Consider the following 140728-nt stretch of genomic DNA (forward strand, 5'->3'; position numbering starts at 1 on the left):
TGTACCAATTTCAACAGTAGCAGTCCCCAAGCATTACTATAGAACTTCTAGATATCATCGTAGCAGCCCTGCAACATCGTAGTGCACCACCATGTGCAGATCGTAGCACCGCGCGATCACTTATTATTCCACCAACTGGTAGTGGACCGTCGGATCGAATCGATCCCTCGCTGCTCATTCAACTCTCATGAACCCCTATAAATACCCTCTCATTTTTGTATTTTTGAGAGATAGAAAAGAGAGAGAAAGAAAAGAGAGAAATAAAAGAAGAAAGAAGAAGGTTTAATTCTTCGAGGGTTTTGGGTGTTTGTAAATACTTTTGCTTTTCTATCACTATCTTTATATTTATAACATATATTTTTTTAACACGTTATCAGCACGTAATTTGCTCATACGATTTTTAATTTTCTTTGACTCATCTAATATATATGTTATATATGTGGAATCCATTTCTAACACTGAATGCAGGAAGGATCGACAGGTAATATAATACTAGCAAACCATACATTTTATTCAGTCAACAATACATAAGATTTTTCTTAGAAGCATACATAAAAAAACATACAAGATTAAAGCCACTAAGGCTAATATTGCCAGATTTTTTAAAAATAAACAAGAAAAACAATAATATTATTATTACAATGAGGTTTTCCATCAAATCCAAATTAGCAAGCATCATCTTCTCATGGGCGACCCTCCGATCCCGTGATCGCCGACAAAAATCAGGTAAAAACCCGCCAGCCCCTTTTTTTCTCCGTCGCCTTCTCTCTACTCCGCGGTTTCTCCGTTGGCAACTCGCTCGACTTTTTCCCCGCCGGCCTCCTCCGCACTGCTTTTTCGGATTTCTCCTCCCTACGCCTTTCTTCGTCGGCCCCCTACTTTCTTCTCTCCCTTATCTTTTACTTCTTCTTCCATTTTAACTTATAATCACTTTCAAACAAATTTTAATTCCCAATGCTGCAATAATTGCAGCGTATGAACAGTACCGTATATATGAATAGTGCTGTATATATGAATAGTGTTATACATGAACAGTACCGTATATATGAACAGTATAGATGCTTTTATATTTTTATTCTATGCCTCTATTCTAATTACATGCTATATTATTATTTTGAAGAAAAAAATGGCAAATATTGCAAAAAGAGAATTCGAGGCCCTTCAAATCTCGGGAGCAATTATATATCATGGAGCCTTGATATCAAGCTTCATCTGAAAGCAAGAAACCTGAGTAAAACTATTGAGGCTAATAACAATGAGCCTAGTGATAATAAGGCGAAGGCCTTAATATTTATAAGGCATCATATCGATGATGGCCTCGAAGAATGAATACTCGACCATCGAGGATCCACGGGAATCGTGGTTATCCCCGAAAGAGAGATTTCGAACATCTCGAGAATGGTCTACTTGCCCAAAAGCACGCAATGATCTGGGTCAAGCCTCGTGTTTCAAGATTTTTAAAAGCGTGCAAGAATATAATTCCGAGTCGTTTAAAATTGTTTTCAAGATTTCGCTCTCATGGAGAAACAAAGTGATGGAAGGAATGATGCTCGAGAAAACATTTACAACATTTCACGCATTTAAATGTTATATTACAACAACAATATAGAGAAAAAGAATTTTTACAAAATTCTCGAATTAATTTCTTGTCTCCTCGTGGCGGAGCAAAAACAATGAATCGTTGATGCAGAATCATCAATCTCGACCATCCGGATCAAAGACCACCGCCTGTAAAATTAATTTTTGGGCAAAGAAGATGGGCGTGGTCGCGTGCTAGTTTTTAAAAACCGTGGTGGATCGAGGAAATTATGGTGGTCGAGGACTACGCGGGTGGTGGTGGGGGCCGAAATAATATCGGACCACGCGATAATAGAATTGATGTACATCAACGAAGCAACAAAAGCCACAAGACGGGGTTAGAGACAAAGAAAGATACATGCTATCGCTGTGGCCTCGAAGGTCATCTGGGTCCGACTTTGCAGGACCCCAAAAACATTTTGTCCATCTTTACCAAGAATCACTTAAAAACAAGAAAGGTAAAGATATTGAGACAAATTTTTACTCGACAACCCCATAGTTGATCCAATTGAGGGATAATTCCATAAATAATTTAAATATAACTCGAAAAATACATATTTAGATATGTCGATTTCTATAGACTAGTTTGTAATATGTCTTTATGTTTTATTAAATTATGTTTTTTCTTTGTTTTGTTAGAATATGGGCCGATGATGAATGCATTATTGATCATGGGACAACGATACTATTTTTGACAAGAAAAAAATATATTTTATATCCTTATCAATGAGAAAGGCATATATAGCCACAATAGCGTGGTCATCGGGACTCGGGTTGAAGGTTCTGGAGAAGCGACGATTGATGTTGCTAAATGGAACATCCTTGCAGATGAAAAATGCTCTCTATTCCCCTAAGTCTAGGAGGAACCTTTTAAGCTTTTAGAAAGATATACGCCCTCAATGGATATCATTTAGAGACTAGTTGATAAGGAAGGAAAAGAATATCTTTATATTACACAAGTCATTTCATGCCAAAAACGTGTACTTGAAAGCTTTCCGTGATATCCTCGGGATTATATTTTTACACGTACTAAAGCTGATGGAATCACATACGGTATTAACCCGGAAGGTTAATGACCCACATATATTTAAAATATAGCATGAAAGACTTGGACATCCGGATGCTATTATGTCGCTACGGGATTATTACTAGTTCTCATGGACACCCACTCAAGGATTATAAAAATCCTAACACATAATGAATACGCATGTTCGAAAGATGTTCAATGGGAAAGCTAATAACCGCATCTTCTATAACAAAGGTGATCGGTGAATCTCCTAAATTTTTTTAGAAAGAATACAAGGAGACATTTCAGGGACCAATACATCCGCTCATGTGGACCATTTAGGTATTTTTATGGTTTTAATCGACGCATCGACTAGATGGTCCCATGTTTCACTACCGCTCTACAAGGAATGTAGCATTTGCAAGGTTATTGGCACAAATTATCGAGCTTAAAGCACAATTTCCAGATTATCCCATAAAGACAATTGCTCTTGATAATGTCGGTGAATTTTTCATCAAAATCATTTTATGATTATCAGTATGGCGATTGGAATACATGTTGAGCATCTAGTAGCTCATGTGCAGTACCCAAAATGGGTCATGGCAGTCATTAATTAAAAAGACTCCAGATTATCGCTCGTCCAATGTTATTAAGGGACTAAACCGCCTACAAGTGCGTGGGGTCATGCTATTTTGCAGTCGTCAGCCTTTTAATACTGGATCCCGACCCACTCGCATGTAATTCATATTCACCACACCAACTTGTTATGGGTAAAAGAGCCCCGATATTTCATATATAAGAATATTTGGTTGGCAAAGATATGTGCCAATACCACCACCAAATCAGTACAAAAATGGGTCCACAACGCACTTGGTATATATGTTGGTTATGATTCCCCTTCAATTATACGATATTTAGAACCATTAATCAGGGGATGTATTTCATCGCAAGATTTGCAGATTGTCATTTTGATGAACTGCCTTCCCCGCATTAGGGGAGAAATGATTACTCAAAATGAGCCAAAAAGAAATTGATCGAATGCATCACGATTACATACATATGATCCTCGTACTCAATGAATGTGAACTTGAAGTTCAAAGGATCATTAAATTGCAAAAATATTGCAAAATGAAATACTCGATGCATTCACCGATACTAAAAATGGTAACCAAATCATATATACCAACTGCTAATGCTCCTCGCAAGAATTGAGATTCCTAAGAATCCATTGAAAAGAAAAATCAAGTAGAAAAATAAACCACGACAAAAACGTGGAAGACCAATTGGTGCCAAAGATTCAAACTCCTAGAAAAAGGAAGCGTAAAAATAAAGATAAGGATCTCCCATGTAAAAGGGAGAGGAAATTATAAAACCCTCGTAACAAGTTAACGAAGAATCAATCGGGGGATGATATTTCGAAAAATGTTGAAAAATTCAATTTGCTATGTATATGATGGTCAAAGATCGAATCGGCATGAGACAGAAATAAATGATATATTCATCTACAATGTGACTGCAGATATAGAAATAAATACAGATAATGATCCGGAGCCACGATCCATCGAAGAATGTCGACAAAGAAATGATTGGCAAAATGGAAAGAAGCTATCCAGTCGAGCTAAATTCCTATCAAAAACGTGAGGTGTTTGGGTCGATAGTGCCAACACCGTAAGGGATAAAAACCAATCGGGTTATAAATGGGTGTTTGTGAGAAAAAGAAATGAAAAATAATCAAATTATGAGATACAAAGCAAGACCTGGTTGCTCAAGGTTTTTTTCTCAAACGCCTCGGTATTGATTATGAAGAGACATACTCTCCTGAATGGATGGAATTACTTTTTAGATTTTTTTAATTGCCATGGCGAAAAGTAATAAATTAGATATGCAGCTGATGGATGTTGTCACAAAGATATCTCGTATGGATTACTTGAAAATGACATATATATGAAAAATCCCTCGAAGGATATAGAAAAACAAACATTACAAATAATCATCATTTATACTCTATTAAATTACGGAGATCTCTTTATGGGTTAAAAACAATCTGGACGGATGTGGTATAACTCGTCTCAAATGAATATCTTATAAAAAGAAGGATACCAAAAATAATAGTATATGTCCATGTGTGTTTATTAAAAAAGTTATACTAACGGGCTTTTGTTGTGATAGCGATGATATGTGGATGATTTAAATCTTGTAGGCACTCCTTTTTGAAATCAGCAATCGCAAAGATCATATTTGAAAAAGAATTTGAAATGAAAGATTTGGGAAAGACCAAATTGCCTCAGGGTATACAAATCGAGCACTTATCCTCGTGAATATTTGTGCATCAATCAACCCATACGTAGAAAAGGCGTCAAGAGATTTAATATGGAGAAGGCTTATCCACTCGAGTACGCCCTAATGGTCGTCCGAACTCTTGATGTTCGTAAAGATCCATTTCGCCCACCCGGGAAGAAGGAGAGATCATTCTTGGTCCGTAAAACTCCATATTTAAGTGCAATCGGTGCATTAATGTACCTGCAAATAATACCGCACTCGGATATAGCTTTTGCAAGAAATCTTCTAGCAAGATACGCTTCTACACCGACACAAAGACACTCGGAAAGGAGTAAAAAGATGTACTCACGTTATTTACGAGGAACCACGGATCTAGGTTTATTCTATCGACAAGAATCTTCATCCAACCTCGCTGTGTTTTTGTCGACATGTCGGGTATCCGTCTCGATCCTCACAAAGGGCGATCTCGGATCGGATACATGTTTTCTTACAATGGTACAGACTATCTCATGGCTGCTCCACAAAACAAACTCTTACACTACTTCATCAAATCATGTCGAAATTCTAGCTCTCCATGAAGCAAGTCGTGAACGCCAATGGTTACGATCTATGATTGGGCATATACAGATCATCCCGCAAATTAACATCAAGAATAACAAATGCTACAAGTAATTTATGAAGACAACAGATGCTTGTATTTCTCAAATACAAGGAGGTTATATTAAAGGTGATGAACGAAACATATATCACCAAAAATTTTTTTCTACACTCATGATCTCCGTAGAAAGAAGGCGTTATAGAGTTCAAAAGATTCAATCCAAAGTGAGAATCAAGTCGATCTATTCACAAAAATCACTTCCTAAGTGCATTCACCAAAGACTTATATACAAAATCGGGATGAGAAGACTTAAGGATGTAAGTACTTTGGATATAAATTAAAAAGTTATTTATTTGAGGGGAGACTCGTACTTTTTTCCCTTCGCCAGGTTTTTGTCCCAATGGGTTTTTTTCCGAGGCAAGGTTTTTTTAATGAGGCAAGAATCCCTCAATCGTACCAAGGATAGTGTACTCTTTTTTTCCTTAGCTAGGTTTTTTTATCCCACTCGGGTTTTTCCCGGCAAGGTTTTAACGAGGGATATCCTTTGGTCGTAGTGCATCCAAGGGGGAGTGTTATAAACAAATATTTTTAATGGACGCTCATCGTAGCAATTTCATCAGTAGCAATGCAGCATTACTATAGTAACTTCTAGATATCATCGTAGCGCACCGCAACACCGTAGTGCACCGCCCATGTGGTATCGCAGTGACCACGGCATCAGCTATTATTCCACCAACTGAGTATTTTTGGACCGTCTGGATCGAATCGATCCCTGCCGCTCATTCAACTCTTCGTAACCCCTCATTTTGTATTTTTTTGAGAGATAGAAAAGAGAAGAGAAAGAAAAGAGAGAAATAAAAGAAGAAAGAAGAAGCTAATTCTTCAGGGTTTTGGGTGTTTGGTAAATACTTTGGCTTTCTATCACTATCTTTATATTTATAACATATATTTTTAACACTTTCCATTTAATTCTCTTTCTTTTTAGTCTGTATTGCTGTACTTATTGAGATCATATCAATGGAAGGTTATGCATGTCTTTTCCAATTACCTTAATCATTTTTAAAAGATTTATATGTTATTTATCATTTTTGTTAAATAAATAAATAAATAAATGTAGACCTTAATAACTTCTCAGGCCTTACTTTCCATTTAATTCTCTTTCTTTTTAGTCTCTATTGCTGTACTTAATGAGATCATATCAATGGAAGGTTATGCATGTCTTTTCCATTTACCTTAATCATTTTTAAAAGATTTATATGTTATGTTATCATTTTTGTTAAATAAATAAATAAATAAATAAATGTAGACCTTAATAACTTCTCAGGCCTTCCTTTTTGTACCACCCCTTTTTTGTGTTGCATGTGAACTCCACAAGCATAAATTCATAAATATAAAAAATATATCAAATCCGATCGCCTGCATAAATTATAGTATTGCAATAAAATTCATTTAATTAATTTCTTATATATATATATATATATATATGTTCGAATGGGTTAATTTTGATGTTGGTTTTCAATTTTGGAATAATTAATTTTTTTATAAACTATTATCTATTTCTTCGGTAAAAATAACAGAAATGGGCTACTAATGGTACGCAGGATATTGCTCGCAACGTTATTAACTTTTTATTATTATTATTTCTGTTTTTTTTGTAATTATGTTTTTCCTATTTTTTTATAAGATTTATATTTATAATTTTATATTTTAATTAAATTAATGACTTATAATATAAGTTTATATTTGTTTTCAATTAATAAGAAATAAAAAATGAAATAAAAAATCATATGTGAAATATAAATTCATTAAAAGTTAATAAAAATTACATGAATAATAAATTAAAAGCATAGAAAATAATCCTAATATAGATTCTTCATGAAGTAGATGGGTTAATAGTGAGATTTTATTTTATATTTAATAAATATTTATAATAAATATAAAAAAATAAAAGCTATATTTTAAATAGTATAATATTTAAAAAAAGATTTAAAAATGATTAAATTTGTTGATAGTATCAATATATAAATTGTGAAGTGAGAATATTCGTAAAATATTCTATTTTAGAGTTTAGAATAGAGTTGATGGTTGGAGGAACTTTCACTGTAGAAGCTGTATTTTTGAGTACTAAAGTACCAAATATAGAGTTTTGGATTAGAGATGGCCTTAGTCCCTCTAATATAGTCTGTCTGTCACTTTAATCTCTCTAATATGCTTTGTCTCTATAAGGTCCTTCTTTTTATTTTAATATCTCAAATATTAAAATAAAGGGATCTCCCAAAAACAAATATATTAGAGACCAAAGGGACAGACTAACTATATTAGAGGAATTAAATTTGGTATTTCATCAGAGTTTGTATGCTATGAATGAATATGTGAGTTTTTGTTCTTATTTTAACACTACTTGATGATATAATTTTCCTGCAAAATATATGAGATTTGAGCCTTTGATTTAGATGATCAAGTTTCTAACCATATGAGATGTTGACGGCTGGATCTCCGGTGAAGGAATGATAAAGCTTAAATGACGATGAGGAAAACAAGAGCTCATATTATCTGGTTCCAAAATCAGGATATTTTTTAGTTTTAATTTATCATAGTCTGATATGTGTCCCGAAAAAAATTAATGATATATGTCAAACTGTGATAGACTAGAACTAGAGAATACTTTGATTTTGGAATCACCGGAACGATGAACGGCGACCTCACCGGCGAAGGAACGGTGAAGATTGAAGACGAGGCCCAGGAAACGCATGCGCTCAACCTGCGTTTCTTGTTGAGAATCAGAAATCACGCTCTTTTCTTGGACTCAAGAACCATTATTTATAGGGCTGATTGAAATGATGGGTCCTGCCAAACGAGCCTATCGCTGTTCTGGATACGGCCTACTAAACTTCAAGCTTGGGTTTGATATTTAAAACCCACATGCTTTTGAATGAATGTCTCATTTTGCTTTCGTTAATTTTATTTCATTCCTCCTTTGTTTATATATATATTTACTGTTATATTTGAACTTTACATAAATATTAATGCTGTTATTAAATATTTAAAATTTAATAAAAAAATTTATGATAAAACACTTTTATTTTTGTTAGAGTTATTTACTCTTATCCCTTTAAATAAAAAAATAAAATTAGAAAATTAATATTTATAAAACTTTTAAAATGGATAAATAATTTATTTTTTTAAAAAAATATGATTATTAATATGAAATTGATGGATTATCCAACACAACTTAGCAATTTTTCAAGATATATATATGTGTGTGTGTGTGTGTGTGTAAGAAGTTAAATTTGGGTTTCTTGGTGATGGTATATATATATATATATAAATATACATAAGTCTTGAGAACATATTGTTTTGAAGCTGCAGGTAATTTTATCATTAATGGTAAATATGTAATTAAGATGAAGTAGTATGGTCGAAAGGGTCATTTCAGGAGGAATATAATACTAATTAATAAACAATGTCGAAAGGTGGTCGTCCAAATGTTCTACATGGACTCTTCACTGAGAGTGCGTCTAGGGTTCCACTTCTCTCACTCTCTTCCTCTCCGGCGTCGCCGAGAGCTTCTTCGATTTTAGGGTTTCGTGGCGCTGGTGCTGCATTCGATGGGTTCCCTGTTGTGATTTGCTCCCCATTGGTTGAAGCTTTTGTTGGAAATCCTAGGCCTTGGTGATGGCCACTGGTAATTTTTTCGATATCCTTGGCGACGACGATAACGATGATCCCTCGCAGTTGATTGCTTCCCAGAAGGTTAAGGTCAGTGCTAAGAAGCTTGCCAATGCTGTTGCTGCGGCCTCGGCTGGTGTGGTGGCGAAACTCCCTTCCAAACCACTCCCCCCTGCTCAGGCTGGTGAGTTGCGGTCCAAATTTTGCGAAAAACTGGATTTTTTTTCATTTGTGTTTGCTGATGTTTGTTTGGATTTACAGTGAGGGAAGCTTGGAGCGGTGGCGTTCCTGGGAGAGGTGGTGCTGGGTGTGGCGGGCCTGCTAGTGGAAGGGGTGCGCGTGGAGGTAGGAATGGGCCGAACAGAGAGTTTGGATTTGCTGGGGGTTATGGTGGTGGTGAGGATGGAGATGCTGTGAAACCTTTTGAAAGGGAGAAGAATTTTGATGGTGGTCATGGGGCCTACGTAGGACGGCGGCAGTCGTCTCGTGGTGGACGGCGTGGTGGGTATGGGAATGGAGAGGCTGGGGGAGACTCTGAGCCCCTCCAAGAAGAATTTATGAGCGTAGGAGTGGAACTGGACGTGGGTAGGAGATGAAACGTGAGGGAGCAGGGAGAGGGAACTGGGGAACACCGACAGATGGTGGTGTCGTGCAGTTGAGATTGTTCTTTTCTGACTTATTTTTGGTTATATTGTTTTGTGATTGTATGTGGTTTTTTAATCCTTGGAGTTTACCTCACTGTTTGATTGAATAGGGAGACAGTGGATGATGTAAACATCGAGGAGAATGTTGTGACTGAGAAGCAGCCTGAGCAAGAGGATGCCATGAGCAAGGAAATTAAGGATGTGGCTGCAAATGATGCAACAGAGAAGGATGAGGACAAGGTGAGCTCTTTAATTTGAATGTAGCTTAGTGATCGGATATTTGCCACCATGGTAATTAATTGATATCTTATTTTAGATTTTGGAACATTCAATACAACCGCAGCTTGGGCTTCTATTGGTCAAACTTATCATGTTTGTCTAAGTCTGTCTGTTCACAATTGATCTCTATGGCATGCCTTAGTGCTGCATTATTAATGTCAGTATCTATATGAGCTTTAGTTACCTATTTCCTGCGTAATACTTCTCTACATGAATGATGATACCCTACATAATATTCCTTCAATAGCCCTAATGGGAGTTTGGATTGCACATGAAAACCTTTGAATGAAACTTTAGCACCGTACCAATTACGAAACTGTCATATCACAGTTCCTTCCCACTAAATATGGTTTGCCTTATGATTTTCTGTTCTCTATTTATGTTCATCTGTTACCTTGGTTCTTCTAGCATATCTTACAATTTATCTTCCTGTTTGATAGTTGATACTCACTCTTTTTGTGAATAGCTGCACACATTCTGAATTTGTCTTCTACATGCTTCTTTTAGCACAAATCTGTTTTCTCTGTCAGGGGCTTTGAGGTTTTATGCCACCAATTATATGAAGTCATGCATTCTTGTTTGTCACGGTTGGCATGAATTGATATTGTATGTATAATGTTAATTTCCTTTTCCATGGCATTATTTTTATCTAGTTTGTTGTCAAAAAGTGGATGTTTGTTTTTCTTTCTTGAAAATTATTTGACTTTTGGCTTGGCGTGCCTTGTATTTATCTGTGAAGTTCATTGCCTGTTTTTTGATTTGCTTGCCTAGTGGGAAAAAAATGTGGACCTTAATCTGTAAATGCAGTACTGTTGGACCTAGCAACTGATACAATTATTTTCTAGTAGTTGGTCGAGTTTAAGAACAAGTGAAGACCATTGAAAACCATTACTAGAAATATTTCCCTTTGAATTGCTGAACCACAAATATTATATTTACTGACCTAGATCCAGGAGTTTGTTGTATGTGGGTTGTAGCTTGTCCGGCCACTTACATATGTGATTATTTTTTATGTTATTATTTCTGTTTGGTACAAACTTGTATTCACTAGATTATATGGACAGACAAAGTTTTATTATGATCTATTTCCTCACATCTATGCTGAACTGGATGGAAAGGTTAAAGAGTTAACCTTGGCATAAATGTATGCTAGAAGCATGAGTTATTCTCTATTTTTTGCACCACTTCTATAATTTTCTTTCATTGCTCTTCAACACATGGACTACATCCTGGCTTCTTGGATCTGACCTGTGAGCACTGTACTTTACTTTAAATTGCCTTTGAGAGAACTATGTGGCTGGCTCATATGTTTGTGCCACTTGGTTCCGTTGCAGGCATAGAGGAAAACCCTCCTAGGCTTCAGATTTTTGTTTGAGCAATATTGTGTTGCTTACTGAAGAGAGCTTGGAACAGCTGCATATGGTATTTATGCCACAATATTTCTTTTAGGACTTGTCCTTTCAACTGTTTGTCATTGTACATATTGTTGTGCAAATCCTCAAAACAACTTAGAAACTCCATCTTCTTAGCTTGCTTGGAAATTTCATCTCATGGCAGATTAGGGTGCTGGCATGCTCGTACCATGTATAATTGCATGGAGCTGTCGTACATATTTGAGCCCGTATGGGTTATTTGTGAATGTGACCACCTATTTAAATCATTTAGAAGAAATTTTAAGTTAATTATAAGTAATATCCTGCAATTTTCTTTATGTAACACTTATACCTATTCTTCAATTTTCTTTATTCAGCACCTTTCGCTCTTGTTTGTCTTGTAGGCATCATTTCTCATCATCTCCATCCATTTAATTCTAAGTCTATTTATCCCTTTTGCTCCATCAATTTAAATTCTCTTCCCTCTTGACATGGGTGCTTTGATTAGAAATAGTTCAATTATAGTCTTATAACTCTTCTATCTTTTCTTGTCTTTTCTTTTATTGCCATGCATCCTTGTCAGAATTATTATCTTTTTATGTCCATTTTATATGTATATACATCTTGTTCATCAATGTTTCTTGAAACCTCAAAATTTGGCAGCATGTGTGGATGATGTTAGCTTGTTTTCAGCTGCATCTAATCCTAGCAGTTAAACATTTGCATCTGAATTGTGGATGCATGGGAGTAGCATTAGCTCATTTAACCCTTATTGCTGGTTTCCATCCTTGTTCATCTGAGTGACTTCATCCCCATCACGAAAGGAGAGCTCGACAAAAGGAGTTCACGTTCCCTTTTTTTTTCATATCTTTTTTTAAGCTAAGATAATCATAAGGTATATTTTTCATATTTTTATCTTCAACTCACACAAGAAGCATTTTCTGTGTTGTGTTAAATTCCTGACTCTTAAAATTCTATGAAATTGGATTTGCAACCCCATCAATATTTTCATGTGTTTCTCATCTTCTGGGTGACATTCCTTTTCTTAAACTGTTTCGATCAGAAGATGACTCTGGATGAATACGAGAAAATAAGAGAGGAGAAGCGGAAAGCTCTTCTTGTAATGAAGACTGAATTGCGTAAAGTTGATTTTGATAAGGAGTTTGAATCAATGGAGCGATTGTCAATTAAGAAAGGAAACGATGAGATCTTCATTAAGTTGGTAATTTGCCTTAATGTACACCTCATCCTTACCCCTTTTATGAAGGGTTATTAAGTCTCATTTAAAATGATCTTCTTGGTAGGGCACTGACGGATGCAAGCAAAAGAAAAGAGAATGCCGATCATGAAGAGCAAGGAAGGAAGGTGGGTGTCTTATCATTGCTTGTAATCACATCTTTGCATAACTCTTACATGATGCGAGCCTTTACTTTTGTTAGATGGTGGGCATCAATGAGTTTTTGAAGCCTGCTGAAGGAGAGAGGTATTATAATCAAGGTGACCGAGTTCGTGGTAGAGGACGTGGTGATCGCGGGCCATCCAGAGGCGGTTTTCGGGATGCTGTTTCAAGCACTCCGGTAGCTCCTTTAATCGCAGACCCTTCGCAATTTCCTACACTCGGTCGAAACTAAGAACCCTTGTTTCTGTGATAAACATGTGCTAGTTCTCGCTTGTCCCACTTTTAATTTTCATTTTGCAGGGTTGATATTTTTGTAATGGATGATAGAACAGTCATAATTTCATGTATCCAAAAACAGATGACTTTATTTGAATTTCACCTGTATGTATACTCAATTTTTGATGGATCTTCCACCAGTGGGCTATTCAATTTTGGTAGGCTTTTTAATTGCCAATGAACTAGTTCTGTTCCAGTATTCCTACAAATATGAGGTATACTACCGATGCTGCTTGAGGCTGCAAAATTTTGTCGAGCTTTCGTTCTTTAGTTTTCTACTTGTTTTCTATCACATTTTTATGATCATATTTATAATGCTTCATTACTACGAACCAAACGATTTTTTTAGTCGTTTTCAAGAAGGGTATATATGCAAACAAATTCTCACTTATGTTCTATAAGTCTAACATGCACTAATAAGTTTATTAAGGTTTATGTGTGGGTCGATATTTGATTTTCATGCAAAATTTTGATGTTGGATTTTCTTTTAATGCACGGTTGAACAGTAAATAGTACGTGGTGAGGCAATAAATTAATGCCCGTGTTGGTTTGTACACATTGTATATATTTATACATATATATTCTCCATTGCAACTCAGATAAGTTTGAATATTTGAGCACCCTGTGACTGTGAGTAAGTACTTAGTGCAGAGATCACTGCCAGGTAGTTCTAACTTGTGCCTTCATTTGAAGACTTGCAGACCCAGCTTCCCATCTTCCATCTCAATAATTATATCTTCCCCTCCCCTGCCTGCATACTTTCATGGACTCAACAACCGTGAACATTGATGCTGTGGGTACCATTTGAAATTTAAAACTTATTATTATTATTATTTTTTATTTATCCATATATATATATATTCATGTTTATATTTACTAGCTTAATGAGGTAGAGATAATTTAGTAAAATTATTTTAAAAAATCAAAGGGTTTATTGCTCACCTACAGTGTTTTTACTGTGAAAAATATGGTGTAAGACATTCAAGTGTCCCAAGTTCAAATTCTGTTACATGCAATGATAATAACAGGCCCTTAGTGTGGATTCAGGTTTGCAGTTTGAATCCTATATCACTGGTTGAATGCATACAAATTTGTCAAAAAATGAAATTTATTTTGAAAAAAAATGTGCATGAAATATAGGTTAGTGTTAATATATTCTCACAAAAATTATTTTTATGTATGTATGTATATATGCCTTTACTATAGCTAAAAATCAACTTTGAAATTTTATATTAAAAAACTAATTAATTTTTAATCTGAGAGTATATATAAATAATAATGATTTGCAAGCAAGTATAATAAGTCTATAGAAATTTTATATAAATATATAAACAACTTTTCATTTTTGTATGGTCAAGCAAACAAAAAAGGCCAAATTATTTACTAGAAACAAAATTACTCTTTTATGAATTGAAAGATATTACAGCTCTTTGTTTTTCACAGAGATGTACATGGATGAGATGAGCCTCATGTGAGTAATTGGAAATGGACACCCTTGATGACATGATGATTGTTTCTTTTAATTATTGGTGGACCCCTCTACAACCAAAATTTGGTGCAAGCTCCTGTTCAATTTAAAGATGCTGTCTCTAGCCAGTCTACAAATGTCACTCTCCAGTCCCCACCATCCCTTTTTTTCACAATACCAAGAAAATCCTTGAAAAATTAGATATTTATTTTGTAGTTAGGGTTCTTTATTATTATTTTTTTAAAAAAATAATAATAATAATAAAAGAAAAAAGATCAATGCTTTTTGTCTCTCTGGTGAGTGGGAGCAAATTGGGTGTGTTTCATTTGGGGTTGTTTCTCATCTTGTTGTTGCATGTCTTGTTATAAAATTGTCTGAGAGTTGTGTCTGGTTTTGGCAGTGAAGAATTGATTGAGATTTGTTTTTTTCCATGCTTTGAATTTGAGTTGTGGGCTCACTTTGCACTGCATCTTGGTCCACCCTTTTTTCTTTCAGCTCCTTTCTATTTGTTGTCTGTTTCCAAACATCAACTTTTCCTACTCTTAAAATTTACTTTTTATCCCCCTAAATATCATGTTGTCTACACTTCTTGTAATTACTTTTACAAGAAGTAATTACAAAATTACTTCTTAAATATAATTTACTCAATTTTAAATACATATATAATAAGATACTTAACCGATCTTTCCTAATAGTTGATTATCCCATTCCCTTCCAACTCGGAAGTTCAATAATTCAAATCCCGACCGTGATTTGTCCACATTTCTCTATAATAATAATAATAATAATAATAATATTTTTATAAAAATGATTTGAGAATTAAGGAGCCTTCTCACATTACTAGTGATTGAGAGAAAGGTTAGGTACCTATTTTAATAAGTTGAATAATAAGAACAAAAGCTAAAAGACAAGATTGATATTCTAAACAGAGAGAGGGAAAAGATAAATGTAAAAGGGTGCCTGCACCAAAACTAGAAAAACTTTTGATGAAAAGATCTTTTACAATGTAAAGAAGAAAGAAGTTAACTATCACTCACATATCCAGTTTGACAGATGGACCAAAAACAATGCACACTCATTTATGGTCCCATATTCATGACATTTGCTCAAAGTCTAACATTGTCTTTTAAAAGTCATCCAATTGGGACCAATTGTAACAATCATTCATGCATTGTTGTATTTGTATGGATATTTCAAAAGAAGAAAAAAAAATTCATCAAAAAATAAGACTTAATATTAATGCTTCTGAATTAAATTGATAGACCTCAAAAATATTCCACTGTACAATCAAAAACTCTAACCAAATAACAGCATCATATCAACAAGGCTACCAACATAATAAGATTGAACAAAAGAAGATGATTGATATACTAGAACAAAAAACAAAAAAGATGAGGGATGAGGAGGATTACACATTTGTGTCTCGCGTGTTGGTGATTTCGATACTCAGAGACCTTCCGATGAGATCCACCTTGCTTTTTCCCTGTGCCGATACGCGGCCTGCAGTGTTTCATGTGATAGTTTGCTGCTGAAATTCTCCAAGGCTTCAATTAGGGACGGATCACTGCATTGTTGTTGTTTGTGACGATCTTGCAGCATTCGGGCACTCCTGTTTCCGGCTTCATACCTAGGGGATGCTATGTAATTTGGTTCGACAACCATGTCACCCTCTAATATGCGGAGTACCTACATTCCCACAGGGATCGAAATGCACTTATTAGAATGATCAGCCATTATATTTTGCAGTTAGTTATTATTCTGATGTTAAAAGACTAACCTGAGACATTCGAGGCCTCACATGAGGATCACGTCTGATGCACAATGAAGCTGCATTTAGCATCCAATAGACCTCTTGTTTGGAATAGCGATTCCCTAGACGAGGATCCACGAGTTCTTCATAGGCACATTCCTCAAGCAATGGCCGAGCCTGATCAAATGACACTCCAAATGTTAAAAGATGGTTAATTAAAAACATTCATCTAAATGAGAACACAAACATACCCATTCGGTGAGGCATTGTTGACCTTTTGGTCGGTTAATATCCACAGCTTTTCTGCCGGTGACAAGCTCCAATAGTACAACTCCGAATGAATAAACATCCGCTTTTTCGGTAATTTGGCCACTTTGTGCATATTCGGGTGCCAGATACCTGCATTATAAAGCATGTAACATAAATTAACATCCTCATCATTTGCTGCGAGATGGATAACTAAAGAATTGACATCACAAAATTTACCCAAAGGTGCCAATTACTCTTGTTTCCACACCCAAGTCTCCATCAGGTTGCCATCTAGCCAAGCCAAAGTCTCCAACCTTCATTGGAACATATCACCACATTTAGATATATTGTGGTTTCTTCATGCTGACCATTGCATTTAGAAACAAGATAAAAACTTTCTAATTCAAGAAGTTCTTTTCTTACTCAAGTAAATGCTGTAGTATCCTTGGAAAATACATGACGGGAAAATAATAACGAATCAAAGGAATGGTTGTAAAAGATAGAAGATACACACACAAGGAAAGTATGTATGTACAACCACTGAGAGACAACCTGGCCTGCCTTTAAGCTAAGCAAAACATACAGCATTTCAAGGAAGATCATAATAATGCAGAGTATAATAATGCAACTACCCTTGGTGGTCTTTGTTATCTAAACATTTGCATTAACATTGTAGCAAAAATAACAGCAATCAGTAAGAAGAAAATGTACACTTAGATTAAGTCGAGAAAACGACCAAAGATGACCTTACCAATGGTTCAAAATCATGGGTAATGAGAATGTTGTTAGGTCTCATGTCACGATGGACAATACATCCCACTCTGCACTCTTCATGAAGATATCTCAACCCACGAGCAGCCCCAACAGCAATTTTTTGTCTAGAAGACCATTCCAGTACCTCTCTGTTGCGACCTACAAAAAGACATAAGTATCATGTTAATAACAAAATGTAGGATGTTGATAGGTGCAGCACAATGATACAAGTTACATTCTTTAAACTAAAACTGCAGTGGCATCTATGCTCAATATAGGCAACACAACAAGATACCCGACAGGCTAACAAATCAATATATAGGCGATGCCTATTAGAAGAAGTTCAACATTTTTTTTCCAAGCAAAATCATATGGCTTATTTTACTCTTCTTCTACTCTGAAATTTGGCTTTAAGACTCTAAACTCCATGCCATGGAAGACTAGTGAGGATTCGAATCCATGGCACCTGAAAAGCTAATAGAATACAAAATAGCTTTAAGTGTTGGGGAATGATCACAAGGGCTACACCTAGATATGCAATGTAAAATAAGAACAGGGATTACCATATAAATGTGAGTCCAAAGATCCATTGCAAATGTACTCATATACTAGCAACCTTCTCTTATCTTCGACACAGAACCCAATTAGCATGACCACATTACGATGTTGAGCACAACTAAGAACTTCCACCTCTGAGCAAAACTCAGGATCCCCCTGAGAACCAGCTAATCTATGCTGTTTGACGGCAACTACCTGCCCATCGGACAGGACACCCCGGTGGACAGATCCAAAGCCACCTTCAGCCAGAAAGTTTGCTTGGGAAAATCCACCTGTAGCAAGTTCCAGTTCAGCATAACTGAACCATCTAGGAGGCTTTCCAAACACAGGTGCCTTGTGTTGACATATTGAGCATAGAGGAGGTGGCCCTAATGGTGCATTCCTGGATAGTGAAACAGCTTCTCTGACATTGCCACTCAAGTCATCTGATCTGTAACTCAAGGAGCTGATCCTGGCTTCTTTGTTGAGCTTAGAAAATTTATCCAGCATTGTTTTGGATGGGGAAATGTGTGTATTATCAAGTCCTCTTGAAATTTCCTCAACTTTAGATGATGAACAGCCAACATTCAGGATGTCAGTCACCCATGGTTGAAATTCAGAGGTGGTTGAAGGACTTATGCTGCCACTATCAGAATCAGAGCTGGTTACAACCAAATTTCTGTCTTCCTTCAGAGCTTTTGCCTTCTGCTTTTTGAGCACATCTTTTGTTGGAGGAACAAAAAATGGTGAAGTTCCAAGGTCAGAGCTTGAAACTGATGATGTTCCCACTTCAGTGGCAGTAAATGGTGTCCCAGAATCAGGGCTGCTATTTGGTGTTGCAGTTGGCACGCGTATGGAAACAGAAGGATCCACAGAATGCCTGGATGTCTTTCCTGATGGTTTATCCAGCTCCGCAGGTAGTGTGCATGAGGTTCGGGGCTCTGCCTCTGATGATCCAACCAGATTCAAACGAAGAACTTTTGCTTGAGAACGCTTCATAACCACAATGTTACACTGTAGCTCATCCATGCATCTTTTCTCCTCATGCTTCAGCTGTCTGTGAAGATAATAGTAAGGAGGACATACCAAGGAAATCATAAATGGATGAATAACTGAATACAATGAGTTGGAAACCAGATAAGTTGCTCTTAAATCTGAGCGAGAAACATTTAGTGCAAGTTACGAAACAAAATCCAAAATAGGAACATTTTTAAATTATTAAAAAGTATAAATAAAATGATCATTACTTGTCCAATACAACCCAGTTTGCCTGAGCTCTCTTGGATTCAGCAGCAACTGCACCACAGGGCGAACCAGAAACAATTTTTATCTTGATGTTAACCTGCATAAGACAAAATACAGATATCCACACCTTATTAACATACAAAAGCAAACAGAATTAAACCATGGGAATACAACAATCTGATGCACTAACCTTTGCTGGATCATATACATTGTGAAGCTGAACCATCATTTGTGAACAATAGTCCGTAATATCAGATTTCTGATCTAGAGTAGTTCCATATTGCAATCTCTTGTGACCACTCGCACAGTCCCCAGCAAATATGGGAAAACCCAATATTTTCCTGCCTACAAGACGGAGATGCAGAAAAGATTATCAATTTTTCCTAGCAAAAAGCTCATGAAAATTGCAGAAACAAACAAAACCAAAGCAGCAAGAAAATCAACAAATCAGAACACCCATAAAGAACACAACAAATCATGCTTAGTAATTTATCCAAACAAAAGGCATACAATATGATCAGACAAAAAAAATTTAAGCCATTGTATCCTGCCAAAAGTCAAACCTTTGATTGGAAAATTCAAAACAATGTTTACCAAGCTCGGGCATGAAATATTAACAAGAAAAATAAGGTACCAGCCATTCAAAGACAAAAAGAGAACCTACACTCCAGTTTAATCAAAAAGAGAAAAGAAAAAGGGAAAGTGATGGGTTATAAATAAAAAGGAAAAGCAAATTCAAATATCATCCCATCTTTAACCCCCCAAAAAGCCGAAAGATAAATAAATACCTCAACCAAAAGAGGAAGAGCAAGTGCTTTAAATCGAAATCCTCAAATTTTGAACCAAGAACAGAGGACAAAAACAATCTCTAAAAATCTGTGCTCCAATAACCCAAAAAATAATAATAATAATAATAAAGGATTGAGGAATCAAGAAGGATGGAATGAAATGGTACCTGAAGTATGACTGGGAACTACAACCAGCAGAGTAATGCAATCTCCAGGCTGAACAACATGAGTCAAAGCCCAAACAAGAGCAGCCCTAGAGATCTCCTTTGAAGCTTTAACAGCCACCACCACCTTCTCGCTCCCATCTCCACCCTTCCCACTCCTCACTCGCTTCGGATTCGAACCAGTACTCATCTCCAAAACCCTCAAACCCTAAACTCTCTCAAACCAACACCAACACTTTCATCATCTCCACCCCCCGACCTCAAAAGAACCAAAAAGATGCCATTTTGTTCCCATCCCAAACACCCATTTTTTCTTTGCTTGTTCAAAACTAACAGATAAAAAGGCCAAACTTTTAGGGTTCCTACAGAATCAAAGCACAGTCCTCGTGAATGTACCCCTGTTCGTTTCTTCTTTTCCGTGGAAAAGACATAGCAAAGCAAAGCCTTGCAAACAGCTTCAAACAGTAACAAAACCGGATTCGATTATCCAAAAAAAAAAAATACCCAAAAGAAAACCCCACGAGAAAAATCAAAGAAAAAAACAGTAATGAATTGTTTCCACGTTGGAATCTTCCGATTTGGACGATCAAATGCTTGAACTGACAACTGAATGCTACAAACAAAACCCTCAATCACATCAAAAAGATAATAAAATCAAAAAAACCTAACCCTCTGATTCTCCAACCTAAAATCTCTCAGAAAGCTCCTGTTTTCAATGACCTCTCATCCGAAAACTCCTCCAGAGACTCCAAATCCGAAACCCAAAGAGGAAACGAACCCTCAAACCTAGTTCACAGCCAGCAAGGTCTCATCTTTATGGTTCCATGATGGTGAGGGAGGATACATCACCATCGCCATCGCCATGGCCGCTTGCTCCCTACTCACTGTCAGTCTTCAGGTCTTTCTTTCGCTCTGTTTTCGCTGTGTCTTGCCGTCGACCTTCTTCTCTCCTCTACCACCAAAACTTTTGCCCCTTTTTCACGCCATTATTACACTTATACCTTTTCCTTTCTTCTCTTATATGTTTGTCTTATTTATTCAATTTTATAATTATTAAAGTTTTAGGGGGGTTTTCCACCAAATGACACTGCTCCCATTAAATTTTTCAATTGCATATAAATTATATTTTTTAATTTTTTTAATTTAAATGTATATATATATATATATAGCACTTTGTCATCCACCATAGATTTCAAATACAAAGAAGATAAAAAAATACAACCTTTAATTTTTCAAATATAATGATAATCAAAAGGTGATTGCTAAATGTTTTCAAATGCAGTGACGGTGAGAAAGGCGACGGTTAAATGTTAAATCATGATTGTTATTGTTATTGTTGCGGTTATTTTTATTTAAAAATTAAATTTTATTTATAATAAAAAAATTTACGTAATGATTTTTAGATTTTGATCCACCGTGTATAATAATAATGGTCACTAAATTTTGTTTTGATGATCAAATTCAGATAATGACCAATAAACCGTTAGATCAAAATTTAATGTTATCTTTATATTTAATTATTATATAAATATTTTCAGATTTGATTACAGATAACCCAATATGTATATATATATATATATATATATTATTTTATAAAAAAAAAGTTAGTATAACATTTTTATAGGTAATTAAAATTGGAGGCGTTTATGGAAAGAAAATCTCTGGTGGAATTTAAAGTTGGTGTAAAGGAATAGTGCAGTTATTGGCAAGTGTTGTGAAATAAATTAAAACACAAAATTTGTATGTGTTTCTTTATATAACCTCTGAAGTCATCTCTGTCATCCATAAACTTGTCCACCCGTACTGTTTTATTAATTATTGATATCAATTTTAAATTTATATAATTAAAAAAACATAGAAACAGACGTGAGAAAATGCATACATTTTCAGTTGGTAATTCATATAAATATATATATAAATATATTTCAAATGATTTATGATATGTTTCAGGCAGTTACTGTGGCCGGTAAAGTTATTGTCAGAAAAAAACATAATGTAAATTGGAAATAATATTAAAATGTCTGATCTATAATATTTTTAATAATATTTTCACAAATACAAATCCAATAAATAGAAAGACAATTTTTCAAAATAACCATCTCTGCATGGCATTGTAAAATAGTATATAAAAACAAAAAATATCTCATATATTTTTAAATTTAAATAATAAATTATCATAATATTTTATAAAAAAATAAATTATAATTACTTGAAAAGTTCAAAACATCCCAACATTGAATTTGTATGACAGTCTCTCTTTTTTTAAATAATCATACAGTTTACAATATCAGTTTATTTTATTGCTCAAAATGCATAATTTTTATTTAACATAGTGTATTCTCATCTAATCACAAAATTTTTCACTTAATATATATAGTATCTTTCCGTTTAACATCTGACCTTTTCACTTAATATTATGTGTTTCTGTTTAAAATATTAAGAAATATGTTTGTCGGAAAAAAATTATCTTTATAACACAAAAAACAGAAAACATATATTATCAGAAAAATAAAGATTTTTTTGGGAAAACCAAAATTTAGTAGGCAAGGTGTGAATAAGTGAAAATTTTATAAAATTTTACCAATTTTTAGTATTTTATACTCTCACCATTTCCAAATACATGTAGTTTAAGAATGTTACACAAAAATTAAGGATATGCTTAAATTATCTAAATTTTAACATAAAAAACAATCAAATTACTAAACTATCTTTCTCTTGAAACAATATATTTCTCTTGGGACTATAAAAAATTATTCTCTTTATTTATATAACTATTTAAAAATAAGTAAAATCAGAAAAAATACAAATAAATATTATCTTAATATTATAAAATGATAACTATTTTAAAATAAATTTGTTTTTTTAAAAATGACATGTATTATTTTAGGACGTTCTTAACAAATAATAAATACATAAATAAAAAAAAAATAGGAAGAAAAAGAAAAGAAAACAGTGGAGCAGCAGCAATGAATGTGATTGCTTCAATGTTCGGTGATGGGGGGAGCTCATTGGGGAATGGTCCCAAAAATTCATAATTTGATCTCTTGTTCATCAAAACCCAATCCCGATGCAACTGTCATCAGATCACATCCGTTCATTTGGTATCAAGCACGAATATCAACGCACCGTACCTCAGCCTCGTGAAAGGCAGAGCCGGGTGCTGGGCTCGAGGGCATTCTCGTAATTTAAGGCACGTAACATGGGCTTTTAATGCAGCCCGGGACCACAGGGCTTGCGGGCCCCGGCTCTCGTTACCCGTCGCCGTCATCAGGTGGGGTCACGTTAGCCGTGCCCGCTGTCAAAAGTAACGTTTAGGTTTGACGGACGATGACGTGGCTTTTTTGGCGGTACTCGCGGATCGTGTCTTTCGGGCTCCAATCCAAACCCGCCCATAAAAGCCCACTGAATTCGAGGGTTCCATGGTGGACCATAAGTGCATAGTATTTATATATTTATATATACTTTCTGTTGCCAACTACTATTCTGTTTAATCTCTGGATATAATACTTCACATTTTGGAGGTTTTTTTTTTCGTTTATATTTTTATTTATTATTTATATTTGACATATTTTTACGTTTTTTTTAATAAATTATATTTAATTATATATTTTTAAAAAATATATTTTAAATAAATATAATATTAAAAAATTAATATAAATTTTTATAAATTTTAGGTTATTAATTAATATAAGTCAACTTTTTATTAATCAATGTGAATTAAAATAAAAAAATAGATTAAATATTATTTAGTTTATTAATACTTTAATCTTTAAAAATAATATTTGTGTTATGTCAAAAATACGCTGAAATCTCTTGATATGATATTGGTGTCATGTCAAAAACGAGATGTGTTTGAATCTAAATTCACATAAAGAATAAAAGGCATAGATATTGGATATGTTACCTATATGTTGATGTACATACTTAGTATAACTTGTTCATTTAGTAATATATATATATATATATATATATATATATATATATATATTGAGCGTGATTTTTTTTACTTATCACTCTTTTTAAAATTTGTAATTTTTATAAAATTAAAAATATACGCGCATAGTGTTATTTTTAATTAAAAATAAAGGCACAAATGCAAATTCCTTTAGATTAATTGGGATGAAATGGTTTGTCTTTACTAATCACCAAATCCAAAAGAGTTGCAAATAACTTAATAACAATTGAGACTATAAAAATGCATTAATTGATAATGATTGGGATTTGTATAAGAACAATAATATATTAAATTGAATTGGTTGTGTTGTGTGCATGTTCAAAAATAGTTGCTTGTCCTTTACACTAAAACAAAAAATAAAATTATTGAAAGGTTGAGGAGACAAAGGCCCGGAATTTAGTGTTTTTAATGGCTAAATAAATGGGTTAAACACATGGTTGCTTACTAACTCTTTTTGAAGTTGTTGAAAATTCCTGTTGTTTGTCTTGATTAGCATCTAATGATGAGATAATGATTTTAGCTTTTGCTAAACTTTGTCTATTTCATTTAGGGCAAAGACAGCTTTGCATCACTAATATTGGTCATTATTTATTTAGTTTATTTATTTATTTATTTTTTTGTTGTTTTAGCATCTTGTTTTAAAACAATATTGTGTAGACAATGCATAGAAAAAAGATTTCCCTTTTGGGTTGGTCTAGCCAAATAATTGAATAATAATGAGCTTTGCTTACTTTCTTTTATGTTAGTTGAATTGAGTGTCTCTTGAAACTTAGAAACACTGATTTAATTATTAAGGATATGTCAGTATATATTCAAGCACAGTAGTTGATTGGTTATAATTCTTGAAACTTTAGAAAAAAGATTTCAGTTTTTGGTGGGTAGCTTTATTTGCTCATATAAATATTTTTAAAATTTTTTACATGGTATAAAAATAGTATTTTTAAAAAATTTTAACATTCACAAACAACTTATTGATATATCATCATATGATCATATGATCCTCTGTATAAGATATTTATGTCTTGTTAAGAGATGAGTTTAAATCTCAACTCACACAGAATGAGATGTAAAGGTGTTGAGGTATTAACTCTACATCTATATATGTCTCTAGCATATGGTTTATCCACATCATAATAATAATAATAATAATAATAATAATAATAATTATTATTATTATTATTATTATTATTATTATTATTATTATTATTATCGAAAAAATATGGGCCTTGTTGGTTGAAGTAGTATTTGGACTTGTGGATTTAATTACAAGTAGAGGCCCAAAACTTCTTAGGCTAATCATTTTCTTGGTCCATGGATTTTTTATATGATTATAATTTGCAAACCACATTTTTATATTATTTGATAGTCGGTATGCTTATTTATAATCTATATTATAAAACCATACTTACAATAAAAAAATCGGTATTTCATTTCCCTCTAAATCCAAAGTTGAGGGTTCGATTATAGAGTTTTCTAGCTGTTTTAGAATTTGTTGAGTAGAATTTTAGGTGGCAAAAATTTATTTTGTTTTTTTTATGGGTATAAATATTTGGATTGGGCCTGCTCAGGCCCACTACTAGAGCTTAGCGGCCTAAGCTAGACCTAGATCCCTTTATAATTAAATCAAACTTAAATAAAACCTTGCTCTCTTGCAAAGATAGCCTCACATCCAATGATTGATAAAAAAAAATCTACATTCTTATATATGACCTCCATCTTCTTGGTCTATTTCCGAATTGTATTTTTTTAACACCTAATATTTGCGCAACTCTTCACTGAGATATATTAAGCAGAGAGATTTCATATCTAGATTATATGTATCTTAACGACCGAAGAGACACTCAAAAATTATTACATGAAAATGTAGCATTTAACATATCTAATCTCACATTTAAAATTCCTTACTTATATTTATATCTATACATATATTTAAAGTACATATATATAATCTACTATGAGAGCATTTTAAAAGAACAATTATGAATTTTTTAAAAAAATATTATTGCACTTAAATATTAGTTTACATTAATTATGACATTAGTAATAGAAAAATTTTTAATTGCAATTATTAATTTTACACTAAATATCCCACTAAACCTTTCAAAACCATTATAGTGATTGAAAAACATTTATTTTGTGGAAAATATACATCTATATGAAATTATTTAATCATGATTTTTTTTAGCCAATTTGCAAGTCATAATTGAAAACAAGGTTGTAGTCTTGGTTTATATATAAGCAAATTAAAAGAAATGGAAAGATATCAAAATATAAAAAATTAAAGATTGAGAGGAAACTGAATGTATTAATATAAATTATGATCACAATCCTAACATTAGTTGTTTTGGTTTTGATTTTTTCAATGAGTTATAGAAGAAGTTGTGATATTTATTATTGTGTAATCAAATTTTCTTTACTTTTTGTTTATTTTTTAATTTTTTTAATGAATCGCTTTGTGTATATTGTTTCATTTACATTTGCTTTTGCATGATATTATAATTTCATTAATTAAAATACTTTATTTGTATTTCAAATTATATCTATATGCAATATTACTTTATGACCATCATAATTGAAAAAAAAACACGGAGTAGGGAATTTATCTAGTTTTAATTAAATTAATTTTAGGAACCATGGGCTAACCCACTAGTAACTACCAATGCTTAGTAATTGAGAGGTTTCGAGTTCAACTTTATGTGAGAAATACTTATCGTTCTCCCCTTTAGAGTTGCATGACGAGGAGTTTATCTCTAAAAAGTTAGTCAAGTCACCGTGACTAGTGCACTCTAAACCCGTTTGTCATTTAGCTTTTGTCGCTTGTTAATTTTGTAAAAAAAAATAATTTAATTGTATACTACAATAAAGACTTATATACAAATAATATACGCATTTTATATTTACCACCAATAGCAAAGTTGGCAATGCTTGTTTGTTTATACCCAGTATGTCCATGTAGTTATAAAGTTATTTGTAAATTTCAATTTTGAAAATTTATAATATATATATATATATTATAAATATCATAAATGGATACACACTGCAGCAATAATATTGTAGTAGCCGATATTACTGCAGAAGACCGTACATAGTACTGTAGCAGACATCACAATGTAGCAGCCACACACGTGGTACTATATCAGCCATCATCACTGTTACTATTCCATCTACCAATGTATTTTGGACCGACCATTGGATCAAATCAATCTTAACCGTTCATTCAAATCCCGAATATCTATAAATATCCCCTTGTATATTGTAAAGGATAGAAGAGAAGAAGAGATACATAAGAGGAAGGAAGAAGAAGAAATAAATTATCAAGGTGTTTGATAAATATTCTAGCTTTTATTATTTTTTTTATACTTATAATATATTCATGAATATATATATATATATTAACATTCAGGATGAATTATTAGTTGTTTATACAATAATGTACAATTTTTATTTTTTTTTTGAATTTTTTTTTTGTAGTTTCTTGTTAAGTGTTCTAATCTATGTTAATATAATGTATTAAACTAAAAATTATAGCAACAAAAATTTTAAGATATTAAAGAGTAACTAATAACATTTTTGCCTAGACATTTAAATTAAAACTAAGAATTAACTTTTAAATTATATTATTTCCAATATATATATATATATATATATATAACTAAGCTCCATGTGGGCTGTATTTATTCAAGGCAATAAGAACCGTGGATGGAGGATCCGACAAGATAAAAGAAAGATGCTATATTAAATAAATAAAATAAGCATGTTTTTTTTTATATACTTTTATAAATATTTGTACTTTTTATTATATATAAGCTTGCCCATTATTAAATACAGAGTGTGACTTTAATCATAATATCTAATTTATTAAAAAATATTATAATTTTCTATTTTTTTCTAATTTAATTAATTTGATTTTAGATTTAATATTAATTTTTCTGTCATAATTGAGCCGATTAATTTAATTTAATTTTTTAATAAATATGGGCGAATTATGAACTCTTAATTATTGATTTAGAGGAATATAAATTTAGGTAGCCTAACATTTTGAAATTGAATTTATTGTTAGTTAATAAAATTATTTTTAAATTTATATAAAACTTAAACTAAAATCAAATTTAAAAATAATACACATGATACACATTGATTTCTTTTATTTAAAAAATACAATGATTTTTTCCCCTATATTTCATAAACATAACTACTGTTTAACCAGGTCAAATATGCGAGTCGCTTCCCCAGACCTGCCACTAAAGGTGCATGTCTGAATAGAAAATCACATCTCAATTATGAAGTGCATAATTTGAAGTCCATTGACAAGCAACTCAAAATTTTATCTTTGAGCCATTTACTTAATTTTTTTTGAAAAATTAAGATTGAAAAATCAAATCTCTTTTAAAACGGGCGTTTGTAATCTATTAAATCTCAATATGGAGACATTGATAGTTCAACTATATTCTAAAAATGGTTGAATATTTAGTATTTGTTTAGAGTGAATTGTACACATCATTTAAAAAAAATTACATCTCAACACTGTTTTATCTGTTTTCTGTTTTTGTTTTTTAGATTTTCAGGTGAACAGTTGATTATATGTTTTCTCAATTATGTTTTTATTTATTTATTTATTAATAAATAAATAATAAACACCTTCTATTTAAAGAAAATTAAAGATACGTATAAATGTGAAGTTAATATCTCAACACACCTTACGTGAGCTTAAGGGGGCGTTTGGTTCATGATAATGACTATTCTAGTAGTAATGACATTCGACATGGTAATGTGATCGAGAATGTTATACGTCCCGAATATTATAGTAATGCTAAATCTATATGTTTCGATTGAAAAATTTATATTACCCTGAATCTCTTCAATCACCACGTTTTAGTTAGTCATAGAATCACCCTCAAGATCTATATCAAATTTACTAAAAATACCCTTACATATAAAATTTTTGAAAAATATAATTTAAATTATTTAGATAAATAAATAATTAAATTATAATATTAAAAAAATTATTTTTCACAATTTTTTAAAATAACTTTGTATTTACTAAAATACCTCTACATATAAAATTTTGAAAAACATAATTTAAAGTATTTAGATAAATAAATAATTAATTAATAATATCAAAAATTTATTTTTACAATTTTTAAAAATACCTTTTGTATTTACCAAAAATACGCCCATATAAAAATTTGAAAAAACTTAATTTAAAGTATTTAGATAAATAAATAATTAAATTATAATATCAAAAATTTATTATTTAACAATTTTTAAAAATACCTTTTGTATTTACCAAAAATACCCTATGTATAAAATTTTTGAAAAACATAATTTAAAAGTATTTGGATAAATAAATAAATAATTAAATTATAATATCAAAAAAATTATTTTTTTCCATAAATTTTTAAAAAGTACCTTTTGTATTTACCAAAAATACACTCACGTATAAAATTTTGAAAACATAATTTAAAGTATTTAGATAAATAAATAATTAAATTATGATATTAAAAATTATGTGTTACAATTTTTTAAATATTTGTGTATTTACCTAAATACCCCTACGTATGAAAATTTGAAAAACTTAATTTAAAGTATTTAAATAATTAATTAATTAAATTATAATATCAAAAATTATTTTTTGTACAAATTTTTAAAATATCTTTTTATTTATCAAAATACCTTTACATATAAAAATTCACAAAACTTAATTTAGAGTATTTAGATAAATAAATAATTAAATTATAATATCAAAAATAATAAGGGAAAATAAAAATTAGAGAGTGTAAAAAGGAATTGAATTAAATGAGTGAGGGCATAATTGGAAATACAAAACATTATACATTACTTACCAACTTTCGTAATCTGGATGGACACTATTTTGGTGGTAATCGCATTACCATCTTATTTGGTAATATTTCACTATTTGTGAATCTCGCATTACTGATCAACATTACTGATGCTACAGTGACCAAAACATGGTAATCTATCCAGATTACTCATGATTCCCGGTAATCTGAAAAGATTACCGCGAACCAAACACCCCCTAAGTGTTTGATCTCATATCTTCATTGAAACAAAAACCTTATGCAAAAATCCGTGTCAATTGGTTAAAACACGGCTGACTACTTGCTTTTATTTTTTTATCCATGTGATTTTTTTTTAAAATAAAAAAATTAGTACACAAACTCTAATCACAATGATCTGTGTTTTAAATAGATATGGACCCAATAATATAAATATTTTATATCTGTACGCATTAAATTGATAGCATGCATTAAATTCTTTGTTGTTCTTCAACAAATTTCTGAATTTCTTTTTTCATGTCAGTTGCACATTATAATGGCTCTACCATTATAATATGTGCTTCTTGATTAAAGATCAGTATTTGAGTGAACATAATCAGTGATGACTTTTTGGTCCACCAACAATTTTCCAGCTTTTTCCACTGATAAAGTAACAGACAGAGAGCTCTTCTTTGCAAATCAATAGAAGAGTTTCAATGAAGAAATTCATGGGTTTGTTTATTTGTTTATTTATTTATTTTTAATCTCTACTTTCTTTGTTTCATTCTTGTAATTTTGGTTTACAGGTGATCTTTCATGCATTTTCAGTGGAGAATTTAGTTTGGGTTCTTCATGCACTCAAAGGATATTGATAGATGTTCTTGATCTTGTTATTCTTGTGATTTACTGTTTGGTTTCTTTTATTGTGATCTTTCTAAGAAGACATAATGGTAATGAAAAGATTGAAAACATTGAAAACAGAACTAGAAGAAACTGGTTTTGTGTAGTTGTTTCAGCTTGTTCTGCTGCTATTAGCATTGTTAACTTCATTGCTGCTGCATGGATTGAATTTGATGATAAACATGATTTCAAGCATCTTGATTGGGTGGTTTATGGTTTGAGAGGATTCATTTGGGCAGGCTTTGCAATATCTTTGAACATTCACAGAACCAGGTTGGTGAAAACCATTGCTTTGATTTGGTGGTTTTCTTCTTCTCTGCTTGTCTCTGTCATAAACATTGAATCAATGGTGAATGGTGATGTTCTTTCGGTCTTCGATTCGATAACATGGGTTGTGAGTTTGCTGCTGTTCTTCTCTGCCTTGAGACTTTTACTTGGAAATGAAAAGAATTCTAGAAAAACAACACTATATCTGAACATCTTCTAGTTTCTGAAGATGGTGATAATGGAACCATGTTCAGCAATGCCAGTCCCTGCAGCAAGCTGACATTTTCATGGATGAATCCATTAATGAGTTTGGGTCACTCTAAATGCTTGGATCTCAATGACATTCCTCCATTAGACTCTGAGGATGATGCACTTGTTGCATTTCAAACATTTTGTCATGCATGGCACAATGAAAAGCAGAAAACAACAACAACAAATCAAGGAAACAAAACTTGAATTTCTTTGCATTGGTTAGATGTTACATGAAGGAAATGTTATTGATTGGATTTTACTCATTTCTGAAAACAATTTCCACAGTGGCTTTACCACCTTTGCTCTATGCTCTGGTGCAATACTCAAACAATGCAAATGGTGATCTCTCATTGGGAATCTCATTAGTAGTGTGTCTGCTTGTTGTGAAGGTTGTGGAGTCTCTTACCCAAAGGCACTGGTTTTTCTATTCGAGACGGTGTGGAATGAAGATGAGATCGGCTTTAATGGCTGCCGTGTTTCAGAAACAGATTAAGCTTTCTAGCTTAGGCAGGACACGGCATTCTGCCGGGGAGATTACAAACTACATCGCCGTTGATGCTTATCGGCTAGGAGAATTCCCTTGGTGGTTCCATATGGCATGGAGCCTTCCTTTCCAGCTATGTTTCTCAATTGCATTACTTTTTTGGACTGTTGGATTAGGAGCTCTTCCAGGGCTTGTTCTTCTAATCATCTGTGCAGTTCTCAATGTTCCTTTTGGCAAGATGTTGCAAGCTTATCAATCAAACTTCATGGTTGCTCAGGATGAAAGATTGAGAGCAACATCTGAAGTACTGAACAGCATGAAAATCATCAAATTGCAGTCATGGGAAGAGAAATTCAGAACCATGATTCAATTTCTCAGAGACATTGAATTCAAATGGTTGGGGGAGATACAACTAAAGAAGTCTTATGGCACTGCAATTTACTGGATTTCTCCAACTGTTGTTTCAGCAGCTATTTTTGCAGGATCTGCAGCAATGAGAAGTGCTCCTTTGAATGCAAGCACTATTTTCACTATTCTTGCAACTTTGCGCCTAATCTCCGAACCAGTGAGAATGTTGCCTGAGGTTTTATCTGCCTTAATTCAAGTAAAGGTATCACTGGACCGTCTCGATGTTTTTCTACTTGAGGATGAGATCGAGCAAGTAAATACAATGAGGAATTTCATTCAAACTACAGATACTCATAGTGTTAAGATTGATAATGGAGTGTTCAGTTGGGATACAAGATCAGTGTATCCAACATTAGAAAGTATTGATTTGAATGTATGCAGAGGAGAAAAAGTGGCAATTGTTGGATCTGTGGGAGCTGGAAAATCATCTGTGTTATGCGCTATACTTGGAGAAATACCGAAACTCTCAGGATCAGTAAGCTTACTAATAACCAGTAAACTAGTTCTTTGTTGCATGGATTATTAATCTGAAAATTTTTATTTCTTTTGCAGGTTGAAGTGTATGGTTCGATTGCCTATGTTTCACAGAGTGCATGGATTCAAAGCGGGACAATTCGCGACAATATTTTATTCGGGAAGCAGATGAACAAGAAAAACTATGAAAAGGGTATCAAAGCTTGTGCATTGGATCATGATTTGAATACATTTCCTTATGGAGATCTTACTGAGATTGGTCAGAGAGGTATAAATCTGAGTGGTGGACAGAAACAAAGGATTCAACTTGCTAGAGCTGTTTATAATGACGCCGATGTTTATCTTTTGGATGATCCTTTCAGTGCAGTTGATGCACACACAGCTGCAATTCTCTTTAAGGTAACTGAATATATATATATATATATGTATATATATATATTTTCTTTAAATTTCTTTTGTATATCTGTCTGCAGAAAAATTGAACATCAAATTGAATGAAAAGAAATGCTGATTTGCAGGAATGTGTCATGGCTGCTCTTGATAAGAAGACTGTCATTCTTGTGACTCATCAAATTGATTTTTTAGATCAAGTTGATAGAATTCTGGTAAATTGCTCTCTTTTCAGTTGAATTATAGAAAACAGATGTCAACATTTTATATTTTGTTTTCTGCTGCAGGTTATGGAAAATGGGCAAATCAAACAAGCAGGGGAATATGAGGAGCTTGTAAGATCAGGAATGGCATTCGAAAAATTAGTGAACTCTCATCAATCTGCAAAAATAGTTTTAGATCCTGCAAAACCTCTCAAAAGTATTAAAAAACCAGAAGAGATTGAAAATCAAATTGAAGTTCAGTACGGAATTCCGATTGAAAACATAGGAACAGCTCAACTCACAGAAGACGAAGAAACAGAGTTTGGAAGACTTGGATGGAAACCTTATAGAGATTACATCAGTGTCTCAAAGGGTTACATTCTTTTTTTCACAGTTATTCTCACCCAAACAATCTTTGCAATTATGCAAACAATGTCATCATATTGGTTAGCAATTGCAATCCAAATGCATGATCTTAATGAAAGCATTTTGATTGGAGTTTATACGGTGATTTCGGTTCTTAGTTGCTTGCTTGCATTCACAAGGAGTTGGTTTGCAGCTCATCTTGGATTGAAGGCCTCAAAGGAATTCTTTTGTGGATTTATGGATTCAGTGTTCAAAGCTCCCATGTTGTTCTTTGATTCAACTCCGGTGGGAAGGATTTTAACTCGGGTAAAATCAACTTCTTCATCTCTCATTTAATTCTCTGACTTAATTTACATCGATATGTAAAATTAAAATAAGGAATGCAGGTATCTTCAGATATGAGCATTATTGACTTTGACATACCGTACTCCATGATCTTCGCACTCGCTGGTTGGATTGAACTTCTGACCACTATAGTCATCCTAGCCATTGTAACATGGCAAGTGGTTATCGTCGCGATTCCAGTGATGATTTCGGTTGTTTACATTCAGGTAAAGACTAAGATTTTTATTCGAAATAATGGGCCAACAAGCATCTGATTTTTATCGTCTGTTTTGAGTATAAAGAGGTACTATTTAGCTTCAGCAAGGGAGCTAGTGAGGATAAATGGAACAACAAAAGCACCAGTTACTAGCTTTGCAGCAGAAACATTGCTTGGTGCTGTCACAATAAGAGCTTATGCAATGGATGAGAGTTTCATCAGTAAAAACATACAGCTAATCAACACCGATGCCAAGCTATTCTTTCACACGATCGCGTCAATGGAATGGGTACTAATACGAGTAGAGGCGCTGCAGAATTTGATCATTCTTGCTTCGGCTCTTTCTATTGTCTTAATTCCTCAAGGAACAATTGCACCAGGTACTGTTTGATTGTTTGCTGCCATTCTATTGCCTGTGTTACTGTTTTTCATGGTTGAATTCATTGCAGGATTCGTCGGTCTGTCCTTATCTTGCAGCTTGTGGCTTACTAGCATTCAAGTATTTCTGACTAGATGGTACTCGGTATTAGAGAATTCGATCATATCTATTGAGAGGATCAAACAGTATATGCACATTCAGTCTGAATCTCCGGCAATCATAGATGGACATAGGCCACCACATTCATGGCCACAAGATGGAAATATCGAGTTTTCCGACCTGAAAGTGAGGAAATATAACAGACATGCTCATCTATAAATTGTCATTCTTTCTTTTTTTATAACACTGAACACTCACATTCTTTGGATTTATTAATGAAACAGGTTCAGTATCGGCGAAATTCTCCGCTTGTGCTCAAAGGTATCACATGTGCATTTATGGCACGACAAAAAATCGGAGTTGTTGGAAGGACCGGGAGCGGGAAGACGACAATGATAAGCGCTTTGTTTCGCCTTGTAGAGCCTGTGAGTGGTACAATCTTTATCGACGGCCTTGATATACGTTTGATAGGCCTTCAAAGATCTAAGGATGAAGCTAAGTATTATTCCACAAGAACCAACTCTTTTCAGAGGGAGTGTGAGAACTAATTTAGATCCACTTGGCCTTTACACTGACAAAGAGATTTGGGAGGTAATCAAATTAACTGATTCTTTCTTTTCACTGAAACACAAATTCATGCAGTAAAATTTTTCATTGTTTTACAGGCTTTAGAGAAATGTCAACTGAAGCACACCATTAGCAAGCTTCCGGCACTTCTTGATTCATCAGGTAATTGAATTAGTTTTTCTCATATATATGATCAGATTTTTTTGGTAACATTAACATTGTTAACATTTATTCTGCTGATTTATTAATGAAAGTGAGTGATGATGGTGAGAATTGGAGCACCGGAGAACGGCAATTGTTTTGTCTCGGCCGAGTTCTACTACAGAAGAACAAAATACTAGTTCTTGATGAGGCAACTGCATCACTTGACACTGCAACAGATTCAATTTTGCAGAAAATTATCAGGCAGGAATTCTCTAATTGCACAGTGATTACTGTGGCTCATAGAGTTCCGACAGTCACCGACAGTGATCGAGTCATGGTTCTCTCATATGGTATGTCTTCAGAAAACATCTCTTGTTTATTAACTCTTTTCAAATAAATTTCTGCAGAAATACTATTTATAATCTAGAACATGAATGCTCATCGAATCGAATATAACGAGTATATAACGAGTAAATAACAAGTGTTAAGTTTAGTTTGAATTAGTATGGTACAAATAAATGTCTAAGTTTGCAGATACTTCTGAGATTAAATTTCTGCAGAAATTCTCATAACTATTCATCAAATAAAAGAATGGCATCTTTAAATTCATGTTTGCAGGGAACATTGTGGAATTTGGGAAACCTGCAGAGCTGTTGGAAAGCAAAGAGTCTTACTTTTCTAAACTTGTGGAAGAGTACTGGTCTAAATGAAGAGTGAACAACAAACATTTAGATCATGATCAGAGGCTTGTTGAAAATCATCAAACCATGATGGAAATTTAAATTAAAAAAAAATATCTATTGGTGTTTTGATTCTACTTTGAATTGTTGAATTGCAATAAAGTTCAAGTTGAACTACAAGTTAATGGTTTTTCTTTTGAGAAAAATATGATAAACAAAAAGGCTCTATGCTTTCAATATCATAAATAACTACAACTTAAAATCAACTTGCATTTACTTATGAAGACAAAAACAAAATATAGAAATTAAACAAAAAATTTGATCACATTGCTAGAGGATTGTATTAACAAGATTTAAAGAAAAAGTAAGTGACTGACTTATAATGATCCCTTGTCCAATCAATCCTCTCAACAACAACAGTAAAAGTGAGCGAATAAAACTTTTATAAATAAAAGGAACCTTGCTCTGTTCTTACAAGACAAAAGAAATGGTATCCAAGGAGGTGCTTTGCTCTGAGGTACACTGCTAACTGAGAAGAGAACCTCAAAAACACTTTGGAGACGGTGAGAAATAGAGATAGTAAACATATAGAGAGGGATGGTTGACAAGCATGCCTTATTTTATAAGTAGAGAGGCAAAGGTTATTAAAGTCAAAATATAAGATATTAAGAATGAATAATTTATTCACAGTATTTTTATTAGAAGCTTGTGATGTAATCAAATGTCATGAATATTTTGCTTGTGCATCAAGTTTTAATACTATAAATTAAGATACCAAACTCTCACTTTCTCCTTCCTCTCTCTTTATTGATAACATCCTTCATTAATTGGGAGTAAAAAAATCAATTAACAACCTTCATTGAAAATGTAAAATCATATACATGATTTACAATATTCAATCTCCTCTTCTATCCTCTCCTCAGCTCATCTCTTAATGTCTACATTGTTGTGTGTATCAATGTATGTGCTCCTTGAAAGATATGGTTATAAAGACCAGCTATCTTCTCATGTGTTCTATACATACATACAGATATATAACTTTGTTGCACCAGTGAAAAGAAACTTTTGATTTTTCAAATGAGCGGTTGTTTTTATATGTCTGTGTGTGTGTGTATATATATATATAGCATTTCATTTACATTTTTAAAAAATATACATTAAGATTAAGTATTTTGGTTCTTTTTACAACAAAATATAATTATTACTTAAAAAATATTAATTAAAAATTAAAAATCAAATCGACTCCTCTAACTCTTGTTTAATTAAAACTTCTAATCCATTTTAATCTTCATTATTAGAGAGAAATTTGAATTTAGATTATTTTTGAAAGTTAAAAAACACATCCCCTTCTCTGGAGAGGACAACATAGGGAACAACTTCCAACTATATTTTAAAAATTTGCATCATTTTTTCCACTACTACATTTATGATATGTTGTGAAGTTTTAATAATAAAAACATATAATAGATAAATATAAGATGATGAAAGAAAGAAACATGAGAAACAAACAAAAGAGGGAGAGCAAGCATGGGTGAAAAAAGGTAGGGGAACAAGGAAAGAAGAAACAAAAACATAGAGGAAACATGTGAGCTTTAAGAGACATGTGAGGCAACAGCTACCAAAGAATCAGCACTAGTTACTTTGGGGTGTGTCCTAAAACAATACAAATTAGAAACATAGATAAATATATATATAGGGTAAGCAAAGTAAACACAACAGCTAACAAACTTGAAAAGGACAATGCCATACATCAATCAAGAACAAAAGAGACATTGAAGACAAAAGACAAAGCTCTGTATTGAGGTGTATAGGCTGAGCACAAAAGGGCAAAGATCTCATTTGGAAGAGGACCTATCACCTATCTATTTATGATTTTATATGCATCTCTGTTCTATGATGATGATGATGATGATGATGATATGATGCATGGTTGGATGTTTCACAGGCATTAGTTCAATCACATTGAGGGAATCACTTGATATGACAGGACAACACAATGGCCTATTCATGAACAATAAAAGTATTGATGATGGAATACTTACATGATGGAAGTGATGGATGGAGTGATCATTCATTCATCCATTCTTTCATGACTTTGCCTGTTTGGTATCAATCACCTGAAATCAGTATTTCAATAAAGAAGGGGATATTTATGCCATGCTAATATATGAGCAACACCAAGAAATGCATCCTTGATTTTGAGAAACCTGGTGATAGTATAGCAAGTAATTTCATAGCAGTTTCAGTCTCAGATAAAATTCAAGAACTAAAAGAACATTAAATCAATAAAGGACCAGTTCACTTGTACAAACAGAGCAAAACCAAATACTTGTTGTAGACTACTAAAGTCAAAGGTGTTTCAAGAACTCAAGTTGTCCTTGTGATATGAACTTAATAACATTTCTGGAAAAAGATCCGGTAGTTTGGAAATGGAGCAAGGAACTGGACAAAAAGTAAAATAAGATTTAAGTTAATTGAGAATCAAGAATTGTGAAAATGGATAAAGCAATGGATGATCACTACAAACAAAAGATTCAAGAACATTATATAAAAGCCAATAACATCATTCTGTGAGCAAAAGCTCTTAATATCAAACAGTGCGACAGCATGAAAAATAATCTGCTTCCCGCGTAAGAAAGTGAATCTTGACTCAATTTCACAAGTTAATTATGTTTAATTCGCCTTATATATACCATTATTCAAGGTGCCATTGTGGAAGCGCCAACAGAGAGATTAAATAAAGGGATACATGCATCTACAACGCAAAGGAAAAGCCAATGCAATCAAGTATAAAAACTAGAAAAAAAGACAGAAAAGCTAGACTGAACATATGCAATTCCAAGAACTTAAATCCTAGACCAAGAATAAATCATTCCTTTATTTGTTTATTGGAACTCAAGCATGCCTTAACAAACCTATCAAATAAGATTAGCATAATGTTAACACCCCCCATAAAATTAGGGTCACAATTTAATCAACAAAATTAAACATTTCCCAAGATCATTAATCTAGAAGCACTATGTAACAAGTAAGATCCAAAGTTCACAAGGGATAGCCACACTAATTCAACCACAACACTCATAATCTACAAATTTATGACTTACATTTCACAAAAAAAAGAAAAGAAAAAAGATTAACAAGTACTTGTAGCCATAATCGAAATTGTCAAAAGTAACAGACATGCATCTGTCTGTTTCAGGACAAAAAACACATACACACTGACTTGAAGATCAGCAAGGTCCATCCCTGTATTCTCCATTAAGAAAGCTAGAAATAGGTAAAAATAGACCCAAATCCAAAGCACCATAATTGTATCAGGAACAAGTTCTAATTTCAGGAAAAATTACGAAAAAAACTTCCCACTTATGCAATTTCCAAGCCTCTGTAAGAACCACAGCAGTCATTAACATCTTATTCTTGCCTTGTTAACCAGGTTTCACTAATCCCTAGCATTTGCCAATAATGATCAAGTTCCGTCAATACCATACTTCATTGCCAACAATTCAAACAAAAATGTTACTATTTCAGATAACAAAGCGCATGAGCCCGTTCCCATGTAGGTTTAGGTTAACCTACTAGGCTACTACTAAGATGGCATAAGAAATTTAAATCAAGGTACCATCAATACAAGCTCTACTTGAAAATAACGTCCATCTCAATCTATTACTAGAAGAGTAAAATTTCAGTACAAATGGACGCCCATAGCAACTAAATGGATATTTTTATAATAAATTGACAAGATTTCCCATACCACTGCAAATGACTTCCATTTGTACATGAGTTGTCAAATAAAAATCAAGGCAGCAACATCACCAGTAATCTCCACATGAGCACTTCCCATCCTTGAAATGGTGAAAACGCTTGTTATCACGCACAATAAGCTCCCTTCCAACAATCCTTGACATGATCTTGATAGCATTGTGACAATCTCCACAAACTCTCAAGTTCTTAATAATCCTAAGGGGAGTCCTTGCCGGAGTACTAATCAGACCATAAGCAATTGCCAAACGCTCACTATGGTAAAGCAAAGCTTGCTCCTTTGCCTCTTGATCAATATCATGAAGCACATATCTTGTATCCGGAACATAAACCTGCTCCTTCACTTGAGGTTTCACAATAACCGGCGGCAACCGATACTCAGCCAATTTATTCTTCCCATCAAGCATGTTAATCCCCAACCTTCTCTTCCGAGGCGGTGTCTGTATCTTCTTCGGCGAAACTTTAGATGGGTCAATTGAAACCAAAAGCTCTTCCATTCGGTCCTCAAGATCAATATCTCCTTGGAGCCTAGCCAAGTTCATCATAGTCTCCCAAATCACTGCAGGTGGTTCAAAAGGCAATTTTTCAATGTACTCCACTGCTTCATAGAGATGCCCTGATTTCCCCAACACTTCAATCAAGCCCACATAGTGTTCAATGCCTGGTGATATCCCATACTCCTTATACATAGAGTTAAAATGAATGAAACCCTCTTCTATTGCTTCCGCGGTTGCACAAGCTGATAGCACGACAACAAAGGTGTGCGCATCAGGGTGTACTCCAACCCTCCGCATCTGCTCAAAAACCTGCAACCCATCATCCCCTTGCGCATTCGAAGCGTAACCATGGATCAAGAGATGCCAAGTATCCATGCTCCGATCAGGCATTCTATCAAACACCCTGCGGGCATCCGACATGCTCCCGCAGCGGGAAAACATCTCAATAAATTTGTTGTTGATCTGGAGATCTGCGCGGAACGGGGTACGGATGAATAGATCATGGAGTTTCTTGAGGTCGTCGAGATGCTTAGGATCGGAGCAACCGGAGACGAGACCGAAGAAAGTCGGTGGATCAGCGTGGGCACCCTTGCTCATGAATTCGACAGCTTCCTTGATCTTTCCCTCTCGACATAGAGCAGCGAGGTCGACAGGGGCCTCCATCGGCGGCGGCGTCGGAGGGGGTGGCGGGCTATTGACGGGTGCCATCGGGGGGCGATGTCCGTGGGGATTGTTGTGCCATTGATTAGGGTTTTGGGGTTGTTGGACGAAGCGAGGGTCGGATGGCAGACGGGGGTAGCTATTTGGGATGGCGGAGGTGGAGAGGCAGCGAGGGGCGAGCGATCGAGATGAGGGGCGAAAGGATGGGATAGCCGTGCGTAGCTTGGAGAGGGAGAAGACGAGGATGGAGTTCCCGGCGCGGTGAATGGTGGAGAAGGAGGTTGCCATGGATGAGCTCGAGCGCGGAGGAGAGAAGCCCTAGCGAAGAAGCGAGGAGGGTTTTAGATTTCACTGTGAAATATCTTATCCAGAGAACGGTTATGATTTTCCCACGTGGATATGATGATAATTTCTGATCGTCCGATCGTTAAAAAAAAGCATTAGGGTGTTTTTCGCAAACTTCTCAGAGAGACAGAGAGAGAGAGAGAGAGACCAGTTTGTAATTTTCACAATGTCAAGGAGTTTCTGGTAATATTTTGGCCAGGGACCGATCTTGGGGACTGATTTGTAGTTTTGAGAAATATTGGGGGTGTCTATGCAATTGAAATGGTGAGATATATATATATTCACTATATATATATATATATACATATACAAAATCCAAAATCATTTTGTGCCTTTGTTAAGCTTATCGTGTTATATATTACTTTAAAAAAATAAAAATTATTCCTATTTATTCACAAGACAATATAACTTAACCATGAGTTATTAACTTATTATTATATACCATATCATTAAATAATTTTATTATAAGCTTTTTTATTCCCTCAAATCTTTTGATATGATGGATAGATATAGACCTTACCCCAGTTCAGTTCGAACCGTAGAACTAAATCGGAACCACCACTATTGAAACCGAATCAGAATTATAAAAACGATTTCGGTTCCAAATCGGAACTTTTCGAACCTGAATCGAACCACCAGTTCCGATTCTATTTTTATTTTTTAAATAAAAACCGAACCAGGTTCTATAGTTTATAAAACCGGAACTGGCGGTTTTGAACCGAAACCGAACCGTAATCATGTCTAAATAGATATAATAATTATATATAAGTATTTTTAAAAAAATATAAATTTATCCTACAGTTATGAAACTATGCTATTCATAAAATGTTTAACATTTAAATAATGAGCAGATGAAAGAACATTTCACCCATGATTTTATTTATTATTAAATAAAATTACATTTTAAGTGACCATGCACGAAAATCATCCTGAAAACTAATGAGTTTAATTTAAACAGTAGAGACTTGCATCACTTAATAAATATTTCCAACCACTTGGCCGGTTTGCCATCATTTTGCCCTGCCAATAAATGAGAAAGAAGGCAACAAAAATCCAAAGCAGCAAAACATTTTCCAATCTATGAAGCTCACTTGAAGAGTAAATGCTTATATCATACAACATTCTTGTGAACATTCTGAGCATTATCTAGATTTACACAGGTGAACACAAACAAACCCATTCTAAAACACATATATATCTATCATGACCACCGCGACGTACCGGCCATTAAGGTTTTCGGAGCCTCAAGCTCAAATGCTTAACTCATATTTTGCATTCTGAGGTTGATGATGTTTCCATGGCCCCTGCGATCACCACCGGATTCATCCCGATTCTTCCGGTTCAGTTCTGAGTACATTTCCTCTATCATCGGCTTCCAAAGCCGAACTCGTGCATTTATAAACCAGTTTGACACCTGAGCACATTCAAGAACAGTATATATATATACATTCCAGTCTCATAACTTGCAATTAGAAGTTCTGAAAGTAGTACCTGGCTTCTTGTAAGTCCACTCTTTATCGCAAGCAGCTGCTTCTCATTATCCTTTGGGTACCTGAAATTGTTATCGAATATAAAAATAAGTAATAAAAATTTTGATAATTGTATAGAAACCAGAGATCGTTTGACGTTGTTGTGTCAGGTAACTCACGGGTGAAGGAAGTTTTGGAACATCCATGCCCGTAAAACGGAAACAGATTTTTCAGGCAAACCTCTCTGAGGTCTCCAAGATTGCTGATCATTCCTCCTCAGATGCTGCAAAGCCCATTGTCTCTGGATGAAAGATGATTCAAATGTTTTCTCCTTGTCACTCGGGCATTGGTTGCCGGATTGTTGGCTCATCAGAAGGATCTGGTTCATAATCCTGTGTCTCAAGTTTTTATAAAAGGAAGTGATCATCTGAAGTGCGAGGCGAGTGTGTAATTGAGAATAGTGCGACTCCGTAGCATCACAAAATGCAGATATCACACCACGAATTTGATCAGAGCACTGACTATACCGGTGATCAACCTGAGTCAAGAAACAAACTATGCCATCAAAATATCAAACAATAAGAAAAGGATGATGCACATTGTAGTTGAGCCTTGGTCACTCTTATTGCACATATCTTTCAGATATGAAAAGGCTAACAAGGGTAGTAGTCGGTCATTTTCATTTATTAGTTCCAATTGAATTTTCAAATAAGAAGTTTGAGACAAGTGAACTTATTACACAGCTTTGGTGATTTAAGAACATTAGATCATTCAAGATCAAAAGAAATTTGAGAAACAAAACCTGCACAAAACAGTGTATAACACAAGAATATTGCCTGAAGGTCATGACCCATGTTCTATGTTATGACTGGAAGAAAATTCAGATGTGAAGGGCATGCAAAGGAACCACAAAATTCCGAATATGTTAACTATTAGAAAAACAAGAATCTAAGCAAAGAGTTGACATACCATTTGAAGCATAGTTACCAACTCAGATTTCTTCGATATTAGATTCATGTTGCTGAAAGGGGAGATCTGAATGACTCTTAGACTTTATCTCCTGGTACGTGTGTGGAAAATCATCAGACCCAGTTCCAGGAACACGTCTTACACTAGAGCAACTTGAAGAAAAGGACGTCTTTACCTCCCCTTCAGTCCCACCACGTGAATCATCCATCTCACTATAATTTTCTAAAGCATAACAAGCAATTTCAGCAAATATATCATGAGTCACAAGAAGATATTTTGATCCTAGAAGCACTCGAGGAAAATGAACCGGGCCTGAAGAACTACTAAATAGGGAGAAGCCCACATTATTTGGGAGTACTTGTGCAGATCCGAGTCCCATACCCAACCCAACATCCTGAAATGAAGACCGAAAAATATGAGAAGAATCTTGCAGTTCACTGAGATCAGCCTGCCTGCTATCCTTTGATGTAACTTGAGTTATGCCTGAGCAGCTTACTTCAGATGACTGATCCGGGGCACTGGGCATGCTGATCATAGGAGAGCGGCAAGAACCAAGACTCAAGGACAATTCATTATTTGCTGTGTAGTAACTGTATGACTGATCAAAGTTCAACAATGCCTTGTTTAAGGGCCATCCAGACTCAGAATTTCCTGTAACATGGTAAGACGGACGTACTGTACTCATCGTTTTGCCTGAAGGCGCCTGATCTTGAGCATCTTTTCTTGCCAGCAATAAACACTGAGCATCTTGTTGCCCAAACACACAATTTACTGTTTCTGTAAGAGATGACTTGCGTGTTTCACAGCTATCACTTGATATGGCAGTCCCCATTCCATTTAATGGCGCCAAAGGAGCATTGATGCTAGCAGCATCAGTATGGTTCTTAAACCCAGTGCTGGCAGACAAAAGCTTTGCAAGTGAAGTAGCAGAGAGGTTAGCTGCCACAAGATTTTCTCTGAAATCAGTGTTCCCAGTGGAAGCACTAAACACATCTCCAGGATGAGACACATTCCTTGAAACTGATGAATAAGCATTGATCCCACCATTGCTGGTTATGTAGAGATTGTTCATTGCTTCTTCCTGTGCGCTTGAGAATGAAGGATTGTTAGCCATTATCTGTCTCTGGCTGTTTGGATCTAGTAAACCTGACTGGACGAATTGATCTGGAAATAAATTTGTTGAGCCTGGATCGATGACCATATGATTATGACTTGCCATTGGAAGGTAGGCATTGAACATGTCATTCTCCATTATGACTATATATATATTTAAATATGATATGCCAGTCAACCTTACGCCTAAATGGACAAAACAAGTGACAAGCTTCCTTGATTTCTCAATAATGAATCAACCATGTGCTTTGTTCATTCTAATACTAGTATTAGCATGGCAATCATATTTCTGTGCAGAACTCTTCCCCAACTGCAACCCTAAAACAGCACACGAAACAGTTGCATACAGATGAACAGTAGCATCAGATGTCTTCTCAGATGCATATTTGGAATAATTTTCCACATCAGAAGCACTGCCTTGACCACACTGACCAATACTCAAATTTCATCATGAAAAATATGGATAGTTTTTTGTTCTCAGCATCAAAGTTCCATGTGTTTATTACACATCCAAAGTTGCAAAATTTGAAGTCAGGAATAGCTTGAAATATAAGCCTGCACAAAGCACAACAAAATGAAATTTTCATAAAAAACAGAGTAAAAAGCATCAAGATCAAGAATTATATTAAGGCAAAAAATTTTAAAAAAAATTCTTTCGATTTTGATAATTTTAGAAAAGATGAGCACTTTCTACAAAAATTATATCCACACATAGTTTATAATCCTCATGTCATAACCTAAACTACAGATATCATTCTAGGGACTAAATAATAAAGGACGCATAAGCTAATATTTATATGCATGTGACAATTAGCCATAAAATTTTGACTTCTTCATAACAACAATCAGAAACATGGCGGGAGTACTCCACGACTATCACAGAACGCTTAATCAAGTAATCCACATTTAAAACAGTCAACTTGAGTTGCAAAACTGACTTCAAAGATAAAGGCATGGAAGGCACCTGTTGATGGAAGCAAAACTAAGGTCAGATGGTCAGAAGGTCATAATTCCAACTCTGGAGTCATTGGAGAGGTGGACCATGACTGAACTGCTGAACACATGAATGGTTTTATAACAAACTCCTCTGGTGTCCCCCACTATCTTATGAGACCACCAATGCTAACTGGATGATTTCTTTGGAAAAAGCAAGGAAAGACGGGAACAAGAAGTAGACAAATAAGAATCTATTTGATGTTTTGCAGATGGCATGAGCAGGATTTATCTTTCCTCACACATCAAAGATAAGTACCTAAAGATGAAAAGTTATACTCAGGTACCATAGAACCTCCAAATTTTTTCCCAAAAAAAATAAAAAAATAAATAATAATAGGTAATAAGCAGGTGGACGAGGAGGAGAAGAAGAAATTTGAAATAAACCTGGCATCTTAGCATGAAAACATGGACGCCTCCAGCTGCAGTTTGAATGGAAAACCAAAAGTTACTCACTCTGCAGACAACCTGAACCCACAACCAAAAGAATGAAGTTTAGAAACAGAATCAGAAGAAACTAGTGGTATTAGAGAACATAAAACAAACTAGTTTCTTTTCCTTCATCCAAAAAAGGAAACTGGTGAATTTCTATGTTTAAGGCCTACAAGAGTGAGTTCTCCTCATTACCCAAAACTAAGCAAGAAAACAATGGAGTACAAAGTTCATCAGGCGCCCATCATTTCCACAAACATATAGATATCAAGGGCTAAGGGAGGGAGTACAGGGTTTTGTTTTCACAGTGATAAGTGATGAGAGAAATGGGCTTCGTTTCACACAGCGCGCAAATCCAAGAGAATGGGGCCAAAAGCTAAAGAGGAATCATTTGTTCTCCATCCTCTAAAAACAAAAGGCCAAAGAAAAGAGCAAACATCAGTGGGATTCTCACTCTGATCAGAGAAGCTAGGCTGTGGTTTTCCTGTACAGCAAAAACCCAAGAACAGGACTTCACAAGAAAAAGACACAAACTTTCCCCGTCTCCAAGAACAAATCAAAATTTCAATGCAAAGAGAAGGGCTTTATATCAACATAACACTAGGCTACCACCTCACCCTATGATTGACCAGGTATGGGGTTGAAAACTTAAACAGGAAACCAATCATGCCGTTCCTTTTCTCCGCTCTTCATACTTCATATCATCATATAATAACCCACAAAGTCACAAGCCACAAGGATTATATATTAAAATACTCTTTTTATCCAGATCATGATCAGAACACCACGCCCATGAGCCTTCTTCATTCCCTCCACTTCAGCCCAAATCCAACATGTAATAAAGAGAACAGGACCAGGAGCAGGACAAGGACAAGGGCCAGAATTAGAACTATAACATTTCATAAATTACTATTATAAATAAAAAAAACAAAGAAAAAAAAATACATTATTACCTAAAAAAAAAAACAGAGCATTTAAGGGAAAGGGTCAAAAGAGCTTTTGCAGAGAGCGGAGAGGTACATGAGCCATCAACCAAAAGCATACATCTATGGGAAAAAAGAGCAAGCAAAAGAAAAAGGAGGTGGGGTTGAGATATAAGGTGGGGAGGAGAGCCACACAAAAGGTTGGAAAAAAACAAGTGAAGGAAGAGGGCAGACTCTTTGGTGCAGGCTTTTGGGGCCCATCCCTCCTTCCCAAACACCTCTCCTTTTCCTTCCCCTCCAAAAGCCCCTCTCTCCATCTGCAATGATAGTTTGCAACCAAAATATCTGGAATCTCTGGGCCGGCCTCCTCTGCTCCTTTGGCAGATAGCCGTGGAGGCAAGCGCGCGCACACAGCCACAGACAGAGAGAGAGAGAGTACTACTACGCTTGCCCTCAAGCGCCATTTATTTCTTTTTTTCTTAAAAAAGAAATGAGCTTTCAATGAGGAGAGACAAAGGAATGGAGCTAAGGAGGGCTGCTTTTAGCTGCTACAGTAGGAAAGGTGTGCAATATTGGGAAGGAAAGGACAGGATGATGTCAGCAAAATCCAGTGAGAAAGATCTCTGACAAAATTGAATGTGGGGTAGAGCTCAGCAACAGCAAGTTGCCAATAAGTGGCTGCCTACTCTAAGGCCCTGTTGACTAGGGGTCATTTGGGTGTTCTCCTTTCACAAAACAACAGAAGCCTCTTTCAAAGTTCATCTACTTTTTATCAGCAAAAGGATTATATTAGCAGCAAGTGATTCAATCAATCTATGGTTATATTATTCTATGGGAGACTACATAACAAAAGGGGTTTACCTTATTTATGGATGGAAAGAACTGGGTAACAGTGGATGATGCATTGATGGTGAGCTATCCCATGGAGGGCAGCAGCAGGTGGATATTGATCAGAAGATCAGACCAAAACTGGCTGGTCCTTGGAAAAGGACTCCCTCTTTATCTCTCCATCTGTGCAATCTGAGCTCCAGGTGTCTTAACTTGAGGCCATGCATTTGTACGCTAGCACATGAGGTGCACCCTCCATGAACAGGAATATGATGCTTTTAAGCTTTTTCATTCTTGTGAAGGTTCAGGCTTCTAAAAAGTATGCTCACCTGCCAGAGTTATTGCACTAGCTGGTTGCTGCAGCAGCAGCAGCAGCAGGTCCTGCAGGTCCTGATGGGAATTACCCACTGAATTGCTCTTCTTTCAACCTGAGAAGAGAATGCAAGAATGAAATTAATATGATGCAAGAATGTCGATGATGCAAAACTTTGATAATATAAATTTCCTTGGAATTGGAAACCTTGGAAAGAAAACTGAGAAAGGTTAAGCGTGAGTCGTGACACTCTTTGTGAACTGTTAGGAGATTCCATAAAACTTCATTCTATTGAGACCAACATATCATATACAAATTTATTATTTTTCAATACCATCTATCACAAGCTTTTCAATAGCTTGCTCGTTAAACAGCTTCACATGAAAAACACATGCTCTAAGGAAAAAGATAAGAGCATGAAAAATTTTAAATGCCGCGCAAAGGGAATGGATGAATCCAGCCCACAAATCGCACCTAACATTAGAGGTCCAAAAGAATCAAATCCTTCATTAGAATATGGGACTGGAGCAACAGTTACTTAGATCTCACTTTCATGGGGTTTAATGACTTCAACCAGAGAAGGAAAGACAGTTGTCTACTTTGTCTCTTCTCTAACCACTGGTGTGGCCACTTCACCTTCAGAGCGAACCTTGAGCCACAACTTCATCACATCATAAACTGTAAATCCAATTGTCACTGATGGCACAACCTACACAAAAATTATGTTCTTCAGATGCAAAAGTGAAATTTAAGAGATACAATAAAAGGTGTAGGTCATTACGCACCAAATATTTGGGTGAACATACAGTACCTTCAAGTTAGTACAATACAGTAGGTGGCCTAATTTAGAAATAGCAGTCATGATTGTGGCTCGTTTCCAGTCATCAAACTAAGATGCCCTGGTAACTGACAATTTCTATGTTGTCATTCATTAAAATCCACTAAAGCTACGCATGAATATGGCTAAGCTTTTAATTCCAAGGACGGCTATACAAGAGGTGTTTTCCCACCATAAGACAACAAGGGAAAATGCTCTTTTATTACCCTTATATCAGTTAATTACCAGTTACAAAATATGCATGTGTTCTTGCACACAAGTATAATCATCTAATCATCAAGGTGTGCAAATACCTGCAGTGTTCTTTAGTGTTTTTATCCTACTGATTTGAAACAATTAAGACAGGGCTTCCATAAAGTTCCCTTAATGTTCTGACGCTGAAAGAGCTTCTACCTGAAGATGGTGTTTCTCCTTTTATCAATCAAACACACTGCTCCAATTTTTCTTATGCTGTCACATGGGAGTGGAGCCAATAATTGAGCATTGGTAAGATACCTGCATTTTGTCATTCAATAACATCAAGCAGGTAGGCTATTGTCTGGCCTAATAAACCAGCAACAGAGCGACACGCAAGCTGCACGGTGATACTCTTTTTCTGTAAAACATATGAACCAGAATATGGGCAGATTCCATATAAGGACGGACCTGAAAAATAATTAGCATTAGATATATAGATTTATAGAAAATTATCTAGCAAAGAATCCTTTGCCACAAAGAAGATAATGATAAGGTATGCAAACTAGGTTTAATAAAAAAACCAAAGATCCCGGAAGATATATTCAATTATGCTCCACACCTGTCTTAGTAATTAAAGAGAATAGAGTAGCACAATACCCAAAAAAGAAGAAGAAAAAGAAGAAGAAAAAAACACCAGTAAGTTTTACCACAAAAAACAAAACAAAACAAAAACAAAAACAAAAAAAAGAGGTTAAAAATTAAGATCAAATGAGCAAATGAGCAAATGAGCAACCATATATTTTAACTGCACAACTAAGAACCTTTAGCGAAAAGAAACAAGCTCATAAAAAGACTCTACAAAGTAATAGAGCTGAAAAAAGCAAATTGAGAAATTAATGGAACTCCCTTTGAAAAAAAGAAACCTCAAGTTTTTGCATAATCATCATCCATATGCATGAAAGAAGAGAGTAAACCCCATGAAGTTTCTATAGCTCATTATTCCATCTTTAAGAACTAGTTTCATTGTACTTTCTCAAGCTATTCAACATGGTATATCAACTTCAGCTTAAGATCACATACTGATTAGTGAAATAAGAGAGTGATCCCAAAAATTGCTATAGCTCAATCTCATGCTTCTATCTTTAATAGCTAGATTCATCACATTTTTTCCCAAGCTACCACTAACTTAGGATTATTTTTTTAATCCCTTTATCAAAATCTTAAGTCTTTCACTATTTATCACTCTTAACCTGCACCTGATTTATGCCATGCATCTCATATCAACACACAAAAACAAAAGTTTATTTACTGGCTGCTGTTACCATTAACGGGCAAATAATCTAAAGGGGAAAGGCCTGGCACATGGGTTAGGCAAGGAAAGGTGGAGGACACGAGCAGATTTGCAAGAAAGCATGGGTCAAATTTACCAGTGTTTTAGTGGGTGCCATAATCATTTGACATTGTCTTCCCACTTACCATGGGCAGTTAATGGGTAGCAGCATAATCAAAAAGTTCTTTATTTTTTAACTAATATATAGATAATAATCAGTATGATAAAATTTTTGGTGTTATATAAATGGAAATTTAAATTAATTTAGATTTTTTTTAATTTTCAACCAAAAAATCAATTCATCATGCATAATGCAAGGAGGAAAAAAATATGGTTGTATTTAAAAAATGGTATTATATAATTATTGAAATTCAATTAGTACATTTAAGGTTTACTTGTATAAATATATATATATATATATATATATATATATATACTTAATTCCACAAAAACACAGAGTCAATTATGAATTTGAGTTAATCCAATTAATAAGAATTATTTTATTCAATTATACTAATAATAAAAATAAATATTTTTGCATTGTTAAAAAGACTTTGAAAAAATATTTTTAAAAAGTGTTATTTTGGCCATTTACCCATTTGTTTTTCAAGGTTTGAGAATCCTATAAGGGGTGGACTTAAATAAAGATTCAAATTCAAAAGCACTTATTTAAATAACCCAATCTCTACCACTTGGACTAACCTCATTGGTTAGCAAGTGTTTTTTTACTAGCAGTCACTTGACCATTTAAAAAAATGGGTGCCCCTAATTTTTGCTAAAAAGCTAAAACCCCTATACTCTCCACCTGCGCTTTATCAATGGGGTCACATTTTGCCACGTTTCTACACAACAAAATGGAGGCAGTGGCACTAATAAGGAGACCATTCCAAGTAGACATATGACATCGACATGAAAGAATAGTATTAATCACAAGTCATAGTCTTAACCACTTCTATAATAGGAGAGCAAGTCAAACAAATCAAAGATTAGGACTTGAATATGTGACTTGTCCATATTTCTCAAAAAAGAAAAAAAAATCTTTATCTTGTGCTACCTCTTGCATCACTAAAACCCAGAGTAAGATTTTATTTTTCTTTTTTCTATTTTTTTTTTTGTGATAAATGACTTAGGAGTAAAATTTCTACTATCATGACTAGATTTTGTAGAATTAATCCTATAATCCATACTATCAATTATCAAATAGTTTATTATCCAATATCCACAAATAACATTATAAAATAAAAATATAAGAAAGAATGCCCATTAAGAAAGGGGGAAGAGTAACATACCACCAACGCCCTATAAAAACCTCTTTTCCATTTTGTTTAAAGAGCTTTGAAATACAATCAAATGCTCCTCCATAAATGTTTAAAATTTGGGATGAGAAATAATAAGAAATAAAGGAAAGGAAAGAAGAAAAGAATAATATTTACCAAGTTCAAGAACTGATCCTCTTATATGAGGAAAAGCGAGTACTGATCCTCTTATATGAGGAAAAGCGAGTATTATTCATTCTAGAGCATTCTTCATAAGCCATATGATAAAAATATGAGACAATTTGAGCAACACCGACTCCATTTTCCCTGAAATGGAAAATATTATGCAGATCTTAAATTTGTTACTCGAAGAAATCTTAAAGAAAACAAGTAGCAAAGTTAAACCCCATTAAACCTTCTGCCTTGACAATTTAATGAATTTATGGGAAGGAACCAAATAACTGTGCACCATGAAACTCTGCTCTTCTAGCCTGCCAAAACACAATCGATAAAATTTGAACAAGTGAATTATCCACATATTGAATTTCAACATATTGGATATGCTACAGAAGCGAAGGCCAGAATAAAATACTAATCCTATGATGGACTGTGTCTCAATTCACGTTTTAAATGCTCTGCTCTTATGAACTTCATATATACATAACACTGTATTATTCTAGTACCCATTAGCAAAGTCAGGAATGCAACTTAAGTTCTAGTACCAGCTTAAGTCCTAGTATCAATTATCATAAAATCTGAGTATCATGGTCCAGAAAGTTTCTATGTTTGCACTGAGAGTACAATAATAGCCATTCCGTATTATCTTTCAACAGATGGTGTATGGTATTATGAAGAAATGATCAAGTGCAACAACATTTATAAAATTTTGCAGAACCAACCACCGGTCAAAGCTTCCAAAACAGCCCTCACATTAGCTGCACTTTCAAGTTTTTTTTTTTGGTTTGACATTATGTACAAGCCACCTCACACACACTTTAAATCCTCAACCATGTTTTGAAAAGGAGTCAAACTCTCGACTTTCTGCATGGGAGTTACCACCAGACTATTGTGGCGATGGTCATTTTCAAGAACTACAACATTAAACCTGGACAAAATTATTCACAACAGATTGAACTTCTTTTCTTGCATTCAATCAATTCTCATCCTATACTAACAATCAAGAAATGTTAATCTACGTTTAACTTTGAACCTGGAAAATTTGAATCAAGAATCTTCACAGACACCAGAATTACATGATTTTCAAGATCAGTAATTAAAAAAAAAAATCAAACAAATAGAATCCCAAGTCATGTCCTTAGATCTATTCGAATTATGATCTTGTTCGTACACTAATAAAATCATCAGATTCAAGAAAACTGCTTTTCTTGCATCAATCCATCTACATATAAAAAACTTCAATTCAAGAATCTAAAACTTAAAACCAGCATTACAAGTTTCCAAGAACACCAACCAAATTCCAAACAAACAAAACCCCCAAACAGACCAGCTCAAGCCTAAATAAAAACCAATTAAAAAAAAAAAAGTATAACAACTCCAATAGAAAGAAAGAAACCCTAGAAAATAGACAGAAGGAACTCAAAGCACAGAAATCACAAAATCAACACCCATAAATCAAAACGAGAGGAACTACCTGAAAACGGAACTCGACAAGCATGGAGTCCTCATTGATGTCACGAAGGGGCTCTTCTTCCTCTCTTTCGATCTCTATCCACCCCTTCCGCCATTGTTATCAAGAAGAAGCAAAGGAGAAAGGGAGAGAAGAAGAGAGAAACGTAGAACGGGAACGATCGAATACGAGTCTACGAGAGCTACAGGGGTATTTTGGGAAGAGAGACGTTGAGATCTTGAGGACGTGGAATGACCTGGAAGCGTTTGAGATTTTTAAATATTTTAAAATATAAGGGGGCCTTTGAGATATTTTTTTTAATTTTTAAAAATTAAAGTGAGTGAGTTCAGAAAAGTTTTACATCATGACCTTTTTATTTATTTATTTATTTATTTATTTATTATTATTATTATTATTATTATTATTATTATTATTATTTTTACAAATGACAACAAGTGCTCCAAAAAGAAATTACGCACATGTATAAGTTTGAAGTAAACTGGGATTTGGGATTCGATATGTTAAAAAAAAAAAACTCAGTGCTAATGAGTCAAAAAGCTGTTAACCCCAGCGCACTCATTTTATTCAATATTATTTTGTTTAATTAAGTTTTTATATAATAATCAATTTTTTTTAAGGTAAAGATAGATAAACCATATATTTATTGAAAAAAAAAAATGAGCAACAGTACAAAAGTAAAATCCTCTCATCAGAAGTGAGGGGAACAACATACATAAAAGGAAAATAGTCAAATACAAGAAAAAGCTAAAAATGATAGGAGGTCTAGAAAGGCGGAAGACACCAGCATGCATCTCAGGCCTGACTAAACGAGAGGAGGAGCAACTACTCCTGAGCTAAACCATGAGCAGGGTCGGTCGCCAGCAGGATCAGATTTTTTGGCGCTAAGAAAATTGAGAAAGCGCTTAATTTTCTGCGAAGCTTCATTGAGTGAAAGTTGATGCCTATCAGCAGCTGTTGAAAACCAAGAGAGAAGCATATTAGCAACTTTAAAAATAATATTAAAGTGTGGCAAAGCATTAAATTGGAAAATACGAGTGTTTCTTTCGATCCAGATATTCCAAATGATAGCACGGGAAACAAGATCCCAGAGGATTCGAAGTTGAGGGTTGAAATTGGGAATACATTTGGACCACAGAGAAGGGATAGATTGGGGGAGGGAGTTTGAATCTAGTACATAAAGAAAGAATGCCCCGTAAATAGAATAGAAACCGATAAACCCCGTAAATAGCATCAACACTTAACCATACTTCAAGAATGCCAATGATGCATACCTCCACGCATGATGAAAATGAGAGAAGGACGGAGGAGATTAGAATTTATAGAGCGTAGACACCATTAGATGTTGATCCAATGACTCTTGTGAATATCTGTCGATAACACGGGGTCTCAATAATATGTGTTTCCTTGGAATAGGAAACCTCGGAAAGATAATGGAGAAAGAAACATTCATACAGATGTGCCTTCAATGTGAAATTTCCTAGTCATCAGATACATGAGCTCTTGCTCTGTTAGAAAATTTCATAAAATATGGACGCTGAGTAAAAAGATAGAATATTTCTTTTCTTTTTTTCCTTCTTGATCCCTCGCAAGTACATGTGCCAAGCTTTTCAATGGCTTATTGAACAACTTTACATGAAAAATGTATGCTCTAAGCAAAAAGGCAGAGCATGAAAATTTTCAATGCTGTACAGAGTGAATGGATGAATACCGTTCATGAATTACACCTAACATTAGAGTTCCAAAAGAATCAAATTCTTCATTAGCATATATGGGACTGGAGTAACACCTGCTCAGACCTCAGTTTATGATTTTAACCAGAGTGAAGGGAAGACAGTTGACCGCTTGTTTCTTCTCTAACCACCTGAGCGGCAACTTCCTCTCGAGAGGGAACCTTGAGCCATGACTTCATCACATCATAAACTGTAAATCCAATTGCCACTGAAGGCACAACCTAAACAAAAGCAAGAATACAAAATTTTGAGATACCATAAAAAGGCTGGGTCATGATGCACCAATGTTTGGGTGAACATGCAGTATCCTCAAGCTAGTACAATGTATAGGTGGACTAATTTTGAAATAGCAATCATTATTGTGGTTTCAGTACCGGTCATCTAACTAAGCTACCGTGGAAAGTGACAATATCAAATGCCATTCTGTGCTGTGTCATTCATTAAAAATTCACTAAGTTATTTATGTCCATAGACATGACTATGTTGATTCAAATCAGCAAGCTATATGTGGCCCTAAAATCAGTTGATTAACAAAACACAATACGCTGGTGTGTGCACATATACCGATATCCATACAGTACTCTTTAGAATTTTTCTCCTTACTTTAGCAAAGACAACTCACCTTCAGATAGTTGATACTCAACCCTGAAAATAGTTGCCTCCATCCTTGATTTTGAACAATTGAAACAAAGCTTTCATAAGTTCCCTTTGTCAGTCCATGTTCTGATGCTGAAAGAGCTTCAACCTGAAGATGATTTTTTTTTTCTTTATATCAATTAAACATGCTCCTCCATTTTTTGAATGATGGAACCAATAATTGACCATCGACAAGATACCTGCATTTGTCGCCTAATAACATCAAGAGGGTAGGTCATTGTCTGGCCTATTAAACCAGCAACAGATCCACATGCAAGCTTCACGATAATATCCTTTTTGTGCTTTTCTGGAACATGAGACTTCATCTCCTCATAAAAGTAAAACTTCAAACCAGAATATGGGAAAATTCCATATAAAGATGGACCTGAAAAAAGAATTAGGATTAGATTTATAGAAAGTTATCTAGGGAAGAATCTTTTGAAACAAAAGATATAATGACAAGGTATGTATAAGGTTTATGAGAAATAAAAGTACAGAAGATGCATCCAATTATGCCTACATTTGTTTTAATGACATGAAAGGACGGCATTGATCACAAGTCACAGTATTCAGCTACTTCCTGAACAACAAAAGCCTATATCAAGACTTCTACTATCAGTTATAGATTGTGAAGAAGTAACCCTATTATTCATACCATCAGATAGCTTCTTATCCCCAAATAACATCATACATGAAAAATAAATATATAAGAAAGAAGTAAGAAAAGCAAATGGTAGAAGTTTACTTACCAACACCCCTATAGAGGCCTCTTACTCCATGTTGTTTAAAGATCTTTGAAATACAATCAAATATTCCTCTATAAATGATCCCAGGTTGGGATAAACCTTGGGCTCTCAACTTGGGTGTTTCAACAACCTGCACAATTAGATATAATAAGAATTCTTCTTCCAAAATTTAATTTGCACCAAAGCAAAAACACATTATACTTTTGTTCCAAATAAAGCATAGATGCTAAATATTTTGAAAATTTAAGATATCGGTGCATGAAACTTTTTACCAGAAAATTACAATCATCAGCTATAAAAAGTAGAGATTGATAAGAAGTTTACATGCATTGGGAGAGATAAGTCAAAAACACAAAAACAGAAACATAAAAGAAAAGGACAATCTTTACCTGAAAAGCCAATTTGGTACGAACTAAATCAAGAGGATAGGTGAAAATGACTGCAGTTCCACCAGCGATAGAACCTGAAACAAGATCAAGAACTGGCCCTCTTCCTATATTAGGAAAAGCAAGTATTATCCACCTGCGGTATTCTTCATAAGCCATGTAGTGCAAAGCTGCATAAGGAACAATTCGAGCAACACTAGCTCCATTTCCCCTGAAATAGAACATATTGCACAGATCATTGAATTGTTAGTGGAAGAAGTCTTCAAGAATCAGCACAACATCAAACTGCTGAAACAGAAAAATAAGTAGCACAATTCTACCTGTAAAACCCCATTAAGCCTTCTGTCTTGGCAATCTTTTGGAAGGAACCAAATAACCCAGCAGTCCGAAATTCTGCTCTTCTAGTCTGCCAAAGAAAAAAAAAACTCATAAGCAAGTGAATTGCCCACATATTAATCTCAACAAATTGGATAACTGTAGAATTGAAGGCCAGCATATTAATAGTAATCCAAATCTGGATTATGTCTCTATGCAAGTTTTAAACAATATGCTCTACTCTGCTCTTATGAGCTTCATACATACATAACACAGTAGTATGCCATTAACATTGGCAAAGTCAGGAATGCAGCTTAGGTTCTACTACAATATCAGCTCAAATCCTAATTTTAATTATCATAAAATCTGAGTATCATGATCAAAACAGTTGCTATTTTTGCATACAACTGAGATTATACAGAGTATACATAAAGAAAAGGAAGAATTATTACTTTATCAACGATCTTTTCATGACAGTGAACAAGACCAATGGTATCCAACAGACAATGTTGCTTAAATACCACCAGCCTCAAGATCTTTAATTATTTGGTTCTCCTGTTTCAATAATATCTTCACTTTCTTTGAGTTTTAGTCACTCATTCTTATCGTTTAGCTGCCAGTGTATGATAGCTATATGACTTTATGAAAGAATCATCAAATGCAACACAGCATTTATAAAAGTTGGCTAAAAATGTATTCCCAATTTTGATAAATATAAAAATTACAAAAAGAAAATCTGACGTTTCTCATATACTGGTGCAATTAGGATAGGTCGTACAGGAATGTAATGATAATATTTCTCACGACATTCAAGTTAACAATATGAAAAGTTGATTTTGTGGATCACTACCAAATCGCCTGCTTATAATTCTTATCAGTTAAGAGATTTTAGAACATTCCCTGGAGGGGATTACTATGACAACGTCAACCTTTTCCTCTCATTGGACTTGCAATAAAATCTATCCTTCTTACTCGCCTACAAGGCTCTTCTTAAATGAGAAATTTTCTGTTAAATGATAATATTATGGGTTATGAAAAGGACTATACCAGTCAACATATCTGAATGGAAAGCTTACCATCCAACAACCCAACCACCAGCCAGTATGCCGAAGCAACACTTGGCATTAAACAAAAGCAAACCAATTAGCTACATGGTCAAGAACTTTAACTTGAAATAAAGACCAAAGCAGCCCCCTTCTTTTCTTGCATGCAATTCAGTTCTCATCCTATACTAAAAACAATCAAGAAACATCTTTTGTAGACAATTTGAATCAAGAATTCACAGAAAACAACATCAAATGTTTTCAAGATCACTAACGTAACACAAAAAAGATGGAATCCCCAGCTAACTAAACTCTCAACCATGCAAAATGTCAAACCAAGCAAGCAGAAACTCAAAGCAAGACTAAAAGCCCTGTTCTTAGACGCAGTCAAAGTTCTCTTCTCATCCTACACTAATAAAAACAGGATAAAAAATCCTACTTTTCTTACAAGAATCCGTCAACATACGAAACCTGAAAACCAATAACCTAAACAGAACCAGCATTACAAGTCTCCAGGATCACCGATCAAATTCCAAACAAACAAAACACCATTTTACCCAATCCTAAAATAAAAACAAAAATCAGCGCTATAACATCAAATGCAAGAAATAAACCCACAAGAACCACAAGAAAGAACTCCCAAAGAAAAAAAGCCTCAAAATCCAGCGCCAAGAAACCACAGCAAGAAGAGCTACCTGAAAGAGTATCTTAACGCGCTCAAGCGGTGCGACAGCAGTCTTGGCGAAACCCCCAGCCACGCCACCAGCCACGAGCTCCTTCACAGCGACGGGGATCGAGTTCTCGATGCCATGAAGAGGGCTCTTCCTCCTCTCCTCCCCATCAACCCCCTCCGCCATTGCTATTGAGAAGCGAAGGAGGAGAGAAAGAAGAAGAAGACGAAGAAAAAGCTTGGAGAGGGGTAGAATGGGAACGATGGAAGAATATAAGCAAACGAAAGAGAAGAGAGGGGTATTTTGGGTAGAGAAGGGTAAGAAAGTCAAAACGTGGAGAGAGAGAGAGAGAGAGAGAGAGAGAGAGAGAGAGATGAACTGTGTTTTGAGAATAATAAAAAGAAAGAAAGCAAAGAGACGATTGGTCTCAAACATCTTGTTAGACTTATTCAAGAATGCGCCACGTTTTATAATATTTAATATTGAGTTTATGCATATGTAACCTTGTAAGATTCTGAAATTTCTGCTTTAATATATTAGTGGGGAAATATGTATAGGGTTTAAACCATCTACATAGATACGCATATTATTGTTTATTAAGAATATTTGTTTATAGCGGGGGGTGTAATCGATCGAGTTCGAGCCGAGCAGCATGCTACTAGAGCTCGAGCTAGGTTGAAAACTCACTACTCGATACTTGACTCGAACTCGATCGAGTTTTATTTTTGTAGCTCGAGCTTGACTCGATACATAACTCAAGCTACTCGAGCTCACTCAATTAAGCTCGATAAAAGCTAACAAACTATATTTTATTATAGATTATTTTATACTCGAACTCGAATTCGGGCTCTAACTCGAGCTCGAACTCAAATATATATATATATATATATATATATATATAACAAACTAACATATAATATATATACACACAAATACAACTACTCGATTAAGCTCAAACTAATATATAATATATATACACACAAATACAACTACTCGATTAAGCTCGTGAGCACTCGAGTCAAGTATTAAGATGCTCGAACTCGGCTCGCTCAACTACTCGAGCTACTCAAGCTCGAGCTCGAGCTCGACTCGACCCTAAGCGAGTCGAGTTCGAGCTTTCCCCGAATCGAACTTGAATAGCTTACAAGTAGTAGTGTATCATTTACACCCCTATTTATAGCTATAATTTATATGTATGGTATAAATTTATTGTTCATGATCGATGTACACATTGTATAATACTGTATGGTATTGTTTAATATTATTTATGAATGAATATTTTATCATTAAATAATGATCTAATGGCTACTACGGATGTCTCTAAATGGTAGATCCTTTTATATATATATAACAATAAATCATCTGGGCGTCGGTAGATAATCAATAAGGGTGAATAGTATAATTACATTTTACTGTTCATTGAAATGGTGCTGTATTTTCCCTTAGTTTGTATTTAAAAGATTATATAATTTTATTGCTATTGAATATTGGATAGGTCAATATGAGGGATATTACAAGATTCTTTTTGGGTTGTTTTCAAAGTCCTAAGGACAGATACTACGTGGGATTGATATGTATATATATTTATATATTACCAAGCACGTACACCCACAAAAACCATGGGAAGAGGATACAAATTTTAGTAACACATTGCAGCTAAACATGCCTATGAGCTTGTTTTGGATTGATTTCTTAAACAATATCAGTTTTATAAAAAATGTTTTTTTAGAAAAAGTGTTTTTTCAGAATAAATTAAATATTTTTTTGTATTTTATGTTGGATTAGTTTTTTTTAAAAGCAGAAGTTGTAAAAATAAGTTGAAAATAACTTTTTTTCAGAAGTTAGTCGAGCACTTTCGTAGTCTAATGTAGAACCACTAAAAAAATTTGTTTTTTTAAAACTCTTTTTACGAACACTACTGAAAAACCAAGTCTAAAACAAATCTTTTTAATGACTTACGGGTTTTTAAAAAGTTTAATCCGAAACAATTTCTAATATCATGGGGTTTAAAAGTTTAGAGGACCAATTCACTAGAAGGCCCAAATAAATTTAGGAATAACCCTCCCGCTTCTTTTACAAACTTATATAGTCCCCCAAATGATATTGAGTAATATGACCACAAAATCTTTATCTCAAAAATTTTGCCTTAACTAACCTCCAATTGGTCTCAAAGTCGCATTAACGGTAATGTGCCTTCCCCAATATCTTATCATGATAACTATGGACAATACTTTTTTTTTTTTACAAAATTAACTGAAAGTCTCTTTTTTTTTTTTTCTTTATTTCTCTCTTTTGTATTCTAAATTCTTGAGGAAAGACATTACAAATTGCCACACAAATTCTCTCTCAAACTTTCACCTTCTGTTTTGATTTTCCACTACCTTTTGAATCTAGTGCACAATATAGTTTCAATATTGCCCATACCATATATATTTACTGAAATTAATTGAATCACAACTCCAGATTGTAACAAAACTTCGAACCACCATCAATTCTTTTCATTTAGTTTGGGTCAAATATGGTTTGCATCATCCACTATTTTTGGCCAAACCACCAACCAATTATGCTCACCACCCTATTCAGCAAGACCCAAATTTGGTCTTCAATCACACGCTCAAACTTGGTATTCTTCAATCATATACCAAAATGAGTTTCAATAAATCATCAGTCAACTTATTATGCTCTTCAATCAATCTTTAATCAGTTACATATAATCTTCAACAAATCCTCAACTAATCTAAAACCAACATTAGTGCGTTGCTCACCATCCAATGTCCAGGGTTTGAGTGTAATGAATCTCTATCACTAGCTTTAGGTGATAGGTCTAGTACTATTAAAGCTGTTACCAAATGGCCGGTTGAGAGTGAAATGGTGACAACAACTCTGGCCCACAACAATGGCATCAAATGCTCATTGGTTGTAAGTATTGCCACATCTTTTAAGAGGCATATTGCATTCTCAAAGTGGATGTGGCCAAGCCTTTTATCAAATCTAAGCTCATTTCATCTAAGCCCTGATATTGCACTACCATCATGTTAAGTTTTTATATTTTGGTACTAGTAGGCTTATATATATGAGTTTTATATGGGCTAGAAAGTCTTTACACCAAAAAGTCTCAAGACTTAGTGGCTCAGTCTCTATACCTATATATAAACCCATTACACTTCTATTACACAACTGAGTGCAGATGCCTCAAGTTCAACTCGATCGAACTTTGCATGCACTCTGTCATCGTGAGGGCTGCATTTTACGTGAACTCAGTATACTACTTATGTCTCGAAGTCCTCACGCACTGGATCATACATACTGAACTTATCTCGCGTCGATTGACTCCACTATATTTCTACGATCTCGTAGTTAAATTTTTATATTTTTAAGTCTTAGTGTGCCCTAAATGGGCTCTATATGGGCTTAGGGGTCTTACACAAAAAAATCTCAAGACTTAGTGGCTCAACCTTTATACCTATATATAAACACATTACACTTCTATTACATAACTGATGTGGTACTATATTTCCAACACATCACTAGCTTAGAACTTATGCCTAATTTTATTGAAGTAATGCAAAACACAGTTGTTTTACTAAGTGCATTTCATCTCAGGATTCAAGTTGTAATTTCACTATTATGCCCAAAAACTCTTCAATAGGTCCACCTCCTAAAAGATATCCTCTAGATTATGAGTGTTTGTTTTTTTGGTGCATGGTCTTTCTTTCCTATTGTATGCTCAACCAATACATTTTAATTTTAGTGTGCTAGTTTAGCATTTATGTTTTTATTCAAAAATGTATATATATATATATATATATATATAGTGTCGGTGCTTTCCTGAAGAATAATACCATTTATTGGGATGGAGATAACCAAGAGTCTCTTCATAGGAATGATGTTGATGGTGACTTAACTGATGCTTCTGAAGTTGAGGACTTCTCTGACAATTCTGACGTGGAACTTTTGGCTAGTTATAGCAACCTAAAGGCTTTCAATTTTTATTCCAAAATTACTAAGAATATCTTCACAACAAAATCGGTTTTTCTCTACAATTCTGTTTGGACTATCTCTTCTCTCATTTTTCATTAAAGTTATAATTTATCTATTTTTATTTTAAATTTTTTTTTATTATTAAATACTCTTATCACCCATTACAAAAAAAGGTCTTGAAACTTATGTTTGGCAGAGCAACCATAGACAGATCATCTCATTTGGTAGTTACTTCTTGAAAGTCCAATTAGGTTCTTCTATTATTTCATTGTGAAAGTCACTCAACCATCTAGAGGGATTCCTACTCTTTTTATTAACACGTCCTTAATTTTGGTTCTACCTTTTTTGTGCTTGTATTTGTTTGCTTTTTAATATATTTTCAATGATTCATCAGGATTTTTTTTTTTCTAAAAACGATTATATATTTGGTTGATGCTTGAGCTAATTAATCATCATTCATTTCTTGATATTGTCCTGAAGGAAAGCTTTTTCCTTGTCTTAGACCAACTTATTATTATTAATTAAAATAAATTTTAAATTAATTTATAGCTGAAGAGATGATCATCCATTGCCTAGTTTAATTCTTGAATTACAAATAAATACACATATTAAAAGTTTTAAACATAAAGTATTTTTTCGCTCAAGGGCATACACACAACAAGAAATTAATAGTCAAGCTATATATACGCCCCTCATCAGATTATATGGAGATTGAGCTACAAGTTTGCTCCTACACTGGAGATCCTAATGGCACTATATGTAAGGATGCCTTCATCACCCATGTACCGGAACCCTTGATCATCACAAATTTGGTAGAATTTGAACATGTGACTAATTTATTGGGCTAGTTCAACTTTGGCATTTTGTGTTATTTTACAAATTTTTCTCTTTAATTGTAGCATGGCTTATAAATTTTTCTTCAGAAAAATTTTTCAACAAAAAATCAAAATTTAGGACTTTCATGCAGTGTCTATAATATATTGCAACTTAGGAAGGAGTACATGCATAAGGCAATATATATGCTCCTTCTTGATAGTAGTCTTCCAAAGTAATGAAAGTTATGTTCTAAAAGTTACCAATGCTCATCTTAGCACACAAAAAATATAATATAAAATATAAAATATAAAAAAACATCAACAACGTTCCAATAGTACTGAAATTAACGCAACTGCAATTTTTTTAATAGCTATATGATCCCATCTACGAATAACATTAAGTCAAATAAAGAGTGAATATTATATGTTATGTGTGTATATATATATACATAAACTAAAATGTCATGAGAAGAGAGATAATTTTGTCCTTGTATCATAACTTATTTATATCAACAAAAAAGAATGAATTCAATTGTATACATCTCTGTGCATGAATGTATCTAACTACTAATCATCAGTAATGATCAGTATATTAACTTGCTCTGTATAAATTAGAAGAGCTTGCCAGCAAATCCTTCAAACTCAGCACCATTAACTGAAGAAGAAGCACAAGAAGCAAAGTCCTCAAGCTCTGAAACTCTTCTTCCAAGTTGCAAAGCCATGTTCATCTCAAACATCTCTATGTCCTCTTGACAGCTCTCCTCTGAGTTGAACTCAGTGATCTCCTCTTCCAACTTCCTATAAAATCCAGCACAGTTCCTAAACATCTCAATCAACATGCCAATCTGAAAACCATGCTCCAAAGTGTTGATCATGGTTGCAAGAACACCACCCATTACTCCAAACAACACAGGCCATTGCCCAAGTGCAGGAGTCCCAATCAGACCAGCACCTACTGCACCTAACCCTGCCAGCAAAGGTCCTGAGATGGCCAAACACTTGTTGATCTTCACAAACAGGTTGCCATGCCAAACATACTGTTCCTCATCTTTTTCTTTCAGAACTTTGAGCAGCCCTCTCATCTTTCCATCTTGTGCTGATGATGATGATCTCCTCCTTGTTTGGAGCTTGGGCCACCATACGGTAGGCTCAATGTTCTTCGGGAACTTCTCGAGCATCCCAGGGAGCAAAGGAAGAGGATAAGCCTTGTCAAGAGCCAGCACCTTCTCCAAGGCTTCCTCCACATCCAATTCAGTAGGAGTAAAAGTAGAGCTCTTGAGCTGATCAAGAGATGTATGGATTGATCTCTCTAGCTGTTTGAACAGTCTGGTTGCATTCCTTTGCTCTTCAGCAAGCTGTGATGGTTGGATCTTATTGACAATGAGCATCATGCCTGTTGCAGCTGTGAATAAAAGAGCAGAAGAAAGCTTGAATGCCAGAAAATGCTGTGATTGATCACCCATAGAGATTGTAGAAAGACCAGCCATGATTGAAGCAATGAGGTTGATGGAGTTAATGGAGTTAAGCAAGAGTGTGTTCCAGTTATCCCTTTGTTCTCCAATGATCTTGTGCATCTCCGCTCTGTCACCGGCCGCCTCTGCGATCGCATAGAGCTTAGATACTAGTAACATGTCTACTTCTTTATCATCAAAAATTGTTTGTGGTTTGTTGATGATGATGTTTGAGCTTGGTTCTCTGATTCTAAGTTCCTGCATGTTGATCATGTTCTTAAGCTTTGGGAGCTCAAGACCTTTGTTTTGGAGATTGAGATTGAGTTGCTTTTGGAGACTAGCTTTTGATCTCCAACCATGCTGCTTTGATGCTGCTGCTGATGATAATGATAACATGAGATTGTGAACTTGCAGAGTTGCCATCTCTATATCTAAAATATTAATTGAAGTAAATATAACAGAAAAAGATGGAGATGTATATATAGATGTTGTTGATTGAGTTTTGATGATTTGGAGTATGAAGTTGAGGTGTTATATATATATGTGTGTGTGTGTGTGTGTGTGTGTGTAGGTGCATGTTAGGAAGAGGGTAAGGTGTGAATTAATAATTTGTTGACTGACCGGGCCAATGCAAATTGTACGTTGAATGAGGAATCCATGAGCTTGACATGGGAAACCGTCAATAGAGACTTGATATTATTTTGGACTGCGTAAAAGTATAAATATGCAATTAAAGTCATTTTCAGACATTTTATTATAAAAGATAGTCATTTTCAAGACCTTTTAAGTTAACAAAAGCCGAAATATTGAAGTGATATTAGATTAGAGTGATGTTAGCAATTAAGAAAAACACACCAAAATAACAATATGGATATGTATTTGAATGATAGACTTGTGTTATCTCCTCAAGTGTGAATCAATGAAGTTGTTGAATTTGTATGTTTTGTTTGAAGTTCATTAATATATTCAAGTCAGAATGACGGCCAATTACGAGTTGTTTGAATGATAAAATTATTTGTAATATATAACAATTGTTATTATTTTGTTATTATATTAAAAAAAAAATGGACAAATCATGTGTTGGAGGTGTACTGGGCATGCACACTGGCAAACTACCGGAGATTAAATATTTAGTTCATGCACACTCACCTAGCATACATGGAGATTAGATTGCAAACTCACTCTTGTAACTGAAGATTTTTTTTTGGTATTACTGTGTTTGACTCATTTCCAATTTTCAGCAATGAAAGTCCCTATAAAATACTTTTGCAGTGTGGCCAATACCACTAAAAAAAAAAACCTTTCTTTTATATTTATTTATTTATTTTATGTTATTTTATTTTTGAACTTGTCAGAATTACACTATAATCACACACACACATAAATATGGTTGACTTAGACTTTGATAACCTAAAATGACCGTTAATGTTTCAGTCAAATATTTGGCCAAGCATGCAGATTAATTGATCAATTCAAGTCTAAGGTCAGTTTCCTTCGTATTATACAACCACACGCATGAGGTTGGTAGATGAATGAGTAGTTTGATTTTTTTTAATCATAAAAATTAACTTTTTGTTTGATTTTTTTAATTAATTAAATTAATTTTAAACCAAAGTCGAGGAGAGAGACTGAACCATTGCAGGTTAATTCAACATAATATAATTAAGATGAATTAAAATTGATAAATAACATAAATTTAAATTGTATCTCAAAAGAGTTTTTTGTATAGTAATATTACTCTCACTGTAAAAAATATTTTATAAAAATTTTCATTGTCTAGAGTTTGAAACTTGTGTGAGCGGATTTAATTAAAGCTCAATCCCCGTATCCATCAGGAAGTGAGCCCTTAATACATGATTTATCTACTTCATTAAAAAATAAATAAAAAAAAAAGTTGTATTTCATCACAATTGCTAAAATAATTAAATAAAATTAGTGAGTTTTTTTTTAAAAAAAATATTATAACCCAACCACGCTAACCAACTCTAAATAAAATTTATGAGTAAATTAATGTGAGTTTATTTTTCTAAATATTATAATTCAACCACGCTAACCAACTCTAAATAAAATTTATGAGTAAATTAGTGTGAGTTTTTTTAAAAAAATATTATAACCCAACCACACTAACCAACTCTAAATAAAATTTATGAGTAAAATTTAGTTCGCTCAAAGTTAAAATCATGCCTTTTATTTAATTATATAATGTGAAGCATATTTCTACAAGACAAAAATAGACCGATTGTATAAATTAGGATAAAATACTGAAATACGTATGTGGTCTATAAAGCCAAACTAATCATAGCGTGAATATACTTGAGAAATACCGTATGATTGGTAAGTATTACTTCTGTATACATACAATTCCGTGTCCGTATTCCAGTAATGAGCATGGGCTGATTAAAAGAATGAGTCCATATGTACGCCTTGACAGCTGAAAAATTTGGTTAACTGAGTTGCATCTACCTTAAAAACAATGTACAGTAGTGTTTAATATAATTAAATCTCAATTAAACACAACATATATGTCAATATATTCATGTAATTAGGCTTCATGGTTTTACAAAGTCTAAAATAAAAAAGAGTTCATATATCTTGACAATTTCCATGTCAAAGAAGCAGGCATGCATTGGCCCAGTCAGTCAAACCATTGGTCAATTCAAACCAAACCCTTTACCTTTCTATCTATATTCTATATATAACACCTTCATGCAAACTCAAACCAGAAACTCATCAAAACTCAAGCAACAAACTCCTCCATAGTACCTACCTATCACATCCAATCCCCTCAAAACTCTAAAACAAAGAAAAGCATACACATATACATAATTACAGAGATGGCAACGTTGCAAGCTCACAATCTTCTCTTATCATCATCATCATCATCATCAGTGATTGCATCAAAGAAGCATGGTTTGAGGTTCAAAGCTGGCATCTCTAAGCCACTTAATATCAAGAACAAAGCTCTTCCTTCACTTTCAAAGGTTGGAATAAGAGAAACTATGTCAAGTTCAATCTCAAACAACATCTCCATCATCAACAAACTGGAAACCACCCCTGCTATCACAATTGATGATAAAGAAGTAGATATGCTAGTAGTATCTAAGCTCTATGCCATCGCTGAGGTGGCGGCAGACCGAGCGGAGATGCATGAGATCATCGGAGAACAAAGGAATAACTGGAACACACTCTTGCTTAACTCCATCAACTCCATCAACCTCATTGCTTCAATCATGGCTGGTCTTTCTACCATCTCCATGGGTGATCAATCACCTCATTTTCTGGCATTCAAGCTTTCTTCTGCTCTCTTATTCATAGCAGCAACAGGCATGATGCTCATTGTCAACAAGATCCAACCATCTCAGCTTGCTGAAGAGCAAAGGAATGCAACCAGACTGTTCAAACAGCTAGAGAGATCAATCCATACATCTCTTGATCAGCTCAAGAGCTCTACTTTTACTCCTACTGAAATGGATGTGGAGGAAGCCATGGAGAAGGTGCTGGCTCTTGACAAGGCTTATCCTCTTCCTTTGCTCCCCGGGATGCTCGAGAAGTTCCCGAAGAACATCGAGCCTACCGTATGGTGGCCCAAGCTCCAAACAAGGAGGAGATCATCATCATCAGCACAAGATGGAAAGATGAGAGGGCTGCTCAAAGTTCTGAAAGAGAAGGATGAGGAACAGTATGTTTGGCATGGAAACCTGTTTGTGAAGATCAACAAGTGTTTGGCCATCTCAGGGCCTTTGTTGGCAGGGTTAGGTGCAGTAGGTGCTGGTTTGATTGGGACTCCTGCACTTGGGCAATGGCCTGTGTTGCTTGGAGTGATGGGTGGTGTTCTTGCAACCATGATCAACACTTTGGAGCATGGTTTTCAGATTGGCATGTTGATTGAGATGTTTAGGAACTGTGCTGGATTTTATAGGAAGTTGGAAATGGAGATCACTGAGTTCAACTCAGAGGAGAGCTGTCAAGAGGACATAGAGATGTTTGAGATGAACATAGCTTTGCAACTTGGAAGAAGAGTTTCAGAGCTTGAGGACTTTGCTTCTTGTGCTTCTCCTTCAGTTAAAGGTGCTGAGTTTGAAGGATTTGCTGGGAAGCTCTTCTAATTTATACTGATTAAGTTAATGTACTAATTAGTGATAATTAGTTGTCAGATATATATAAATGCACAGTGATATACAATTGGATTGATTCTTTTGTTGATATAAAGAAGTTTTGAACTAGCTAGTACAATTGAATATTCTTTTGGGTTTATTAATTATGGATTTGTTGAAATATATATATATATATATATAGATATATATATCCTTAATTATTTTATTAAAAAAAAAAAATTGTGTGGCCTTAAGAAGGGCAACGAATACTTGGAAGTCATGAAGAAAGTTTCAATTTTAATTTATTGGAGGTTGTCTTTATTACTTTTTAGTTTAAACGAATTTTCTGGTCTTCTCTTACCAAAGCATAATTTTGACATGTATAATATCAGGACAAACAAACAAACAGATATAATACTTGTTTATACATTCACACAAAACAAACAAATGTTTTAGGATGCATCAAATGAAAAAATGTATAAAAAAAATGTAAATGAAAGAATTACTGACATGGTTTTGTTGATAAAAAAAAATCCTCATGCAAAAAATCAACATTGATTTTCTTTCAAGAATTTATAGTGATGTTTTTTTTGGGGGTTAATTAATTAATTTTTTATAATAAATCAATTAACTTTGGTCAAATATCATTTTGATCACTGACTTTTGATTTGTTTCGAAATTCTTACTAAAGTTACTAATCATTTCATCTATAGGTCACTCGATAGATTAACATTTTCATTAGTTGAAGTGGAGACCGGAAAAAGCCCAGTCAACACACTGGTGGAGGCCTCCATGTCAACTAATAAAGATGTTAATCCATCAGGTGACTTGTCGATGAAATGATTATTAACTTTAGTAAGTATTTTGAAACAAATCAAAATTTAGTGATAAAAATGATATTTGACCAAAGTTCAGTGATTTGCCAAAAATATTAACCTCTTTTTTGGATTGGCATATTATTTAAAAAATCCACAAATACAACAAATTCACCCATATATCAATGGATGTGGCTATTTGAGAAAATGTTTATTAATATTCATGGCTGCGTCTTCTATGTCTTCTACGCAAGTCATCAGATTTCAACTCTACGCAAGTTGAATAACAACCGTCATTAGATCATCAACCAACGGTTGAGATCATTTAGATGTATAGTTTTATTATACTTATAAATAGTTGTAAAGTGAAAATTGAGATGATGCTCAGGACTGTTCATAGCACTGTTCATCCACCAATATGTGCCTATCTCTCTCCTTCTTATTCTCACTCATACTTTTTAAAATATGGGGACGATATTTTCTCATATATATATATATATATATATCTTGACTTTGACCTTAAAGAACAATGAAATACCAATTTTATTATTTTAGGGGTGCATTTTTTCTGTCTTAGAATTTAGTAAGTTAATTATTGATTTATTTATTTTTTTATATAAAAAATAATCCAAATAATAATTTAAGATAGATGATATAAAAGTAATACAAATAAATAAATAAACAAAAAATAAGAGGTGACGGAGGATAGAATTCTCATGGGGCGTAAGGTGAGGGGTGAAATATTTAAAAGACTTCATCAAAGGGACAAACAAGTACGAAAGTGCACTAGCTAGTTATAGTGACTTAATTACTTTTAAAAATTCACCATGCTTTTATTTTCCACTAGTGCTATTGCTTATCAATTTTATAAAAAAAAATAGGAAATAGGCTCTAAAAGATTTTGGCACAAAAATACTTGAATGATTTGTCAAAATACAAGTATATCATGTACAATATTTGCCCTACCAACTATTTTATCTTGTTTGAAATCTTAAAATTTAAGAATTCCTCAATTTATTTGTTATACCATTCCATTTTATCTTGATTTTTTAAGTAAAAATAAAAATGAAGAAATTAAACATCATTATGATAATGATTATGATTAGGAATGCCTAGACCATCACAAGGACCAAATTGGTTGTAAGTGAAAAGGAAAAGGCTAGTTTTACCTTGCTTCTGAAATCTTACAATTTATTAATCAGTGAATTTTTTATTTTAAAGTTCTGAACATAATTTATTAAATACAATAGATCGACTTCACAAATAAATGGCAGCCATATATCTAAGATGTGGTATTGAGTGCTATGCATGTGAACAAAAAATTATCAATATTTGTTTTCATGAGAAAGAGTAATTTGAGGAAGTCCAAAATATTTAATATGGGTCTCTATTGACGGTTTCCAATTACTCATTCAAACATATATATATATATATATATATATATATATATATATGCTTTGCCTGGTCAGCCAACAACTTATTTTCAAGACCTGACTTCTTCTTATATATATCTAAACCTATATATATACTTGGTTCATTGCAAACTCCAAACCATCAAAACTCAATCAGCAACATCTCTCACTGAATACATATATAGCCTTCTGCTGATCATTTCAATTATTTAGAGAACTTAGGAGAGAAACATGGCAACTCTGCAAGCTCACAATCTCATCTTGTCATCATCATCATCATCAGCAGCAGCAGCACCAAAGCAGCATGGTTTGAGATTCAAAGCTCGTCTACAAAACAGAAGCTTTGATGTCCAAAAGCTTAATAACATGCTGAACGTGCAGGAGCTTAGAATCAGAGAACGAAACTCAAACATCATCATCAACAAGCCACAAACAATTTCTGATGATAAAGATGTAGACATGTTACTAGTATCTAAGCTCTATGCAATCGCTGAGGCGGCCGGAGACAGAGCGGAGATGCACAAGATCATTGGAGAACAAAGGGATAACTGGAACACACTCTTGCTTAACTCCATCAACTCCATCAACCTCATTGCTTCAATCATGGCTGGTCTTTCTACCATTTCCATGGGTGATCAATCACCACATTTTCTGGCATTCAAGCTTTCTTCTGCTCTCTTATTCACAGCAGCAACAGGCATGATGCTCATTGTCAACAAGATCCAACCATCTCAGCTTGCTGAAGAGCAAAGGAATGCAACCAGACTGTTCAAACAGCTAGAGAGGTCAATCCATACATCTCTTGATCAGCTCCAGAGTACTACTACTTCTACTCCTACTGAATTGGATGTGGAGGAAGCCATGGAGAAGGTGTTGGCTCTGGATAAGGCTTATCCTCTTCCTTTGCTCCCCGGGATGCTCGAGAAGTTCCCGAAGAACGTCGAGCCTACTGTATGGTGGCCCAAGCTCCAAACAAAGAGGAGATCATCATCATCAGCACAAGATGGAAAAATATGGAACAAGGAATTTGAAGGGAAGATGAGAGGGCTGCTCAAAGTACTGAAAGAGAAAGATGAGGAACAGTATGTTTGGCATGGCAACCTGTTTGTGAAGATCAACAAGTGTTTGGCCATCTCAGGACCTTTGCTGGCAGGGTTAGGTGCAGTAGGTGCTGGTCTGATTGGGACTCCTGCACTTGGGCAATGGCCTGTGTTGTTTGGAGTGATGGGTGGTGTTCTTGCAACCATAATCAACACTATGGAGCATGGTTTTCAGATTGGCATGTTGATTGAGATGTTTAGGAACTGCGCTGGATTTTATAGGAAGTTGGAAGAGGAGATCATTGAGTTCAATTCGGAGGAGAGCTGTCAAGAGGACATAGAGATGTTTGACATGAACATGGCTTTGCAACTTGGAAGAAGAGTATCAGAACTTGAGGACTTTGCTTCATGTTCTTCTCCTTCAGTTAATGCTAATGAGTTTCAAGGATTTGCTGGCAAGCTCTTCTAATTTATACAGATTATATTTTATTAATTACTGATGATCAGTAGTTAGATACGTACATACATGTACAGTGATGTAAAATTGAATTCATTCTTTTGTTAATATAAAGAAGTATATATATATATATATATATTGAACAAGTACAATTGATTCATTATTTTGGATTTAATTTATGGATTTGTTGATATATATTTATATAGAGCCGCAAAAACTGAAATTGCAAATCACATGTTGAGTCTTTGTTGATATATATATATATATATATATATATAATTGATCATATGGTTGTCTTTTGGATGTCTGCAACACCAGAACCAAAGAGGATCAGATTGAAGTATACTTTGTTTCAATCATCAAACATCAATCATGGATCAAACATAGCCTTAATTTATGAGGTTCTCTCACCCCTAATTTTGAGGATACTATATCCAATATCAGCTTTGGCTATGTGCTCAATTGATTTAATCACTTTTGTGCCACACAAGATAGATGATCTTCGACAATAAGTATTGTCACTTATATTTTCTGTATAGAATCATCTTTCCTCACATTCACTGTTTGTGGAATAGAAATATCTCTGTTGTGCTGTATTGTTTCTAGTCATTTAATTTTTTTATTAGTTAGTTATCTTGTATTCTTTGTCTATTTAGACTTTTCTTTTTTTAAAAAAAAAAAATTAATTATGTTGTTATTTATCTATTTTTTTAAAAAATTGGGGCTTTACAAGGGCAGTAAATTACTTGAAAGTCATTAAGAAAATTTTAATTTTATGGGTTGTCTCTTTTATTTTTCAGTTTGTGGTTTTCTCTTGATTTGAATAACTTGTTGTGTTTGTTATCTCCCCACATCTAGTTGAATAATTTTGCACCCTTGTAGTCTGGGTGTATTAGGAGTTCTTATGTAACTTGTATTTGTATTTTTATTACTTTAATAAGTTCCATAATTTATCTATTTTATTAAAAAATAAAAATAAAACTAAAAATTTAGCTACAAGAGATTTTAGCACAAAAATATATACTTGAATAATTTGTCAAAATACAAGCATATCTTGAATACTATTTGCGCAACTGACTCATGAGGTCATTGCCGAAATTTTAAAATTTAAGAATTCCTCAATTTATTTGTTATACTATTCAATTTTATTTATTTTTCTTTTTTTTTATTCTTAAATTTATTTGTTATACTATTCTATTTTATCTTAAAAAAAAATGGAGTAGCTAGTTTTACCTTGCCCGTGAAATCACATAATTCATTAATTTGTAAGTTATTGATATTAAAGTTCTCAACATAATATAATTTTGAATAATAGATCGACAATGTCGCTTTTTTTATGAATATAAACAGTATTAAACAGTACTGGAACCCGGATGTACATATATGTACAGTATGAGAATAATATAAGAATCCCGGGTGAGCAGCTGTATGTAACAAAGATACATGAAACGAAAGATCATGTGGAGAGATTTGAACCCATGACCTCCCCCTTACACTTTGATGTCATACCATTAGGCTATCCAATGGTTGACTCAACATAATATAATTAAGGAAGGATTGTAGATATGGATAAATACAATAGACTTCATAAATAAATGGCAGTGATATGTATGAGATTTTTTTTAGAAAATAGATAAATCACTAAATTTATTTAAAAAGCAAAAATAACAATACAAGAACATATTAAAATTTATTACAACAAAAAAAAAATGAAGCATTGAAGTGACTGGAAAAAAAAAAAGACATGAGTTACTAGAGATGAACAAACTGACAAGAAAACAGTGAAAATAGAGTACAGATATAATGCTAAGGGTGTTTACAACTAAGATGAAAAGCAAAGATGAAAAGAGGTCACCTTGCCCTGATATAACTCTTTAAAATGCCATTGACTAGGATGTGAGCTTTAACGGAGAAAGTAACTTTTTGATGTACAGAATCCAGCTAGAACAAAAGGCCCTGGCTTCCAAGATATATGTCTACAAAAAAAATTCCTAATCGAGAGAATCAAATGTATTTGCATAGTCCACTTTAAAAATGAAACCCAGAAGTTTGCATTTTTTTTAAGGCTGAAAATGAGCTTTTCTTCATTCGCAATACATTTGTCTTTCATGAAAGCTGATTGAGAATCATCTACCATCTATATATATATATATATAAGATGTGGTATTGAGTGCATGCATGTGAACCAAAGATTATCAGTATTATTATTTTCATGAGAGTAATTTGTGGTAGGCCAAAATAATTAATACGGGTCTCCATTGACGGTTTCCAAGTCCTCGTTCAAACATATATCATGCAGTGCCTGGTCATTCAACAACTTATTTTCAAACCCTGACTTCTTCCTTTATATATATATATATATATAATCTATATATATACATACCTCTCATTGCAATCTCCAAAACCATCAAAACTCAATCAACAACATCTCTTCCTGATACATACAATCATTTAGAGAAAGAGACAAACATGGCAACTCTGCAAGCTCACAATCTCATCTTATCATCAACAACAGCAGCACCACCAAAGCAACATGGTTGGAGATTCAAAGCTAGTCTCCATAACAGAAGTCTTGATGCCCAAAAGCTCAAGAACATGCTCAGCATGCAGGAGTTTAGAATCAGAGAATTAAGCTCAAACATCATCATCAACAAACCACGAACAATTTCTGCTGATACAGAAGTAGACATGCTAGTAGTATATAAGCTCTATGCGATCGCAGAGGCGGCCGGAGACAGAGCGGAGATGCACAAGATCATCGGAGAACAAAGGAACAACTGGAACACTCTCTTGCTTAACTCCATCAACTCCATCAACCTCATTGCTTCAATCATGGCTGGTCTTTCTACCATCACCATGGGTGATCAATCACCACATTTTCTAGCATTCAAGCTTTCTTCTGCTCTCTTATTCACAGCAGCAACAAGCATGATGCTCATTGTCAACAAGATCCAACCATCACAGCTTGCTGAAGAGCAAAGGAACGCAACCAGATTGTTCAAACAGCTAGAGAGATCGATCCATACATCTCTTGATCAGCTCAAGAGCTCTACTTTTACTCCTACTGAATTGGATGTGGAGGAAGCCATGGAGAAGGTGCTGGCTCTAGACAAGGCTTATCCTCTTCCTTTGCTACCCGGGATGCTCGAGAAGTTCCCGAAGAACATCGAGCCTACCGTATGGTGGCCCAAGATCCAAACAAGGAGGAGATCATCATCAGCACAAGATGGAATAATGTGGAACAAGGAATTTGAAGAGAAGATGAGAGGTCTGCTCAAAGTGCTGAAAGAGAAGGATGAGGAACAGTATGTTTGGCATGGAAACCTGTTTGTGAAGATCAACAAGTGTTTGGCCATCTCAGGGCCTTTGTTGGCAGGAATAGGTGCAGTAGGTGCTGGTTTGATTGGGACTCCGGCACTTGGGCAATGGCCTGTGTTGGTTGGAGTCATGGGAGGTGTTCTTGCAACCATAATCAACACTATGGAGCATGGTTTTCAGATTGGCATGTTGATTGAGATGTTTAGGAACTGCGCTGGATTTTATAGGAAGTTGGAAGAGGAGATCATTGAGTTCAATTCGGAAGAGAGTTGTCAAGAGGACATGGAGTTGTTTGAGTTGAAGATGGCTTTGCAACTCGGGAGAAGAGTTTCAGAGCTCAAAGGCTTTGTTTCTTATGCATCTCCTTTAGCTAATGGTGCTGAGTTTCAAGGATTTGCAGGGAAGCTCTTCTAATGTGAATACGTTCTTATTCTTTAATTTGTACGATTGAATTCATTCTTTGTGGAAAAAAACGAGTTTTAAAACAATCCCTTTCAGGTTGAGTGCATAGATTCTATCATTGGTCTTCCTATAAATCATAGATTGGTTATATATATGAATATATATATGCATGGAAAGAAATATGAGCATATTAAGTTCAATTATATTATTTTCAATATTGGTAACACAAAAGTAGAAATTTCTAATACCAAAAAGATATTCCAAATGATTAGAATAAGTTCAACAACCTCCCATATAGACTCAAATTAAAACATTACAATGTCAACAATGTACAAAATTAGCAAACATCCAAACTTCACCAAACTTAATTAGTCAATGGTCAATGTAAAACTTCACCATATGAATATATATATATATATATATATATATCTCATAGATTCATAAACACATCCAGAATGGCGACCGTTCAAATGCATGCACACAAATTAATTACCTTGCATTGATACTCATGGACTGAATGCCCATGATTTGTTTTTCTCATTCATTGATTCATGTCACTTAAATTTTGTTAACATTGGGTTGTAGTTACTAGTGATTGTTCATGTGTAATAAAAGTTGCATACGATTTGTTCTTATGACAAAGTGTTGGTGTGATTTTTATTACGCAAGTATATGCTATTGCAAACAAATAATATAATGATAAGAGAGTATCATCCCACAAGGATTGAGCTTATTAATAACCAAAATTATTTAAGTAATGCTATATATAACGAAGAGATCACACAAAACCAACCACACGAATGATGTGGCTGGTGACGTGTCAATTTTTTTTTTAATTAAAATTTTTTTTTGAGAAAGTAAAAAAGACCATCATCACGAATCTCTCTCTCTATCACACACACACACTCTCTCTCTCTTGGGGCTCTCTCCCAGTCCTGGCCGCCGCTTCCCTCCCCCACTGCTCCCGGTCGCCACTCCCGGCCGCCGCTTCCCCGCCCTCACTCCCGGCCGCCGCTTCCCTCACCCGCTCCCGGCCCCCATATCTCTCTCGTTTGGCTTGGAAGAGAAGCTAGGGCACAGGTCGGTGGTGCACAAGAGAAGGGAGCGGCGGCCGGATCGGTGGTGCACGAGAAGCTAGGGTGCCGCTCCCTCCTCCTCTCCTTTCTCGTGTGGTAGATCCCTATCTCACTCGTACCCTAAAAAGAAAAAAACTACAGAAAAAGTATAAGGCCCCGTCTCCTCCTCGTGTCAATCGGGCCGTCGTTCCACCTCCATCTCCTTTGCGGCGGCAAGGACTGGGAGAGAGCCCCACGAGAGAGAGAGTGTGTGTGATAGAGAGAGAGAGATTCGTGGTGATGGTCTTTTTTACTTTCTCAAAAAAAAAAATTTATTAAAAAAAAATTGACACGTCACCAGCCACATCATTCGTGTGGCTGGTTTCGTGTGATCTCTTCGTTCTATATAGCATTACTCAAATTAAAACCCTAAGTCTACTTGAATAATAAGATTGAAGAGATTTAATTTAGAAAATATAATTCAAGGACTAGAAAAAGATAGTTAGATGAGAAGAAATCAATGTCAAGAGATTTTAGGGTTTCCGAGTTCACCTAGGCTAATTCCACCTAGATCATTTAGTTTAATCAATCAATGTTTGTTTCTTATATGTTGTCATCAAATTTCCCTAAATTACATATTGATCTTTCTCAAGCATCAATAGCATATTCCACTAAATAAGTTAACATCATCTCTGAGATAACTGTGAACCTATGAAACTCATTAAGCTCTAGAAATTTATATGATGCATATAACCTCAGAAATATCTCTATCTTATTATGGTTGTGTCACGCCTCGAACTCGGCTCGCCGGACCCGGTGTGCAGACAAACGGCCGCAGACCAACAAGGCGTAAACCCCATAAGCCTGTAAGGCCTCAAAACCTGATTTAGGACAGACAAATCTATACCAACCCAACTGAGTTACATGATTACAGAGTCTACATATATATAATACCGGGATACAAGAAGTCCAAAGTACAAAATATAGGAATACAGGGATAGACAATGACAAGAACTCAAAATTTACGCCAGGACAAGACATCTACAGGCAATCTTTCAAGATCCATGCTGGTCTATCACTTTTGATCTGAAAAGGATTTAAAGCAAATCCATGCGCTCACTAGCCCAGTAAGTAATTCAGAAATTATTTTAAAACAACAGGGTTTATAAATCTCGATTTCAAATATTGGGAATAATTCAAAGTTTAAACATAGTTTAAACAAATACAAAATAAATAATTCAACAGAGGTATAGTTCTCAAGTAATACCGCTATTCAAGATAATTGTAATAAAAAGAATACCATAATTCAAAACTATAAATAATAATTCGCCAGAAATGAGCATAGGTCTTCAAAACATAATTTAAACAAAATAAAAAGTGAAATATTCTAATAAAAGAATATTTCCAAATATGATTTACCAGAATTCAAAACCCAGAAATACGATATCAAAAATACAGAAATTTCAAAGCAGGACAAATATTTGTGCTTTTGCAGAAAATCAAAATTCAAAAGGGGCAAAATAGAAAGTAACAAATTCCAATGTATATCTCCAAATTCACTATAGATGCCGGAAGTCATTTGTTTACCCTCGGTGACCCGAGCCAGAATAACAGAGATCATTTATTTACCCTCGGTGACCCGAGACTGAATATCAGGTGGTCGTTAATTATTTCACCGAACGGGCACGGTGCAAAACTGCAGTCTTATTTTTTCAAAAATTTTTGTCGACAAGGTCAGGGTTTAACCCCCAACTGACATGGTTGCATATCGCTCATTTGGAGAACAAAACATTCAAACAGATTTCAAAGCCAAAAAAATAGAATATTTACAGATATTTTCCAAGTATTCATGCAAATGGAAGTACATAAATTTCTCCCTATTCAAAATTCATATACAAAAAGTCCCTAAAAGAATACTGTAAAGTTTCTAAAACATTCCAAAATTTAAAATCCAAAAATGATCAAATATTCCTTTAAACGAAACAGTTGCGGGAACCCACTCTAGGGAGATTTTAAATATATAAAAATTATGCAAACAATACATTTGAATTTATTCAAGATACTAATTTCTCCAAAACTAAAGTAAAACAATTATGCAAATAAGTAATTAAATGAATAATAGAAATTAATTTAATCAACCCAAAAGATAGCAGATCATACCAATGTATGTATGGATAATTATAAAATTCACATTTTAAAACAATTAAATCAAAATACCTGAAAATGAATATTCAAAAATAGATAATTTAAATAATAATAAAAATACCGGTACTTGAATATAAAATTCCATAACGAAATAACAAGCAATTATTTTACCAATAAATAATTTTTCAAATACTGAAAATACGATGGTGAATCACTTACCTGAATATCTCCCCAATAACCACTTCACATCAATTTCAAACACTAGAATCAACACTTTTGAAGAGGTCCTATAATCAAGCAATAATAAAATCAACAACCTTCCAAATTCTTGATCTAAAGCTACTAATGAATACAAGGTCCCAATTGGGTCATACTACAAGATAGTTACCATGGATGCCAACTATGGCAAGGGAGGAACATGCAATTAACCCCAAGTTTAAAATTGAGACTGACTCACTCTTGGGAGGAGTGCTAAACCAAGGCTCAACCAACAATCTAGATACAAGCCCAACATTTAACACGAGAAAAAAAAAATCAGGGCTTAAGTATTAACATCAACAAGTAACAATGGTGAGCAAAGTACATGAAGCAAGACTTCAATGGCCTATTTCCAAAGTATAACACTAATAAGGAGAGCATATCATTCAACAACAATATACCAAAATCTCTCATCAATTTGGCTACAGGCCAATGCATGAATATATTCATATGGAATGATGCACTTATACACTATGTATATATATCATCAAGGCATTAGCATAGAATAAAACATGCTTATGATCTAAACTAAACATGCATGCATACAGTCATACCACATGAGAGCATGCATCTCAAAGCTTGGGTTTCCCAAGATTGGATTTTCTAAAGAGTTGAAAACACTACAAAGCCTGCGTGTTTTCATGCAAGTTTAAGCCTATATTTACCTTAAAAAGTAGTGCAACTCTTCATGCAATATGCTCTAAATATATATAAGCAAGGATTAAAAGGGCACTAAAACAAGAACAACATGTTAAAGAGCAATACCATAAAGTAGAAGGAAGACTTAGTTGGTGTGATGAGTAGGAGGAACTACACTATCAAGGTGGCAGCCTTTAAGGAGAGAAGCAAGGTTTCTCTTGAAGATAGGTTTAAAGAGAGAAATGGCGACCAAGTCCGGGTTATCCGGCTCACAAGTTTTCAAGAAATCCCATGATCATTCGATTAAGTAATGCAAAGAAGGGAAGAAATCTCCAATAGATAATTAACCAACCATCTCAAGGGTTTCCCTCATAAGATCATGGAGCTCACCTCTATTACACTCCCACTCTTTAGAAAACCTATTGCCAAAAGTTTGACTTCCTGTGATATTATAACTCATGCAGAAAAGCACCTCACCTAGATTCACTAATGGATTTTCATCTTGAGAGCAAGAATGCCTTATACTCATGAACTCCATCTACTTTCACTCTCTCAAAGGACTACACTCTCTTCTTTCTAAAGAGCTCTAATATTCAAAATTTCCTCAATTGTCTCCAATGCTCGCTCAATTTCCGGTACCGGAATTACATCTCTCTCTCTCTCTCTCCCCCTTCCAGAAAATGGGTAGAAGATGGGGAGTGGGGCGGCTAATGTCTTGCTCAACATGCAACCAACAAGATGGCAACAAAAATTCCACCATACAAGGCTTAATTAAAGGGTTTTGCATGGAAAGAAGGCCAAGAATCTGGTTGAAATATTTTTTACAAATGAACGGGGACAAAAAGCTAGGGCCCACAGGTTGTATGATATTTCAACCAAGAACTAATTCAATTATCACCTCTCTGTCTCAAATCAAATTAATAATCATGCAATTGGTGATCAAGCAATCACAAGCATTAAGCATAGATTAAAATATCCAACATAGTATTGAAACACGCATCAATTAAATTAAACAAACATAAATTTAGGTTTTCATAGTCTGGCTACATCGTAGCCCTAGAAAAAGTATTTAGAATATAATAATTGCAAAGATCGACATATTAATAAGGTTCATAATCAAATAAACAAAGAAAAACTAAAAAGTAAAGCCTGACAATGAATCCGCACCGAATCTTCGCTCCCGGTCGATTGATCTCTGAAATTCTCCCCACTCTTTCGTCTCAACCCTAGCCCTTTTTATAACTTGAAATCGGGGTAGCGCCTAAGAGCTAAAGACTGTAGTACGCTTAGGCGCTATAGTTTCTGTTTTGCGCCTTTTTATGTTGTAGCGCTTGATAAAATGTAATGAAAAGAAGGATAAAAAGAAACAAGACTGAAAGGCAAAAGTAAGTGAGAGGTAAGGCAATCAATAGAAGTGGGGTACTCGGACAATGCTCCCTAGATTTTTAGTTTTGTTTGTTCCATCATTGTTGAAACTTTGCTCTTCATTTATCTAATTTTGTGTTTTTTACCTGTTCTTCTTTCAAATCATTCTCTTTCTTTCCTACAAAACAATAACAATAAGATTAGGAGTAAAATCGATCGGTTCAAAATAATTTAATTTAATTCATTATGAGTCAAAAAAGGTTTATATATTGAGTGTAAATTATACTCGTCATAAAGAATAGAAAAAATGTATTTTTGCCTATACTTTGTCATATTTATAATATTGTGTCATATATTTTTTTTTTTAGAAAAAAATAGTTAAACCACTTAAATTAAGATAAGAGTAAAGTGTCACATTTTACATTCTTATTATGGTACGTGGACTCATAATTAAGTTTTGTGTACATTTTGAATGTTTTGAAATTTGATGATCAAACATAATGATTATAGATATGCATGGCATACTAGCTAGCTACTTAATTTAAATAACATTTTAAATGGATACATTTTATATTGAAACTAATTAATTTTATTCCAACTCTTCATGATTATCCGGAAATGTTTTATTTTTTAGGTAAAGTTTTTTTTTTTTTTCCAAATATAAGAAACACCCTTAATGTTAATGAAAATCTAGAAATTAAGATCTTTTATGTTTTTTTACCAAATTAACAAACCATTAAATACGGCTGAAATATTATATAATATAGTTGTGCTTAATTTTAGCCCTAACATTTAAACAGTTACATGATAGTTTAAATATTATAACTAATAATTTGGATTACAAATGCAACAATTCATTTAGTTCAAAAATAAGTTTTTTATTTTTAAGTTGAAATTGAGGGGTTTTTATCTTCTAAAATTTTTGAAAGAAAAAAGAGATGATAGTTTTTTTCTCCGCTTTTCCGCGTTATAAACTTTCTCCAATCCTCCTTCTATCTTCTCATTAAATTCATTCATAAAGCTATTAAGATATTCTTCCTCTCAAACTCATTTAGGTGGTGTTTGGATCCAGGATTGGATCCTTGGGAGTGGGAATCACAAGTACCCATGCATCTCATTCTCATGTTTGGGTTGAAGTAATGGGAGTCCCATTGCTCTGATGAGATGGTTGGACCATCCCATCAAAAAGATTCCCATTATCCCCAAAATTGGGGGTCATGGGACTCATGAGAGGGGGTAATGGGGTGTAATACCCATATTACCCCTCTTTATATTTAATTAATATTTAAAATTAATATAATTAATTAATAAATTTAATTATATTAATTTCAAATAAATAATAATTAAAAATAATGATATTTAAATTATTTTATAAGTAAAATTTTTTTATTTTTGTTAATTAATTATATGTTAAAAAATTATTACTTTAAATAATTAATTATAATAACATATTTACATATTAATTAACATATTAAAATAATTTAAACATCATTATTTTTTTAACTATTATTATAATTAAAATAATTAATTAATGGGTATAATAACCCTATTATTATTTTAATTATTATAATTAAAATAATTAATTAAATATGTAAATTAATTATATTAAGTTTAAATATTTAATTATAATAAATTCTAAATATTTAATAATAAATAATATTAAATATTTATTATTAAACATAATTCATTATTTTATACAAATGATTTATTTACACAAAAGGGTATTAATGTAATTTTCATCATATCTCTCTCTTACTTTTTCCTATTCCTAACTCTCATTCTCTCCATCCAAACACCTTCTTTATTATCCTCCTCTTTCCCCCTATTCTTATTCCCATTCCTCCCTTCTTTTCATTCCCCCTCTTCTCATTCCTATTCCGCAATCCAAACGGCCCCTTAATGGCTGCCACCATTGTTGGCTTTGATACCACCATTGTCAATTGTGAGAGTAATAGTTATCGCATTGAACATCTTGGTGCTACAAAGCTCTTTCCTCAACTTCTCACTTGTTTTGGAACATAGCCATGCTAATTATTATTAGCGTAATTAATTGTCATGTATCTAATTTAATAAATATAAATTTGTATATATATATATAAAAGCTTTTGATCCCATCAACATAAAATTTTGAGTTTATTTGTAAAAAAAAAATTGAGTTTAATCGAATCCAAATAATGCATTTGGTTTACATCTAACAATTATTATTATTATTAATATTATTATGGACAAGATGATTAAGATTAAAACCTTCAATCTTTGATGGATTGAAATTTGGTTTATATAGTTAATTATGTTGGAGTTGTGCTATGAACATAAAAAAGGTTAGAGAAGTCTTCATAGATGTGGCTATATAGTTTGAAAATTATTTCAACCATTTAGTTCGAAACAAAATTGTTGGGGGTTTGACTTGAAAATGCAACATAGGAAAACTCATGGAATTTCATCGTAGCAATGTTAATGTAGCACTATAATGTTCACTGTTACTGTTCATATGCGACTGGTATGCGGCCGCACACTTGCCCGTGAAGCTCACTGGCAAATATATGCGGTTGGTATGCGCGGGCACGTTGCCCGCTGGAGGTTTTCGCTCATCTGTGATCGCAGAGAAAGTCACACGTAACACGAGTACTATATCACATGTACTGTAGTAAAAATACTGTTCACTTACGGGGTTCATGCGCCCGCGTACACCCCGTGAAATTCACTGGCGATCTTGTGCGGCCCGTATGCAGCCCGCATAAGCTGCAAAAAACCTTCAATAACTTCCTTGAGTCTTCAATGCTCCTCCCAAGGGTTCTACAAGCCTTCAAAGCTTCAAAACAACTCATAAAATGCTATCAAACCCCTCATTCATGTTAGAATGAGATGAACAAACATACAACAACACAAGAAACGATTTTTAGCGAGAAAACCCTACAAAACGAGGGAAAAACCACGGGACTCCTTAGGGCCTCTTAAACATGTTTCCACTATGTTGACTTATGGGATAACACCAAGTTCTTTCTAGCTCACTAGAAGAATACATGCAAAGAACATGAATTTCACAAGAAAAGAGATTCAACACTCATACATCATCCATACACTAGGATGGTTCACAAAAGGACCTTAAGGAATGAGAGTTGAGGGATCAAACCAAAGGATTAGGAGAGATCCGGCGATGAAGCCTTCCAATCTTGCCTTCTCCAAGAACCCTAGCTCCTCCTTCTCTTCCTTATTTTTCCCCCAAAAACTATGAATAGTTATCCCTCCATTCTCATCAAAGATGAGATCTTTTACCCTTGTGAAATTCCCTTCAAGCCCTCCTCCATAAGTCAATATAGCTTCATTTTTTTTTAATAAAACCATGGGCCAACCCAACAAATGGGCTGGACCCAACAAAAATCTCATTGTAGCCGGTCGACTGAGTTAATGTGTGGGAGTTTTTGATTGGGCAGGATTCTTCCTCTCTGTAATTCTTTCGTTCTTTGATTGACGTTGAAGCCAAATTCTATTTATAACTAAGTAGATAAAAATTTATGAAATCACTTAATTAAAGGGAAAATTACTGTTCACCCCTCGTAATTTTCAAAACTTCCCAAAAACCCCCTCCTACTTTTACACACCCCGGGCAACCCTTCCGTTAGTGTTTAATTTCCCTTTTACCCCCTACCGTTCACTTCAAATGGGTCCATGTTGTGAAATCCCATTTTTGGAATTGAAAATGATGGGAAAAGAAAGCGCCAAATCACATCATGTTCAACCTTTTCAAGGGCTTTCTGCTTGGTTTCTGATAGACAATACCTAGGAGTTGCATTACATCTTGTTGTTCTCCCTCATTTCTCCTCATTTGAGTTGTTCGACTTCGCTCACGGGTTTCGTGAATACGGTGAGAATCTCTTCGTTGCTATCGAGCTTTGACCATTCCGCAGTGTTTATTATGGAAGCTCATTCGTGGTAGTCCCAGGTGAAGTTTATCATACACCTAAATATATAAATCGGTTTCTCCAACAGAAAATGAAGTTGATTTCCATCCGATTGGTCAAGTGTACTCCATCTTCAAATGAGCTGTAGTCAATTTTATTGTCGAGACAGAGCATGTGCCATTGTCGCCTCCGCTTTGGAAAACGAGTTCATTTTCGTCTGTAAAGTTCTTCTCGCTTTATGGTTATCTATTTGTATATTTTTAAATACTCGTTTAACTATTTGCTATTATCCGCTTAAATATATTACCAATATGTTTAATAATTGTCATCTCCGCTTTAACTTTATCTTTACATGTATAACTATTTATATTAACTCAGTAAATTCTCAAAGTCTCTCAGAAACGGTGATCTTTTTCGCTTGATCCTGAATTGTCGGGCACGTGGCAGTGACAAGGTTATAGATCCCCGTGCATAAGAATTAATGATGGCATTAATTCTTATGCACGTAACATAAATATCCCGAACACCCGCTCGTTGTCATCACACAATGTCGGTCCATCGCATGCTTAACTTTTTTTCTCGGATATGAAGAGTCACCGCTTGTGGATTTCAGACCATAAATAACAAGGAAGAACCCTTCCCATGGACAACCACTCCTCGTCGTCCTCATCATCATCCTCCTCCTCCTCCTCCTCCTCCTCCTCTTCCTCCTCGTCATCTGCTTCCTGTGTATGATATTCACTGGAGTCAGACGAAAGTTCGAAGATCAACTCTATCTGAAAGGATGTCTCGTGATCCTCCTTATCTTGAGAATCAATCAGCCGTAATCACGCAACAAGTTAAACTATCTTTTCTTGCCCAAGTCGAAATACTCGCATAATTACCTGAATGCAGAGGATTCTCCAGCGGTGGATGACGGGCAAGCAATTAAGCGGGCATTTCGACTTGGGTAAGAAAAGAAAGTTTTCACTTATTGTGTGATTGCGGAGGATTCTCTAGAGGAGGGAGATCAGGAAACATCCTTTAAGACGGAGTTGATATTTATCACTGAGACTTTTGTTACCGCTTAAGAATATTACGTCGATTGTACAACTATTATGTTCCGTGTTTAACTATCGTGATATTCGCTAAGTCGGGACTACACACATTGATTAATAGACGTTTTCATGAATGTGTTTGTTTAACCTTTTTAATGTTAGTACGTTAGTGCGGGTTCGAGTTGATGCGCATGTTATGCAAACCGCCGTGAGCATTCGAATGTCATGTGACACTTGTTTCGTTCTACTGGTCGAGTCGTGAGTGTCCAAAGTCCGAGAAGGCGTTAGAAATGTTGTAAATGTTGTAAATGTTTTATAAATAAAACGAAACGAGCTTATTTGAATGTGAACTTCTGAAATTTAAACAGAGACCTATTAAAAACAATTTGGGAAACAAAAAGAACGTCATTGTAAAACAATAGAAAAAAGTTAAACAATACTCAATTTAATCTTTAAACAACGACAACGGTGTTTAAGAAAAATACGTAAAAGATGTTTAAACACTGACTCGGGAGGTACATCTGCTTCAACGCTGATGTCAAATGAAAAGCATTCAATTTAAACTAATAACATATATTTTAAAGCAGCTTTAAATCACTATAATTAAATGGTTTACGTATTATTTACATGATATAGACTTTTATTTAAAGCAGGTAACGTTATTTTAAAAACTATATGTATCTGTTTAAACATAAAAAGCTTGAGCGTTTAACGAGATACTCATGTCGAGCGATGACAATATGTCTTCATCGCGACGATGACATATATTTCCTTTTGCCCTCTGGGATGGAGGGAAAAATACCGCCCGATCACATCACGCCTAGTCTAACCCTCTATGCGCTTTTTGGTCTTCATCGCGACAAATGATATATATATATATATACGCACTTTTTGTTTGCCTATCCATCATGTTTGTTGTTTACATCTTATTCTTCTTCATCTTAGTCTTATTTTTGTTCTTCATTTCATTTGGTTTTGTCGATTTGGTTTTCAAAATCGATATATTATGGAGAGTTTTTGTGATATTGCTAGATTCAACGGGGAGGGAAGAGTGCTAATGTTCACGGCTCGCGACTTCTTGGGAGTTGGTGTTAGTGAGATATGTGAGCGATGGGGTCTTAAAGTTTCTCTTGTCGAGTTAAGTTCATCACACCGGATGGATATAAAACAGTTTGTCGATAGAAAATGATGTTGACTTCCAGTCGGATGTGTCACGTGCACTCCATCTTCAAATGTCTTTGTAGTTGATCTTGTTGTCGGACGAGAAGATGTGCCATCATGCGAATCCTAATGAAAATGAGTTTTACTCGTTGTAAGTTCCTTCTCTTTTATTTGTTCCAGTTGTTTGGGTTCATTAGTGTTTAAATATGTCCGTCACTGGTTAACATCTTGTACTAGTCGTTTACGTTATTCAGAATCGCCTTAGGTATTTAATTTAACGTTTAAATATTGTCATTATCACTTAAACATTATATTCTCACGCTTAACATATTGATCTTTTCATTTGGTCAAGTGTTGGCGAGAATTGCATTCTGCGAGTGCTCCCTGTTCATCCCACAGGTGACTCGACGGTGTGGGATGTCTTCCTTCCTCGTCAGATCATTCTGAAGTTCTGTCGTTGGATATTGGACAACGTTTTGACGGTGTCGACTCCATAAGGTCTGCGAATGTTGATTTACACTTAACATTTAGTGTTACCCTTTAAACATTCTCAATCTTTGTTTAATCACACTTGTCTGACTTTAAATATTAATGCTTTCGTTTAAATATTTACAATAATGTTTAAACATGTTTACTTAATTATTTAACCATCAACTGTCTTTGTTTAAACTTATTTGCCGGGTTCAAGTTGATGCGCATGTTATGTAACCCAGGCGTGAGCAAGCGAACAAATGGAGACCTACTTATGCCGCACATACATTCAGAGGTAGAGATCATTGTTGAGGATAGCCGAAATATTCGTGTTGGTCGCTGGTTGATGATCGCACGTGATCGACCGATGCAACAACTCATGTGAGATCTCGCCATCGGAACTTGTTCAGTTCGCCGGCAAAAGCGGCAAGTTTATGGTATCCCTCACTGAAACACGCTGCAGCTACCGCATAATGCGAGCAGACACCGGCGTCCATCGATTTATTAACGGTACTTCACCGACGATAATTACAGAAACGTGGCGTATAAAGGAAGCTATATTCCCCATACCCGACGATGACATGCCTTCGAGCCCGAAATCGTGAGCTTCGCTTTGCATCACCATGTGACGAAGGCGGCACGGGCGGCCTAGAGCGAAAAGAGGATCGAGTCGCGAGTGTTTGATGTCCAGCGAGTTATATTGCGACCCGTCGCCGTGGACCGTCACGATCGGAGATCTTGCGATGAAGCCTCGCCGACTCAGGCATGCAAAAAGTCAACGCGCGATGATGCGGAAACATTATGTATGATGGGCAACTTTCCATATTTAAACTCTTACTCTTTACTAATGAATGCATTTATTTAAGCAGAGGCAGGTGTTATTTACCGGATTACACTGTAATTTGAAATATTTCAAGCGATGTTTAAAGCGATATATGGTATATTTAAACAATGAAAGCAGAAAATGTACACAATTACAACGTAAAATTAAACAATGAAATGAAACTGAATGGAATTTAACCTACTTTACAATTGAAAACAAACAAAATTTACATTGAGATATACAAGTCATGTTCTTCCGAAACCAAAACAATGAATTGAATGTCCAGTTTACATTCGAAAACAAAATTGACATTGAGATATAGAAGACATGTTCTTCGGGTCACAAAAATTTAACCCAGCCATGACGACCCCTTTTCTCATGGACGCCAGTACGCTTCTCCCTCCTTAAGTATCGCGGGTAACATGCCTTAATCGAGGGTAAGGCGATGCATGCTGCGGTGAGTGTAACTTCTACCTCCAGTAATTGCTCGATAAACCGCGCATGACGTGAGCGGTGCAATCGACGCCTTCCTTGTTTTTGAGTTGGGTTTTCCATGTCGATGGCAGTGGGTACTTTCTTGCGTCGAGGCTCACTTGAACTCCATGTCGACACAATTGTCGAATAGATTCGATTGTCGAGATATGCAAGTTGAGATTAGAATACCCGATTAAATACCAAACACTATTAATCGGACATAGTTAAAAGAACTTACCATGTCCACGCAGCGTCTTTATCGTACCCGGACGTATGAAGAATAATGCCTATATTCTTGTTTTATCATTGTCAGGGCAGCGACATGGAAGTGACCATTCATGATTATCGGGGAGGATGACAATTTGAACTTGACTGCGGAGTTGCAAAGCATCCCGACCATAGCCCATGGATTGTTTCGTGATCGTCGTCCCTTTGACATAAGCAGGCGTGGCGGTGCGGTGATGGAGGCGCTTCTTGTAAGGATATGCTCTTTGCTTGCTGACTTTTTGTATTATGCATCTGAAAAGAGTCCATCACATCATCTGTGACCATCGTCCATACTCAGCGCGTGTACTGATTTGTCCCGTTATGGATGGCGACAGCGTCGTTCTTCCACACGAGCGAGTCTTTCGAGGGTTAAGCGATACTTGAGATATAATAAGACCAGTATTGTAAATGTTTAAATGATATTATCAATTGTTAAAATGATATTATATATAATTAAAGCGTTAAGTGAGACAAATTAAATAATGTAACGTAAAGACATTAAACACTATTAGAAAATCGTTAAACATTATAACAAAAACTTTAAACACTATCATAAAAAACTTTAGACTTACGCCGTCAGAAACGGCGTTGAGGAAGATCCTCCTTGACTCACGCTCGTATTTGTTAAGACGAGATGCTGACCCATGGGAATAAAAAGCTTTTCAGCCGTCCCTGATCATTAGTTGATTGCCATGATCATCTCTCTAGATGCTGCTCGGTCGGGGTCTTCATGTGAGGCAGCTGCCCGTTGCACCTTCGAGGTGTTCAGACACCAGCACATCTTTCTTCGATGCGAGGATAGCGGCAACGCATCAACTGCAGACACATCCTTACATGGTTGTTCTTGTTGTGGGATTGTGCATGGCTTCGATGCGGGGACGACGGCGACAAGTATCAACCGTTGAGACATCCTTACATGGTTCTAGTTGTGGGTCGGATTGTGTCACCTGCCTCGATGCGATCATCGGCCCGGCCCGCGACGGCAGTTCAGCGATCTTCTCAGCCGTGGCCACGGCGACAACATCATTGGGAGACACGCCAGCTTGTTCTTGATACTGCAAGGATTGTGACCATCTTTGATGCCGCAATCTGAGCCGGTTCCACCGGTCCATCGATTCATTAGAAGCGAGTTAACGACCTTCTCAACCGCAGCGGCCACATCATCTCTGATGTCCTCCAGCGTCGTGGCCTATGTCATCAACGGCGGCAGACTCGATATGACATCGGTCGCCGATGGTGTTGCTATTGTTTACATCGTCAGTGCGGTGGAGGCAGAGGCGATATTGTTCTCCTCTTCGCAAGTCTCTTCGAATGTGGCCATCTTGGAATGACCTTCGATGATGTCATCGTCAGTCAAATTCCGACGCCTCGTTTGTCCGGTGCTTCGAGTTCTTTGGAGGGATGGCGTGATCGGTTATGAGCGTCCTTCGATGCCTCGACACGAGCGACAAGCAGAAACTTCGGTCATCATTATCCGGCATGCTCGAATAAGAGTTGCGGTGACATCTTCGCCTAATGTCGCCGGTTGAGGCTGCACGCGGTCGGGAGGAGTCGCCAGTGGTCCGGAGGGTTGCCTCAATCGAAGTACTTGTCGTTAGTCGTGGTAGGGGTTGTTGTAATCTGCCGGGGTGGGGAGGGCTTCTCCCGTCGAGGATGCGTCGCGTGGTAGGGGTGGAAGTAGGAGAACTACGTCGGCCGCATGATAGAGGTTGCCTCTCATCACTGCCGAGCACAGTGGTTCCGGAGAAAAAGCAACCATCCGTCGGTTGGCCCCATAAATATTTCTTCTTGACAGTTCGTACGGAACCAGACTTTCAGAAACTAACATATGTAAACCAAACAATTTCAGCGAAATCATTCATCTTAAACTATAAAAACTATATTTAAACAGAGTGGTTATATATTTAAACGTTATAGAATATATTTAAAGCGGAGAACAAAAATATTTAAACCGAGTATGAATAAGTTTTTTAAAGCGGTAAATACTAAAGTTAAACGCTAAAATAATATGTTTTAAACATTAAAAGACTTATGTTAAACATTGTCCATGATTTATTACCTCTTTCCATCGGCGATGACAAGGTCGGTTTCTACGTGCATGTTTCTGGTGAAATACTTTCACAGTAGCAGAGCATCCTGGGGATCTTGCCAAAAGCGGACTTTCTTCCCGTCCAGTCGGCTCGTAAAACCGGGCGTTAAGCGCGTCGAAAGCGACCCTTAATGTACTACGTATGTTGAGTCTTCTTCCGCGTATCTATCTTGCACTCGTGGCGTGCTGCAGGAATATCCTCCGTAAGCCACTTGCAGATGCGCTATGCCCATCGTATCGCCCCATGGGCGTAGATCATCGACGTAATCAATGATCCGATTCGGAACCGAGCATGATGTATTTGGGAAGAGGGGCGTACCCATGAGGTACGCCATCGAGTTTTGACAAAATTATCTTCTTATCCCTCGTCGAACAAATTTACACATGAGTATGCTACGATGGAGTCTACATGTGTCTCGTAGGGTTTTTGATAGATACCTCCTCGACGACGACTGGTTTTTCTTCTTCACGAAGACGACTGCGATCGTCGTCATGGCAGCAGACCAGAACGAGGGGCCACATCTTGAGTGCAGCTCGGCTGGGCTTTCCCGATCCCGAATTTATTGAGTGCGCCCATCGTGTACTTTGCAAAAGAGAATCAAGAACGGTCCTCTCTGGTATATAGCTTCGACTCGATTGAGCGCTGCAAAGCGGTGTCCTTGAATAATCTCGATTAGTCGGCGGTCATGTTATCTTTCAATTCGACTAAGGTCTCCACTCAGAGTGTCAAATAGCATCGCCCGTTAACTAGGTTGACCGCCGTCAATCACAAGCTCTGACAATAACAATACATTCAACATGCGGTATTGACAAAAGTTTAAGCGGAAATATAATGTTTTAAAGCGGTAACCTCTCGGGTTATTAAGCAGAGATATCAAATGTTAAGCGAGACCCTTTTATTAAATAGAGAGCGAGAATAGTTAAGCGAGAGACAACAAATTTTTAAACCTGTAACATCTCATTTCTTAAGCGTCGACCTAAATGCATGCAAAAGCGCAGCCAGTATCGACGAAGGAGAATGTCGTTATAAATATTACCTGATCATAACAATCGAAAAAACTATTTTGATAGTGTATACATACGAAAATGCAAAAACAAAAACAAAAACCCTAGCCGAGAAATCTCCTGCAAGACTAACAAAACCCCAGTAGAAATCCCCCTGCGGACTTGATATCTTCCAACAAAAGCAGGGAGCACAAACAAAACCGAGAAAAATCTTTCTTTGTAATAGAACAAATAACATAAAACCATACTCGATACCTTAGATTGCACAGCTGATGAAATGCCAACTAGTTACGCGAGGGGACTTCTCCTTCGAGATCTTGGTGGAAAGGGAAAAAGGCGTAAATGCCAATTACGGAGGCTTGGCAGTAGAGAACAGACTTGAGACGACTTGAAATGGAAAAAGCGAAGGCGAGTTGAGAAAAAGCAAGTGCTGGCTCCAATAAATTCGTCTCTTGGGTTTACCCTAGAAACCCACCCACTTCCTCACTAAACAGCGAGATGGTCGTTGCCCGTACGACTCCCCATCGCAAGGGCATTTTTGTCCATAAAAATTTGAAACTCACTCCGTTCACATCCGATTCACGGTCTTTGGGGTTTGAAAAACATAGAGTTTAAAAGGAGGGGGTGTTTAGAGATTGCAAAACTAACGGGGTATTTTTGGCAATTTTACAAACTTAGAGGGTTTTTTTGGCAATTTTCACTTAATTAAATCTTTGTGTCTCATACTTGTGATATAGATCGGCATGTTTTTCTTCTTTTCATCTCTTATTTATTTTTGTGATTTTGAAAAATAACAATTCTTTTCATAAAAAAATAATAAATAATAAATAACAATTCCCAGTTATGTAAATAGTTAGTGTTAAACATTTATAATTTAATCGTATTTAATTTGAGGAATTTATCTCAAACAAACATATGAAATATCAATTAATCAACATTGTAGTTCAATTAAAAAAAATAAATAGTGATCTCATTTACACCAACTTTTTTTTTTATAAAAACACAAAAATATAAAATTCATAAATCTATGTGAAATATTATTTCTTGTGAGAGAAACAAAAGATCATAATAAGAAGTTATTGGCTTATAAGATTTATAAGATTCACATGTGACATACGTAAAGCTTTCATAGTAATAGAAATCTTAGAAAGTGCATCTTTGTCAAATAAAATGCCAAAACTTTTTCTTATATATATATATATATATATATATATATATATATATATATTAAATGTAACATTATATATGTACTCTGTTTATGGTTATGGATGGAATACAAGGGTGATGTCTTTTTAAAATTTTAAAAATGGTAATAAAAATTAAAAATTGGTTGAATGGTGGTGATTAGAGGGTGTTGGATAGCCCAACTCTTGGAGGCCATCTCAAATTTGAAAGTCATAAAAATTATTTAAATAATAAATTAGTTGAATTTTAGCAAAATTAAAGCTTTAGATTTCATAAATAAATGAGTTCAACGTATATTGAATTAAAAATAAAAAGCCAATTTGATATAAAACTAATTTTGCTTCTTTCTTGAATTTCTGCGATCTCGAGTCCCATCGATAGGAACCCTCGGATCTTTGCTCGAGGAGGATCGAAGTTTCCTTGACTTCACAGAGCTCTAGATCAACCAGACCTCAGCTAGTGATTCGGGTTTTGCACACCTGCAGTCGAGTAATCTACTCTTTTTGTTCTTTGGACGAGGCATGTGTCTCCAGATGGTTGACTTCGCCGGCCCGGCTTGTTATCTTTACTTTCCTTTTTTCTTTTCTTTCAGTTTTGATATTGTTTTCCTCATCCCTGGTAAGGAAGACGGTCTTTTATGTTTTCTTATATACGGTACTTTGTCTTTTCATCTGGACTTGGTGCTCTTTGTTTTCTTCTCTCTCCTAATAAATTTGTGGTTTATCCACTTTATTCAAAAAAAAAAATTGATATAAACTTTAATTTAAATATACAATTTTTTTTATAAATAATTATAAATCAAAATGTAAAAAAAAACTCATTTGAAAAATATTTATAGATTTCTATATAGTTATATATGAAATATGAAATGTTTGAAAACGTACACATGAAAGTTATTATAAACATTATATTTATTTTTGGAAAAATTACTTATAAGTCTCTGGGAAGTTTCAAACTTCTACTGCAGTCCCTTTGGCTTTTGAAAATTCCATTACATTTTTCATCCAAGTTCTTTTTAGTCCCTGTCGTTTGATCCTTTAGTTTAATGGCATGTGAAAAGTCTGAAATGCTCAATACTTTTAAGTGGAAAAGTTAGTGGAGGTTTAATGGTTCCTGTGTATTTTGTGTTATGCATTGCCCAACAGGAAGTCCTCTCAGACAGCATGAATGCTAATGTTAAAACTTTTCTCTCCCAACATTCTCCCTCTTTGGGGTATTGATGTATTGGGGTGTCAAGGAGGAAGAGAATCGAGTCACATGATATCGATGCCGAATTTACGATTGTAGTCGGTGCCGTTAGTCTGAACATAATCATTAATCATGTATATGCGATCAAAGCGGTTGAGCGGGTTATGTATAATGCAAGTGGGGTTTAGTTTATACTTTTTCTTACAATGAAAGGTTTCTGTGTAATATTATCCTAAATTGTGTATATTTTGTTGTTGTTGTTGTGCATTACCTATATTTGATGTTTATTTTACATATGTTTCCTATGTAATATCTACGTTCGATGTATATGTATATGATACGTTTCATGTAGTAGTATCCATACTTCATTAGTATTACTTATGTTTTATGTGTATTTTCTGTTAGAAATAATCGATCTAATCAAATTAAAGTTAGGAAAAATCGTTCTAATGACTATCAATTACAATTAATTGATATTTAAAATTAATCATCAAGGATCAAAAACATGAACACATGAATATATGTGAAAGATCATGTTACCTCACAGACATTTCCACAAGTGCAAAAATCGTCCAGCGCGCACACAGATGTTCTCGAACTTTTCACCCTTGATCCGGAAGAAGTGATGGCTTCTTTTTGCTCTAAGCAACTATTGTGAATATATAGGGGATTTTTCTTTGTGGCCCAGTCTTTTGATGGCAATCACAAATTAATTTATTGAAAAAATCTCATATCACATATTTATGAGGAGTATATATTCGAGATAAGGTTAGAACACTGTAGGGTGGACCTTTTGGATCACTACATCTTTTAGCAAATTAGTCCATACTAATTTTTATAATCACCAATCTTATCCATCAACAAATTGCAATTTAATCCAAAGATTAGAGATATTCATATGTGAGACCCCCAATATAATATTTTACATATTAGTCCCTCGATCGATAAATATTCTATATAAGTGGGATAATTAGACCACTATGGCAGCTGCCGATCTCCACTTATATGTGTGTTTATTTACACTATTGGACATAAAAACAATTTAAAAATATATATAATAATATATATTTTTATATATAATAAAAATACTTTTTAAAAAAATTAGCGGCGGATTTTTATCCAACACATAAGAAACACAATCTCGATATTCTCTCGTCTGATAGGGAGTGATGGATCCATCTTGGATGACTAAAAAACCTTCATGTATTTATTATATAACCCTAGCGTGTCAGTATATAGCACTGTAATTAGCATCACGGTTGACACTATCAAAAGTAATATAATTTATTCATAAGATTTAATAACATCCTTAAGTAATAAGAACTTTTCTTTATGAGAATAACTCTTTTTGTTCTATGACAATATTTGGCCTAAAAGTTACATATGGTCGAGTTCGATATTTGTCATTACAAATATCCATAATGTTACTAAGAGTTTCCACTTTAGTAGCTAAAACATACTCACTCTATCAGCGTATAGTAGTACAACGATGTGACAACCAATAATGAATACAAAATTATATTTTATCTCATAGGTTGTGAACTTTTGGGTTGCAAGGAACATAGATAACAATATCTCACTTTAATGATCTTTATCATTAATTTGATATCTATATAATGCAAGCTCACAATAATATATTATCAAGCATGAATAATACAATACCCATAATTATGCGTGCAATGAAATAAAACTATTTTATTATTAAACAATAATTAAAATTGGCTTTGTAGGGCATACTAGTTTTTCATTATCTACGTTTCATGCATATTATTTTTATTTTATTGTTAAGAGTTTCATGTTCGTGTGCATTATATGACTTTTTTGTGTCGGATTCATATACAAATGTTGTCTTATAAACAGGGGAAAAAATAAAAGTACTTATACTATTATCTACGACCATACATTAAGTGTCAAATGTAGGTGCGACGTTTAAGTCCATTTTGTTATCTGTCTTATCCCCCACCTCGACGACGATGTTATCTTCTTTTGTAGCATCGGTCTCCTCATTGTTAGCACCGTCTTACCTAGTAGAGCCCTCTTTTCAGGGAGTCATCTATATAGGTGGAGTGACCTCCTTCACCGCAGCGTTCTCATATATCCCCAGCAAAACATCCTTCTCATCTGCAATGGGAATAATTTTTCTCCGCATACCATCAATGAGTATTCATGTGACGTAACGAAGGCGTAGGAATGGGATGTATGAGGTATGCTCAGCGCTTCCGAAGTTACTCTATATAACGCATGCAAAAATCTTAGGGACGATTATCGCTTCGGAATTTTGTTGGGGACACGATCCGTATATGACATCCTCCATCATATATAATGCACGCTTTCGGTGAATTGCGATTTTTACATAGCAAACATCAAAGACGCGTGACAACAACACGCTTCTTGAAAGCCAGATGGATTTATCAACAATTCTTTTTTTGTCGCTAGTGGCACAAGTTTAAAGAAGCTGCAAAGTAAACACACAACAAATAAAAATGTCGTCAACATATCATACACAGTTATATACACATAAAAATGAATCACTACACATTAATTACATTTTATACACAAGAAGCAAGAATTTTACACATGACACTGGGAATATACACAAGAAGAAAAGATTCTACAGAGGAAGCAAGGATTCTACTCATGAAGAGAATTAATAAAGTAATAATTAAGGGCGTTTTTTTTGCAAAAAAGGTATTTTATTGTTTGGAGGGTAATAATGTCATTTCATGCATCTGGGTTTGTGTTTCTCCACCCATGGGTAATCAGGTAATTTTTGGCCCTTAACCCCATGTTTAATACCTTTGAGGAATATGGATTAAAAAAGAATAGCCTAATAAAAGAGGGACCTTGAAGTAAAGTGCAAACTTTGAGGGATTGATTGTGAAAGTGAAAACTTTTCAGGGATTTTTAAGTGCTTTTCTGTTATTTTTTTTTAACTATTATTAAATCATAATAAATATTTGAATGGTTTTCTTTCATCACACTTGTTATATATATTGGCACGTACATTCCATTGTCAATTAAAAGTGCGAAAAAAATTCATAGATAATATAGAAATCAAAAGGAAAATTTTTCCATTTTTATATAATAATGGTTTTATTAATATATTTAAAATTTAAAATTCACGTAAAGCTATGAGTTCAAACACGTCTTATAATTAAAAAAAGTAGCCTACGTCACGGCATATAGTTTATCAATATTTATTAAAAATAATAGTTGTCCCGGTTTTTTATATTTGTCACATTTTAAAAGTTTTTTTTGTCTTTTTTTTTTTTACTTTCATACTTTGTTTATTTAAAAATTTTATAAAGTTTTAAATATTAATATTTTTTTAAAAAAATTTATCCTTTACATTACATTGAACTACACATTTAATTTAATCATATTTTAATAATTTTTTTGAAAAATTAATATAATTTTTTATAAATTTTAGATTTCAAACAAACTTTAATTAATTTTTTTAATTTATCTAAATTAGTTAAAATGAATAAGTAAAAAAAATATAATAATAATAATAATATCACACAACAAATAAAAGGAATACTAATGGATATTGCCACATGTGTTCTCATTAAATAAAATCAGGTTGTTTCTGAGGGAGGAATACTTAGTTGTGCAGTTGTGCTCTGGACCACACTTTGCAATGATTTGATTATATAAATATAAATAATTGAAAACTTTAATGCTTTCACAGTTGAGTTGATGGTGCATGCCATGCTTTTTGGTCCTTGATGAATTAATGCTTCTTCAGCCCCCACTAAACTAAAACTCATTCAATTATTTATTTGGAAAGGTTGCAATAGTGGGATTGCACCAAAAAGCAAAAAAAAAAAAAATAATAATAATAATAATAATAATACTTGAAGAAGAGATCATATGGATCACTAACTTATGATTTATTTCTGTTTTTGTTTTATAATTTAGTGTTGTGATCATTAAATTATATATAAGGTGTTTTAATTCATTTGCGATTTTTATTTTTAAAACTTTTTAATTTTGTATATTTTTTATAAATAGATAAATTATAAAATATATTAAAAAAGAACAGTTACAAAAGATTGCACTAACAGATAAGGATATAAAAAATAATGAAGAAAAGAAAATTGAAAAAACAAATTGACCAAAAATAACGTGAAAAATAAAATAGTTACTAATTGTTTTATTCATAGACAAGGATAGCACAAGCACTATATTACAGCACAAGAGGTTGACTTATAATATAAGTGATTATTTGATTTATATTCGATATTCAATAGATAATACACAAATTTTATCTTAACTAAAAATAATTTTATTTTTTATCATTTTCTAATTGACATAATGATTGTACCATGATTTTTGGGTAAAAGAAACTTATGAAGTTGAGTTATAAATAATTATTTTTTAGATCATATTTTTATTTTATTTATAAAATAAATGGATAACAAAAAAAATTGTATTTTACCCCACTTCAAATTTTTGTATATCAAACAAACTTTTAAAAAATACATCATAACAGGCCACTTATTCATATAAGCACCTTTTAGACTAGCAGTAAACCTGAGTATAAAATGTTGTAAAAAAATAAAATAAATAAATAAATAAATATCCAAGAAAGTTATTCACGTTTGATTCAATATATTTACTATTTTTTAAATTTTTTATTTCTAGTTTTTATTTATAAAATTACAGTAATAAAATTTCAAAATAATAAATAAATAAATAAATGCACTTCTATAGTGCTATATTTGGCATATCTCTAAATTTGTCTATTTTTTTTACAATGTTTATTGTTATTATTATAAATAAATAAATTAGTTTATCATAAATTATGGATTTCTTTACCGTGAGACTAGAGTTTTTAAGAACTTAGTCAAAAACCACGATTATTGCAAACCAGAGGTGCATTAATGAAGATAAAAAAATTAATAATAATAAACAGTGAATTATTAGCATTCATTGTTTGATGCCATGTCATCCCCATTAGTGTGTGCGTGTTTTTTTTTCCTTTTTTGTGTGATCTATTAAATAATTATTTTTCTTTAGTTATAAGGTAACTTTCTTGTCTCCTTCTCGTTCGGTCGCTTTGACCAAGGTTTTTACTTTCTAGAAAATATATACTTTAAATGGAGATTAAATTAATGTTGATGCTTTATATATTGTTTTATCAAATATAAGACAAAACATATGGATACTAGCGGATTCTCCCTGTTTCCTATCAAGCAGAGTCTAGATATGACTAACGACCTTCTGAAACAATTTGATGTCTGTTTTCAATTAGATGATGATAATAATAATAATAAGTGGAAATTACCAAAAAAATCCTCTAGTTTGCAATATTGCCAAAAACACCACGTTAGTTTTGCAATCCCTAAAAACCCCTTCCTTTTAAACTCTATGTTTTTCAAACCCCAAAGCATGTAACGGATGTCAACGGAGTGATTTTCAAATTTTATGGACAAAAATGCCCTTGCATGGGGAGTCGTGGCTGCAGCTATTTCGGCGATTTGAGAGGAAGTTGGGGGTTTCAGTAAAGTAACCCCAAAAAGGCAATTCTTGGAGCCGTTTACTTATTTTTCTCGACTCGCGTCTTGACTTTTCCATTTCAGTCGTCTCGAAATTGTCTCTGTAATTCTGACTTTTTCCCTTTCCACCGGTATCTCGAAGGAGAAGTCCGCGCAAGTAGTTGGCATTTCATCAGTTTGCAATCTAAGGTATTGAGTATGGTTTTATGTTAACTATTCTATTACAAAGAAAGATTTTTTTCGATTTTTGTTTTGTGCTCTGTTTTTTTGTTGGAAGATATTGAAGTCTGAGGGGGATTTCTCAGTTTGGGGTTTTGTTAGTCTGCGAGGGGATTTCTCGGCTAGGGGTTTTGTTTTGTTTTGCATTTTTCGATGCTGTATACACTATCGAAATAGTTTTTTTCGATTGTTATGATTTGTGTAATATTTATAATGTACATTTCCCCTTTCATTTAATATGGTTGCAGTTTTACAAATGAGGTTTACATTTAAGAAATGAGATTTTACAATTTAAATTTTGTTGTCTCTGTTTAAGTATTGTTGTCTACGTTTAATAAACTAGGTCTACGTTTTAACAATTATATCTCTGTTTAAGAGCGAAGGTTCTGTTTAAAACCTTATATTTCAGCTTAAACATTTGTGAATCTGCGTGTTGAATGTGTTGTTATTGTCGCGAGGGCTTGTGATTATGGCGGCCAACCTAGTTAATGGGGGATGCTATTTGACACGGTAGTGGAGACCTTAGTCGAATTGAAAGATAACATGACCCCTCGACCTTTGGGAGATCATCAGAAGGACACCGTTTTGCTGACATTCATCGAGCTAGGGAGCTATATACCAGAGAGGACCCTTCTTGATTTTCTATTGCAAAGATGCGATGGTCGCACGATAAATTCGAGGATCGAGGAAAGCTGCTGAGTTTCGAGGGCCTCAAGATGTGGCCCTCGTTCTTGATCTGCGTTGCGATGGCGATGCGATCGTGTTTCGAAGAAGAAAAACCCGCTCGGCGTTCGAAGGGAGGTATTTATCAAAAACCTACGAGAGCCAGGAGACTCCGTCAAGAGCACTCTTGTGCAACTTGTTCGACGGAGGGAGAAGAAGATAATTTTTGTCAAACTCGATGGTGTACCTTATGGGTATACTCCTCCTCCCAAAATACATCATGCTCGGTTCGAGCTGGATCGTTGATTATGTCGATGATCTACCCGCCATGGGGGATACGCATAGGGCGCGAGCGACGCATAAGTGGCTTATGGAGAACATTCCATAGCGACCGCTCGAGTCTAAGATAGATGTCTTGGGAAGAAGACCAACACGAGGGTATATTAAGGGTTGTTCGATCGCGCTTAACGTCCGGTTTCTACGGTGACGGAGCGGGAAAGAAGGTCTGTTTTGGCAAGATCCCAAGGATGCTGTGACCGGAAGCAAGCGACGGTAGAAACCAGCTTGTCATCGCTCGAAGGAAAATAGATAATAAATCATGGATAATGTTTAACAGAAGTCTTTAATGTTTAAACATATTATTTAGCGTTTAACTTTATTATTTACAGTTTAAAATTTATTCATAAAAGGTTTAAATATTTTTCTTCTCCGTTTAAATATATTCTATAATGTAAATATATAAAAAAACTTCTGTTTAAATATAGTTTTTTTATAGTTTTCAAAATGAATGATTTCGCTTTAAATTGTTTGGTTTACATATGTTAGTTTCTGAGCTAGTTCAGTGAATCTTTGAAGAAGAAAATATTTATTGGGGCCAGCTGAGCGGATGTATGCTATTGCTCGGGAACCACTTGCTCGAGGCGGGAATGAGAGGCGGCCTCATCGTCGTGCGCTCAACACCGCTCTCCTACTTCCAGCCCACCACGTGCACGCATTCCTCGACGCCGGAGAAGCCATCCCCTACCCTGCCAGATTGCAACAAGCCCCCTACCACGACAATGACAGTATCCCCGATTATGGCAGTCCCCCCGACCATGGCAGCCCCTCCGACCGTGGCAGCCCCACCGAAGACATTAGGCGAAGATGTCACCGCAACTCTTATGCAGGCGTGCCAGATATTGTTAACCGAGTTTCCTCGGCTTGTCGCTCGTGTTGAGGCACTGGAGGGACGTTCACAATCGACTGCGCCGTTCCTCCAAAGAAATGAAGCACCCTGGACGAACGAGGCGTTGGAATTTGACGACGACGACATCATCGGGGTAGCCATTCCAAGACGACCACATTCGAAGAGACTTGCAAAAAAGAAGAGAACAATACTGCCTCTGTCTCCACCGCCGGCTGACGATGAAACAATAGCAACACCATCGGCGGTTGATGTTGTTACTGAGTCTGTCGCCGTTGATGACATGGTCATGACGGTGGAGAACATCGTAGATGATGTGGTCGTTGACGCGATTGAGGAAGATCAGCTTACTCTCTTGTTAGCGAAATCCCCGACCGGGTGGAACCCGAGCTCACGAGAGTGTGGCGTCAAAGATGGACACAATCCACGAAGAACAAGAACAAGAACAAGCTAAGGGTGTGACTCCCATTGATCTTTGCTTGCAGTGGCCACGGTTGAGAAGATCGTTGAATCATTGCTGGGTGGTCGGCGATCACTTGTCGAGCGAGTACACAATCCCACAACAAGAAGAAGCATGTATGGGTATGTCTGCAGTTGATGTTGTCGTCGTCCCCACATCGAAGCCAAACACAATCCCACAGCAACAACAACCATGTATGGAAGTGTCTGCGGTTGATGTTGTCGCCGTCGTCCCGCGATCGAGCGAACACAATCCACGGCAACAACAACCATGTAAGGAAGTGTCTGCGGTTGATCTTTGTCGCCGTTGTCCCCGCGTCGAGCGGACACAATCTCACAACAACAACAACCATGTAAGGATGTATCGCGGTTGATCTTTGTCGCCATCCCCGCATCGAAGGAAGATCTTTGCGGTCTTGGTGAACACCGTCGAGGCTCGATGATAGTGCCCCAGTAAAGACCCCGAGCCGAGCAGCGAGAGTGATGATCAAGGCCCGATCAACAATGGGGACGAGGCGGCTCGGAAAGTCTTTGTTCGAAAAAAAGAAAAAAATGGGTTGGTCGATCGGCGTCTTAACAAATCACGGCGAGGAGTTGATGAAGATCTTCCTCAACTGCCCTATGGACAGGTAACTTCAAATGTTTATATATTATCATTTAATTTATCTATTTAACGTTTAATTATTTATAATATCATTTGAAAATTGATAATATCATTTAAATATTTGCAATATGGTCTAATTATATCTGTTATCGTTTAACCTCAGTACTGTTGTGTGGAAGAATGATGCTGTCAGCAACACACGGGACAAATTAAACACGCTTTCGTTTGCATAATACAAAAGTCGCTGAGCAAAGTGCCATATCCTTACAAGAAGCGCGCCTCCATCATAAGACCGCTTGCGCTGTTTATGTCAAAGCAAGACGACGCACATGAAACCACTATGGTTATGATTGGAGATGCTGTGCGCAACTTGCATGAAGTTCAAATTGTCATCCTCCCGATAATCATGAATGACCACTTCCATGTCGTCGTCCTTGACAATGATAAACAAGAATACAGACATTGTTCTTCATGCGTGGGGTACGATAAAGACGCGTTGGACATGGTAAGTTCTTTAATTATGTCTGATTAATAGTGTTTGGTATTTAATCGGTATTCCAATCTCAACTTGCATATCTTGACAGCGGAATCTATTCGACAATTGTGTCGATATGGAGTTCGGCGAGTCGGCGACCACAAAGTACCCACTCGTTCACGACATGGAAACCCCACGCCAAAAACAAGGAAGCGTCGATTGCGCCGTCCATGTCATGAGGTTTATCGAGCAATTACTTTTCGATGAGAAGCTACGGCAACAAATTCTAGCTGGAGATGTCCCGGGCATGCTCTTTTCCCAACCAAGCCTGCTTGTATGGTATATGGACACCATGTTCCCGCAACATGTCCTTCTGAATGTCGATGGTCTTGTACAAGGGCGGTCCTTGAGCTTCGAATCACTCGATGCGCTTACCCATTTTTGGGCGCTTTCGGATGTGACGCCGAACCTATTCCACCACCGCAAGTGTGTGACGGGTTCATTGTCTTGATTTTGAAAGTATTTTTATTATACTCTTTTGATGCGTGAGGCGCCCTGATGACAACCATTGGCGGCGCATTCCACGATCGCCCGTTGTTTTTCGTTCTTTATGAATTTGAAGTTAAAAATTCCGTTTGATTGCAAAAATTTGATACGTCCACTGAAATGTTCAACACAGTCAAAAGCGTTGTCCGATATCCAAAAACGACGCTTGAGAATGATCGGCGAGGAAGGAAGGCATCCCACACGTCGAGGGTCATCACGGGGTTGAGCGGGGCGCTCGCGAGAATCCCGAATTCCCTGCCAGACACTTTAGTTAAATGAAAAGATCAATATTTTAAGCGAGAGAATATCTTTGTTTAAGTGATAAAAGTAAACATGTAAAGCGTTAAATTAAATAGTTAAACGAGTGAACAATGAACTTAAAGCGAATAGTACAAGATTTTTAACCGGGTGATGACATACTTAAACAATAATGAACCCATACAAGTTGGATCAAATAAAAGAGAAGGAACTTACAACGAGAAAAAAACTCGTTTTCATTAGGATTCGACAATGGCACATTGTATGCTCTCGACAAACAAAAATCAACTACAGCGCATTTGAAGATGGAGTGCACGTGACACATCCGCTGGAAATCAACATCGTTTTCTATTGGACAAACCGTTTTATATCCATCCGGTGTGATAACCTTCACCCTGACAAGGGAAACTTTGAGACCCCATCGCTCACATATCTCAGCTAACACCAACTCCCAAGAAGTCTGAGCAGTGAACATTAGCACTCTTCCCTCCCCGTTGTATCTAGCAATACCACAAAAACTCTCCATAGTATATCGGCCGAATACCAAATTGTACAAACCAAATGAAAAAAAGAACAAAAAGAAGAAGAAGAAGAAGAAGAAGAAGATGTAAAGAACAAAGCAATGCATCGAAAGGCAAACAAAAAAAGTGCTGCGATTGTATGCATAAAGGTTAGACTAAACGTGATGTGATTGGGCGTTATTTTTTCCTCTATCCCAAGTGCAAAAAAGGAAATATATGTCACTGTCGCGAGGAAGCTATATTGTCATCGCTCGAAGGAAAGTTCTCACCTTATCATGAGTCTTTGTTTAAACGTCAAGCTTTTTATGTTTAAACCGATACATATAGTGTTTAAACTAACGGTTAATTGTTTAAATAAATTCTATATCATTTAAATAACATGTAAACCGTTTAAATATAGTGATTTAATTGTTTTAAAATATATGTTATTGTTTAAATTGACTGCTTTCACTGACATCGCGTTGAAGAGTAAATCAATTATTGTTTAACATTTTGTTTTGTTTAAACATCCTGCGTACCTCCTGGGTCACTGTTTAAACATCTTTATGTATTTGCTTAAACACCGTTGTCACTGTTTAAAGAGTAAATCAATTATTGTTTAACATTTGTTTTGTTTGCAATGCCGTTTTTGTTTCTCAAATTGTTTTTACTATGTCTGTGTTTAAATTTCACAAGTTATCACAAGTTGACACTCAAATAAGTTTGTTTGTTTAAAATATTTGAACGTTTACAATGGAGAATCTGATTAAATATCAGAAGTTCACACTCAAATAAGCTTATTTCATTTAAAATAAAACATTTACAACATTTACAACATTTACAACGTCTTCTCGAACCTCAGACACTCGCGAGTCGACCCTCGTTCGTCTATTAAGATTTCGGTTTGACTCACCAAGTATCTGTACATTCGAATGCTCACGGCGGTTGCATAACATGCGCATCAACTTGAATCTGCACAACGTAGAACTCAACACGTTAAAAAAGGTTAAGCAAACACATTCATAAAAACGTCTATTAATCAATGTGTGTATGGTGCGACTTAGCGAAGATCACGAGAGTTAAACACGAAAGTAATATTTGTACAGTCTGACGAAAAAAATTCTTAAAGGGTAAGAACGATTCTCAAGTGATAAATATCAACTCCGCTTTAAAGGATGTTTCATGATCTTCCTCCTCTAGAGAATCCTCCGCAATCAAGCAATAAGTAAAAAAACTTTCTTTTTTTCTTGCCCAAGTCTAAATGCCCAGCTTAATTGCTTGCCCGTCGTCCACGTTTGGAGAATCCTCTGCATTTAAGCGATTATCGCGGGAATTTTCGACTTGGGTAAGAAAAGATAGTTTAACTTGTTGCGTGATTACTGCTGATTGATTCTCGAGATGAGGGAGGATCATGAGACATCCTTTAAGATAAAGATGATCTTCAAATTTTCATCTGACTCCAGTGAATATCATACACAAGAAGCAGATGAGGAGGAGGAGGGCAGCGACGGACGGCGAGGAGTGGTTGTCCATGGGAAGGGTTCTTCCTTGTCATTTATGGTGTGAAGTCCATGCAGCGGGTTGACGCTTCATATCCGAGAAAAAAAGGGGAAACACGAGTGGGACCGAGATTGGTCGATCACAATGAACGGGTGTTTGGATATTTATGTTACCGTGCACAAGAATTAATGCCGTCATTAATTCTTATGCACGGGATACCATAACCTTTTCACCTACCACCTGCCACCTGCCACCAGCCAACACTTCAGTTCAAACGAAAAAGATCAATACTTTACGCAGAGACTTTGAGAATTTACACGTTAATATAAATAGTTAAACAGGTAAAGATAAATTTAAACGAAGACGATAATTATTAAACAAATATGTAATATATTTAAACAGAGAATAGCAAAGAGTTAAACAGTATTTAAAATATACAACTAGATAACTATAAACGAGAAGAACTACCATAAACGAGAAGAACTTTACAACGAAATGAACTCGTTTTCAGTTAGGATTCGACAATGGCACATCGTCTGTCTCGACTACAAAATCGACTACAGCTCATTTGAAGATGGAGTGCACTTGACCAATCCGATGGAAATCAACTTCATTTTCTGTTGGAGAAACCGATTTATATATTTCGGGTATGATAAACTTCACCCAGACTGGTTTCCTAAAACAGATTTACATCTATCATTACCACAAAAACCCTCCATAATAAACACCCGCAGAATGGTCAAAATGATAGCAACGAAGAGATTCTCACCGTATTACGAAACCGGCAGAACTGAAGTCGAACAAACCAAATGAGGAGAAATGAGGAGAAGAACAAGATGTAATGCAACTTCTAGGCATTATCTATCAAAAACCAAACAGAAAGCCCTTGAAAAAAGTTGGACATGATGTGATTTGGCGCTTTTTTCCCACCATTTCCAAGGGCAAAAATGGGATTTCACAACATGGACCCATTTGAAATGAACGGTAAGGGGTAAAAGGGAAGTTAAACACTAACGGAAGGGTTGTTCGAGGTGTGTAAAAGTAGGAGTGGGTTTTTGGGAAGCTTTTAAAATTACGATGGGTGAACAGTAATTTTCCTAATAATAATAATAATCCCATTAATTTTATTAAAATCAAGTACATAATTAATAAACATTAGAAATTATTTTATAAAAAAAAGTATTATTTTATCTGAATTAAATAATTTTAAGAAAAATGAAGGGGGGGGGGAGTGAAAATATATCTATAAAAAAAATTATAATGCTTTCCTTTGTGTTTTAATATTACAACAAAATCATCCATCAAGTAACTAAAGAGGATTGGTTTAAGTGATGTATATAAACTCAAGTTATTTAAGCAAGTAATTTTAAATTGATGCTTGATAAAAAAGGGAAATGCAGTGTTGGGAGTGCTATGCATTGGTTACTAAAGCCTCAGCTGGAGGCTAATTGGGTAAAATTAGTTTGATCTTTAAGTAATGTGCCAAAACATGTATTTATTTTCTGGCTGAATATGCAGAATAGACTGCTTACAAGAGCTAAATTGCATGATTAGGGAATTTTTAGAACTGATGAATGTTTGCTTTGTAAATCTGCTAGAGAGGACATTGGACATTTGTTTTTTAAATGTGGGTTTTCTAGAAATATTTGGGTTAGAGTTTTATGGGCAAATTTATGTGGGTAGAAGGTCATTCCCTTGGACAAACTAGAGAAGTGAGCTGGTTTACTAAGAAGACTGGTAGAAAGACATTGTTAGCAAGGGTAAGGAAGACTGCTATGGCTGCAAGTATCTATACAATAGGAATTATCTGGTTTTTCAGCAACATACCATTCCTACAGAAGATGTATTTGGGCAAATTAGAAAAATAATGATGCATCTTGGCCAGGTGGTTAAGGAGAAGGTTGTTGGTGATATTTTGTCAAAAAATGTGGTTCGATGGTTGATTTAGGTGGAATTGGAAAACTATGGATGCTAAAAGCTTGAATGGGGTGATTTATCTGTCATGAGTTTGGGGAGGTAGTTTTAATGGTTGTTATATTGATTGGGCAAAAGCAATGTGTTTGATTGGTTGTTGGGGTGCGGTGGGTTGTTTGTCATTTTATTGATTGATTGTGGAGTGCTTTACTCATGGGTTGGCTCCGGGTAACAAAGTGGATGTTGAAATTGCGGATTCTCATTGGTTGGTTATTGGTTACAGAAACGAGATGTGTCGGAATGGCCAATGGGGATGCAGTGGAGATTGAGGTATGATATGATTGGGTTGTCATTTCCTCATGATTTCCAATGTGTGGGAGTTATTTCATCCGTTTCTTTTAACTTGCCACTGGAAATTTTATGTAACATTAAATAATTTTTTCCAAATTTACCATTTAATTTAATGTACTTGTACAATTTTCAATAAATCACAATCAATTAAGCATTAAATCATATAGTGAAGTTTAAATAGGTGTAGTTTTGGACAATAATGAATTTTTTTATAAAATTTAAATTGTCAAGTAACTTCAACCAATTTTCTTAATGGGTGTAAAGTAGGTAAATTTGACAAGTGAAAAGTAACAGAAGGAGTATTTTGTATATAGCTTTTTTCTTTGTTTTTTTATAAAGTTTGAGCTTTAATAAATATATTTTAGTTTGACATAAAAAAAAAAGTAATTTTAAATTGAATCATTATGTATATAATAAACATGATATAGGACATGTTTATTTTTTTTATAGGGTTTTCAAAACCTCCTCACCTCAACTATTTTAGAGCCAGTAACTCATACAAAACCAGTGGGTAAAAAATGAATAATGATAAATGACGTGATATCTGTTCTCTTCTCCGCGTTCCTGTGTTCCTGCGCTCTTTTCTTCTGTTTCCCACCTCCACTTCCTCCGCCCTTGCCATGGCAAGCGGGGGACTAGCTCCACCGGGTCCTCCCTCTTGGGCGGAGATCGCGGCAGCAGTTAAGAATCGTCCACCAAACTCTCCGCCGCTCATCGATGGCTCCATTTTGCGCAGACTGAAGGCGTCTACATCTGACTTCATCCTCTTTGATAGGGATGCCATGGCTAAAGCTTATCTTCAATTTCAACACTCGCTGATTGGCAAGTTCTTCGGAAAACCCCCGTCATTCGACCAAATCAAACCTTTGCTCTAGTCTAGATATAATGAGCTTGGAGAAATTTCTATCTCTGATTTGCCAAATGGTTATTTACTCTTTCGTTGTGAATCATTTGAAATTTCTCAAAAGCTCATGTATGATGGTCCCTGGACAGTCAATGGAGCTACCCTCCAACTTGTCCCCTGGAAGCCTTTTTTTGAGCCGGCCTTTGCCAAGCTCTCTACTATTGTGGTTTGGGTGTAGCTGCACAATCTCCCTGTAGAGTTCTGGGACGGGGAGTCCCTGGAAACCATCTCTTCTTCCTTGGGGCGTTTGTTGAAGATAGATGATTATATGTCTTCTCTATCTAGGTCTAAATTTGCTCGTATTTGTGTTGAGATTGATATAAGCAAGCCTTTGAAGCAAGGGTTCTGGGTTGGTGATGATGATCATCGTGTCTTCATTGTTATCCTGTATGAGAAGCTTCCTATCTTCTGTTATCTCTGTGGCATGGCCGGCCATGGTTCGAATAATTGCAGCCGCCGAAGTTCAGTGGTTCATAGCTACTCTTCGTCACCCCCGTCTCAGGTCCCTCTTGATCAGAATTGGTTGGAGGCAAGAGTAGCTATGGAGACCCTGGACGATGGCATGGAGGCAATGCTCGATCATCCGACCCCTGTCCCTAATGTCCCTTGTGCAGGAGATGATGTCTCTAACTTCGGCCCTTGGATGCTCGTTACTCGACAGAGAGGGCGAGGTGGAGGCCGCGGTAGTATTGGTGGTGGTGCTGGGAGACCGGCATCACGTGCAACGCATGCGTCCTCTACAACACCGTCTAATGTTTCTCCCAACGTTCAAACTCAATCGGATCCTCTCCGGTTGCCACGTGGCAGTACTCTCTTTCGTGGCAAGGGTGGTCACATTGGTAATCGGTCTCGAGCCTCTGACATTCTCACTGTGCAGACGGCGGGGCCTGCTCCTGATTTGACCTTTCCCACTGCTCCTGACATTGGGACTCTCCACGCCCTTTCGTTGTCTGTTTCTAAGCATGGTGATCTTCCCCCTCGAGACCTGGCCTGAGTTCCCACACTTCTTTGAGTCCCAAGGAGAAGACTCTTCCACCTTCACAAACCTCAATCTCCTTTCCTACTCTTAGAGTTTCTAAAAAGTTGGGAGATGGACCAGGGTCTATTCTTGATAACTGCTCTCATGATGTAGTTGTTGCGCAGGTTAAATGGAGCTTCTGTACACTTCTTCTTCGATCGGTAATTCGGATCAGTCTATGAGTGACTCCGGGGATGACGACTCGAAGGGGGACAATGGAGACAGTGTAATGTCTGAGTTTGATGATCCCGATGATATGATGACGTTGGACCAGTTTCAGTCTGGTGTTCGTAAGGAGGTCCTAGCCAGACGTGTTCCACCATCTATTTCTCCTTCCAACAAGAAGGGGAGATTGGACAGTGGAGAGGATGTCGTCTAGGGTTTTAGCTTTCTTTCTGTTGGAGTTCTTACTCTTTCTTAGGCTCTGTTTTCTTCAGCGTGTTTGTTCCCTTTACCTTATTATTTTCATGATTGATAATACTTATAAAATACTCTGCTGTAACTATAGGGGGATCTCCGGGCGGAATACCTCGTCTCGTATCAAGCATATGATGAAAAGCCTCAATTCGCTCGTCATCTATCTCATTGAAACTCGGGCCGATAATGGTAGACTCGATCTCTTCTGCTCCAAGTTGAGCCACAGTTGGGCTTGGGCCGCCATTGCTACTGATGGCTACTCAAGTGGTATAATTGTTATCTGGCAAAGGCATTTGGGGAAGGTTACCCCTCTTGCCAAGTCCAGGTACGTTTTACATCTGGTGGTTACTAATGATAATAATGAGTCTTGGATCCTTTCTACAGTTTATAACTCTTCCCATATTCAAGTTCAGTCCTCTGTGTGGTTTGAGCTTTCTTGTATTGCCGCCCTAAACTTACCTTGGATTCTCATTGGTGATTTTAATGCCATTGCTTCTTTGAATGAATTTCAGGGTAGCTCTACCAATTATTATCGACGTAAGGCCCGGTTGTTTTCTGATTTTATTACTCTTAATAACCTTATGGATGTTAATTTCACAGGTTATAGTTTTACCTGGTGTAACAATCAACAGGGTGTTGCTAGAAAATGGGCTCGCTTGGACAGGTGTTTGCTCAATTTGTGTTGCACCTTTTATCTTGGTAATTATTTTATCAAGCATCTTCCTCGCCTTTTTTCTGATCATGCCCCTCTTTTCCTCACCCTTTCCCCTCGTGCTTCTGTTAATAAAAAAGTGTTTCATTTTGATAATTACTGGCTCGACTACATTGGTTGTCACTCTGCTGTTAGAGAGGCTTGGAACTTTTGGTCTCATACTAGCCCCATGCATGCTTTTGTTCATTTACTTTCCCATACTGAGGCTAACCTTATTTCTTGGAAGCGTTCTGGCTTGAATTCCATTGAGTCTAGTATTATTAAAGCTGAGCAAGATATTTTGGAGGTCGGGGCTCTGGATTCTCTGAATGGTAATGCTTTTGACTCGAATAATCTCCTTTCTCCTCTTTATAATAAGCTTGCCGCTCTCTATCGCCAAAATTCTTCTAAATGGGCTCAGCGAGCCAGACATATGTGGGTCCTTTGTGGTGATCAAAATACTAGTTTTTTTCATAATCTTATTCGTTCTTGTAATCATCAAATTTCTATTCCTTTTATTACTGATACTAATGGAATTTGTTTTACTGCTCAGAAGGATATTGAAATTGTTTTTTGTAACTTTTATGCTAATCTCTGGTCTGAGCCTTCAGACAGCTCGGTCCTTGATATCTTCCAGGCTTTTTCTAATGACCTTCCTGTCATTTCTTCTGTCGATGGGGAGTCCTTGATCAGGGAGGTTACTAAGCAGGAAGTCTTCTCTACTCTTAAGTCTCTCCCTTCTGGTAAGAGCCCCGGTCCCGATGGCTTTAATTTAGAATTTTATTGTTTTTTTCCAGAAATGATATGTGTGATTCTCTTTTTGATGTTGTCTCTTATTTTTTCAATAATTCTGTTCTCCCTAATTCTTGGGGCCGGACCTTTATTACATTTATTCCCAAAAAACCCAATCCTAAGCTTGTCTCTGATTATCGGCCTATCTCCTTGTGTAATGTGTTATAAAATTATTTCTAAAATTCTTGCTAATCATCTTAAAGTTGTGCTTCCTAAGATTATTGGTCGCGAGCAATGTGGCTTTGTTTCTGATTGTAGCCCCTCGGATAACATTATTGCCTTACAGGAGGTAGTTCATTCTATGGATCAAGATTTTAATAGCCCCCCTATGATGTTAGCAAAGTCGGACATTGAAAAAGCCTATGATTCGCTGAGTTGGAATGCAATTCTTGCCACTCTTAGTCGGATGAATTTCCCTAGTAGATGGATTTCTTGGATTCAAACCTGTATTTGTTCTACTTCTTTTTCTCTCCTTATTAACAAGCAGCCATCTTCTTGGTTTAAATCTTCTAGAGGGCTTCGGCAAGGAGACCCCTTATCTTCCTATCTTTTTATTCTCGTGGCACAGAATCTTACTGCTCTTTTGAATTTTGCCATGAGACAGAATTTGATTTTGGGCTTCAACTCTGCTCTTAGCAATAATTTTTATCATTTAATGTATGCTGATGATGTGATTCTTATTACTCAAGTGAATAGGAAATCTGCTCATTATATCAATTTATGTCTTTCCATTTATGACAGGCTTACTGGTCAGAGAGCTAACAATGCTAAGTCTGCTATTTATTTTTCCTCTAGATTTATTGTAGACCGCAGTCCAACATTTGTAGAATTCTTGGTTTCAACATGGTTCTTTTCCTCTGAATTATCTTGGCATTTCTATATCTCCTAAAAGACTTGCTCTTTCTCATTTCTCTAAGTTGCTCGATAAAACTGAGAAAATCCTTTCTTTTTGGCGCCATTCCAACATTTCCATGGCTGGTAAAACTATTCTTATCAACTTTGTTTTGATGTCCACACCTGTGTATTACCTGTCTGTTTATCCTGTTCCTGATTCGATTTTAGATGGGATCTCTAAGGCTACTAGGTCATTATTCTGGTCTAAGGGTGGTAATAGAAAAGGCATGAATTCAGTTAACTGGACAGATATTACGCTTAGCTGTCCTGAGGGGGGGGGGTCTCTCGATTAGTAATATGCATACCTCTAAAATTTTGTTGATGTCCAAGAATACTCTCAGATATTTAAATCATCATGATGCCATCTGGGTAGATATCCTTCTTCATAAATATGGTACTCTTAACTTTTGGACTGATTCCATTTCGGCCAATTGCTCTTGGTTTTTTAGAGGTCTGTGCCATAATGCTAATATCATTAAACCTCAGCTTTGGCTTCATCATTGTAATTCTGATTTTATAGATTTTTGGTATCATCCTTGGTACTTCGAGGTTCCCTTGGGTTTTAAACCAACTTATCTGAATATGGACATCAATCTTGATTCTATGAGTTTGTCTAGCTTTATTCAGGGCAGTTGCTATAATCTTTCCCTATTACATGATGTGTTTGGTGAGTTGCTTAATTTTGATTATCTCTCCACTGATAAGCTTTGTGGTTTCAGTGATAATCGTTGGGTTTGGTTTCCCAAATCCAGGAATCATAAGCTATCTTCTATGGTCTATGCTCATTTTAATAGATCTGCAGGTTGTGCTGATCAGTGGAATGGCTGGGGGAATATCTGGCGTCTTAGTATTGCACCTAGACCTAAACATTTTTTATGGTTTCTCCTTCACAATGGCATTAAAACTTATGATTATCTATACAGATTGAATCTTGGTCCTCAAACCCTTTGCAGATTTTGTAATCTTGATTATGAAACTATTGAGCATCTCTTTCATACTTGTCCTAAGGCCCTATCTCTTTGGAGTTCTGTTAGCCTTCTTATTGGTAAGCGCGTTATTTTTCGGGATGGTTTCTCTACGAGCAACTGGCTTTGTCCTTTCAATCCTGATTTTGATAAACATGATCAATCGGTCATTGCCACTGCCTCTTGATTCTTATGGAAGGCCAGATGCAATCTTATCTTTAGAAATGAAGCTCCTGATCTTCAGCACATCCCTATCAGAGCCATCCACCATGTCATGGAGTATTTTCATCTTTTTTTCTTCTCAACTTGGTAAAAAACTTATTTTGAACAACTTTGTTTTCTCTGACGCTCATTTTCTCTTTGTTCGCTCTGTGGGTTCTGGTGAGGCTGGTGTGTTTGGTTCAGGCTTTTATGTTATAGACTTCAACTCTCAGATGGTTTGTGCTGGCTGTTGCACGACTTTGGCAGATTCGGTCCTTGAAGCTGAAGCCTTAACTATGATTATTGCTCTGGGTAGTATTTTCGCGTCGGATATTCCTATTAAGACGATATTCTTGGCCAGTGCTGATCTGCATTGTGCAATCAAGGATGGTAGCTCCCATCATGAGTGGAGAAACAAACCTTTATTTTCCAGCATATCCGATTATGCTCTTGGTCTTGGCCAGCCGACCATTCATCTCATTCCACCTGATTTGGTTAGTTGATGCTTCTTGTCTTGCCCTCCATGGGCTAAACTCTCATGACTTGACCCTATTCTTTCAAGGCAGGGACCTCCCCTATTGGCTTATGAAGCAATTTTCTAGGTCTGGTGTTGGTTTGTAATGTTTTGTTTTTGTTTTTGTTTTTGTGCATTTGTTTTGTTGTTTTGTTTTTGCATTAGGTTTCAGGTTTGGTTCTGTTTTTTATTTTATTTGAGCCTTTGGCTCTGGTCTGTATCTTGAACTAATTCTATTGTTTCTTTGTTTTTAATAATATAGCTCACATAGCTCTTTCCCTCAAAAAAAATAATAATAATAATAATAATAATAATAATCTTAAAAAAACATCAACTAAAATGTTTTAAAAAGTTATTTTATTATCTTCATTCTTTTATTCAATATTAAAATTTGAGAGAAAAATGTAATAAAAGAACGTCAATTTTTTTAAATTTTTCTTATGATTTCTACTTTCTTATAAATTCAAGGAAGCTTATTTTTAATTTTTCAAATTTTAATATTAAAATCAACCATCATTTATCAAACCATACCTCCTTCAACCCATCCCCAAATTTTGGGATCATATATTTTTTCCAAAAGAAAAAGTAACAATAATAATAATAATAATTTATGTGTCAAGAAAGGCAGGCCTAGAAGAAAACGTAGTAGTTGGGGAATCTCCACTGGAATATTCCCCACCGACTCAACAACGAGACGTGGAAACCCGCACTTTCCCGCCACAACAACCAGAATATTCCTCTCTGATTCCCATTTTCACTTGACCTTCAAAACCAATCCAAGTTCTAATCAAACCAAACCAAACCAAACCAAACCAAAACCAAAATTTTTCTTCTATACTTTTTCTCTCTCTCTTAAAAAAATAATATTCTTTGGCATCTTCTCAAACCTCCACCCTATAAATTTCCCTTCTCTCCTTCTCTTTAACACCAAACAAAATATAACCAAAACCACCACCTTATCTTTCTCTTTCTTCTTCTCAAAACAATTCAACCTCTTTCAATGGCTACCACAACTGTTCTTGTTTTTGATTTTGATAAAACCATCATTGATTGTGACAGTGATAATTGGGTCATTGATCATCTTGGTGCTACCAAACTCTTTGATCATCTTCTTCTTTCTCTCCCTTGGAACTCTGCCATGGTTAGTTTCTTTCTATCTATATATATACATTTACATATATATATATATATATATATATTTTTGTCCTGTTGTCATTTATTAATTTTTATATTATTAATTTTTCAGGATAGAGTAATGGAGGAACTTCATAGACAAGGATATACTATTGAAGATATAGCAGAGGTTCTTAGAACAGCTCCTTTGCATCCTAGCACTATCTCTACAATCAAGTCTGTTTATGCTCTAGGGTATGTATGTTTTTACATTTTTATTGTAATAGTATTATTACTGTTGAAATAATAAAGATTGAATGGTTGTTTATGGTTATGTTTAGGTGTGAGTTGAGGATTGTGAGTGATGCTAACAAGTTCTTCATTGAAACAATATTGGAACACAATGGACTCTTGAATTACTTCTCTGAGATTAACACAAACCCAGGGTTTGTTGATGATGAAGGGAAGTTTAAGAATACTCCCTTACCATGAATTTACCTCCAATTCATTCTCTCATTGCTGCCCTCTCCACCCTCTCTGTCCTCCCAACATGTGCAAGGTTTGTATATATATATATATATATGTATGTATTATGTATGTACTCATTGTTCATGCAGTTTCTTTGTATCAATTAATGTGTTGCATGTTTTGAAGAATTATTTAATTTCATGCAGGGATTAATAATAGAAAGGATTAAAGCAGAAATAATGGAGAAAGGGAAGAAGAGGGATAATTTATTTGGGTGATGGAAAAGGAGACTTTTGCCCAAGTTTGAAACTAAGTGAAACTGATTTTGTGATGCCAAGGTTGAATTTTCCAGTTTGGGAACTCATTTGTGAGAACAAGGATTTGGTGAAAGCTGAGGTTCATGAATGGAGTGATTTTGAAGAGCAAGAAAGAGTGATTTTGGAACTAATTAACAAGGTTTCAACAATGGCTGATGTTCATCAATTGATTGATTGCAAGTTGCAAACTGTTCCAATTTCATCTCATGCCACAACGCTTCCTAAAGTCCTTCCAGTTCGTTATTGATTTAGATTTTAGAGCCTTTAACTTGTGTTTTATTATGGCTCTGTGTATCTTTTTATCTGTTCTTCTTCAAAAAAAGGAGGAGGATTCTGCTTTGGCTTATATTTGGTAAATTTGAAAATGCAGAAAAATATGAAAATAAATAAATATAAATATATAGAGAAAAGTATATAAAAAGAATAATAGAATTTTATTCAACAAAAAAAAAATAATAGAATGTTATTATTTTCTAAATTATTAATTACATTAAGTTATATGTATATATATATATATATATATACATATATATAATTTTGATTATTAGATTAAAAAATGCAACAAAATAAATTTTTTTTAATAAGAATGTTTAAATCATTAATTTATTCAACAAGCAAGGTAAAAAAAATATATAAAAAAATGAAATCATAATCTATAATTAAAGAACGGAATAAAATTAGATCTTGAAATTAATTTGTGTGAGAAATCTATCACGTCATTTTGCCAAAATAGTTTATGTAAGATCCTAAAAATTTTATTTTATTTTTATAAAGAATAAATAAATCATTAATTTATTCAACAAGAAAGACAAACAAAATATGAAAGAATGAAATTTAATCTATAATTAAAGAACGAAATCTATCACGTTATTTTGTCAAAATATTTTATGTAAGATTCCAAGAATTTTATTTTTATTTTTATTTTATTTTATTTTTGTTTGACGATGGAGATCAAATCTTTAAATTTTAAATTCTCTTATTGAAAAAAATAGATATGTGTTGAGGAGCACGAATGATGCAAGTAATTAATGTTTTTATTAATTATATATTAATGTATTTATAAAGAATTGCAATTACAGAGAATTTTTTATATCCTAATGAGTTGGTAAATAAACCATCACACAACCACAATACACACATAAGTTTAACACTATATTCTAATAAAACTTAAATTAATTGATTTTATTTGAATTCAATTTAGAGGATGTAATGCATTGTTCTCCATTGCTTCTTTATTTCCATGCTACAATCTCCCAATAATAATAATCACATCAGTTTGGTATAATAAAAACAAGAACAGTAGTTTTAATGGATAAGGACTCTTCCTAGCTACAGAGAAGAACAGGAATCTTTTGTGTGCTGAATTGATTCTCTAAGATTAGCATCCCACAAAATATATTCCATTATTCCTTTTGAAGTTAATTTTTTGTAATAAGATTTACATTAATTAGTGGATAATGGCATTAGACCAAACTCTTAAATAGAAATCATAGAATAATTTTTGTTAGGACTAACTTGAGAGAGGGACCACAAGAGCCAAAGCCATCATCAAGTTTGGATAATTAGTCGTAATATTTTATAGTCTTTCGGAGGAGAAAAAATTGGGGAGAAAACGAATATCATATAAAGAGTTTTGGAGGAGAAAAAATCAGGGAGAATTCAAATATAGCATAAAAAGTTTTGGAAGAGAAAAAATTGGGGAAAATTCGAATATCACATAAAAAAAATCAGAGAGAATTCGAATATAGCATAAAGAGTTTTGGAAGAGAAAAAATTGGGGAGAATTCGAATATCACATAAAGAGTTTTGGAGGAGAAAAAATCGTGAGAATTCGAATATCGCATAAAGAGTTTTGGAAGAGAAAAAATTCAGGAGAATTCGAATATCACATAAAAGAGTTTTTAGGAGAAAAAACTGTAGAAATCGAATATCGTCATAAAAGAGTTTTGGAAGAGAAAAAATTTGGGAGAATTTAAATACGCATAAAGAGATTTACTTTGCATACCATTTTATAGTCATTTAAAGTTTGAACTTATTATATGAATCCACTAAATCATGATAAACATGTGTGAAGTATTAATTCCATGTTGCGTAAGTGTTTGTTGTCTTTCTAGGGGAAAAAAAAACACAAGATACGCTTCTTTTATTTGTATTTGCCAACTTATTAAATAATTTAACACTTTTGTCTTTTGCTCCACATAAAAATAAGGAATTATGAGAGAACATTGTCTTGAATGATTGTACTATTTGATTCCTTTGCGCACATGTTGAATTTTTGAAAAACAGGTAACTTGGAGTGTGATTTAAGTGAAACTTTAAAGGCAATAAAATGTCTTAATTTTTAGAAAAAAGAGAAATGAAATTATAAATGTAAATTAGATTGATTATTTATCATATCAGATGGAATTCATATTAAACTGAAAGCTTTAAAGTGCATGAATAATATATATTTTTTTAATAAAATAAACAAATTATATTAGAAATATGCATATACATATACGTGGAGCTACTCCTTCGATACTTAGACACACAATTGATATAATAATTTTATAATTTTAAAATCACATATTCTAAGAAAATAAAAATAAAAACTCTTGGGATCATGTACCAATGCACATCATGACAGATCATTTTTTTTAAGAAAAATTCTTGAATATTTTCTCCTATGTGATCATTATTATTATTTATCTGCTCAAAAATGAAATTTCTATAATAAATAAAAAAAATTGAAGTTCAGAAAATTCAAAATGTGTATTTTGAAAAATAATAAAAACAAATAATTTTATTTTGGTGCTTATTTCCAAAAATAAAACGGAAAAAACCATCTAAACCTCTCAAACAGTGCAGAGCAGGAATGAGATTAAAATTTAAGAAAAGCAAACATGTAATGCCTCATGACGTGGTTCGCAAATAAAAAGAAAAGAAAAGAAAAACCAAACTGATTAATTAATCAACAAGAAAAGTCTACTTTTTCTTGTTCCCTTGACCTAGATATTCTTTCTGGAAGATAAAATTAGTGCTTTAAACGGTGATTAAATTATGTTCAAATGGTGACTAATTTATGTTTAGAAACTTTATTTTATTTGTATCAAATATTTGACTGTCTAGACATTTCCGAAGATTCTGCCCTATTTCTATACTGGACAAATTGTAATTTTTTTTTTAAATAACAGATCACCCCCTCTAAAAGTTGGAATTATTTTATATATTCTACTCAAAAGTTATATATATATATATATATATATATATTTAATTTACATTATAATCATGAGTTTATTTAAGTTATATTTTGATAATGTATTTTTCGATAACTAACGGCAAGAGATGTATATTGATAAAAAAAAGGGGGGTTAATTTATGATTATATTCTCCTCAAATGAGTCAAACAGAGTTTATTTTTTTAATATTAAAATAATTTATATATTAATTTAACCTTATAAAAAAAATCCTTTCTTGATAATTGTTTTTATATAGAAGTTTATAAATCACGAATTAAAAAGAACAAGTACAGATAAAAAGAGAACAACAAACAACAAAAAACTAGAGAAAAAAAAAATCCAAAACCAAAGAAAAGAAATCTTTTCTTGAGTTTTAGAATAACATGTTATCAGCGTATTTGTATAATTTCAAGGTTTATATATATAGTATAGTTTATAAATAATAAACATATTTTTAAAATATATTATATGCTCCGCAAGTAGAATAATCCCAAAAAAGTAAAGCAATTTGTGCAATGAAGACAAGAGAACCATAAACCATGAATCATATTCTTATCTTATGATTCTGAACTATTTTTATTTTTGTATTATTTATCTTTTATTTTTTTTAACAATTAGTTTAGCCCATATATTGATTTAAATAACAAGAAATCACTTCTTAATTCTACTTTTACTCAAAAAAGAAATAAAAATTTGAATATATTAACCATCAAATCTACCTAATTTTAAACGAAAATTAATATCCACATGATCAAACCTGAATTAATTAAATCCATATCTTTTTTTTGTGGTTATATTTTTATCTAAAAAATATGCAACATTAAAAAAAAAATCAAAAAAGGCAGGCCAAGAAAAGAAGTAATTGGTAATCATTTAGGAATATTCCTTTTTACCTAACAACTTAAACCCTTCTTTCCCGCCACCTAGGGGTGTGATAATCTGTCGGATACCTGGCCGGGTTTTTGTCCGACTCGGGAATAAAAAGGGTTTGGACATAAGGTTTACCGTAATCGGGCAGGGTCCAGGACGTGGGACGGTTGTCCGGATTTAAATCGAGACCAGGTCAGGACATAGAAATTCGGACAAACGTGGCTTTGTACCCAAAACTTTAAAAATCACAACCTTGAGTAGCATTTGTTTTAAAGCTAATTCTTACAAAAACTTTAAAGCATATATTGTTTTTATTAAGGCTTAGATTTTTTCTATAATTTGAGTTGAGTTTTGGATTATTAATGTTTTTTGCATTTAATGTGAATTAAATTATTTTTGTATAATTTAATATTTGACTGACTTAAAAAATAAACTTATAAATTCGGACAAATTTGGACGTCCGAGACAACCCCGGGTTTTAAAAATAAAGCCCGGGTTTTGGACATCTTAAGTTTGTCCGGATTTAAAAACAGGCAGAGTCCGACCTGAGGATTTTCTATTTATATTAGTAGTTGTCCGGACCCGGTTTTGTCCGGACCCGAATTTTTGCCACCCCTACCGCCACCAAGATAAGAATATTCCTTAATGATCCCCTTCTCATGTTTTCCTTCTCCTACTCAAAATCAAAAATTCTTCCTAACTCCACCCACACCCTATAAATTTCTCTTCTTCCCTTTGCTTTCTCATACATCAAACAACTAATCTTTCAATGGCTACCACAACTGTTCTTGTTTTTGATTTTGATAAAACCATCATTGATTGTGAAAGTGATAATTGGGTCATTGATCATCTTGGTGCTACCAAATTCTTTGATCATCTTCTTCTTTCTCTTCCTTGGAACACTTCCATGGTTAGTAGTTTCTTTATCTTTATAAATATATGTATATATATATATATATATATTTGTATTGTTTTCATATTATTAAAGTTTTTATATGATGGTTTTAGAATAGAGTAATGGAGGAGCTTCATAGTCAAGGATGGAGTGTTGAAGATATAGCTGAGGTTCTTAAAACAGTTCCTTTGAATCCTAACACTAGCTCAGCTATCAAGTCTGCTTTTGCTCTTGGGTATGTATGTTTTTGTATTTTTTATTGTAATATTATTATTACTGTTGAATTGATAAAGATTGAATGGTTGTTTATGGTTTTGTTTAGGTGTGAGTTGAGGATTGTGAGTGATGCTAATAAGTTTTCCATTGAGACAATATTGGAACACAATGGACTTTTGAATTGTTTCTCTGAGATTAACACAAACCCAGGGTTTGTTGATGAGGAAGGGAAGTTATGTATTTTCCCTTACCATGAATTCAGCTTCAATTCATCCTCACATGGCTGCCCACTCTGCCCTCCCAACATGTGCAAGGTTTGTATATATATATATATAGATACTCATTGTTCATGCACTTTCTTTGTATCAATTAATGTGTTGCATTTGCCTGCTTGACTGCTTTTTCTTTACTACCGTTGTTTCTATGTTGCTTGCTTCTTTCGCTTTTACCTCACCTCTGGTGAGGATCTGTGTCGCTTCTCTCTTATACTACTTGTTTGTCTGTTTCTTTCAATAAAGTTGTGGTTTATCCATTTTTATAAAAAATAAAAAATAAAATTAATGTGTTGCATGTTTTGAAGAATTATTGATTTCATGCAGGGATTAATCATAGAGAGGATTAAAGCAGAAATAATGGAAAAAGGGAAGAGGATAATTTATTTGGGTGATGGAAAAGGAGACTTTTGCCCAAGTTTGAAACTCAGTGAAACTGATTTTGTGATGCCAAGGTTGGATTTTCCAGTTTGGGAACTCATTTGTGAGAACAAGGATTTGGTGAAAGCTGAGGTTCATGAATGGATTGATTTTGAAGAGCAAGGAAGAGTGATTTTGAAACTCATTAACAAGGTTTCAACAATGGCTGATGTTCATCAATTGATTGATTGCAAGTTGTAAACTGTTCCAATTTCATCCCATGCCACACCACTTCCTAAAGTCCTTCAGATTCACTTTTGATTAAGTTTTAGAGTCTTAACATGTTTGTTGACTCAGTGTCTGTTTTTTTTTTCATTGTATGTTCTTCTTCACAAGAGAAGGGAACATGTATCAGCTTTTTTACACTAACATTATATGTCACATAAATTTGCTATATAGACCAGGAAGAATTTATTGATACATCATCTTGATGTGGATAAAGACTACTCAATATTTTATTACTGATATGTGCTCAGAATTCAGTAAAAAGAACACTGGTCTTGAACTTGTGGTTCATATTTGGAGTTTAAAAAATACAACTATGGTTTAAAAAAGAGCACTGTTCTTGTAGAACATCATTTCCGTACAATTATATCAGCAGCTCAAGTTTATTACTTTGTTTCCTCTGTTTCCAAGTACAATCAAACAAAGTCTTGATTTTATAGGTACCAACACTCCTCACCCAAGTGATCCGCCTATCAGTGTAAATCTAAAGATGTTATTCTTCTTTTGTATACTTGCTTCTTAAATGTAATTTATCCATTTAAAAAAAAAAATGTTAGAAATAATTAGAGTACGACATAATGCATCTAAACATCTACGTATGTTAATTAATAGTAGAAACAATATCACTTGTCTACAAATATAGTGAATTAAATAGTACAACAAAGATACTTCGATCTGAAAAAACCAAATGCTGTATTTGAAAACCAATGTCTCTTCCATTCTATTTTTTCTCTCCGTCAATGGAGATGGGTATTCATGAGAACATTAGATCAGGGATCCCGAGTGCTAGTCTATACTATATATAATCCTTTCCATCAAAAATTAACTCCACTTTTAACATACCTATTAGAATTAATATAGAATTCAAATAATAATATTATAGATCACTATATTTATATAAATTTGTAAAACAAAACTGAATTAGATTTAAACTATATAAAAAAAAAACTAATTGAAAGATTAGTTTTTTATTATTTATTCATGGTTATACGAGAGAATATATATATACACGCACATTTGTCATAGTATAAGTGACTATTGGACTTATAATCAGCTTGATTTTAAAGCAGGGAATTTTGGTTCACAATGGCACTGGAACATGCTCAGAATAAATCTCAAGAATAATACTATGAAGGATAATGAGAAGAAGAAGCAAGCTACTTGTGCCAAATAACCTGAGAGATAATCCACAAGATATGCTTCTTTTGAGTGAGTGGTAGGAAACTCTAGATTTGATAATGCTATCAAACAAACAGGCCAACCAAACAATGCAGAGAATCTAGCAACAGTATCTGCAAGTGCTGTGCAACCACTTCAAAAGTTTCACATTTTATTTGTTCATTTATTTCTGCAATCCTCTAACAACAGCAATGTCACAGAAATTGGAGAATTTTGTTGCCTATCAATGCTGGGAAATTGACCCATGAAATATGTAAACTACCATGCAAGCATTTTTGTAAGTTCAAAGTGCATCTGACTTGTTTACTTTCCATTTCCATTCAGCTGTGTTTTCAAATCAAATTCACTTTACAACCAATTTGCAAACGCATGAACTGATCAAAACAAGTGCTTTGATGTAAAGCTTTGGCAATGGTAACAGGTGCAATGTTTATTCCTTGGTAAAGTAAAGCTACAAAGTTCAGCCTCCAAAGACATCACTAGAAGTTTGCAGAATAAAACAGAGAACCTTGAAAAGCCATTAATAATTAATTTAATGCACATGCATCCCTGTGATCAATTCCTTCTCTAGAAGAACAACCATGGCAAAGAATAAAAAGATATATGCTTCCTTGTCATCTCCCAATAAGAAGGAAGTAGGTAGATAAGATTGAAGAAGGTATACTCAATGGCATATTCTACAATGCTTCACAACTACCCACTTAATCAATGGCATTTCACTTGGCCTACAAGACTTGCAATAAGTAATGGGCATCAACCAAACCTGCCAATATTTGATTCATAATACCACACCAAACTTTAAAATACATAATACAACAAGGACCACAAACTTTGCAGAAAAAGAACCAACAAACCCTTCCGTATTTAAAATGAGAAAGAAAGCACATCAGTGCTTCACCAATCAATGCAAGAAGAAAGAAAGAGTACAAGAGACAGGACCATAGTTTGTGATTGAGAACAACCCCACCACCTTCATCTTTATTATTATCTGCTCACCATAGACAAGATTTACAAGCTGTTGTTTTGATAACAAAAGAATGAAATGAACATAAATCTCACATCTCTCTCTCTCTCTCTCTCTCTCTCTCTGAGGTGGTACTCCCCCATATATTTTTTTTTTTTGGTTATCTACACCTCTGGAGAATTGCTTCCCTACATCAAAAAGACAATGTACTCAATTTACATACAACACGTATTCAGTTCCCCACATCAAAATACTCTTGTATAGCTCTATCACTGCTGATTCTTGCATCAAGGTTGAAGTTTACAAAGTTTACTCTTTTAGACCGTTGATGACAGCCTGGTTTTGATGGGCTTTAGCTTTATACCCATGCTTTCCGGTGATAGAAGCTCCGGGGAGATGCATGTTGGGCTGAGTGGACTACGAGGGCTGCCAGTAAACTGATATGGCCTGTAGAGCCCGTATCCCATCAAGAAGTATTCCATAGGAATCAACATGGCATGGGGTTGCTCCTCTGTAACCACTGATCCGCATGCCTGAACCTGAGAATTCATTGGAGTATAAAACATTTCCATTTATATGGGTGTCATATTCACCTTACATGGATGTGGGTATGAATGGATCTTCTAATTAAAGAAATACCTCAACTAACGCACTAAATCTTCTGTCCAGTTTTGTGGTCATGTGGAGAGCCTCGGAATGAAAAGGCGAGTTTTCACCAACAAATATTAGTGTTCGGCATTGCAGTTTCTTCAGCCGTTCCGTAAGATCATATCTCCTGTTAGAATTCACAAGCAAGGTCTTACTAGTTAAGAGTGTTTCACAGGCCTAGTCGATAGTGAATTCACATAATTTGTTGAGGGTGTACCCATTAATAGCTTGAAGAAAGCGCCAGACATTTAAACCTTGCTTCTCATCCAGTAACTGCAGGCAAGACGCAAAGACGATTGTCATGAATTTAAAAAATTGTATTTCAGCCTACACACGTAGAGCAAGAAACAAAGGGAATTGAAACTAACACTTCTGCAGGCCTGAACAATATCTGATTCATGAACCTGGGCACTACCCCGAACTTCCTGCCAACAAAACAAAAATAACTCACACAACAAAAAAATGGAAACCCAAAACACCACACAATACAGTGAAACAATAAGAACCAACCTTGCTGAAATAACGTTGAAGTAGGCATTCTTTAACCAAGCTGCACATCCCATAGAAGTAGAGCAAATTTGACATGACCTGAAACATTACCATTTTATTCATCTATTATGAGTTAAACTGTTGATTAACTCATAAATAAATTCATAAATGAAGGCATTGAAGAAGACCTTATAATACAGCCATTCCGTCCATGACGGTGCTTTACATAAGGGGGATACAAGCATCAATCCAATAACACGCTCCCGATATTTTGTCTGCAAATAATGTTTGAAAGTTGCAAATCAGGAATCGTAGATAGAGAAGAAGCTGAGAAGGCTCTGAGGAACGGGACATACCGCAAAAAGGGTAAGTATGTAAGCACCAGCAGTGACTCCCAAGCACATTACTGCACCTAACCTGCAGAACAAGAATCAAATAAAAATTCATGTCACATGATAAATTTAGAATTTATCAGAGAAAGCGGCATTTTGATTACCCAAAGAAGTCAAGTACACCCAAAACTTGATCTGCCAAGTCATCAACTGAAGGCACTGAATAATTGGGTGAAATCGAAGCAGCTCCCAACTGTAATAACTCTTGTTCAAGAGGACAAAAAATGATGTGAGGGATCCATTTGACAGAAGGGTAACAAAGTTAAGTTGGTAAAGTTGTATGAAGTTTATTTAGATCAAAGTTGCAATTCAACTACTAACCTCATGTCCTGGAGGATTGATATGATATATGCAGAAATTGTGAAGCAACAAAGAAGCAGCTTCAGGGCAAAAGAATAGCCCCTGAAAACAGGACATATCTGGCACAATTCAGCAAAATGAAAGAACAAAGTTAGATACCATTCAAACTTGACCAGATCACAATTAGGGCACAGTTGGAAAACATCACTACCATACCCAAAAATTTTCAAAACAACCTTATGGACTTAAATTACATAAAATATCAGCAAAATAACACTTTGACAAGAATTCTGAAACAAATAAAAATATTGCTAACCCTAACAGAAATATACTGAAGGCTATAACAACAACCAGATCACACAAGAAAGTGAAAGTAACTCGCGGAAACTTATGGGCAACTGCGCTGACACTAAAAATAAGGCTGAAGATTAACAGAAGTCACAACCAGAATTTCTATTATAACCAATAATTCTTAATCTCTTTCTCCCAGAAAAGAATTGCAAGTTCAGGGTTTCACAAACTAATATACACATCATCAACCAAAACCACTATTTAATGATCAGGAAAGGAAATAGATAAGGCAAACTGTCACAACAAGGAACTCACAATTCAAAGCTACATCCGGATAAGTAATTAACGCAGGCTTGTCCTGATCACCATAAACAGCAACAGACACTGGGCCATGACTTGTTTGTATAAGATGTTCCTGATGACAATAAGCAAGGCATACACCAAAATCAGGCAAAAAGTCTTTACAAAAGAAATCAATTGTTTATAAAACACTTGTCAGTGAAGAAGAAAAAAGAAAAGATGACAACCTATTGTGAGGTTTATAGAAAAAAAAATATACAATGATAAGGTATTAAAGAACATTATCGTACAAACATGACCTTCTAATATATTTGAAACTTGGGGTTAGTGGCAAGGAGCACAATGAAGTAATAAAATAGAGATGAAACAATAAGTTTTCTATATGGTGTGCAGATATAAGTCTAATCTAGGATTGGAATGGAAGAACAAACTGGAGTGGAGGCTGACGCACTATTCAGAATCAATATGATATCAACGTACAAATAAATTTCAGCTAATAAAATACAGATATAAGACCATGAATTGGAAATGACAAATCCAGCACTAACAAAGATAAATAAAGACTAAGAAAATTAAAAGAAAATTGTCATAGAACCACTAGTAACATTTATTAATCCAGAAAGAAAATCCAATTAATCCCAAGAAGGTAAAGAACATGAAAATCTAAGTGCCAGCCAAATACCTCAGGATAATAATGCATTCAATTCAAATCATGAAGAAAGAAACTACATGGACACCAGAATAGAGCAATTATCGACAACAAAAATCTCAAAACAACGAAATTTCCCATACAACTAGCAAAAGCAATCTAACAAGAATGCCAAAAAGGAGATATATTTTACTGTTAGTTGACAAAACCCACACGAATCTTCCCTAAAAGAGAGAGACAAATCCGCACGTCTCAGGGATCCAAAATCCAGTCACAGATTCCACATTTGACTCTTCCATCAAACTTAATCAAGAATTTTAAAGAATCCAATCTCAAACACATGACTTTAACATTGAAAGAAACCCTAGAAAAAAACCCCCAAAACCATCCCCGCCATCAAATTCAAAAAACAAAAAAAACAAAAAAAGAAAAAATCTCCTCCATTCCCCCAAAACACACACTCAAGAAAGAAACCCCATTCCTCATTGCCATAAAAACCTCTAAACCTCAAAGAATCACCCCAATTCCATCACAAGAACTCCAAGAATCGCCCCCAAAAAAACCTCAAATTTCAACCCAAAATCTCCACCATCAACCCAAAAACAACTAATGCAACCCCAATCACCACCAAAGGATTCAAATTTATAAAAACAAAAAGAAGAAAAAACACCAACCTTTCCACCAAACGAGATCCTCTCTACATCAATCGAAACAGAACCACTAGATTCACCCATTGAATCCAATCCCACAGGCCTCTCTTCCGTCCTTCTAGAACGGAACCCTCTCTTCTCTCGCTCTCTCTCTCTCTCTCTCTTTGCTTCTCTTTCTCTCTGACCATCCTTTCGCTATTCTCACGCTTATATACGAAGCTCTTCAACGCCACGAGTTAACCCGGGTTTAACTCGTGCCCCCACCCACCGACGCCAAAAACCGCCAGCTGTCCACTGCCCTCACCGCCTTTCGCCGGTCACCTCCTAATCCTGATTACAGAACCGACAGCTCCCTGCCAAATTACAATCCTGACCTCCATCCTGAAATGACTGATATACCCATCACTCTCACCGTTTTATTTGACTTCCCTAATTTTAGGCCCCACAGTACAAACCAATCAACAAAAGCCACGTCATCATTTAAAGGTTAATGATTGTGTTTGAAGCCGAACAGGTTGGGGATGACCTGGCAGCCAGATCAAACTATCAGATGGGGCCCACTTTTCGTTGGTGGACCCCGCTTGATTTGACTTGTTAGATGACGACAAGTGTCGGCACGGGAACATCGGGAACTGTACAACGCACCCGGATATTAATGTACACGTGGCGGAACAGCGAGAGATCAAGGTGGCGATTGTTAGATCCTCGCTGGAGATCTGGACCGCAGGATCACGAGTCCCAGATGAGTGATATGATGTGGAAATGCAGCTAATTTTCTTTATTATTTAATATAATTTAATGAACATGATAATTTTTTTAAATATTATGTTCTAGTTAATTAAACGGTTAATAATTTTTATTTTTAAAAAATTAATGAGAATTTATTGGTGTAATGGCCGAGATGGTTCAATTTAAGGAGTGCACGTTATTTGCAGCGAAATAAAGGGGTCCACCGTTTTCCATTAATTATAAATTAATAAATTGATTTAACTAATTTTATTATTATTATTTTACAATACTCGTTTAAAATCAATGGATCACATAAAAATTTATTAGATTAATTAAATGGCATATAAAAAAATAAAAATAAAAAGTCTACCATGTATATATTTAAAAAATTTATAAAAATTATATTAAACTATAAATCTACATATATAAATCTTTCTATTAGAGATTTACTGAAGATTTATTTAAATAGTAATATAAATATTATATGGGCCCAAAAAAATAGTATGTTTTCATATTTACTATTTTTTAGAGTCAATCTTGTTTTAATATTTTGTAGAATTTTCATAATTACTATGAAAATTGCAAACAGGTTTTCTCGGCATTTAAAAATCAATAAAATTTTAAATATATTTTTGAATAATAATTTCATCAATATAACAATTTATATATTTATATATTGAGGAGGACAACGTGAGCGGCAGCGGCAGCACAGCGTATGGGACACGGCGAAGCTGGGCACGTGTTAATCAGGCTTCTATTCAATGTTCATTTATTGATTAATTAATATACATATTTATTTATCTATTTATTTTTTTACCTAGCCACTACTTATTTTACTAGCAGTTTAAATTTTATATATATATATATATATATATATTTATTGGGTTAATCCTCCTCTTTCTTTTATCTATTATTTTTTAACATCAAAAAATATTTATTATATTTTTTTAAAATTACCCTAACATTCTATTCAATTGTCTTTTTGAAATTTAATATGAAATAGAAATGTGAAGATATAAATTAGGGGTAATTTTGAAAAAGATAACTAATTTTTTATTAAATTATATGAAATAACCAACTTTTTTTGTACGTGAGATTTGGTTATTCACGATAGATAAAAAAAATGAAGGGAGTATCATTTTCTAATATCAATAAGCATTTTTTTTTTCTCAAAATTACCCTTAACAATCAATTCAATTCTTTTCTTGGAATTAAATACCACAGAGAAATATCACGATATAAATTAGAGGTAATTTTGGAAAGATAACAATTTTTTATAAAAATTTGTGAAATAACTAAATTCTTTTACAATTTAGATTCGATTAACAACGACAAATAAAAAAAATGAAAGGAGTACATAACAAGCGCATCTATTTAACAGAAGTCAAGTATGTGTAAAGATTGGAGCACAACCTCAAGCTCATCAAATATCTATGCATTCATTTGTGTGGGTTTTAGGGTTCATTTTAAGTTTTTTACAAAATAAATATTTTATATCAAATATTCTGTGTTATTAAATTAATTATCAATTGATATTTTTAAATAATTTATTTAAAATTTTAAATAAATGAAAGAAAATGGTACAATTAAAAACATGAGAAGAATTTTTATTATTTTTATTTTCATCCACTTGGGGAAAAAATATATAGCATAGGAAGGAAGAGTGTTTCATGAAGAAAAGTATTACATTTATTCTTGAAAAAATTAACAAATTTAAAACTAATTTAGAAAACCTCAATATCATATATATTACAATTCAATTTTGTAATAGGTGAATGGCAAACAATACGTGTAAAATAAACTTAATTTATAGTTATATATCTTTTAAGGCTTGGAGCTGCTTTATATATATATATATATATATATTTTTGTTTTAGTGAAAATAAAAGAAATCGAAAATATCTATATTTCCATTAAAAATATAATTACTAATGTCTTTGGAAAAATTCATCTTTTTATACATTCCTATACAATGAAAACTTATCCTTAATCCTTATATTAAGTTGCATAAAATTTAATGTAGCTTAATTTTATAAAAAAAATAGTAGCAATTATTTCTGTTTAGAATTATTTTATTAGTATGAATAAATTAATTTTGAGAATTTTATTATGAGGAAGGAGAGTGAAATAATTAGTATTTAATTTATGTAAATCAAAATTTATGTAAATCCACATATAAATAAAAAATCTGAAATTAAAAAGAGATAAGAAATTTATGTATTTAATTTTTTTCATTGAAATTTTAAATAAAACATTGGAAAATAAAACTATTTTCTCTTTTTAGTTTTACCATCTTTTCCTCCAATTTTTTTGCCCCTAGTCCAAAGAGAAACTTTACGTCCATTTCAAGCCATGCATGCATGCATGCACAAAAAGACACGTAGCTTGATCTTCTATCAAGGTCCCCATAAAAAGCCCACAAAGTTGAAAAAAAAATAAAAACTAAACCCTAAATAGCAGAGATCCTCCTTTGGTTTGTTAGGAAAGTAACCATGGTCTTGAATTGATTAAAATGAAGAAGAAGACAAAAAAACTAAAGTGAGATGCCCCACAAGAAAGATATCATCATATCCATGCTAGAGAAGTCTCTTTGAAGAGTGGTCATGTTAGCTAATTAAGCTAATATATATATATATATATATATAAGTTTTAAATAAGGCACATGGTGCTTGTTCCCTTGCTTTGTGAATTGAGATTTTGTGTGACAAGAGAGAACACAAAGCCAAGCAAGAATGGTTTGATACTTTTGACTCATGTTGAGTAGTTGCTATGTATTTATATTATTAAAAAGAATACATGATCTTGGGATGTTTGGAGTGTCTCCTACCAACCAGAAATTATTAGGACCTTAAAATAATAATAATAATAATAATAATAATAATACTAAATTCAATTTAAACTTAGATTTTGGTGGATTATTCATCTAGGGCTTTTATATAGGTAGTATTTTTGTTCTTTACTTAAATTTGAGTATTGGAATTTAGTTCGTATCAGTTGGATTTGAGCTCACATTACACTTCATGATTTATTTTAAATGTCTAAATATTCTTTAGTTAAGGTATAAAATAGTTCAAGATAGGGCGGCTCAATGGTATGTCCAATGAAGTAATTGCTCCCCAATATTTTTTAAAGCCTCATTTTTAGATATAAATAATAATTTTAATTTAAAGGCCTCATCTTTTAGATTTTTTTTAATAATAATTATAATTTTAAGGTCTCATCTTTAAATTTTTTTTATAATAATTTAAAAAGTTAAAATTTTGAAGGACTTCCAATATTTGTCGTAATATCGAGGTTAGCATTCAACCCAAATTTAGGCCCTTATTTAGCATGAATAGCATTTTTTTTTTCTAAATCATATATTCACAAGTTTAGTAATATAGAAAAAGACAAACAAATAAGTATTTATTAAAATAAAATATAAATAAAAATTTGTTTTTATCAAATAAAATTAAAGGGTTTATTCTAAAATTTCCATTTTCCAACTTTGGTTACCTTAATCCACCCTTACTTAAAGATTACAAATTGATAGAGTATAATGTTGGTTGACAAGTCTAACAATTTTGTTTATAGATTAAAAAAAAGTCACTAAAGTTTTTTTTAAAAAAAAATACATAAACTCATAAAATTCCAACATTCTTAAGAAAATAAATAAATAAATAAATAATGTGTGGAATGAATTATGCATCAATTTAGTTTAAATTAAAATGCAGAAGTATATTAATTTGGGATTTTTCATTAATTAAGTAGTGATGAAGTTTACTGGATTCCATGACTTAATTTCCTTATTGATATTATTATAATTATTTTTTTTATTGGTAGTTCCTAATTTAATCAAGTATTTAGGCTTTCATAGTCCTTTAGAGGCTATCAATGAAAAAAAATCCTTTTATTATCCCATGCAGTGCTCATTCATTAAATTATAATTTTTGAAGTGATTGATGTCTAATAAATCTTAATTAATATAATCTTATTATTTTATTAAAAATGCATAATTATCATTTGAACACTGTCTAAATCATTCATCATCAAGCTAGCTTATTAGGCTTTAAATAGTTGTATAAATTAATCTAAACAAGATCTATTTACAACTCAACCTTCTAGTTGTTCTGAATGAGATCTATCATTAAATTGGTTTAAATAAAACAGTAGTATGCTATTTAAAAAATTAATGGACTCCACTCCCTCTTTTGCTTTCTTTTTTTCATCACATCAACTCATCTTACAATTTTAAATAAATTTAGTTTGAATAGCAAACTTAGCTTAATACTTTTTAGTTATGATTTGATTTTACATTGAGCTTAAGATAAGTAGTGGCTTTTAATTATCACTTTATCTTGTAAGGAAATATTTTATATACAAAGAATTATTAATATAGATAATTAAGGAATTGAAAATTTAGGAGATTTTACACAATAAAATTGTTCATAAAAAATAAAAAATAAAAATACCACTTTGCAATAAAGTAACCTGTATATTATTCTCTCCCAACTCAAAAGTTAATCATTTAAATTTCACCTGTGGCTTGTCCATATTTTTAAAAAAATAAAACTAAAAGATTAAGTGTTTAAATTGTCGTTTACTGATATTTATTAAAAATAAAAATAAAAGTACCAATTAAAAACACTTCAACGTTTCAAACAAAAGAAGTTGTCACTCTATTGTTGGGCTTGTGGGCTAGCCCATCGGGCCAATTATTGGCCCAAAACAAAAATCACAAATATAAAAATAAAAAAATCCCCAATTTTTTTAATAAAATTATTTTTGTTAGTATTAATATACGGCATAGAAATAGAATATAACTAGAGAACAAAAATACACCTCTCATTGTTATTTGGCATAAAACATTTTAAAAACTATATTTAATAATTTCAACCCATTGAATCTCGTCAACAAGCAAGGTATTAAAAGCCCGATAAAATAGCATACTACTTTCAAAAAGCTATTCTTTCATACATAAGAATTCCAACTTCAAAAATATATATATATATATATAATTAATATTAATTAAATAAAAAAATATTTTAATATATAAAAGAAGCATTTTCCATCTAAAACACTAAATATAGGCAAGGAAGCAAGAGAAAACGAGACTCTTGCTTAGCCTTTCATTGTTTCAATGCTCATATTGGTACCTTCTTTTATTAACTTTTGCAAGGAAAAAAAACACACAAAGAAGAAGAAGAAATCTTTCTCCCTGCTTCATCCTTTCAATCAAAAACTGAATCAAGGTAAACATCTTCTTCCAATTGTTTTTAATTCTTATTTTTAAGAATGTTTCTCTTTTTGTTTTTGATTACACAATAATAATAATAAATAAATAAATAAATAACAAATTTTCTGAAATCTCATATGGATCAGCATTGCATTTGCATGGATTCAACACAAGAAAACCAAAGCAACAATGAACATGGAATTTTGCTGCAACACAAGAATGGTGAAACAAGCTCCTCATCATCAACATCTTCAAGTTCATCATCAATGAATGATTTCTTCCAATTAGATATAAATCAACAAAATAATAATTATTCAAGCAATGGCCATGAAGAATCATCTTCATCGTCACCACCGAATAAAGATCATAGTCTGAATTTTGGATCAGAAACATCAACAGGAAACCCATTTATTTCTGTTTCTGAAGTTCCTAGTATTGAAAATTTTAGATCACAATCTCCTCCTCCAATTCAAGTCATGGGAAAATATGATGTTCCAGATCCAAACAGAATACCTTCCTCTGTTTTCACAAGAACATCTACAACACCAATGGAGTGGAGTGTGGCTTCAAATGAATCATTGTTTAGTATTCATCTTGGAAACTCTAGTTTTTCCAGAGACCATGTCAATATTTTTGGATTGTCTGAATTACATCATGCAGATGAATTGAGTTCAACAGCAGTAATGCAAAAACCAGTTGAAAATGAAGCAGTTGCAGCAATTGGTGTTAATGAAGCCATGGATAATATTGTTTTCAGAACTTCAGAACAGGAGATTCATGAACAAGATAGACCGAAGTCTGAGGTTGCAAGGAATTCAGTTAGCACATCTCATGGCAGTGCAGCAAGTTTTCAATCTTTTGCTTTTCCAATGTATGATGATCTTCTCTGTTAATTAAATATGAATTTGTATTGAAAAAACTAAATGTTTTGTATGGTGTTTCAGATTAACAGGAGAAGAGAAGGAAGCAACAACAAAATTGGAAGCTAAGAATGCAACTCCAGAGCCACAAGTTAGAGAAACACATGAGGTTGTTGCAAAAACAGAGACACCCAAAGCAGCAACTAGCAGGAGGAAATGGTTTGCATGTTTTTCCTGTTGTTGTTCATCACCATGTTGTTGCTGAGATAAGATTAATAATTTCTATGCAAGAATATTTGTGAAAAATAAATGTAACAGAAGCTTTTAAGCATATGATTAGCAAAATTGTTCTTTTGGCATTGTACAGCATGAATGATAGTTATTATTCTAAAGGAATATGTGCAAAGAACTTTTATCAGCATCCCACTATCTCCACAGAATCAAGATGCAGGATTAAACAAAGGAATCCAATTCCATCAACAAACACATGCATCATCAAAACACACAATCAAAAGACCAAAGTGAGTAAAAAAATCATCAAAGTTGATAACAGTTCATCAGTACATGCATTGCATGCAGATAAACACTCTTGTCAATCTAAACTGTGGAAGTTGTTATACATACATCTCAATCTCAAGATCAGAAAAACAAAGAAAAGAAAAACTTAAAAAGAAAACAAGATTCACTGAAATCCATTGCCAGGAGTGTAGATAGCCAAATTATCAGGCCAGCCACCAGGCCAATCACCCTGCAAACTAAGAAAATTCTCAGTACCACTGCTATCAGTAGAGCTCTGCTGCTGAGACTCCAAACAGAGACCAAGATGCTCACCAGCAGGCTGATCAAACTCCTCCATGAAACTCCCAAACTGAGAACTAGAATTAAGAAGAGAGCTAAAACTCCCAGAAACACCAAGCACAGAGTGATGTTCAGAATCCAAAGGTGGTGGAAAAACAGAAAGAAGTTCAGAGTCAGGAACAGAGGAAGAGTTACAAGGAGGAGAAGTAGAAGAAGAACGTTTAGCTGCAGGGAGAGTAGAAGAAGAGGAGTTAGGAGATAAACGTTTAGAGTTCTTCCTTGAGCCACCACCAACCGGAACGTTGCGCAAGGCGCCACCTTTAGTCCAGTAACGTCTGCATGCCTTGCAAAAGTGGCGTGGTTGAGAAAGGTTGTAGTTGTTGTAGTAGCAGAACTTGGTGTTCGTGGACTCACATCTTGGGCACTTTGCTGGTTGTTCCTCCATTGATGGTGGTGCTTGTAGTGCTTGTGATGGTGGTGGTGGTGATGGTCCTTCCATGAGAAAACAGTAGTACTATAAGAAACACAAACACAGAAAGAGTGAAAGAGAGTCAAGGAAAGAGTTTGGTATATGAAGAAGAAAGAAAGGGAGTTGGAGAGCAGTTGGTGGGTCAAGAAAAAGAGAGAGAGAGAGGTTGTGTGGTCAAGAAAGAGAGGGAGGTGTGTCTGAAAGAGAAGAAGAAGAAGAAGAAGAAGAAGAAGAAGAAAGAGGTTATGGTCCTTATGGAGAATAGGAAGGACAAGGAATATATACTATGTAGAGGAGTCACGAGAAGACTGCAGTGCAGTGTGTTTGTACAGAGTACTGTGCTTTCTGAGGGTGCTTTCTAGTTTCTATCTCTTTCTCTTGTAGTTGTAGGATGAGAAGGAGGTGGGTGGTGCTTCTTTAATTAATTAATTAATTAATTAATTAGTTATTATATATTTTTGGTTAAAAGAAAATGAAAAACTTTTTAACCTGAGTTGATAAATAAATGATGGATTGTAGCGTGTCTTCTTGGGATAATAATATATAGGTAATTATTTTTTTAGTTTTTAATATTATGTTTTATAGCAAGATTTTGATGGAAACCATGAGGATTTTTTAGTGAAAATAATATATATATATATTTTTTTTAATAAAAATAAATTGATGAAAAAAAATGTGTATCTTGCAGTAAATTGCTATCTCAATAATGGAAAAATAAATATTTATTGTTGGAATAATGTTATTCTTTTGGAATAACTTTATTAAACTCTTAAATTAAAAAACGTGGATGTTTACGTAATCCAAAGTTTAATAGAGTACCATGAATGTAGAATAATACTCCCTATGTTCCTTTTTTTTAATTATCACATTTAAATAACTCATATCAATTAAAAAAAATTGGTTAAAATTAATTGATTATATATATTTTATAAAATAATCTATTATTTTTTAAAATTACCCCTATTTAAAACCCCACTAGTGGAGAATATAATTTAATCCTTAATTGATTTCGTTTTATTGAAAATTGTACAAGTACATTAAATTAAAAGGTAAATTTAGAAAAAATTATTTCATGGTGCACAAAGTTTCTAATATGACAAGTAAAAATAAATAGACAAGAGCTCCAAAACGTGACAACTAAAAAAAACAGGAGGAATACTTTGTTTTTTTACTTATCATTTTTTGGAGTTCTTTTGTGTTTTTGTTTATTTATCACATTAGAAATTTTGTGCAGTATTAAATAATTATTTTCTAAATTTATTTTTTAATTTAATATATTTGTATAATTTTCAATAAATAAAAAATTAAATTATATACTTCACTAGTGGATTTTTAAATAAAAGTAGTTTTGAAAAATAATAGAAATCTTTTATAAAATATAGGCTGACTAATTAATTTTAACTAAATTTTCGTAATCGACATGAATTATGTAAATACGACAAATAAAAAAGAACATGAGAGAGCATATTAAAAGTTAAATTATATTTTTAAAATAGTCTAGAGGAGAGTTTGCAATTGATGGTTGTAGGCGGAGCACATCGAGGGAGGGCGGTGGAATTGGAAATGAAGAGTGAAATGAAATACAAAGAGTCTGGCGAGTGGCAACTACTCCCTCTGTTCTTTTGTAGTTGTCATATTTAACTAATTCATACCGATTAAAAAATATTGGTTAAAATTAGTTGATTACATATATTTTATAAAAATATTTATTACTTTACAAAATTATCCCTATTTAAAATCCCACTAGTGGAGAATATAATTTAATGCTTAGTTGATTTTGTTTTATTGAGAATAATACAAATACATTAAATTAAAGGATAAATTTGGAAAAAAATTATTTAATCCCGCACAAAAATTCTAATATGACAAGTAAAAAGAACATAGAAGAGTTTCAAAACGTCACAACAAAAGAATGAATAGAGGGAGTATAAACGATGGATGATTGGATAGTACAAAAGAGTGCGGACCGTGAGAGAACAGTCATGAAGACAAAGAAAAATATGAGAAGAATTAAAGTTATCATTGTTGTTATCAATGGCGGAACTACAAATAAAATATAAAGGGGTGTTGAATTAAAATTTAAAAATTTTATAAATATCAAATAACTATATTAATTCAAAATTGAGAAAATAATAATCAATAATTCAAAAATATAAAATATACATCTATTTAATAATTTTGGTTTTGGATGTAAAAAAACCTATCATATTTATATAATTAACAAATAACTCAACTAACAGTTAAACACTAAGTTGACAAGTAATACAATTAAAAACACGACTTAGCACAAACTCACAATATAAATTCATTTATGCAATAATAATTTAACAAATAATCTATAAAT

At 34.3% G+C, this 140728-nt stretch overlaps 12 protein-coding genes and 4 pseudogenes across 22 annotated transcripts; 9 read left to right on the forward strand and 7 right to left on the reverse strand.

Annotated features, from left to right (window-relative positions):
* The first annotated feature begins 8950 nt into the window (after nucleotides 1-8950).
* On the forward strand, nucleotides 8951-13255 carry LOC120280872 (annotated as a pseudogene).
* Nucleotides 13256-15800: 2545 nt separating this feature from the next.
* LOC120280520 (inactive protein kinase SELMODRAFT_444075-like) lies at nucleotides 15801-21029 on the reverse strand. The gene is made up of 9 exons (XM_039287382.1): nucleotides 20060-21029; nucleotides 19295-19449; nucleotides 19107-19201; nucleotides 17886-18916; nucleotides 17321-17481; nucleotides 16807-16883; nucleotides 16572-16719; nucleotides 16348-16497; nucleotides 15801-16256 (listed from the first exon to the last, which is right to left on the reverse strand). The coding sequence occupies exons 1-9, from the start codon at nucleotides 20244-20246 to the stop codon at nucleotides 16017-16019; spliced, it is 2244 nt and encodes a 747-aa protein (XP_039143316.1). The 5' UTR covers nucleotides 20247-21029; the 3' UTR covers nucleotides 15801-16016.
* Nucleotides 21030-30349: 9320 nt separating this feature from the next.
* LOC120281404 lies at nucleotides 30350-36116 on the forward strand (annotated as a pseudogene).
* A 2120-nt stretch (nucleotides 36117-38236) lies between these two features.
* On the reverse strand, nucleotides 38237-41198 carry LOC120280898 (pentatricopeptide repeat-containing protein At2g15690, mitochondrial-like). The gene is made up of 2 exons (XM_039287868.1): nucleotides 39694-41198; nucleotides 38237-38384 (listed from the first exon to the last, which is right to left on the reverse strand). The coding sequence occupies exon 1, from the start codon at nucleotides 41144-41146 to the stop codon at nucleotides 39752-39754; it is 1395 nt and encodes a 464-aa protein (XP_039143802.1). The 5' UTR covers nucleotides 41147-41198; the 3' UTR covers nucleotides 38237-38384; nucleotides 39694-39751.
* Nucleotides 41199-42251: 1053 nt separating this feature from the next.
* LOC120280304 (homeobox protein ATH1-like) lies at nucleotides 42252-49081 on the reverse strand. Of its 11 annotated transcripts, XM_039287081.1 has the most exons (7): nucleotides 48718-49081; nucleotides 48260-48358; nucleotides 47964-48183; nucleotides 46135-46215; nucleotides 45719-46006; nucleotides 43642-45309; nucleotides 43073-43210 (listed from the first exon to the last, which is right to left on the reverse strand). In XM_039287081.1, the coding sequence occupies exon 6, from the start codon at nucleotides 44891-44893 to the stop codon at nucleotides 43664-43666; it is 1230 nt and encodes a 409-aa protein (XP_039143015.1). In that variant the 5' UTR covers nucleotides 44894-45309; nucleotides 45719-46006; nucleotides 46135-46215; nucleotides 47964-48183; nucleotides 48260-48358; nucleotides 48718-49081; the 3' UTR covers nucleotides 43073-43210; nucleotides 43642-43663. The 11 variants fall into 11 exon arrangements, with proteins under 11 accessions (XP_039143023.1, XP_039143015.1, XP_039143019.1 ...); XM_039287085.1 differs by lacking the exons at nucleotides 47964-48183; nucleotides 48260-48358; nucleotides 48718-49081 and adding an exon at nucleotides 47133-47302; XM_039287080.1 differs by lacking the exons at nucleotides 47964-48183; nucleotides 48260-48358; nucleotides 48718-49081 and adding an exon at nucleotides 46797-47056.
* A 5950-nt stretch (nucleotides 49082-55031) lies between these two features.
* On the reverse strand, nucleotides 55032-59328 carry LOC120280171 (mitochondrial carrier protein CoAc2). Its single transcript, XM_039286918.1, has 7 exons — nucleotides 59044-59328; nucleotides 57311-57396; nucleotides 56994-57201; nucleotides 56608-56734; nucleotides 56059-56243; nucleotides 55845-55967; nucleotides 55032-55443 (listed from the first exon to the last, which is right to left on the reverse strand). The coding sequence occupies exons 1-7, from the start codon at nucleotides 59203-59205 to the stop codon at nucleotides 55303-55305; spliced, it is 1032 nt and encodes a 343-aa protein (XP_039142852.1). The 5' UTR covers nucleotides 59206-59328; the 3' UTR covers nucleotides 55032-55302.
* Nucleotides 59329-64426: 5098 nt separating this feature from the next.
* LOC120281216 (probable F-box protein At4g22030) lies at nucleotides 64427-65689 on the reverse strand. Its single transcript, XM_039288094.1, has one exon. The coding sequence runs from the start codon at nucleotides 65687-65689 to the stop codon at nucleotides 64427-64429; it is 1263 nt and encodes a 420-aa protein (XP_039144028.1).
* A 2411-nt stretch (nucleotides 65690-68100) lies between these two features.
* LOC120281217 (probable F-box protein At4g22030) lies at nucleotides 68101-69372 on the forward strand. Its single transcript, XM_039288095.1, has one exon. The coding sequence runs from the start codon at nucleotides 68101-68103 to the stop codon at nucleotides 69370-69372; it is 1272 nt and encodes a 423-aa protein (XP_039144029.1).
* A 2446-nt stretch (nucleotides 69373-71818) lies between these two features.
* On the forward strand, nucleotides 71819-73096 carry LOC120281218 (probable F-box protein At4g22030). The gene has a single exon (XM_039288096.1). It carries the CDS (start codon nucleotides 71819-71821, stop codon nucleotides 73094-73096), a length of 1278 nt encoding a protein of 425 aa, XP_039144030.1.
* Nucleotides 73097-75553: 2457 nt separating this feature from the next.
* LOC120281220 (probable F-box protein At4g22030) lies at nucleotides 75554-76816 on the forward strand. Its single transcript, XM_039288097.1, has one exon. The coding sequence runs from the start codon at nucleotides 75554-75556 to the stop codon at nucleotides 76814-76816; it is 1263 nt and encodes a 420-aa protein (XP_039144031.1).
* Nucleotides 76817-117366: 40550 nt separating this feature from the next.
* On the forward strand, nucleotides 117367-118681 carry LOC120280952 (annotated as a pseudogene).
* A 4468-nt stretch (nucleotides 118682-123149) lies between these two features.
* Nucleotides 123150-124644, forward strand: LOC120280953 (annotated as a pseudogene).
* A 1937-nt stretch (nucleotides 124645-126581) lies between these two features.
* LOC120281407 (protein NDL1-like) lies at nucleotides 126582-130508 on the reverse strand. The gene is made up of 11 exons (XM_039288250.1): nucleotides 130338-130508; nucleotides 129030-129129; nucleotides 128445-128542; nucleotides 128228-128316; nucleotides 128088-128148; nucleotides 127920-128006; nucleotides 127753-127830; nucleotides 127611-127667; nucleotides 127460-127515; nucleotides 127234-127369; nucleotides 126582-127133 (listed from the first exon to the last, which is right to left on the reverse strand). Exons 1-11 carry the CDS (start codon nucleotides 130395-130397, stop codon nucleotides 126912-126914), a joined length of 1044 nt encoding a protein of 347 aa, XP_039144184.1. The 5' UTR covers nucleotides 130398-130508; the 3' UTR covers nucleotides 126582-126911.
* A 5886-nt stretch (nucleotides 130509-136394) lies between these two features.
* LOC120281221 lies at nucleotides 136395-136937 on the forward strand (the record flags this gene model as incomplete). The annotated part of the gene is made up of 2 exons (XM_039288098.1): nucleotides 136395-136541; nucleotides 136584-136937. Coding segments are annotated over exons 1-2 (501 nt in total), but the record flags the coding sequence as incomplete, so codon positions are not given.
* On the forward strand, nucleotides 136932-137394 carry LOC120280165. The gene is made up of 2 exons (XM_039286909.1): nucleotides 136932-137128; nucleotides 137202-137394. Exons 1-2 carry the CDS (start codon nucleotides 136941-136943, stop codon nucleotides 137380-137382), a joined length of 369 nt encoding a protein of 122 aa, XP_039142843.1. The 5' UTR covers nucleotides 136932-136940; the 3' UTR covers nucleotides 137383-137394.
* Nucleotides 137395-137639: 245 nt separating this feature from the next.
* Nucleotides 137640-138736, reverse strand: LOC120280188 (dof zinc finger protein DOF3.1-like). Its single transcript, XM_039286951.1, has one exon. It carries the CDS (start codon nucleotides 138412-138414, stop codon nucleotides 137800-137802), a length of 615 nt encoding a protein of 204 aa, XP_039142885.1. The 5' UTR covers nucleotides 138415-138736; the 3' UTR covers nucleotides 137640-137799.
* Nucleotides 138737-140728: the final 1992 nt, after the last annotated feature.

The sequence above is a fragment of the Dioscorea cayenensis genome, chromosome 17 (genome assembly GCF_009730915.1).
Source record: "Dioscorea cayenensis subsp. rotundata cultivar TDr96_F1 chromosome 17, TDr96_F1_v2_PseudoChromosome.rev07_lg8_w22 25.fasta, whole genome shotgun sequence".
Lineage (NCBI taxonomy): Eukaryota > Viridiplantae > Streptophyta > Magnoliopsida > Dioscoreales > Dioscoreaceae > Dioscorea > Dioscorea cayenensis.

What these genes read in the sequence shown, in the direction of transcription:
- LOC120280520 (XM_039287382.1), bottom strand. Translation starts at nt 20,246, where the DNA reads ATGAGTACTGGTTCGAATCCGAAGCGAGTGAGGAGTGGGAAGGGTGGA. An exon ending in ATGTATATGATCCAGCAAAG is followed by an intron (nt 19,202 to 19,294) that starts GTTAGTGCATCA and finishes TGTCTTATGCAG; the next exon opens with GTTAACATCAAGATAAAAAT. An exon ending in AACAATGCCTCACCGAATGG is followed by an intron (nt 16,498 to 16,571) that starts GTATGTTTGTGT and finishes TCATTTGATCAG; the next exon opens with GCTCGGCCATTGCTTGAGGA.
- LOC120280898 (XM_039287868.1), bottom strand. Translation starts at nt 41,146, where the DNA reads ATGGCAACCTCCTTCTCCACCATTCACCGCGCCGGGAACTCCATCCTC.
- LOC120280304 (XM_039287081.1), bottom strand. Translation starts at nt 44,893, where the DNA reads ATGGAGAATGACATGTTCAATGCCTACCTTCCAATGGCAAGTCATAAT.
- LOC120280171 (XM_039286918.1), bottom strand. Translation starts at nt 59,205, where the DNA reads ATGGCGGAGGGGGTTGATGGGGAGGAGAGGAGGAAGAGCCCTCTTCAT. An exon ending in GCGTTAAGATACTCTTTCAG is followed by an intron (nt 57,397 to 59,043) that starts GTAGCTCTTCTT and finishes TTTCTTTGGCAG; the next exon opens with ACTAGAAGAGCAGAATTTCG. An exon ending in GGCTTAATGGGGTTTTACAG is followed by an intron (nt 57,202 to 57,310) that starts GTAGAATTGTGC and finishes GTTCTATTTCAG; the next exon opens with GGGAAATGGAGCTAGTGTTG.
- LOC120281216 (XM_039288094.1), bottom strand. Translation starts at nt 65,689, where the DNA reads ATGGCAACTCTGCAAGTTCACAATCTCATGTTATCATTATCATCAGCA.
- LOC120281217 (XM_039288095.1), top strand. Translation starts at nt 68,101, where the DNA reads ATGGCAACGTTGCAAGCTCACAATCTTCTCTTATCATCATCATCATCA.
- LOC120281218 (XM_039288096.1), top strand. Translation starts at nt 71,819, where the DNA reads ATGGCAACTCTGCAAGCTCACAATCTCATCTTGTCATCATCATCATCA.
- LOC120281220 (XM_039288097.1), top strand. Translation starts at nt 75,554, where the DNA reads ATGGCAACTCTGCAAGCTCACAATCTCATCTTATCATCAACAACAGCA.
- LOC120281407 (XM_039288250.1), bottom strand. Translation starts at nt 130,397, where the DNA reads ATGGGTGAATCTAGTGGTTCTGTTTCGATTGATGTAGAGAGGATCTCG. An exon ending in ACATACTTACCCTTTTTGCG is followed by an intron (nt 128,007 to 128,087) that starts GTATGTCCCGTT and finishes CATTATTTGCAG; the next exon opens with ACAAAATATCGGGAGCGTGT. An exon ending in TTGTTCAGGCCTGCAGAAGT is followed by an intron (nt 127,516 to 127,610) that starts GTTAGTTTCAAT and finishes TCTTGCCTGCAG; the next exon opens with TTACTGGATGAGAAGCAAGG.
- LOC120280165 (XM_039286909.1), top strand. Translation starts at nt 136,941, where the DNA reads ATGCAAAAACCAGTTGAAAATGAAGCAGTTGCAGCAATTGGTGTTAAT. An exon ending in CAATCTTTTGCTTTTCCAAT is followed by an intron (nt 137,129 to 137,201) that starts GTATGATGATCT and finishes ATGGTGTTTCAG; the next exon opens with ATTAACAGGAGAAGAGAAGG.
- LOC120280188 (XM_039286951.1), bottom strand. Translation starts at nt 138,414, where the DNA reads ATGGAAGGACCATCACCACCACCACCATCACAAGCACTACAAGCACCA.